A 144,179-nucleotide genomic window follows, 5' to 3' on the forward strand; every position below is an offset into this window, starting at 1 on the left:
CACAGATAGTGAAGTCTCAGCCTGTCATAGCACCTAGTATCAGTCAGTCACAGCCAGCCAGCTGGTCAGATCGAACTCAAGGCACAAGCCTTACCCATCAGGTTCACCCCAAAATGATGCCACTCTGTATGTGTGCGTACCATCTACCCTCTATGGGAGTGGGGAGAGGGAAGCTCTGACTTCTCCTGCTTCTGAGGGCCGCTGAAGTTGAGAATTTCTCTTCACTAAAATGCTCATAAATCTAGATTAAATAGTTTTCCTCTCTCTGTTGTTATGTATTAAGAATGAAATTAGGCAGATCCAGACCTGCCAAGGCTACAGAGTGAGCCCCTGCCTCAAACAAGCAAACAAAAAAGATGAAATTAGGAGATGTTTTGAGAGTAAAGATATCAGATCTGGGCATGATGGTGCAGATTTAAAATGCCAGCTACTGAGCAGTGTGAGGCAGGAGGATTGTAAATACAGGGAGTGCCTGGGCTACAGTCTAAGTTTAAGGCCAGCCCACATCTAAGAGTCTGTCTCCAACAAAAAGCAAAACTTAGATTAAGAAAACAGTGCAGTGATGAAGCGCTTACCTCTCATGCACAAAGTATGGGATCCAATTCTTAGTGCTACTACATATATACAAACATACATACATACATACATACATACATACAAACATACAAACATACAAACATACATACATACATGCAAATAAACAAACAATACATACATAGAGCATCTGAGGACTGCAGATATAGTTCAGAAATCCCCAACTCAGGCATATCTCTAAGGAAATTTATTCCTGGTATGGTTATGGGACTCCAACAAGATATGGTCACAACCAATGTCCAATGCATCCTGGTTTTGAAATACATCCTTAAGCTTTTTCCAGCTCCAATGGGATACACAATTCAGTGCAACCATACAGTTACCAGACTTTCTCAGGTAAAAGCCCCAGCAACCCCAACAGGCTAACCTCAGCCACCAGATTGACGTCTATCAAAGAGATAGTTAATGTTAAAAATGAGAAAAAGATGTATTCAATATGGAGACATCAGGAAGACGAACAAATAGTGGGGTCCGGTGACTCCAAGTCTTAGGGGTACTGACATGTGCTTTAAGCAAGGAATATGCATAATGCAGAAGACTAGTCCTGCCCACTCTTGGCCCCTCTTGCCCACTCTTGCCCACTCTTGCCCCCTCTTGCCCCCTCTTTAGCTCCGATCTGGTTCATGTTAGCCAGGGCCACACCATCTTACAAAGCCCTCCGATTTTGGTTGAACTGTGACAATTCTGAAATACTAATTTGGTCTCCAAAACTGAAGTAATTTCTTTCTCTAGATTCTTCCCTTCCACCCTGTGAACACCCAGGAATGGCTGGCCAGGTGAAATGCTTGCCTATTACTTGCCATTTTTTAACTCACCGTCCCCTGGTTACCACTAGCAATGGCCAACCATGGGCCAAAACACACTTTTTAGGCTTCTTACCACCTCTCCCCCTTTCTGCCTTGGGTGTACTCCAGCCTGCAAGCAGATGGTGGGCTCCAACTCCTGCACCAGAGGTTTTTCTCTGGATAAAAGCCAGAACTCTTTTCCTATTGCTCTTTGCCTCACCTGCCGTTCAGTCCTGTCCACCTTGTGCTGCAAGGTCCAGTGGTTTGTCCATCTGTTCATGGCCACCAATCCGGTTCCTGTGAGATGATTACTTCTATCACAGCAGGTAGCCTTGCCCTTGTAGAAACTGTCCCTATCTAGAGGGAAGATGGTTTACCTTTGCAGGTTTTGTTCTTCCTAGAATTCAGGGGTGACACAAGAGGAACGGGAAAGGACAACAGCAAATCCATGTGCTTTCATCCAAAGAACTGGCACACGATGTAGGCAGAGATGCCAGGCTTGCATCCTTCTTTTTCTCATTTTTTTTCAATCCTTTTTTTTATTTTTTAGATTTATTTATTTTTGTTTTAGGTGTGTGGGTGTTTTGCCTGCATGTGTGTCTATGTACCACATGTGTATTGTGCCTGCAGAGTCCAGAAGAGAGCATCAGATAAGATCCCCCTTGGAACGGGGGTTATAGAAGGTTGTGAGCCGCCATGGGGTTGCTAGGGATTGAACCCTGGTCCTGAGGGAGAGCAGTCACTGCTGAGCTATCTCTCTAGTCCCAGCTTGCATCCTTCTCTTAGTTACTTTATGTACCTCAGTGAGAAGCTAACACTTTTTAGTTTAAAAGCAGCTTCTACACACACATTACATTGCTGCAGGTGTAACAGTTGGTCACTTGACAGAAGATAATTCAGATGACCATTGTGTTATCTCAGTGGTACAGAACTTGCCGCACATGCCTGAGATCCAGTGTTGGGTGCCAAAATAGTAACTGCCCAGCAGGAGTGAAGAGAGTGTGGCCCTGGTGCCAGCCAGAGGCAGGGCTTGTCTCCCAAGAAGAGAGCTCACACAGCTCTGAGGATGTGTCAGAATGCCCTGGAAGAAGGACTGGAGCTGGAATCCACTTTAAAACGACTGCTTGATTTTACACACCCCTCGCCCTTTATCTAACCTAACGTTCATGTCAGGGCACTAAAAGTGGACTTGAGGGTCACTCTACTCTCTTGTTTATTCCTCTTCCCAATGTGGCTGATAAACCAGCCTGCCTCCGTCACAGACTTGAAAGCCCCTCTTACAGTAAAGACTAGAATCATTCTTGTTTATGATTAATTCTATTTCTCAAGGATTGGACTATGCCCCGCCTGTAACCTTTCAAGACAAGAGACTAGAGTGACCCTTTCAGTTTTCCCAATACATTCAGTTTTCTCTTCATATTCCTTCATTTCCATCCACAGTTTTGCAAACTGCTCAGCCATTTTCTCAAACTTTTTTTTTTCTTAGAATGTAGGAAGAAGGAAAAGAAAAAAGCAGAAAAACTAAAAACTCCTCTGGGAGCAAAGCAGGGGAAAGCCTATCAGCAGTCACGACGGTACATCTTGTGCTAATATGATAGGACAAACTGTTGCTAAGGGTCTCCGACATCAGATGCTGGTACTTCAGTTGAGGAAAATTCACTAATTTACAAAGAAATTGTAGCCCGGCAGTGGTGGTGCATGCCTTTAATCCCAGCACTCGGGAGGCAGAAGCAGGCGGATCGCTGTGAGTTCGAGGCCAGTCTGGTCTACAAAGTGAAGCCAGGACAGTCAAGGCTACAGAGAAACCCTGTCTCAAAAAGCAAAAACAAAACAAAACAAACAAACAAACAAAAACAAAAAAAAGATAAAGAGCCGGGCGTGGTGGCCCACGCCTTTAATCCCAGCACTCGGGAGGCAGAGGCAGGCGGGTCGCTGTGAGTTCAAGGCCAGCCTGGTCTACAAAGTGAGTCCAGGACAGCCAAGGCTAACACAGAGAGACCCTGTCTCAAAAAAAAGGAAAGAAAGAAAGAAAGAAAGAAAAAGAAAAAGAAAAAGATTGTAACCAAGCCACTAAAAGCCTCGGTCTCAAAAATTCCCAGTTTCCACCACAGAAGCAAACAAACTATTTCTACCTATAATGGAAGGAGGGGGGTTGAAAAGAACCAGTGGGCTTCCCAGGGTTTGCAGCCATTGTGGCAAAGAATACCACTGAACAAATGAATGCAGGTGCAAGAGAGATATCCAAGGCAACTTCTTGCTGTGGAGAAGTGAAATGGGCAGTCTGACAACTCAGGGCCCCAAAGCCAAAAACACAAGTCATTTCCCTCTTGTCAGGAAATACCAATTAGGCAGGAAAACCGCAACTAAGTAACTAAGTATTGCGGATCTCAAGGCAGTTGCTGCAGGCAGAGCCGCTGTAGACTTGGCTACAGGTAAAGCCTCTTACTCTTTCCCCAACATTTCAGACTTACAAAATAACTAGTGGAGTCCATGGTCCTTTGCCCCAGGGACTGTAGAAATGATCTCAAGGAGGAGTGGATTAACTTCCCAAGGGCTTACAGGTAAGGATTCCAAAGGAGAAATTAAAATTATGGCCTATGTTTAAAAAAAGGGGGGGGCAGGTTGGAGAGATGGCTTAGAGGTTAAGAACACTGTCTGTTCCTTCATAGGTTCTAGGCTCACAACCATCTATAATGAGATCTGCTGCCCTCTTCTGGTGTGCAGGCACACACGCGGGCAGAATACCTACTGTACAAATAATAAGTAAATAAATCTAGAGGGGGGGTGCAAATTAATGTGGGTGATAGGGTTACACAGCTGCCAGTTTCCCTACATTAAAGGCAAAGCTGCTCCAGTAGAAAGAGCAGGAGGGAGTCTCCTGAAAAGCTTGCCCATTGATCTGAAAAGTGTTTAGTTTATTGAAACCATCTCTTTATAATTTCTCACTAAACCCAATACAAGTAATGTAATGAGAATTTTGGTTTCTTTAAAAACACAGCGATGGCCGGGTAATGGTGGCGCATGCCTTTAATCTCAGCACTTGGGAGGCAGTGGCAGGTGGGTTGCTGTGAATTCTCGACCAGCCTGGTCTACAAAAACAAGTCTAAGAAAGCTAAGACTGTTACACAGAGAAACCCTGTCTTGAAAAACCTAAAAAAAAAAAAAAAGGATGTTATGGGAATATGTTTTTGTTTTAATCCCGGGTATGGGTCATAAGTACACCTACTTCAGATTGTCCCTAGCAGTTAATTATGATTTGCCTTGTGCTCTAGCAGGGGTGTGATTTTACCAGCTGAAGCTAGTTTCTGTAAATGCATGATAAATGCTAGCACCCTGAGAGGGCCTGAGACAGATCTTGCTTCCCCCGCTGCTGCCCCTGTTGCTGGTTGCTGTTCACTGGGGGTTGTTGGTGGCTGCTGGTTTTTTGTTTTGTTTTGTTTTGTTTCAAGACAGAGTTTCTCTGTGTAGCCTTGGCTGTCCTGGACTCACTTTGTAGACCAGGCTGGCCTCGAACTCAGTGATCTGCCAGCCTCTGCCTCCCGAGTGCTGGGATTAAAGGCGTATGCCACCACGCTGGGCTGGCTGCCGGTTGTTGCTGGTTGGAGATACTCTGACAAAGAAGATGGAACTCACCACAAGGAGCTTGATGCTGCTACTCAGCAGGTATCAACAGTCCTTTTTCCTTCTAACCTTCTTCTCTCCTACCTAGTGTTGGGCGGTTGGAAAGGATGGGGTGGTGAAGGGATGGAGGAAGAAGAACCTGGCTATACTTAGGTCTTTTGAACTCTCGACGCCTGCCGCAATGACATATATCTTTCAGCATTGCCACACTTCCTAATCTACCCAAACAGCCACCAACTGCAGACCAAGTCGTTGTGTTTAATCTCATATCTGTCCTCTGCTTAGTGTTTGACTGAAACCAAAAGACAGTAATTGATTAAAAAAAAAAAAAGTATGTTTATTTAGACTTCTGGCCAGAACTGGAGAGGGGAAAATTTCCTCCTTCCCCCTGCCTTGCCTATAGCCCTGTTAAGTTTATAGAAAAGGCAAAACTAAACCTAGAACTGCATGTGCCTTAACTTTGAGATAAATTGTGAGACTGAGATCAACCTTTCCCTGGGAGACAGTCTCCCTCTTGTAACCCCCAAAGTCCTGGCCCCAGAATGCTTCCTGGAGAGACTTTCATGCCCTTTTAGAGCCTTGTTACTTTGTGATGGTGCCATATAATCAAAATTGCCATTCCCTAGTGGGCATGTTTGTGGCTTCTTTGGAGACCCGTGGGTCAGGAACTTGACAGAAAATAGTTCATGTCCCAGATGGTCCCATAACAGACTCTAAGGAAGGGCCCACCATACAGAGTACAGAAATGAGCTTAGTGGGACACAGAAAGTCCAGTGTTGTCTGCAGATCTGTAACATAAGGCAGACATGAGAGAAGGAAGGAAGGACAGAAGTACTAAGCAGCAATGGCCGAGATTTTTCCCACACCGCTGAAACTGTGAGCGTTCTATTAAATAGCGCAGTCCTGGTGTCTATAATAAAGCAATAAAGATTATCGAGGAGCAGCCTGGACATATAATTCTCAAGGATGCTGGCACTGCTGAGGACATGGCCTAGATACAGAGAGGCTGTAGGGAGGAAATGCCCACTCCCCCTCCTCTTGCTCAGTGAGGAACTGCCAGAGTCCACACAATTCACCTGGGAGCCCGCCAGCAGTGAGCTTGAGTAAGAAGAGGGCCCACAGGAACAGCCTCCAGGGAGTGCCATGGGTGTGAGGACAAAGAGAATAGCCACCGCGGGGGGGGGGGGGGGGGGGGGGCGGGCGTTGAGGGGGGAATGGAGGGACAGGGCTTCGCTTTCCCAGTACAGGCAGAGAGGCTCCACTTTTACTCTTTCTCAACCATCCTGAGGCTAGTCCCGTAATGGCAACAGCTGCCCTCTATAGAGGCCCACGGACACACTCACATTTTATCTACTCACTGTTTACATATGATGTTTACTACTTAATATTTAACACAGAATGTTCAGATGCTGCTGAAGATAACAGTCACTATTCCCTAGGCACGTGCGTGGTACAAGGCTTTGTGCTAGGTGCCTTCATGCCCGCTCCTTAAACCTCACAACAGCTAATCAAGGCAGTTATTAACTTCTGTAATTAAAGAGAATGACTACAGGAGAGAGAACCAACCCATAATAGCTCAGTGCCTTATTCGGGCCACAAACTCTCCTATGTTAAACAGCAACTCTTAGCAGAGAAAATCGTATTTCTTTACTAATCACTTGTTTTGTCTCGTGCACACTTCATCCTTGCTTGGTAGCAGCACGAGCTAAGACTGGACACCACAAATATCTGCTCTGGGCTCTGAGATCCAAGCTCTCCCCCTGGGGCCTGCCTTACGTCAAATGAGTAGACGAAACCAAATCCTGTGCGACCTCCTTAATTGCCAGCTCGTGCTTTTAGCTCACCGGTGGTTTTATCTGGAGCCCGTGAAGGAAGAAGTGACCATCATGTTTTCCCTGAGCGTTAGGTCTCCCAGGCATCCAAGTGATCTGTAAGGCACTTCCCACGGGCTGTGACTGCACATGGCATAGCAGTTTAGTTCAAGAGCATTCTAAATGGTGATGCCTCTGTCTTGTCAGGAAAAGGGCTTCCCTCCCCCAATTTTTTTTTTTCCTTGATCCTATTTTTAAAGAATGTGGATCTGGGCCTGTGTGCTCAGCCCCTTGGGAACCCTCCCAGGCCAGCCTCAGGAGTCTATTCCCTAACATGGATGCTCTCCTGGGCTCTCCCCAGTGTGGAGTGGTGTGCCTAGCAACTCCAGTTGCATGGCTTTTTTGGTTATTGTTTGCTTGTTTGTTTGCCTTTGCTTTCCTGTACTTTCTGTTTTGGTTCTGTTTGTTTCTGAGACAGGACTTAACTGTATCTCCAACTAGCCCCGAACTGCTGGTCCTCCCGCCTTCATCTCTCCTCAGTGTTTGGATTACAGGTGAGCATCACCATGCCTAGCTTAGTCAGCTTTCTTAACACGTCTCCTTCTTTCCAGTGCATCTTAACAGAATTTTACTCTGCATAGGAATAAACAAAGAGAAGACCTGCTTTCCTTCCTTCTACCCTTTCTTTTTCCTTCTTCCCCAAAAGGCATAAGGAGATTTACTTAACAAAAATGAAATTATTCCTTTTAGCAAGGGTACAGCTGTCTCTTTCCTAAAAGTAGTTTTACAAAGATATAATTTATATATTATGACATGCCTTTTTTTTTTTTTTTTTTTTGGTTTTTCAAGACAGGATTTCTCTGTGTAGCCTTGGCTGTCCTGGACTCACTTTGTAGACCAGGCTGGCCTTAAACTCACAGAAATCCACCTGCCTCTCGAGTGCTGGGATTAAAGGCGTCCACCGCCACCACGCCCAGCTCATGACATGTCATTTTAAATATTTAGTTTGATAAGTTTGGCAGCTACACAGTACTGTAATTACAACCGAAACCAAGCTATGAGACATTAGACAGGCGTGGTGGTGCATGCCTTTAACCTCGGTGCTCAGGAGGCAGAAGCAGGTAGCTCTCTGTGAGTTTGAGGCCAACTTGATCTACATGGTGACTTCCAGGACAGAAGGACCCTATCTTGAAAAAACAAAAACAAACAAACGAGCATGGAATATCCCATCACCCCCAAAACCTCCTCTCACATTAGCCTATGTTCATTCATTTCCCACACGCCCAGCCCGAGCCTGTCTTCTGTCATCATGGCTTGTCTTTTACAAACCATGACGTAACAAAAGTGAGCACAGATAAAGTCTTCTTACTTCACTCTTTTTTTTTTTTTTTAATTTTCAAGACAGGGTTTCTCTGTGTGGTCTTGGCTGTCCTAGACTCGCTTTGTAGTCCAGGCTGGCCTCGAACTCACAGCAATACGCCTGCCTCTGCCTCCCAAGTGCTGAGATTAATGGCATGCACCACCATGCCCGGCTCCACAGAGGTTAATATTTTAAGAATCCTGTGTCTAGGGTTAAGAACATGGCCAGCGGTGAAAGCTCCTGCCACGCAAGCAGCCAGAGTGAGGATCAGAATCCAGATCCGGCACACTGGGTGACATGGTGGCCCACTGTAATTCTAACACCCAGAAGGCAAAGGTGGGGGATCCCTGGGGGAAACTGGGCAGCTGGTGTTAGTTACATCAGCAAGCTCCGGGTTCAACTGAGAGACCCTGACTCAGTAAATAAGGTGGAGACTGCCAACATCAGCCTCAAGATACCACATGCCTGTACACATGTCCTGCACATGTGAACACACACAAGCACACACACACATATTGAGTCTGAACATATATGTGTCTCCTAAGTATGTCTGTGATTTCTGTCAGTGGCACATTGTAGCTACAGTGTTTAATTCTTACATTTATTTGTTTACATCCGTACCTGAGCATTTCATATCCTTCTGATTGTAAAGTTTCTCTTCAAATTATTCTGGTGGCTTTGCCATTATAAGTGACTGAACCTCTCTCTCTTCCAGTATCCCAGGTTTTGTTGTTTGTTTGCTTGTTTGTTTTTTAAGATTTTATTTATTCATTATTTATACAGTACTCTGCCCCCATGTGTGCCTGCATGCCAGAAGAGGGCACCAGATCTCATTAAAGATGGTTGTGAGCCACCATGTGGTTGCTGGGAATTGAACTCAGGACCTTTAGAAGAATAGCCGGTGTTCTTAACCTCCGAGCCATCTCTCCAGCCCTTTGTTTGTTTGTTTTTTTAATGCTGTAACTGCACTATGCTGTGGGGAGTTTCTTTTATCCTCTTCTCTTTTTGGTGTTCTGTATAGCTCTTCTGGCTGCATGGGTTTAGAAATTGTTCTTCTGTGATTTTACTGAAAATATTCTCTATGCTTTCAGTATGGTATTCTTCTTCTAAGCCCATAGTTCAAGGGTTACAGCTGTTCACCACGTCATGAAGTCCTCTCCTGTTCTGTTCCTAGTTTTTAAAGTTGACTTTTACTGAATGATCCAATTTCTTCACTTGTCTTTCAGCTCGGCACTGTTTTCCACATGAGCTGTTCTTTTGCTGAGGTTTTTCCACTGAGTCTTTTTATTTGGCTTGCTGAGTTTTGTTTGTTTGTTTTCATTTCTGGCATCATTTCAGTTTGGGTTTTCTTTAGCAATTCTCTCTTTTTATTGAATTTTATTTTTATATCTTGGATTGACCTCCTCATTTCACTCAGCGCTTTGTTTTTGTTCCCTTGGAGTTGTAGTATAATCATTCTTTTGAGTTTCTTGTTTCAACGTCCCTCCAGCTCATTCTCTCGGAGGTCGTTACTGCAATATTAGTCTTTTTTTTTTCTGTTACTTTTGTTTTCTGCCCTAGGATTTGTCCATCTTAAGTAATTCGGTGACTCTTTCCTTCTCTTTATTTTGCTCCTCTCTGTGAAGTGCAAGGAAGCAAGATCCCCAAGGAGCTGGTGCTGGGTGACCTATGGGCTGGGAAACAGCTGGCCTAGCTGGTGGCATGGGGGTACAAGGAAAACCATGAAGTGTGTGCTGATTACTCTTAGGCACCTCGACACACACTTAGACATATTCGGGAAGAGGCACCTCAATTGAGATGATGCCCCCAACAGCCAGGCATGGTGACAAACATCTTTTTTTTTTTAAGATTTATTTATTTTACATATCTGAGTACTCTATTTGCATGTACACCTGCATACCAGACGAGAGCACCAGATATTATTATAGATGGTTGTGAGCCACCATGTGGTTGCCAGGAATTGAACTCAGGACCTCTGGAACAGCAGACAGTGCTCTTAACTACTGAGCCATCTCTCCAGCCAGGCACACATCTTTAATCCCAGCACTTGGGAGGCAGAGGCAGATGGATCTCTGAGTCCAAGGCCAACCTGGTCTACATACAGATCAAGTTGTAGGACAGCCAGGGCTACAACAGTAGAATCCCTGTCTCAAGAAAACAAAACAAACAAACAAAAGCCCCCACCAGATTTCCTGTAATCAAGTCTGTAGGGCATTTTCTTTATTTTTCTCTTTATTATTTATATATTTATTTATTTATTGGAATAGGGACTACAGGCGTGTGCCACTGGGCCTGGCTTTATAGGGCTATCTTCTTCATCAGTGATTTATGTGGGCAGATCCAACCAACTGGAGTTGGTACTACCCCTGGACAGGTGATGTTAGTTTGTATAAGAAAGCAGTCTAAGTAAACCATGGAGAGGAAGCCAGTAAGCAGTGTCCCTTCATGGCTTCTGTGTCAGTTCCTGCCTCCAGGTTCCCTGAGTCCCTTCTGTGACTTCCTTTGATGTTGCCCTACAAGGTGTAAGATGAAAATCCTTTCCTTCCCCAAATTGCTTTTAGTCATGATGTTTTATCATGTCAGCTGAAACCTAAACACCAGGCCCGACAGCACAAGGAAGTGTAGTTCTTGAGAGGCTGGATTGCCTGTGGGGTAGGGTTGAGCAGGGCCCAGCTGGTGCCTCAGACAAGGAAGATGAGAGAGAAACCAATCCTACTTAGCTCTACAGGGACTAAAACAAGTCTAGCACCACCTTCCCTAGAGTCTGGCTCCGTCTCCATGACTTCCCCATCCATGCCTTTGCCCAGCCCATCAGATCTAGCCTGAGTCCCTCACCCAGGACCACAGCCTGACCTCCTGTCTGTGCAGCAAACAATCTCTAGGCTTTTGCCAGGACCCTCCCTTCTTACCCCCCAAAATCAAGTCCCTTCTTTGCCATATGTAATATTTCTACCGAGCCAGATCTAGCCCCACAACCAAGGCTCAGACCAGGAAGCATTCGTATATACCACCCCAGCATCCTTAGTCCACCTGACTGTGTCCTACCCAAGCCTTAGTCCCAACCCCTCATGCCATCTCTTCCGCTCTGTCCATATCAGGCTCCAAACTAACAAAAGAAGCCCACATGCCCAGATCTCATTGCAAGAATATAAAAAATATGAAAGATCAAGCCAATATCTTCTCTCCAAAAACCTACCTGTCCTGTGGAAATGTTTGTCAATGAGAATTACCTAAATGAACTCCAGGACAAGAATTCAAAATAATAATAATAATAATAATAATAATAATAATAATAATAATAATAATAATAATAATAATTATAAATTTCATCAAATAAATTGAGGAATTTAAAGAAGACCCAAAGAAATAGGTCGGTGAAATTAAGGAGAAAGATCTTAAGGAGAATAGATGTCTGGGTGATGCCCAAGAAGACACAAACATAAGTTTGATGAAAATGACAATGACAATCCAGGACAGGAGAAAGGCATTCAACCAGGAGACGGAAACACTGACAAAGACCCAAGCTGAAAAGCATATGGAATTGACAAACCTTGTAACACAACTAGAAAACTCAAAGGAAAGCCTTACAAGGACAATGAATCAAGCAGAAGGTTTAGCACCAGCTGTGAGCTGCCATGTGTGAGGGGGCTGGGAATTGAACCTGGGTCCTCTGGAAGAGCAGCTTGTGCTCTGTAACTGCTAAGCCATCTCTCCAGCAGTAAGACAGAACATCAGGACATGAAGTACAGGGTCTAGACCAAATTAGCAATGAATATGAAAAAAATTAACATAGGAAAGGAACATACAGGAAATGTGGGCCACCACAGAAAAAAACGAAACCTTCAAATTAGAAGCATAAATGAAGAATCCAAAGTCAGTGGCATAGACCAAATAGCCAATGCATCCTAGAAGAAAACTTCCCCAGACACAAGAAGCATACGGAGCACAAAATAGATAAGACCAGAAAGCATCTAGCTAAAATACTAATTATACATAATAAAGTATATTGATAGCTGCCTCAATGGAAAAAACACAAGGCACATATAAAGGAAAATCCATCAGAATAATGAGAACATTGAAAGCCAAAAGAGCCTGGAGAAATGCATTTCAAGTCCCAAAAGACTGTAGTAGCCAGTCTATACTAGTATAAAGAGCTCAGACACTGAGACTTGTGGCTACACTAGTGAAACACTGTTTATCTAGAACGTTCACCAAGGCCCTTGTGTTAAAAGTTTGGCTTTCTGCATGGCTACTGGAAAGGCAGAAATCTTTCAGAAGTTATCAAGGGGACACCCTCAAAGAGGATTATGGGACACTGGTCTCTTGGCGTCTCTTTCTCTCCTTTGCTTGCCAGTTTCCATGAAGGGTCACCTTCCTTAGCCATGTGCTCTGACCTTAAGGCTCTGCCCCACCACAGCTCCCCAAAAGCCACAGAGCCAATGGACTGCAGACTGAAACCAATAAAACTGTGCCCCCAAATAAAATGTCCTCTTTAATTTTTAAAAAACGAGTATGGGTGTTTTGCATATACGGTATGCTTTTGTGTTATGTGTGCTTAGTGCCTACTCAGACCAGAAGAGATCATCAGAACCCCTCGGACTGAAGTTAAAGATGTGAGCCACCATGTTGGGTACCAAGCCTGACTTCTCTGAAAGAGTGGCCAGTTCTCTTTACCACAGAGCCATCTCCTTTACCTCTTTTAAAATTGATTGTCTCAGATACTTTGTTACAATAACACAAGGGTGAGTAATGTAGGGGACAGGGAGCCACCATGATGAGCACCACACTGAAGAAAAAGAATTTTGAAGCTTTACTCATGATAGACAATCATTTGATTGGGGTGACCAAAGAGTACTTCTCTGTTGTAAACAGAAATTACAGTGGACCATTCTCACAAGGCCCCTCCTGAACTGATAATAAATAGAAATAAAGCCTTGGACACGTTGTTGGAACTATTATAGGAAGTAATAAGAAACTTTTAGGAAGAGAAAACATATTTTCATGATGGGTAGGATATAAATTCTGAATTTTTAAATTTCAATTTATTTTTTTAATCTACTCACTTTGCATCCCGACCATAGCTCCCTCCCTCATCTCCTCCCAAATTCTGAACTTTTTACTGATGAGAATATGACTATATTTTGTGAGGCATGGTTTCACTATGTATATTTTTTAACCAGGGCCGGCCTTGAACTCACTGCTGCCATGACCTTATCATACCAACCAAGCTGGTAAATACAACGTTATCACCCACCTGTGTTTCTCCATCTTGGTGTGTTGCAGGATCTTTGATCCCACTATGATCCCTGAGATTGTGAACTGTAAAAACCTGTCTTTTGTTTGGCATGGTTGAGTCCTAACACACACATTTAATCCAAGAGCTTTCTGTACACAGGATTTAAGAAAGTTATCTCTAGGTCACGAGGCAGAGCAAGAAACCAACTAACAGGAATTAAACAGTAGGAGGGACTTTGAGATGGGGGGTATTTAAGACCTCATGTAGAAGTAGAATCAGCTTGTTGGCTTTTGGCTCTTAGGCTTTTAGCTCTTTAGCTCTTTGGCTCTCAGCTCTCTAGCTCTTGAGCTCCTCAGCTCCTTGGCCTTTGGCTTTTTGGGCTTTGAGCTAGCAAGCCTTTGGCTTTGGATTTTTCGGCCTTTTCCTCCTGGGGTGTCAGCTGATCTAGTGAGCCTTTTGGGCTTTTTCCGTCAGCATGTGAGCTGAGTAGGAATGTCAGCTGGGTGCTTTTTCTGCCTCTCTGAGCTAGCAAGTTTTTCACCACAGCATCTGGCTCCTGAGTCTTCACTGGTATTTGTACTTTCATTGTAACAACATTGGTGTGCTTGCTTGGTTTCTCCTTGCTGGACTCAGCTTTCCCAAGCTCAGATCACATGAGGACATCTGTCCTGCAAAGTTACCCCTGAACCGTCTCCTTCTGAACTCTCAAATGTACCCTGCCTTCATTTCTTATTTAAATTTTTTTTCAGTTTTCTGAGACAGGGCCTTTTTCCAGAACTCATCATGTATCCCAGACTAGCCTAAATTCACAGTGATCCTCCTGCCTCAGACTCCCAAGTGTTGAGATTACATGCATGAGTCATGACACCCAGCTTTCTATGGCAATTGTCACCTCTGACATTGTACCTTCTTAGGTAATACAAAGATTAACTCCATTACTCAACCCTACGTTTGTTAGCACGGGAGACCATGCTTCATTTTTGTCTATGTGCCAGAATACTTTGCAAATAGAAGAAACATAAAATGTATATTTGCTATATGAAATAATTAATTAAAAAGTGGTTCCATGACTAAGTTGATGCAATTTCATCCCTGAAAGTCTCAACTGGGTGAGGCATCAATTTAAATAGCAAATCATCTTCACATCTATGGAAGGACACATCAGCAAACTCAGGGACCAAAAAAGAGACAAGTGTTCAAATGCATGTAGTCATCTTCATTTTAGAATTGAACATTTCTGTGACATTTTCTACTGTCAGTGAAACTCAATAAGAATTGAATGACGGGGCTAGAGAAATGGCTCAGAGGTTAAGCACACCGACTGCTGTTCCAGAGGTCCTGAGTTCAATTCCCAGCAAGCGTATGGTGGCTCACAACCATCTATAATGTGATCTAATGCCCTCTTCTGGCCTGCAGAGCACTGTATACATAATAATAAATAAATAATCTTTTAAAAAAAATAATTGAACGACAGTCACTGGTGCCATAATAACTTCTTATCATATCAACCTGAGGCTATTTGATAACACACTGATTATAATCTGTTTTTCTGCCCTGTGACCTGCCTCCTGTTTTTTTAAGCCTGCACTTTGAGTCCCATTATCTGGCTCTGTTTCTGCTTTCCATCTCATTTTTTCTCTTATTATTATTTATTATTACTTACATCACTCTCCCACCTTCCCGTCTAGGACACAGGTGACTGCATTGCAAACAGCCTAAGAACTCAAGAGGTGAACGTAGGAACAACTGGGGAACAGTCTAATTTAGAGAAACATGCATCTGGCAATGAGATATTATGGCCTCAAAATGCAGGATTTGAATTCTGTTGGCTGACAGCCATATAGGAATAGGTCGCTAACCTATGAGGATAGCACTTCCTTCATCTGTTCTGTGTTCTAAACAGAATATAACTGACTAGGCAAAAAGGGGGTTTATTTGTCTCTTTTATAGAGTCGGCAAAGCCCATACCAAAGTGTCAATATTCAGTGAGGCCCTCCACGTTGTGCAATATTGGTACCATATTGGCTGGTACCATATTGGCTGGTACCATATTGGCTGGTACCATATTGCATAAGGACAGCAGAAGACCGCGAGGCAGAAGAATATGATAGAACAAGCACAGGGAGCCCTAGACCCTGGGTTCAGGAAAGCACAAACCTACAAAGCTGGCTTACTTTGCCAACTTTGGCTTATTTCACACTTCAACTTGCTGACTCTCCACATGCATGCTTCTGGGTTTTGGGTTTTACTCTACCTTTCCTATAAATGATACCACCACTGTAGAGAAACAGATTATGATTACCATTCTCTAGTTTTGGCCAAAACCATATATAGACCCATTAAATATTTCATACAGTTTCATAATATCTTTTTTTTCTTTTTTTCCAGACAGGGTTTCTCTGTGTAGCCTTGGCTGTCCTAGACCCACTTTGTAGACCAGGCTGGCCTCCAACTCACAGAGATCCACCTGCCTCTGCCTCCCGGGTGCTAGGATTAAAGACGTGTGCCACCGCGCCCTGCTAATATCTTTTTCTTAATGTGAGCCAATGATTAGAACATCAGGACTACAGAAAGAAAAGGAAAACAAAGTCAGTTTAAGATATTTAGGAGCTGGCCATGGTGGCGCACGCCTTTAATCCCAGCACTTGGGAGGCAGAGGCAGCCAGATCTCTGTGAGTTTGGTGCCAGCCTGGTCTGCAAAGTGAGTCCAGGACAGCCAGGACTACACAGAGAAACCCTGTCTCAAAACAAACAAACAAAAAGAGATATTTAGGATATACCAGGTGGTGGTAGCAACACACCTTTTATTCCAGTACTCAAGAGGCAGAGGCAGGCAGATCTCTGTGAGTTCAAGGCCAGCCTGGTCTCAGAGCCAATTCCAGGCCAGCCAGGACACACAGAGACCCTGTCTCAGAAAAAAAAAAAAGTTTAGGATAATGCTAGCTTCCCGTCATGGAATTGGTCTAAGTCTTTCCCAAATATCCTCTCCTCTCCACACACACACACACACACACACACACACACACACACACACACACACACACGCACACACATGCACACACACACACGCACACACGCACACACACACGCACACACGCACACGCGCGCACACACACACACGCACACAGACTATATCCAGTACCCCTATAACCTCATAGGTCTAGAATATTTTCTGATTTCCTCCCCTCTGATTCTGTATTTTTCTAGCTACATTTTCTCCCTGTCCCTGCTAATGTAAAATTTCAACATCTTACGATAAATTGGGCATAATTCTTGACAAAGCTAATTCTTAGTTTTACATAGCAATGGAGCTGAATTGTCTGTGGTAAGAAAACAAGGAACTGTGAGATAGTTTAGGGCCATTTATAACCTAAAAAGAGAGTCGCTATGCAAATAAATATCTACTTAGTCACTCAACCTTGAAGAAAAAGCTCTGCTTAGAAGAGAGGACAGTGGAGTCAGGTTTTCCACCCCCTGGTTAGGGTTCCTCAGAATTAGCATCAGGCTTCTGAGTGGCTTTTACACCCTGTTTCTTACAGAAATGGCTGTTATGCTCTGCTAACCTGCCTTCATAACTATGAGCTCTTTCGCTGGCTTCCTAGCTGCATAATTCTCTTCCCACTGACTCAACTACTCTTGATGCCCTTCTGGCTTCAGGAGAAATGCCAAGCCAACGTGTCACCATTTTGTGTCCTCAAGTATAAAAAGAGCAGAAGAAAATATAAACTTACAGGAATTACTTGATGTTTAGAGGTGTATGAGAAAGCCACCTGAACAGTGCTTAGCCGGAGAACTGTCTTAGATTCCCTTAAAAAAAATTGTGTGTGTGTGTGTGCATGAGTGGGTGTGTGCGCATGCGCCTTAGTGTATGTATGTGCCTCAGGTGCATAGAGGCACTCGTGTAAGTCAGAAGAGAGTGTTAGACTCCCTGAAACTGGAATACGAGTGGTTGTGAGCCTTCATGTGGATGCTGGGATCCTCTGCAAGAACAGTAAGCATGCCACCTTTTGGTTCCATTTTGATTGGCATTGATATGTACTGTTAACGTGGAAAGAAAAATAGCTATTACCTTCATCCATCTTCTTCTTGACCTTTTTCTATCTATGGCTTATAGGGACAACAGATCAAACACAAAAGCTCAGTCCCCACACCTCCATGGAGTCTGATCCTAGCATATCCTACACACACATCCGGAACCTAGCTCTATTGGCCTGGTGTTAGGCAGGAGGTTGGCTCTGAGAGGGACTGACAAACCCGCTCCCATAAATAGGACGTAAAGAACAGTAGCTGGGCCAACTCAAGGCCCTGAGCCATGGTGTAAAGATGATGGTGGTGGTGGACTGGTGGTCAAAATATAAAGATCATAACAATAACAAACATGGGGTTTGGAGCTTCACTTAAGAAGCTAAGGGAAGAACAGGTGAGCACATTATGACCTGGATAATCTCCTTCTGGGAGCTCGAACTCCAGCTGTGGTCCTTGAGCAAGGAGTCCCCTTGAAGGACTCATTTTCTAGGCTTTCTCTTTCTGTCTCACACCAGACCTATGAGCCAATTGCTTTGCTACTGTGTCTCCCTGGGAAAAGGAACACCCTCTTTTCTCCTCTTCTAGGGCCTCTCCCTCGAGGATAGAGGTGTGATGAGGACCCATCGGTAAGGATTCTCTGTCTTGTATTCTTCCTCCACACACCCCCGTGACTGGCACTGTTAGATAGCAAGTCTTCGACTTTAAGATGGGCCTGCTCTAAGAGATCTGCTGCAATGCCCTGAGAGATCATCAGACCAGACAGAAAGTGGACCGTGCCTTCTAGAGCGCAGAGGCCTCCCTCCCCTTGTAGCTACAACTTATGCTTGTGATCCTGTCTAGTGCTTTGCTCCATGCTGGGATTCATGTAGGCTGGACCAGGCTTGGTTTCCCCTTAAAAAGCTGAGTCAGAAACTCCCTTCATTGGGGGCATTTGAAGGTCCTCTCCTTTGGTCTCCTGCTCATAATACTGGATGCGGGTCAGTTTCACACAAGACCTGCAGGTCTGCTCCATGCCATTTTTTAAAGACCCATTTCCTTGTACAGATCTCCAGAAACTCTTCCTTTATCATTTCTGTTAGATTTCAAATCTGGGGCAAACAGCTGAGGTGCCTATTTCACATATCAAAGCAGACACTGGCCAGGAGGTTCTCCCGGGATCCCGCAGTCCCTACATGTTACAGGAACCTCCTGGCTGACATATCCTACCCTAAACTTCTCCAGCCCAGGGGCCAGGCTGCCTTTCCTCCAACTGCCCTTCCCTATATAATCAGCCACTCCACTTGTACCTTTGGCCTCTGGGCAGCTACACCTGGCTGCCCTGCTCTCCCCTCTCCCTCCCTGCCACATGGCCCAGCTCAGGGTTGTGTCCACTCTGGATTCTCCCAGATGTCCCTGCCTTTAGCTATGCTCTCCCTTTTATATGTAATAAACTTTCTACTCTACCATGCCTGGGAGCAGTCAAGTCCTTTCCTTATTATTCGTTTGTTTTTTGGTTTTGTTTTGTTTTCTTTTCTTTTCATTCATCTGGTGCTAAAACCTGGGAGTAGCATATGAAACTTAACACTAACAACCACAAAGACCTCTGACACAAATGGAGGGCACTGGCATGTAGAGAGAATATCTTGTGTATTGTAAGGATGTAACGCTTTTCAATTAAAAAAACAAAACAAAACTGTGGCCTATCGGAAAGGACAGAATAGAAGGTGGAACATCTAGAAGGCAGAAAGGATTCTCCAATAGAGCCAGGCATGGGGAGATTTGTCTGGGAAGATGTGAGGAGGCCATCCACATGGTACCTGAGCAGAGGTAACCAGCCACGTGGCAAAATGTAGATTAGTATAAGTTGGTTATTTTACGTTATGAGCTAGTCAGAGACAAGCCTAGCTATAGTACCTAGGACTTTATGTTGTTGTTGTTGTTGTTGTTGTTGATGATGATGATGATGTTTTGGCCTAGGTATATTTTAAGTCTCATCAGTCATTATTCTAAGAACTTGGGGCCAAGAGAAAAACATACACCTTACTACATTCGTGTTGCTCCAGACCATGCAAGGCATGTTTATAGCTTATGCATCATCACAATTGCTTTTCTAACACAAGGCTCAAGCTTAATTTTTTTCCCAAGATTTATTTTATTTTCTGTGTATGAATATTTAGTCTGCATGAGTGTGTATGTACATCATGTACCTTCCTGGTGCCGGCAGAGGTCAGAAGAAGACATCAAACCCCTTAGAACTGGAGTTCCAGATTGTTGAGAGCTTCCATGTGCGTGCTGGGAACTGAACCCTGGTCCTAGGCCAAAGCAACAAGTTCTGTTCTCTGTTTAGTAACCACTCCAGAACTGGCTGTTAAGGCTTTAAATCAGGATTTTTTTTTTTTAGCAACTTGGTTTCTGAGGGACTTGAATTCTTTGTCAGCACAGTGGGTCACCGCCCTGTCTGTTCTCGACCCGCACACTCTTCACATGAGGCTGTTGTTATTGGAAGTCCTTCTGTGTGCTCTTAGACTCTTTAATAAAAAATAAATTAATAATAAGAAATATTTTAGATGTACTTAGAAGGAAGAATGGAGTTTGGTAGAAAAAAACACAGAGAGGGCAAGCTCTAAGTCTCCACAGCCACTAGGAGAATGGAAACAAGTATGAGGAGGATGACAGTCAGTGCTTTTGTAAACTAGGATCCAAAAAAACTGGCTGGTTCAGCAATGGAGACTGGCACGCAGCTGTATGGGAGTGGGCTGTGTCTTCAAAGAGTAGGAATGTCCAGATTGCCAGAGAAAGTGTCTTCTACTACTGGGAAAAGATACCATGACCAAGGCAACTCTTATAAAGGGAAACATTTCATTGGGGCTGGCTTACCATCTCAGAGCTTTAGTCCATTATCATCATGGTGGGGAACATGTTGGTGTGAAGGTGGACACGGCGCTGGAAAAGGAGCTGAGAATTCTGTACCTTGATCCAAAGGCAGCAGAAGGGCATGGGACCTTGCTAAGGTCGAAGTCTAGCATTTCCAGATAGCCTTTGAGCTCGGTACAAGATGGCAGACCCCCTTTCTCAGCTAGGCTCCTTCTCCGCCTAATCTGGGGAACCCCAGATTCTTTAAGGAGCATCACATAGCCCTCAAAGAGATTACAAGCCCAACCCTTTCCTGATAAGACACCCAGTCAGCAAGCACCTGTGGATTCCTGGAAACACCCACCCTATGCTAATGACATGACTTGTGTCTTGGCTTTCAACCAATGACCTTTGACCATACCTGGAGTTCTTTCCTCACCCCTGGCATAATTAAGCACTGGCTTCCCCTCTTATGAAAGGGCTGTGTAGATGAAGTATCCCTCGTGCCCCCAGCTCCAGTGAATCAAATACAGTCACCCTCAAAACCTCTCCCCCTGACCAAGGTTTATTCGTCCCTGTTTCACATGAATAAATGGGCCAACACCATCTATTTCATCAAAAATCATCTGATACTCGTCATTTACTCTAGGCAAGGAAGGGCTCCTTCCCTGGACCCCCAGGACTTAGCTTCTGCTTAGTCAGCCATATGTTGCTGGCCATGGGAGCTTCTGCCATCCGCCTGGCTGGTGTGCCCACTGCAATGCCCGTCTGCACGAGGAAATGGCTGGCTGTTCCTGAAACAGGGCTCCCGCCTCTGCCTCTCTCAGTTTCAGAGCTCTAAGCAAGCCTCCAACATTGGCTGTTCCTGAAGCATCCACCGACTTGTCAGCCCATACAAAACAGGCCTCCAAGCCTCTGTCTCTCCGACTCAAGCCTCTGTTACCGGCTGCTCACAAAGCAGCCACCAATTTGCCCAAGTCAGGCCTGGGCCCTCGTTGCCACCTGGCTTGGTTTTCAGAGCCCTGAGCTCCTTTCACCCTGTGCTTCAACCTTTTCCCACCTGTGAGTGTGCACTTCCAGTTTTATGCTCGATAGGACCCCGCCCCCACCCCTACCACACCCCACACCCACACACCCCAACACCCCCCCACACTCCCCACTCTGGAGCTTCCCAGGAAAGTACCCAGCAAAGCCAAGCTCCCACTGGGAACAGAATGACAGAAGGAGACTGACTGTCACACTGGGCCTAGTTTGAGCACTGGAGACCCCAAAGCCCACACCACAGTGACACACAGCCTCCAACAAGGCCACATCTCCTAATAGTACTATTCCATATAGGCCAAGCTGTCCAACACAAGAGTCTATGGGGGGCGCTTTTTATTTGGTTGGGTTTTGGTTTTGAGACAGGGTTTCTCTGTGTAGCCCTGGCGGTCCTAGAACTCATTTTGTAGATCAGGCTGGCCTCGAACTCACCACTGCCCAGCTATGAGGCCCATGTCTATTCCAGTTCCACAAATCTGATCCACAAGTTCAAGGCAGAGAGAGTGAGACTGGTCCTAGTCTTGGTATTTGAAACTTCAAAGATCACCCCCCCCCAAAGACATACCACACGCCTCCGCGTCCTTCCCAAAGCATTTCCACCAACTAGGGACAAAGCATCCAAACATTATGAGCCTATAAGCCATTTTCACTCAAACCACCAAAACTGGTATCTGAAAGGGAGAGAGAAAAAGAGCTAGGAAAGACTATGCTTTTGAGTTAGAATTCAGAAAAGCAAGGTTTACAGAGCCACATTAGAGGCTTCTGGGGCGTATACGCACATGATCCCACCCCGTGCGTAGTTAATTATTCTTCCACCTCCTTCACACTGTGGTTCTCAACCTGTGGGTCACACCTGCCCCCAAACCATTGGAAAACACAGATATTTGCATTATGATTCATTAAAGTAGCCAAACTACAGTTATGAAGTAGAAATAAAAATTAATTTATGGTTGGGGGGTCATCACAACATGAGGAAGCATATTAAAAAGTCACAGCATCAGGAAGGTTGAGAACTGCTGCCCTAGCATATCTTCAGGTAAATCAGATTTCCTGAGGGGCAATCTTCTAGAAAGTGATTGGCAGGCCCGCCTGGGTTAGCTCTTAAATGAGGAGACAATAACTGGTAATGTTCTAATGTCTGGGGCAAACCGGAATGTCATGTTATATCCAGGGCTAGAGGTAGAACTTAGATTCCATTCTGATTCCATTCTGTGGCCAGGAGAAAGTAGCTTTCCTTTTGGGTGTCTCAATAAAACCCAGATACCTCCACTTTTCCCGTACAGAATTTTAAACTTTAAAGAGGAGCAAAACTGGTGCCTCTCTTTCTCCTGGAGTCAGGGCAGCAGAAAGTGGAGTCTAAGTTTAATATGAGAAAGAAAGGTCCATTTCTCAATGGCCTCCAAACCTTATAATGCCCATCTAGATACCCAACGGTGTAGAGCGCTCTCTCTCTCTCTCTCTCTCTCTCTCTCTCTCTCTCTCTCTCTCTCTCTCTCTCTTCTTTTATGAGCTCCAGCTCCATCAGAACTGGGATCAGAAGAAAAATCAAAACCAGAATCAGGTGACGTGTGTGTGTGTGTGTGTGTGTGTGTGTGTGTGTGTGTGCGCGCGCGCACGCGCGCGCTCTCGCGCGTGTTGTGTGTTTCCAGTTACAGTTGGATTAATTATTAATTAATTTCGGGTTTTTTGAGACAGAGTTTCTCTGTGTTACCCTGGCTGTCCTGGAACTCAGAAATCCTACTGCCTCTGCCTCCTGAGGGCTGGGACAAAGTGTATGTGTCACCTTGCCCAGATTTATTTCATCCAAATTATGGTAAGTCATATAAATTCCACTCCCTTAAGTCAAGACCATGAAATTCCTTACTCCTTTACAATTGACCTCTGTGCATGGGGCTTTTGTGCCCAGCTACATGATCTTTCCTATTTCTCAAGACTAAATGTTCCAGATTATTCACTCTTGCTCCAAATGTACTTCTGTCCCCTGCAATATCTGTCCTCACCTAACTCAGTTCATTTATTAAAAATAAATAAATAAATAACAGAGGGAGCCAGGCATGGTGGCGCATGTCATTAGTCCCAGCACTCAGGAGGCAGAGGCAGGCGGATCTCTGTGAGTTCAAGGCCAGCCTGGTCTACAAAGAGAGTTCCAGGGCTATTACACAGAGAAATCAAATCACTAAATTTAAAAAAAGGGAGGGGGATGCAAACTTGTGGATCCCAGCCCTTGTCAGTCAGGAAACTTTGTCCCTGATTACTAAGATATCTACAGAACTGGGGAAGGCATGCTGCCTTCATTCCTAGTGAACTTCAACCAAAGCGCCACAGAAGGAGTGCACCAAGGAGGGAGGGAGGGCTCTCCTCTGGATGTGAGTAAGGACCATTCTCACTTGGGGACACAGCACTGCTCTTAGAGCTTGGCTTTACACTCTCTTAACCTGGAAACACAATGCAGGATAGGATCTGAGTGAACATGTGACTGTGGGTGCCCCCTTTAGGGACCAGAGCCATCACCATGCCCAGCGCTTCTTGTTCCGCTATGGGAATGGTTTGGTCAAGGACCCCAATGATTTCTCCTTACCGTGCAGAAAGAATTGGCAAACTAAAAATTCCCAAAGAGGCCAGGCATGATGGCGCACGCCTTTAACCCCACGCACTGGGAGACAGACGCATGAGGAACTCTATGGTCTACATAATGAGTCCAAGTCAGCCAAAGCTACATAGTGAGGTTCTGTCTCAAGAAAAGATGTGGAATGTGGAATCTGTTTCCAGGACTTACTGTTTTTTCTCTTTGGACGTAGGTTTCAAAACAGTGTAATAGGTTTCAGAGAAGGGAGCCAAGAGATGGTAGTGTCTGTGTGTATCGAGAGTCTATTGGAGTCGGCTGTCATTTCTTTGAGTCACCATGAAAAGTAGATCAATGGTTCTTGCAGCACTTCTGAAAGAGATCCTGGGGGGATGTTTCCTCCTCAGTAGGCCAATGGGAAGCACAACCCTCCAGTGTTACTTTTCTCATTTTCCCCGGGAGACTCCGGTTTCTTGGGAAAGGATCTTTTATTCACCTGATTCAGTTGTTGTCTCAGAGGATTACTGCTTCTGGCTGCCAACCTAGGTCTAGTCCTAGAAGCTTCTAGCCTCCATACAATCTCACCTACACCTAGAGTGTTTCCAGCCTCTGAAACCTACTGCTTAATAAGCTCTTGTTCTTACTGAGTTCTGGGCTGGCTGGTTCGACTCAGATGTTCTGCCTCAAACTCCTCTCCCAGCTGACTTATTCAATCTGGCTTTTCTCTCTGCCCCTGAATTGCTCTGCTTGGCCTCACACTAACTCCAGGAGTCTGCTCTAATCTTCTGGCTCCTTCTCATTCTCTGACTCAGTCTGTCTTCACCTGTGTCTACTTTGTTCTCTCATTCAACTTCTCTCTGTAAAACTCTCCCAGTAAAACTGCCTCCCCTCTCTCTCTCTCTCTCTCTCTCTGCATTGCCCCTTAAGTAGCTTCTCTTACCTCTCTCTTCTCATGAGTTGGGCGTATCCTATTCTGGCAAATCTTCTCTGATTTGTCACTTTTTCTCCCACTTAATTAGGCATCCCTTTCAAACATGGGTGCTTCCTTCTACAAACTATCTTTGCCTTCATTGTTTGGGATTAAAGGTGTGTACGACCACACCTTGACCTAAACTTTTCTTTACCTGAAACTTTCTCTATACCAGGCTGGCCTTGACCTCAGATCTGTTTGCCTCTCTATCCTGGATTAAAGGCGTGTTTGTATTGCAGCCAATCACACAGACCTAGGAGGTCTTTGGATATGATCTCTTGCCAGAGCAGCCATGTTCTGAATTCAAAGTCATATACAATTTCTCTCAACCTTAACCTTCCCCTCTGAGAGACAGAGTGCTTTCTGACCCATGCACATACACAATGAAGGGACCCGACCCTAGGGACCCCAAAGACTCCAAACCCCCGAAAGACCCCAGTTGCTTGACTAGACCAACTCCATGACAGGCTTCAGGTTTTCACTTTGCCTAACTAGGTCAAGTTTCTAATAATTCCTGGAAAAAAAAACCACAAGTTATAGACAGCTCACGGACAGTTCATGGGCAGCTAATCGGCTCATAGAACAAAATGACTAGATGCCATGTTTTTATTACTTCATGGCCTTGGTAAAGAACACAGCTGGCCCCATCCAATCAAATTCAAGGCCAAAACCTCAGTGACTCAAAAAGCCTTCAGCAACCAAGCAAACAGCCAATCCTGAATCCCCTCCGTTCTGACCAATCAATTAAAGCCTGTCACAAATCCCTCCAACTGTCTATAAATTGAGCCTGCATGCCCTCTAGAGGCGAGAGGCGAGCCTAGCATGCTAAAGTAAAAACCTCTTTGTTTTTGCATACTGCCTTGAGGTCTTCTTCAGCAGATCACCTGAACCCTAACAACACAGATTCCAGAATGTAAGCAGGCTGCTTAATGGTGAGCCAGTATGATTTTTTTTTCCCTACTTGAGCCCATTCTTTAGGTGGAATTCAATGGGAACACTGTCCCTGAACTCTCAACCTACACCTTTTAGTGGATAGATGAAAAAGGGTCTTGACTGTTAAGAAGATGAGAGGCATAGATAGACCTAGGCATACAGAAACGTTGGGTCAAGACATACAACATGGAAAATCAGGAACACAGTTTCTTAAAGGTCCACTGGAGTACACTCACTTCTAGCCACAGGGTTATACCAACTGGACTTGGGTAGTGAGAGAGTCTTAATTGTTGGCTAGTTCTAGATCTATGGCAGAATAGAGATACAGAGATTGAAAAGGGGGTCCTAAAATTTTTTTTAAGAAAAGAAAGAAAAGAGGGTCCTTTCTAAGGAGAGGATCTTTTTTTTTTTAAGATTTATTTAATTTATTTATTTATTTATTTATTTATTTATTTATTTATACATACAGTGTTTGGCCTGCATGTGAGCAGGAGGCACCAGATCTCATTACAGATGGTTGTGAGCCACCATGTAGTTGTTGGGAATTAAACTCAGGACCTTTGGAAGAGCAGCTAATGTTCTTTTGTTGTTGTTGTTGTTTTGTTTTGTTTTGTTTTACGAGACAGGGTTTCTCTATGTAGCCTTGGCTGTCCTGGACCCGCTTTGTAGACCAGGCTGGCCTCGAACTCACAGCGATCCACCTGCCTCTGCCTCCCAAGTGCTGGGATTATAGGCGTGTGCCACCACGCCCGGCTCTGCAGCTAATGTTCTTAACCTCTGAGCCATCTCTCCAGTCCAAGAAGAGGATCTTAAATATTGTGATGAAAGTGGACTACCAAGCACTGTCCATGGCACCATCAGGATAGGCAACTTTCGTGGGTTTTTTTTTTATGGTTAGGAAGCTCCAGAATCACCAATGGGACCAGAAGTGGCATGCTAAACCAAACAAGAAAGCCTATCTCGGCCCAGCCCTGAGGCAACCCTTCTTCTCTGCAAAGGCAACTGTGCTGGCAACAATAAGGTTGAAGCCAAACAGCCAAAGTCTGCTATCAGGAAGTGTGCTTGTTAGGGATCAGGAAGAGCTGCCCACTGACCGCTCCAACGCCAGACTCAGAGTAATAGAAATTTATTGAATGCTGAACAAAAACTGACCATCCAAGGGCTCAACCTGAGCTTGGGAGCCAGAATGTTTCCCTGAGCTGCTTTCGAAGTGAACTTTTAAAAGAAAAAAACCACAACCAAGCAGGAAAAATCATTTCTGTTACAGGTTCATTATGTTCATCCAAGCAAGAAGAATGAACTTTCGTCTTACATTCATTGTATCTAGGTAGCTAGGCAACACACTTTAAGCTGATTGGCTGCGTTTTTAGTGTAGGGGAGCCTGGGAGATTTCCAGCCTTCCGGGAGACAGGAACATAGCAGGGCATTGCAGTTTAACATGACACAAGCAGAACGTGTATCCATTGTTTTATCTTGGCAGCAGGTATTGAATTATTAGTTTGTAAGTAAAGGCTAGTTTTTTTTGGGGGGTTGGGGTTTTTTTTTTCCATTTTGTTATGTTTTGTTTTTTTTCGGGAAGGTAGAGCCTGAGAACTTAAACATTATTTCACCCCATGACAAAATGGAGACTTGAAGGCAAAATGGCTTCTGTTATGCTAAAGACGAATATAGATGTTAACAGAGGAGCTACAGTTATGTTGACTAACGAACGTAGGGCTCAGCTCAGGGTCTATGATTATGCAAAAGTTTAAGCAGATTACATCATGCTCATCAAAGACAAGAAAGACAAAGCAAGAAAATCACAGCTTTTGTGCCAGTGATGGTTGCTTGAACTTCATTGAAGAAAATGAGGGTGGCTGCCGGATTTGATCAGAAAGGTCATGCTATTAGTGATACTCCTGGAGTCTGTTTTAAGACTGTTTTAGTAGTCAGTGTGTCTCTTTTGGTCCTGTGAAAAGGCCAGAAAGAAAGTCTGAGGGCATAAATTTTGATTATGAAAACAGAGGGAAATGGAAGGTGTGCATGGAGGTGTGGACCCTGCAGCAATGGACGTGAGGATGTTTCTTTAATGTAGCATAAAAATAATAGAGAGTAGCCAATGGACAGGACATTCTCCACAGTTGTGTGGAGAGTGAGGACTGACTCTGACATGAACTCTGGTGCCCCATATTTGACAACTTCCCCTTGGTGGGGAGGCCTGATGGCACTCAGAGAAGGGATAAGCAGGCTACCAAGATGAGACTTCATAGGCTGTGACCATATGGTGGGAGAGGAGGTCCCTTCTGTCACAGACCTAGGGGAGGGGAATAGGGTGAAAGAGGGAGGGAGGGAGGAATGGGAGGAGACAGGCAAAGGAATACCAATTGAGATGTAATCTGAATAAATTAATTTTTAAAAAGAAAAAAATAATAGAAAAGGGAGTGATGGGTTGACTTTAGAGTTTTATGTCTTTATTCTTTTATAATTTCATATGTGGATATAATGCTCATCCCATTACCCTCTCTGATTCCCCCTCTCACTCTCATTGACATTTTTCTTCCTAGCAAGTCCCCATTACTGCTTCTTGTGGTTTGGATTTGGTGGGGCGCCAAATTCAGTAAGGGTTGCTTGCCTCGGGGTGGGTGGCAGGTTGCTTCCTGGAGCATGGGCACTTATAAGGGATGCACCATTGAGGGATATGACAGCCACTCCCCCAGCAGCAAGAACTTCCACTGCTCCTCAGAGAGGAGTGGAGCCTCCTGATTTACTACCCCATCACATACTCCCACTCCGTACTAGAATGTTGAAGGGTCCCATCTCGTGGCAGGCCTTCTGCAGCTAACCACAGCAGCTGGGAGTTCAGGTCATGTCCAAAAACAATGGTTCACCGCTGTGCTGGCTTTTTTTCTTTTGGTCAAGTAGACATCCTAAGCTATAGTCGTCTGAGGGAGGAGAGAACTTCAATTGAAAACATATCCAGCCTCAGATTATTTAGGCTATACACAGATAAGCCTGTAGGGCATTTTTTTAAATTGGTGATTAATGGGGGAGGGCCCAGCCCATTGGGGGTGGGGATGCTCTTGGCCTGATGGTCCTGAAATCTATAAACACAAGATGGGCAAGCCATGAGGAGAAAGCCAGTAAACAGCACTCCTCCATGGCCTCAGCTCCTGCCTCCAGGCTCCTGCCCTGCTTGAGTTTCTGCCCGGATTTCCTTCAATGATGAACAGTGATGAGGAAGCCTAAATCAAAAAGACCCTTTCCTCCTCATATTGTTTTGGGTCATGTGTTTCATCACAGCAATAGTAACCCTAAGACACCAGCACTCTGTCCCACCCTCTTGCTCTTAAGTCTTCTGCCCCTGAGCCTTGGAGTAGGTGATATGCCCGTCTTGTTTTCTGTTGTTGATGTTGTTTGTTTTGTGTTGTTTTGTTTTGTTTTTCCAAGACAGTTTTTCTGTGTAGCCCTGGCTATCTTGGAACTTACTATGTAGACCAGCTTGGCCTTGAACCTGGAGATCTGGCCTCCTCTGCCTCCCAAGTGCTGGGATTAAGGTGGGCCACTACCACCTGGAAAGTGGCGGTCTTGTTTGAGGGCATTATAATTGTACCTCCTACTGACTCACAGTAGGAGAAAAAGCTCAGGGGCAAACTTAGAGGGCTTGTGGGTATATTCCTGTGCCAGTACTCTGTGTGTGTGTGTGTGTGTGTGTGTGTGTGTGTGTGTGTGTGTGTGTGTGTGTGTGTTTTGAGACAGGGTTCCTCTGTGTAAGACTCTTGGCTGTCCTGAAACTCTCTTTGTAGACCAGGCTGGCCTTGAACTCACAGAGATCCACCTGCCTCTGCCTTCCTGAGTGCTGGGATTAAAGGCTTGCGCCACCACACCCAGCCTGTGCCAGTACTCTTGACTCCAAATTTTACATCACTCTCACAGCACAGTGGATGGTTCCAATATCCTCAACTAGGAAATCATAAAGTCTTTTCTTCCCCTCCCTCCGAGTTAAGGACCAAAAGTTAGATCAAAGAATTATAGGGACTGTAACTATCCTGGAAGTGGGAAATCTCCCTACATCTTTCTGCTATCATTTGGTCATCCTGCCAGGCTTCACATGCCCGTTTGCCAAATGTCTTTGCTGTGCCTCTTCCCAGGAAGGGGCAGCTGCTGATAAAACCCATCTGCTCGACATGTGTGGTTTCCGCTGGGGCTCGCCACCAACGCTCTTCTGTCCACGGATCCAGCAAACCCACGCTTTTCAAGCTGCTGATGCCCAGTGGAAACCTGAGAGGGACACTCTGCCTCCTCTGCTCGTTCTAACCGGGCCCTCACCCACGGCTGCCCAGGGACTTCTGCGGCCCCTGTTTCTGAAACCAATGTTACTGCGCCTTCAGATAATGTAAAAGAATTCTACTGGAAGAGTGCTATATCTGGAGTGAGAGCGCCCTCTGTTGAGAGATCTGGACCAAGTTTTATAAGGCCTAGGATTAAAGGCATGCACCACCGTGCCTGCCTCAAGTCCTGCTTTTAAGAAACAAGTATTCCAGAACATCATACTGACATACGGAGAGCCTGTCTCAAACAATAAAACCAACACAAAACAGGGTGCGAAAATCCCCTATGAAAAATCCTTTCTTTGGGGGATTTGTTGTTTTGTTTCCTTTTTTTTTTTCCAGACAGGGTTTCTCTGTGTAGATTGGGGGATTTTTTTAAAAGAGGATTTCTTCCATGTGGCCTTGGCTGTCTTGGAACTCATTCTGTAGCCCAGGCTGGCTTCAAACTCAGAGATCCATCTGCCTCTGCCTCCTGAGTGTGGGATAAAAGACATGTGCCGCCACCACCTAGCAAAAGATGATTTCTTATCCCAACAGGAGAATATCATTACACACACACACACACACACACACACACACACACAAGAAATGCAGGAGATTTACTATAATCACTTTATTGTAACCATATTATAATTATTCTCAATGTCTATGATTAAGAAACTCAGGCCAGGCTAGAGAAATGGCTCAGCAGCTAAGAGCACTGTCTGCTCTTCCAGAGTTCCTGAGTTCAATTCCAAGCACCACACGGTGGCTCACAACCATCTATACTGGGATCTGATGCCCTCTTCTGGCATGCAAGTATACATGCAGACAAAGCACTCAGACATAAAATAAATAAATAAAATCTTTTTTAAAAAAGATTTATTAGCCGGGTGTGGTGGCGCAAGCCTTTAATCCCAGCACTTGGGAGGCAGAGGCAGGCGGATTGCTGTGAGTTCAAGGCCAGCCTGGTCTACAGAGCGAGTCCACGACAGCCAAGGCTACACAGAGAAACCCTGTCTCAAAAGACCAAAAAAAAAAAAAAAGATTTATTTATTAATGTATATACAGTGTTTTACCTACATGTACACATGCAGGCCAGAAAAGGGCACCAGATCTCTTTTTTCCCTTTGGTTTTTCAAGACAGGGTTTTTCTGTGTAGCCTTGGCTGTGCTAGACTCACTTTATAGACCAGGCTGGCCTCGAACTCATAACAATCTGCCTGCCTCTTCCTCTCGAATGCTGGGATTAAAGGCATGTGCCACCATGCCCAGCAATACTAGATCTCTTTATAGATGGTTGTGAGCCACCATGTGGTTGTTGGGAATTGAACTCAGAACATTTGGATGAACAGCCAATGTTCTTAACCTCTGAGCCATCTCTCCAGCCTGATAAATAACATCTTAAAAAGAAACTCAGGCCTGGTGGCACACAAATGTTATCCCAGCACTCAGGGTGCTAGAAGCACCTGTAAATTAGAGGCTAGCCTGCTCTACAAAGCAAGTCTAGGACAGCCAAGGCTATACCCCTGCCCAAAAAAAAAAAAAACTGTTTTGAAGAAAGAAAAAAAAACAAAACAATTGAGAGAGAAAGAGACAGAGAGAGAGAGAGAAAAAAAAGAGGTGGTGGGGGGCGGGGAATCTATAAAATAAGCCGGGCAGTAGTAGTACACGCCTTTAATTCCAGCATTCCGGAGGCAGAGGCCAGCCTGGACTACAGAACTAGTTCAAGGACAGCCAGGAGTACACAAAGAAACCCTGTCTCAAAAAAAAATTTTTTTAAAGAAAAAGAAAAGGAAAAAAGAAAGGAAGAAAGAAAGAAAGAAAGAAAGAAAGAAAGAAAGAAATATACAACACAACAAAACAAAAACTAGAAGCGATCTCAGCACTTGGGAGGCAGAGGCAGGTACATTTCTGAGAGTTCAAGGCTAGGTAGGACTACACACAGAAACCCAGTTTCCTTTTGTTTTTGTTTTTGTTTTTGTTTTTGTTTTGTTTTGTTGAGACAGGGTTTCTCTGTGTAACAGAGCCCCCGCTGTCCTGGACTTTCTTTGTAGACCTAGAATAAACAGAGATCCCCCTTCCTCTGCCTCTCGAGTGCTGGGATTAAAGGCATGTGCCACCACCGCTGGCTTACAAACCCCGTCTCAAGAAGCCAACAACAACAACAATAAATGGTTCTAACCTTTAAGCCCTACTTGCCCAAGGAAAGATAGCTTCCTATGCCCCGGCCGGTGGGGTCTTCAAACGGAACCTGGGAGGGGGTGCGGGAGTGAACAAAGGAAGACAGGTGACACGAAGAAATGAGAGCAAGTCTGGATTCTGATCAAGCCCCGTTTATTGAAAATTTTCACAGGGTTTTTATAGAAAGTCTCAGAGGGACAAGGGCAGGGTTTTTATGGAAACCTAATGGCAGCTATTCTGCTCTCTAGGCCGGTAGTAAAAACTTCAAGATAAGGGAGTAAGTTCTGAGAGAGTGCAGTTGCAAAGGTGATAAGCAAGCGGGTTCCTAAGACCTAAGGAGAATGTTCTGCTATATATCTCAGTAGTGAAAACTTCAAGGATAGGGAAGTTAGTTCTGAGAAACTCGGCTGCAGAGATAAGGTAAACAAGCAGCTTCCCGGGACCGGGACCGGCTAGTGTGACCTCGGGCTCACCCTCAGCTTGCTACGCACCTATAACACCAGAGAACAACATTGTGGGTTTAGGCAGACTGGTGCTTTTCCACTTTTGTTCACGCTCCTTTCTCTTCCTTCCCTTCTAGGGTTTGTGAGTCCTGATCTGCATTCCACCAGCGTTCACTGTCAGCAGGAGTCCAGCTTTGGTCTCCAGCTTCCCTTCAGCCAGAGGCATCTGGAGGAGTCCAGAGCAGAAAGAGAAAGGAGTGAGCTGAACAGCACCGGCTGCTGGGTGTGGCCAGGGTTATCTTCGGTAAAGGAAAGACTACCAGGGCACAGAGATTAGCAAGAACACAGTGAGATTAGCAAGGGCTGTTAGGAGAGTGAACAGCTGCGGGGAGGGAAGCGTGAGAAGACTGGTGGGGGACGTGAAATGTTTAACACGTACTCTTGAGTGGAGGCTGAGTGAGCCTGGAGGCTAACATGGACCTTAGTGCACTGAAAGATGCCACAGGTATGTTAGCTGGAGAGCTATAGGTCCCTTTTTCCAGAAGTCAGGGAAATGACTCCCTTTGGCAGGCAGAAATGGCTCCCTGAGGAATGCTGGCTTTTTATCTGATTGCCAAAAAACCCTCCTATATTCAATTTTGTGCTTATTTTTGGCTTGGACTGCCTTTTGGAGTTTGGGGAATTGACAATTGCTTTCAAGCTTCACTCAGACTCCGTTTCTAAATTCTTTTATCTAAGAGACTAAGCCTGTGAAAGAGTGCTGTGCTGTCCGGTGACAAAAACCATGCTCGGTGAGTGTCATCAGCCATGAGGCAAATGCAAATGGAAAGGACAGTGGGATACCATTTCACACGTGCTAAGATGGAGATAACAGCTTCAGATGGTAATGTGTCGGGAAGGATGTGGAAACTGGAACCCACTCATGCTGCTAAGAGGAATGTGAAATGGGGTAGCGAATTTGGGAAAGCATGTGTCGACTTGATCCTGTCAAACAGGTTAGCTCCAGGAGGGATGAAAGAATGCCTCTTCCCCCAAAAAACAGACAAACAAATAAAAAACAATAGGGGGGGTGGGGGAGTGGGGGGTGGGGGCAGGGAGGATGGAGGGGTTGCCTCAGCTGGCAGGTTTAGTTCAAAGTGACTCAGTTCAAACTTCAGTCAGGGACTTCCTTCTGTAGGGCCATTGGCTAACTGGTGCCTATTAGCATACCAAGGCTGGCCTCCATGCTCTCTCAACATCACAAATATCTGTTACAGAGTCCATGCTGACTCTTCTCACCCCAACCCCTGCCCTAGACTTCTCATGGGTCTCCCTTCCCCTGGCTTCTCATTTCTGTATATACAACCCTGCCTTTTCTGCCCCACGCTCCTTTGGTCTTCTCTCTCTTGGTCCTCTTGATCTCCTTCGCCCATACTCTGTTCTCTTCCTTTCTTGCTCTGTCCATCTGTCTTAGAGTTACTATTGCTGTGATTTAAAAATAACAAAAATTAAAAAAAAAAAAAAAGACCAAACCAACTTGGGGGAAAAAAGAATTTATTCTGCTTCCACACACATCATAGTTCATCATCAAAAGAAGTCAGGACAGGAACTGAGGCAGGGCAGGAATCCAGGGCAGGAGCTGATGGTGTGCTTGCTGTGGTTAGCTTATAAGTAAGGCGTAATAAATACTTATTATTAGGCTAATTATTATTAAGACAGTATATTCTAACCTGCTAGTAATGGATGAAAACACAGACACCTGATGTATTTTAAATTAAGTTTTTCCCCGGGGCAAGGCAGGTATCATCTAATAACTCCCAGTCTCCATCCCATTCCATCTGCTTATAATAATTTATATTCGGGCTACCTCCCACCCATAATCCAAAAATACTTGCTGATGTTCTGCGTCTCTTTCCATATGGAATTTCAGAGTTCCTTTTCCGGGGCCGCGTGCCTCCTTTCCTAGCCTCCTGCTTCCTCTGTCCCTCCAATCCTTCCCAAGATTTTCTCTCCCGAAGCCACAGGAGCCTGCACGCTGCTGACCTCCCCTTCGGCCTTGCCCAGGTATATTTATTCAGCCAATCAGGGAGGCAAGGTTCAGGGCAGTAGCAATTAGCATCAGAATACATCAGACCAGTCTCCTACTGGTGCTATTTACTGGCTTGCTCCCCGGGGCCTGCTCAGCCTACTAGTTTCATACAGAACCCAGGACCACAAGCCCAGAGTTGATCCTACCCACAATGGGCTGATCCCTCCCCCACTAATCACTAATTAAGAAAATGCTCTTTTGGCTTGCCTACAGCCAATCTTTTTCTTTGGTCAAGGTTTCTCTGTGTAGCCTTGGTTGTCCTGTACTCACTTCGTAGACCACACGGGCCTCGAACTCACAGAGATCTGCCTGCCTCTGCCTCCCGAGTGCTGGGATTACAGGCATGCGCCACCATGCCCACCTCCTACAGCCAATTCTAAGGGGGGGATTTCTCAGTTCCCTTCTTCTGATGACACTAGCTAGTGTCAACTTGACATCAAAGCAGCCATCAGCATCCCCTCCCACCTTGCTCCTCATTGGCTCTGGCAGCCTGCTGGCCATGTTCAGCCTACTAGTTTCTCTCCCTGCTCTGGACTCTTCAAGGTGCCTCTGGCTGTAGTCGCCCTTGTATCTCCAATAAAACCTTCTAGACATACCTTTAGAGCAGTCCTGTCTTCATTTTATACATCTTCTTTTCTTCAGATGTCAAAGCCTGGACATATATCCCCTGATGCTCTGACATTTTTATTTTTCTCCAGAAGCAGTCCACACACACACACACACACACACACACACACACACACACCACCTCCCCAACTTCTTCTGTATGGCTCCTTATCTAACCTCTACATCTAACTCAAAAGACCTGGCTTTTTTTCCCCCTCTCTCTTTTCCATATTTCTTCTTCTGGCGTTATGCCGAGATTGCCCAGATCGTGAGACCCTGAAAAAAGACCACCAGGACTCGATGCCGATGCAATATACACAGGGTCCTGTATTACGGGCTCAGAGCTTCGGATCACAATCCTTCCTGAAGGAGCAGGATAGGAGAATGATACCGGAGCTTCAAGGGTAATGGGTTTATAAGGAAAAACTGTAATTAGGGGTTGGAGCCACAGGGAAGTAAGGGGAAAAAAGCATAAAAGGGGGTGGCGTGAGTCTCAGGAATGTGGAGCTTCAAGCAGGTTGGGTGGAGGCCGGATCTCAAGAGAAAGTTGTGAGTCTCAGGAATGTCCACCTTCAGGCAGGTTGGGTCCAGGAGGCTGAATCTCCAGGAAAGTTGTTTTATCTCAGAGGATCATTGAGTGTTAATTGTATCTAATTGTTCTGGTGGAGTTTCTGGAGAGTGCTGGCAGGCCCAGTTTATGACAGTGTGCAATCGTTCCTGAACCGCAGGAAGGAATGGGGTCACCTGGAACACAACTTTTCACGGACCACAGCACTAATTGTAGAATATACATTACCTATAGGATATGGCATTAGATTTGCCCCTACACTGGAAGCTGCTGAGACTTATGACTTGCCTGCCCTGTTGCTTTTATTGTTGTCATTGTTTCCTTTTTTGTTTTGTTTTTGTTTTTGTTTTTTTGAGACAGGGTTTCTCTGTGTAGCCTTGACTGTCCTAGACTCGCATGGTAGACCAGGCTGGCCTCGAACTCACAGGGATCTGCCTGCCTCTGCCTCCCAAGTTCTGGGATTAAAGACATGCACCACCACCGCCTGGCTGTTGTCATTGCTTTTTTTTTTTTTTTTAAATTAAACTCGAATAAAAAAATATCCCCAAGCTTTCTTCTGGGCCTGTTTTATTATTTATTTGTTTATTTTATTGATTTCAGACAGGGTTCCAACTAAGGAGACTCAAAGAGATCCACCTGTCTCTGCCTCCCAAGTGCTGGGTGTTAGCTCCTGCTGCAGGGCGTGGCTGGCATGGCCTGCCCTCTACCTAGGGGCGGGGCTTCCGCTTGCCCAGAGAGTCATTATATAAACCACATATTTTGGCTTCAGGGCCCCTTTTTTCCCACACCTCCCTACCTTCTCTCCCTCCCTCCCCCATACCACCCCCCACCCCTGTGCATGCTCGCCCTTCCCTTGCCCCTCCCAGACCATTTCCAATAAACCTGCATTTGTATTATAGCTTCATCGCCAATTAGCTCATTCTGTTTATATAATCAATTGCTGGGATTAAAGACGTTCACCTCCAAGCCTGATCTCTCCCGTTTCTCCCAGAAATACTTTTGTTTGTTTGTTTGTGGCATTTTGTTGTTGTTGCTGTCGTTTGATTTGTTTTGTTTTTTTTTAAGACAGGGTTTCTCTGTGTAGTCCTGGCTGTCCAGAGAACTTGCTCCGTAGACTAGGCTGGCCTTGTACCTGGAGCTCTACCTACCTCTGCCTCTCAAGTGCTGGGATTAAAGGTGTGCACCACTATGTCTGGCTCTGACTCATTTTAAAAATATTCTTTTATTAAAGAGGCTAAGAACCAGGCTGGAGAGATGGCTCAGCAGTTAAGAATGCTGAAGCTGACTGCTCTTCCAGAAGGTCCTGAGCTCAATTCCCAGCAACCACAGGGTGGCTCACACCTATCTATAATGTGATCTGATGCCCTCTTCTGGCCTGCACGGGTACAAGTGGCCAGAGCACTGTATACATAATAAATAAATAAATCTTTTTTAAAAATAATTTTTAAAAAGTTAGAGAGAGAGACTAAGAACCTCAAAAAAAAAAAGGATTCCAATTTCCCTGATGACATTGAAATAGCAGGTTCAAGACTAGAGGAAATAGGGCCCTCATTATAGTGACCCTACATCAGTTATCATAAATACATTCCTAGCTATAGGTTCAGGAGAGATGAAAGTGGGTTTGTGCACAATCTTGTATATGAATATCATCATTGTCATAACTAAAAATGATATAAAAAACTTTCAAAAAGATGTAAAAAAAAAAAAGCTTGCAATGTCCTTTCTATTTTGTTTGTTTTGTTTTGAATTTTAGGTGTATGAGTGTTTTTGCCTGCATGTGCACTAGGTGTGTGCCTGGCACCTTCAAAAGCCAAAAGAAGGCATCAGCATCAGAATCCCATGGGACAGGAATTACAGAGGTTTGTGAGCTGCACTGTCATTCCACTTCTGACAGTGGCCTGGATTCCTTGACCGGTGGGCAGGCCCAGGCACTATTTGTTTCCGGACAGTGTTGGCTCTGTTTCCTAACAATTAGACTTTATTATACAATCCAACAATCCTATACAAGAAGGAAAAAGGGTTAAAGGGAAGCAAGAGTAAACTTTCCAGTATCTGTTCCATGGACGGGTCCCCAGGTGTCTCTGGCCTGCACGCTGGTCTGGCTTGTAAACTGGTCTCTCCCCAAGTCCACGTGCAATCCTACTCCAAAAGATGCAGCCTTCTCCTCTTTCCTCCGCCTGAGTCTCTCTCAGGCGTGCAATGGCCGGTCTGGCTCAGGAACCCTGCCCCCATCAATGTTCTATTAGAGACACAATAGCCCGGCTGGAGTCCCCCCCCCCCCCCCCCCCCGCCCCTTCCCTACCCCCATCCACTTCCTGAATTTCAGACCCAGGATAGCTCCATTCAGTCTATCCGTGGTGTTTCCAAGGGGCAAAGCTCGCCGAGACTGCTTTCACCTGGGACAAGGCTTACAATCCTTCCTACCGGACAGGAACAAGGGGGACCTTGAGACCAAAGTTCCTGTTTCTCTCTCAGGAGCAGCTTAGAACACTCACGGTGAGGCAGTCCCACCGGGGGGAGGTGGAAATGAGTTTTCCACTGGGTGTTACAGTTAGCATTTTAAAAATGAGATTGTGGGGGCTGGAGAGATAGCTCAGAGGTTAAGAGCACTGGCTGCTCTTCCAGAGGTCCTGAGTTCAATCCCCAGCTCCCACATGGTGGCTCACAACCATCTGTTATGTGATCTGATGCTCTCTTCTGACATGTAGGTATAGAGCATTCAAATACATTAAATAAATAAATAAATAAATAAATAAATAAATAAATAAATGAGATTGTGGAAACTTGGGAGCTCCATACGCCTGTGATGACACCAAAAGTTAAGCTTCCATGCTAAGCATGGCAAAGGGTGCAGGCAGACACCAGAAACCAGCCAGAAGGCAGGTCGGGTGAAAGCCCCCGTGGTAGTCAGCACTGAGCTAGTGGCTGCCAAGTCAGCTTCAGCATCACTGCCTGACAGGCAGTCAAGCCCTGGGCATCCAGCAGCAAGTCTTCCACAGAATAAACGAGTCTCAAGCCGGGCATGGCGGCGCACACCTTTAACCCTAGCACTTGGGAGGCAGAGGCAGGTGGATCGCTGTGAGTTCGAGGCCAGTCTGGTCTACAAAGTGAATCCAGGACAGTCAAGGCTACACAGAGAAACTCTGTCTCAAAAAAGAATAAATGAGTCTCAGCTGGTCATGGTGAAGGAGTAGAATAAGAGAGCAAGCCAACCTTTATTCGCAGATCAGGGATTTTATAAACCCTGGGCAGCGGGGAGGAGTTTGAGGGTAAATGTGGCTGATTCGCTGGGGCTAGGGAATGCCAGGATATTTACTCTACAAGAAACAAAATAGTCCTAAGGAAAAGCAGCAGTTAATTATCCCGTGGGTGAGAGAGACTCTCTAGGTACAGTTAAAAGGTCATTGGTTGAAACCAAGACACCAAGACATCTTATTAGCGTTGGGTGGGTGTTTCCAGGTGCTTGCTGAACAGATTTCTTATCAGGAAAGAGTCCAGCCTGTAATCTTCTCGGGGGCTATGTGACCCTTAGGGGATCTAGGGTCCCCCAGATCAGGCAAAGAGCGCGGACCCAACTGAAAAAAAAAAAGAGTCTGTCATTTTTATACTGAGCTCAGAGGCTACCCAGAAACCACAGACTTAGACCTTAAAAAGTAGGGTTCCACATTGCACATGGGTGCTGGGAACTGAACCAGGGTCCTCTGGTAGAGCAACAAATATCCTTAACTGCTGAGCCATCTTTCTATCCCCTTGATGTTTTGTTTAGTTGAACACGTCTTGACATTTCTTTTTCTTTTTTCTTTTTCTTCTCTTTTTTGTTTTTCGAGACAAGGATTCTCTATGTAGCCTTGGCTGTCCTAGACTCACTTTGTATAAACCAGGCTGGCCTCGAACTCACAGCGATCCTCCTGCCTCTGCCTCCGGAGTGTCATTAAAGGCATGTGCCACCATGCTAGGCTCCTTTTCTTTTTCTTAACGTGTCTGGGTGTTTTGCCTGTATTACCTGTACGTTACTTGCATGCCTGGTCCCCAAAGTGGCCAGAAGAGGACATCAGAAGCCGTGGAACTGGAGTTACAGACTGTGGAGAGCTTCATGTAGGTGCTGGCAACTGAACCAGGTCCTCCTGGAAGAGCAGTCGGAGCTCTTTAGCCTCTGAGCCACCTCTCCAGACCTGCTTTTGTTTTGGAGACAGGAGTTCATGTATCCCAACCTGCCTTGCTTCAAACTCCCTAGAAGCTGTAAATGACCTTGAACTTCTGATCCTCCTGCCTTCCAGGCATGTGCCATCACATTGGGTTTACGTGTGCTAGGGATTGATCCCAGGACTTTATGCATGAGAGTTAAGTATTCTATCAGTTGAGCTGTATCACAGCCCACCCAATGACAGTTTCAATAAGCAAAATGTGTGATATCCATGCACTGCAATTGAATTCAACCAAAAAGGAATAAAGTACCAGAACTTGTTGCAAAGTGAAAATATTATACACAATTACAGAAACCCACTATAAAGATCGCACATGATTATATTTATATTAAATGCAGAGAATAAACTGGGTTGGACACACCTTTAATGCCAGGACTCAGAAGGCAGAAGCAAGCTGTTCAGTATAAATCCAAGGATAGCCTGGACTACACAGTAAGATTCTATTTCAAAAATCCCAGATGGCAAACCTTTACAGACACAAAGCCTGTAAGTTTTTGGCTGAAACTGGAAAAATTGGGAGTCATAACTAAAAGCAAAAGACTACCTTTTCGGGAGTGGTGAAAACGTTCTCAAAACTATCAGTTGACCCACTGTGAATATACTAAAAGCCACCGAAGGGATAGCTCACATGGGTGAATTATACACTACATGTCACAGGACAACCATACAAGCCAGGAATTGATCTGCGCACCCTGTTATGATCTTTCGAACAGCTGAGAGATGGCAAAGCCTCAGAAGCATCTAGGCTCACTGGGTTTCAAGCTTCTTCGATTTCCTAGTTAATGGTTTCTCCATGTAGCCTTGGCTGTCCTGGACTCACTTTGTAGACCAGGCTGGCCTCGAACTCACAGCGATCAGCCTGCCTCTGCTTTGTGAGTGCTGGGCACAAAGGTATGTGCCACCATGCCCGCTTAGGGGTTAGTTTTAAAATTATACATTATGGCTAAGAAGAACCATGTGTGGTGTATAACCAACGTCTCGTAAGTTCTATTGTGCATGTATACAGCAAGGCACACATACAAATGCACAGGAGGCCTTTCTGAAGATTCTGGACCAATGGGTCCCAGTGCCTATGGTCCCTGCCCTCCAGACTCTCTAGCTCCAGGACGGGAGGAGCAGCAGCAAAGCTCGCAACAACCAGTGAACCAAAGTCCCGCCCCAATGAACCAGGGCAGAGAAAGGTATGAGAGAGCCCCCAGTGATTGAGTCTTTAGATAATTATGGGTCCCAGACCCGGCCAGCTCTGCACTTAAGAAGCTGCACCTCCCTCGGACAAGCCGAGAGAACAATGCACCCAGCCCTGCCCCCAGCGACCGAGCCGCGCCCAGGCGGTGGCCAGCCTGCCGGGAAATGTAGTTTTTTTAAAAGCAAGGCTCGCGCCACCGCCCGCCGCCCCGGAGCCGCACGCAACTACAAATCCCGTCACGCCCGGTGACGCCCGCTCCACAGCTTTTGCCGGAAGGGATCGTGGCTGACATGGCGGAGGGCCTGCAGGGCGGCGGTGAGGGTGTCCCGCAGCATCCAGCCCCTAGTGTGAGCCATAGCAGCTTTCCAGAGTACGAGCTACCCGAGCTGCACACGCGCGTGTTCCATGTGGGCGCCTTTGGGGACCTGTGGCGCGGCCGGCTGGGGGCCAGGGATCTGTCGCTGAGCGAACCGCAGGCAGCCCCTCCGCCGGCGCACGGAGGAGCGTCCAACAACGCCTTGGAGGATGCTGCGGTTGCGGGGGATCTGGGCTGCAGTCTGGAGGCAGCAGCAGAGCTGAGGGCCGTGTGCGGGTGAGTGCGCGACTTCGGGGCTCAGCGTGGGTCTGGCAGGGTGCAATCTCGCCCTCGCGCTCCCCCGGGACCCTTCCAGGCTAGGGCCAGTGACTTAACCTTCACACCCCTCCCCTCCCCCAAACCGCTTCCGGAAGACTAGAAGAGCCCTAGAGTCCCAAAGCACTTTTCTTTGGTTGGATCCTGTAACCGGACAGTACAGCTGCATAAAAGACTTTTCCGCTCTCTGATCTTTTAAGGCGCTTGTTGAAGTAACAGCGGTCCGTGTATCTGTCGTTGACATTTAGACAATGGAAGTGCGTAAGGATGGAGGAGATTTAATCAGAGCCGTGTTAAAGCCACGATTAACCGTGGCCTCTAGTGCTCTTCGTGTATATGTTATTACTTAATTTTCCTCAAAAGTACCTTATGCAGGGGTAGAAATATAAAACTAACTTGTAACGGTCCTTTTGACAGTATTGGCTGTCCTCAAATGAACACAAAGCCTTTTCAGTAGAACGTATTGGCACTAAACCCATTGTCTTACATTCTAGCCTCCTTTGAGCCGCCTGCTGGATTTCCTAAGACTTCTTAATTACTCAGTGATGTATTTAGGACAAGGTCTGACCCGCTGTTGAGAAATGCATGGCAGATCATAAAATGTTGCTTTTCCTTTCTCCCTCTCCCGACCCCTCCCTCTTTCTAAGCCTTGATAAACTGAGATGCCTGGAAGATGGTGAGGACCCGGAAGTCATCCCAGAGAACACTGACCTAGTGACTTTATGGTATGAGTTTTGGTTTTATGCTATTTTGTTGGTTCTGGTGCTGGCCTCCCACTAAACTACACTACACTGTTAGCTCTTCTCCCATTTATCTGAACATTTTTTTATTATTTTACTTTGGAAAGTATAGTATTGTTCTCCACAGGCTGAGTCAGGAAGCTTGGTGCTTAGGGGTTAGCCTCTGATAAAGAGCGAGTTCAGCGATGATTGATCTGTTGCTGTTGTTGTTGTTTGGTTTGGTTTTTAAACATTGGGAACATTTAGACTTTCTTGCTTTAGTTCCCTGAGTGTAGGGTACAGTTGTGTGCTTTTTCTTCTGGCTATTCCGTTCTGTACATTGCAGATACCATGATAATTTACCCATCAGTGTTTAGCTCCAAAAGCACCTTTCTGCGTAATTGGGGTGATATTCTTACATTTAAGAAAAAAAAAATTAAGGATACAAGATCTCTAATATCCAATACGTATTCAAATTTGATCTGCTTAGATTTGGGGTGTGAGCTGAATACTCAGATAGTGTTTATCAAAATACTCCTGGTAAGGAGCCAGTTGTGCCTAGGAATGGCAACACACACCTTTAATCCCAGGGAGGCAGGGACAGGTGTGTCTCCGAGCTTGAAGCCGCCCTGGTCTTCTGCATACTGAGTTCCATGTCTACCAGGGCTACATGATATCTAAAAAAAAAAAAGAAAAGAAAAGAAACATGCACCTATTGCTTTGTTTCTTAATTTTTAATCTTTGAGGGAGTCATTCTACTTGTAAAATACTATAAAAATGAATTCCTAACTCTGGGGTGGTGGCTCATAGTTGCAGTCAGGGAGGCTGAGGCAACCAAATCACCATGAATTCAAGGTCAGACTTAAGTTCCAGGCCAGCTTGAACTAAGTGTGAGACCCTGTCTCAAATATAATAAAATAATAATGGTGATAATAGCAATAATCTTCTTAAACATAATAACAATAAATTAATAAAAATGAAGAAAAACTAAATACTAACAAAATGCTAACATAGTTGAAGCCCATTAATTAATTAATTAGTTTATTTATTTTAGTTTTTTGAGGTAAGATTTCTCTGTGTAACCCTGGCTGTCCTGGACTTAACTTTGTAGACCAGGCTGGCCTCAAACTCACAGTGATCTGCCTGCCTCTTCTGGCCTCTGCCTCCTGAGAGCTGGGATCAAAGGTGTGGGTCACCACACCCAGCTGAAGCCCAAAGTTTTATTATTTCAAAATTCAGACATAAAAATGCAGTCAACTTGTAAAAGTTAATAAGTGCCTACCTTCATTTGGCAGATTGCATAACACTGATTACAGATCCACTTTAGCCTGCTTAACTCATTTTGAGCACCGTTATTCTATGGTAATATTAGAAATTGATGACTTCTGCTTTGTGGCCCTCTAGTTTTACACAGCCTCGGCCATAGTGGGTCATTGCTGCTTCTTTCTATTGTTTGCATGTGTGTGTGTGTGTGTGTGTGTGTGTGTGTGAGAGTGTGTGAGTGTGTGTATATGTGTAAAACTACTGTATTTAAAACTTCACAAATTAATCCTGATGATCTTGTAAAATGTTGGATTTTTTGCAAAAGCCTTAAATCTAAACCTATGCTTGTCTTTCCCTAAAACTCCTTTCCTCTGTCAATATAACATAAAAATAAAAACAAAAATCTAGCCAGGGTGGTAGCTCACATTTGTAATCCCAGCCTTTGGGAGACAGGAGTGACCACTGCCATAGGACAAGGCCAACCTGGTTTACGTATGTGAGTTCCAGGCTGTCTGTTTAAAAAAAGAAATCTACAATCCCTTAATTACAAGTTTTGCCACCCTGTTTTCCTTTCCTAATGAGGAAAGTTTTTGTCGTACTTGAGCATTGAAGAGGGAAAAAAGATGTTAGAAATTGATTCTTGCTAGATCCCATCCTCCTTATAACTAAAGAACTTATCTTTAGTACTTAAGGTATTTTGTTAAAGACTGCTTTTTAAAAAATATTTCTTATTTAATTTTTAATTTATGTGCATTGATGTGAGGGTATCAGATCTTGGAGTTACAGACAGTTGTGAACTGCCATGTGGGTGCTGGGAATTGAACCCTGGTCCTTTGGAAGAACAGGCAGTGCTCTTAACCACTGAGCCATCTCTCCAGCCCAAAGACTGCTTTTTTTTTTTTCTTTTAGTTTTCATGAGTGTCTCTGTAGCTCTGTAGATCTGCTCTGCAGATCAGGCTGCCCTCGAAGATCCGCCTGCCTCCACTTCTGGAGTGCTTAGTGTTGGAATTAAAGGTGTGTGCCACCCCCAGCACCTGGCTAGATTTATTTCCTGTAGTATTTTGTGTGTGTGTGAGGGTGCCAGATCCCCTGGAACTGGAGGTACAGACAGTTGTGAGCTGCCACATGGATGCTGGGAATTGAACATTGGTCCTCTGGAAGAGCAGCCAGTGTTCACAACCGCTGAGCACCAGCCCCCAGTACTTAACTACTTTAACAGAAGGCTGTACCCTCTGCAGTACGAGAGGAAATGGTTAATACCATGAGTGCCTTCATTACCTTTAGCTCAACAATTTCAGCTAGTGTGCTGTTCACTGTGGTGGAAATCTGAGTGCCAGGAAAAGCTGCTCAGGGAAGCAGGTGATGAGAAAAGCCACTGGCCACCAGGTGCTATGGCCTGCAGTGCACTGCGGGAACTGGGTATTGACACGGGAGAAGCTGTGTCACCTTAGGATTCTGCTGATTTAGCAAGTCAGACCAGGAAGCAAAGCCTTCCCTCATGTGCTGCATATAATACAAGGTCTTTCCACTGTCCTGTATTTACACAGTTAATGAGTGCCCATTACCCTCCCCCCCAAAATGTGAAGGTTAGTTTGTACCCAGCTTACCTTTCTTCCAAGCTGTGTGGCTTTGCTTTCTTGGTTCATTAGTATGTCTTGGAAGTCATTGATTCATCCTTCATCATTTATTCCACTGTGTGGATTTCCCATAGTGTGTCAACTACTCTCCTATTGTATGTACTTAAGCTATTACAAATATTTTGCAAGCTGAATATGGTGGCTCACATCTATAACCCTGTGCTTGAGGGTAAGACAGAGACCATGAGTAGTAGGCCACCCTGGTCTAGTGAGACCACATCCAAAAATAAATAAATAAATAAATAAAGCAGGGTGGAGGTGGTGACACGCCTTTAATGCACTTGGGAGGCAGAGGCAGGGGGATCCCTGTGAGTTCAAGACCAGTTTGGTCTACATAGTGAGTTCTAGGACAGCCAGAGCTACACAGAGAAACCCTGTCTCAGAAAATAAAATAAAATTTAAAAAGTTGATTGGTCCTGAGGAATAACACCAGAAATTGTCCTTTGGCTTTCTCTCTCTCTCTCTCTCTCTCTCTCTCTCTCTCTCTCTCTCTCTCACTTGTCAACAAAGGAAGTGTATTTTCTCTGAGTACATAATCCCAAAATAGGATACCAAGCCCAGCAAGTGAGCCCATGTGTTTTACAAATGTACATCAGTGCTGAGGAGGATGCAGAGAACCATTCTGAGTCCGCACATTGGTGATGATGTAAGGCTGAAGGAAGAAGAACATCTCGCCGTTAGTATTTATCCCGGACTGTAGGGTAGCAGCTCAGAAACTGATTCTCGTGATAACTGGACCTGCACAGATAATAGGTGCCAGTCCTCAGCCACCCTTCTCACTGGGAACAGATGCATTTTGTTTGGGGACTAGAAGTATCCAAATAGAAGGCTTCAGAGCTGGCTCAATTGGGAAAGTGCCTGCACGGAGACTGAGTTGGACCCCTAGCACACATGTTAAAAGGGGCAGTGCGGGTAAAGCAGAGCCATGGGGACTTGAGGGCAGTACAATAGAAAGGTGGCTCAGTGGTTAAGAACACTGGCTGCTCTTCCAGAGGACCTGGGTTCGATTCCCAGCACCCACATGTTGTTTCACAGCCATCTGTCACTTCATTCTCGGAGAGCTAATGCTCTCTTTTGGCTTTTGTGAGCACCATGTACTCATGTGATATACAGATATGGAGGCAAAACACTCATATACATAAAATAAAATAATAACAAGGCAAAACGTGGTGTGGTATTGTATGTCTTTAATTCTAGCATTGAGGAGGTAGGGGCAGGTAGATCTCCAAGTTCAAGACCAACATGGTCTACAAGTTCTGGCCTAGCAGAGCTATGTATAGTAAGACCCTATCACAATGAATCAATTAGTTGATTAATCAATTATAATAAAATGAAAGATGGAGCTTGATAAAGAATGACACCCAATGTCAACTACATGCTCATGTAGCCAGGCATGGTGGTGGCAACACGCCTTTAATCCCAGCACTTGGGAGGTAGAGGCAGGTGGCTCTCTGTGAGGTCAAAGCCAGCCTGGTCTAACAAAGTGAGTCCAGGAGAGCTCGATCTAACACACAGAGAAACCCTGTCTCGAAAAACAAACAGAAAATATCCATGTGAACTAATGATCTTAAATACAGAACAAGGGCACTGAAAATACAGGTGTTTGTACATGCACGGCTTAACAGACACATAGGAGTCTGCCTGTCTCGCTGAAAGGCTTAGAAGCAGTAACTAGCAGTCATAACACTGTGCCACATTCCTTCCCTGCCACAGAGAGTAAGAGATGAGAGGCTGTTGCACGGTTGGAGCTCTGTATGACTAAAACTAGAGCAGTGTGAGCACAAATGATAGTAGATGTTAACCCTGGCATAAAATGAGTGTGAGTGGAGTCTGTAAGCAGAAATGAGCTAAGGAGTAGAGACAGGTTATTCCACAATAAAATTCCAAGCCGGGCATAGTGGCACAAGCCTTTAATCCCAGCACTCGGGAGGCAGAGGCAGGCGGATCGCTGTGAGTTCGAGGCCAGCCTGGTGTACAAAGTGAGTCTAGGACAGCCAAGGATACACAGAGAAACCCTGTCTCGAAAAAAAACCAAAAATAAATAAATAAATAAAATTCCAGTGGGGGCGGGGGGTTACCAGTAACCATATACCACAGCGAATGGTGTTGGGAGGGTATCAAATAAGTGCTAAAATTCCCCTGTGAAGAAGCAGTATTTGCATTGTCTCAAAGTACCTCCCTCCAAACCTTTATCCATTTCAGAGAAAATAAAGTATTGTTCCAATGGAGGCACTTGGCAGACAGAACTGACCTGATGCAAACATGACCTTAACACCAGGTTCTGGGGTGGGCTGCTCCAACAAGGATGCCATCAGTTTTATAAACTGGCTCAACAAGATGCTGCTTACTCCAAGTCACAAGGACACTGAAATCACCCAAGTTAACGGGCGGTCTGTAAGGGCTCGTGTGCGCTCTTCTACAGTGTCAGGACCGTGAAGGATGAGACTGAGAAACTAACAGGCCTAGAGACAAAGGGAAAATAGTCAGTGCCTTGTAGCATCCTAGGTAGGAATCTGGAACAGGGTAAAAGAAAGCTCTTGGGTTGGAGAGATGGCTCAGCAGTTAAGAGCGCGAACTGCTTTTCTGGAGGTCCTGAGTTCAATTCCCAGCAACCACATGGTGGCTCAACCATCTATAATGAGATCTGGTGCTCTCTTCTGGTATACATGTAGGCAAAACACTGTGCATATATGATAAATAAATAAATTTTTTTAAAAAAGAAGGAAAGCTCTAAATCCAAGGTTGTGTGTGATCTGGAAAACATCTGCAGCTAATAACCATTGTGCTGGTGTTAACTCCTCCTCATGATTTTGTGACCCCAGAAGACACTAGGAGGAGGAAGCTTGGGGGAGCTGGAAGGAGTATAGTCCTAGTGCTGTTTTTATCATTTAAGTCTCAAATAAGTTCAAAGGTTGAGGCTGGTTAGTTTAACTTGGGAGATTGCTTGTCCAGAATATACAAAATTTTGAGGTTGATTTTTTAGCCCTGCTCAAACAACAAGAAATGTTAAATATTAATATGTTAAAGCCAAGAGATGACTCAGTGGCTAAAAGCACTTGCTGCTCTTACACAGGACCTGGGTTCAGTTCCAAAAACCTACATAGGCGCTCACAAGTCTGTAACTCAGGTTCCAAGGGATCTAATGTCCTCTTATGCTTTCTGTAGGCACCAGATACACATGTGGTGCATACACATACATGCAGGCACTCACACACAAAAAATAAAAATTAGGGGGCTGGTAAGATGGCTCAGAGGTTAAGAGTACTGACTGCTCTTCCAGAGGTCATGAATTCAGTTCCCAGCAACCACAAGGTGGCTCACAACCATCTATGATGTGATCTGATGCCCTCTTCTGGCGTGAAGGTGTACATGCAGGCAGAGCACTGTATATGTAATAATAATAAATATTCTGGAAAGCATGCTGACATCTTATTTTCATCTGTCTGTGTCAGTGTTAGGAAGGGACTCTTGGACTACCGGGAAGAAAACATCACGATAGACCGGGCCTGTAGACAAGAAACGTTTGCTTATGAGATGGTAAGTCTCCCCTTCCACTGCTCTCTGCTATGAAACAGTGTGTTAGGGGCCGAGCTAGTTGGAGAGACTACCCAAGGACTGAAGGGACCACCCACTGGACTCCTTTAGCTCTCTGGCTGGCTTTTGGTTTTGGTTTAGTTGTACTGTCAGGATTAGACCAACTTTATGCCTGTTTACTAGCCTGTTCCTGGAACTTTTTTGTTTCACTTCTGATTTTACTTTAACCGTATTCTTTTGGGAGTGGGGAAGATTTCCTGAACTTCATGTAGACCAGGCTAACCTTAAATTCTCAGAGATTCACTTGCCTCTATCTCCTAAGTGCAGGGATTAACGCCATGCACTACCACACGCCCTTTCCCCCGTCCCCACCTTGTTTTTTGTGTTTTTGTTTGTTTGTTTGTTTGTTTGTTTTCCCGAGACAGGGTTTCTCTGTGTAACCCTGACTGTCCTGGACTTGCTTTATAGACCAAGCTGGCCTCGAACTCACAGCAACCCACCTACTTCTGCCTCTCGAGTGCTGGGATTAACGGCATGCGCCACCACACCCAGCCCACACACCCAGCTTCTTAAACCATATTCGTGATTGCTTCATGCCTAATCTCTAAGACAAAGTGAAAGGGAAAGTTGAGGACTTAGGAGCCAGTAGACATGCTCTTCCTCAGAAGCAGGCATGCCAACACTCTGGGCAGCTGTTGACTTTGCCCTCTTCTACCCTGTGGTAGAAGTCCATAGCAAAATACCCTTTGCCTGGCTTCCTTCTGAATGCCTGTAATCTCAACATTCCGAAGATGGACAGGAAGGGTCCCTGCGAGTTCCATTCTAGCCTCTTCTGCATAGCAAGGCCCCGGGAGGGTAGGCTATGGCAATGGAATACATTCAACGTACATTCAGCCAACATTAGCTGGGTTGAAAATACCCTGATGAAACCCAGGATCATATACATTAAATACATAGCAATGAATTTAAAAAAATATGTTAAAAATTAATAATATGAAAACCTTTTCCCCTATTTCAAGGGTTCGGTAAAGTAACACTGGGACCAGCACGATGGCATTATGGACAAAAATGCCTGCTGCGGAGCCCAACGATATCTTAGCTCCCCAGAACCCATATGGTAGAGAAAAAGGATTGATTCCCAAAAGTTGCCCTCTGACTTCTCCACTCTCTCGCTGTGGCATGTTCTGGCATATGCGTGCACAAGTAAGATGTAATAAAAATTTGGGATAGAGAGATGGCTCAGCAGTTAAAAGCACTGACTGCCCTTCCAGAGGATCCAGGTTTGATTGCTTGCACCCATGTGATGCCGAACAGTGGGTAATAATGCCAGTGGGGGGCAGGAAGGGAACAACTGTTGCCCTCTTCTGGCCTCTGTGGGCACTGCATGTACATATACAAAGACAGGCACGCAGGCAAAACACCCATACACATAACAATAAAAGGAAATGTAATACAAGCCGGGCATGGTGGCGCACGCCTTTAATCCCAGCACTTGGGAGGCAGAGGCAGGCGGATCGCTGTGAGACTAGCCTGGTCTACTAAGTTAGTCCAGGACAACCAAGGCTGCACAGAGAAACCCTGTCTTGAAAAACGAGAGAGAGAGAGAGAGAGAGAGAGAGAGAGAGAGAGAGAGAGAGAGAGAGAGAGAGAGAAACCGAAACCAGTGTGCTGATGAGCATCCAATGGCCGTCAGTGCACCGAAGGTGCCATCACTCAGCATCATGGTTTTCCCAGTGCTGCCCATCGTCTCCTGACCCCGTATCCCATCCTGAGACAGAAGGTGCCGAACAGGGCCCTGGCCACCATGCCCATAGCACAACTCATGACTAAGCCCATCTTCACGAAGTTGAAGCAGCTGGGCTGCGACTGCCCATAGGGACCCACGGCCACCGGCATAGGGACCCATGGCCACCAGCATGGCAGTCGCTCAGCTCTATGTCTCAACACACACACACACACACACACACACACACACACACACACACACACACACACACAAATGTTTAAAGACAAATGTGGTAGTGCTCACTTTTAAACCCAGCATTCAGGAGTAAGTTCTAGCCTAGCCAGGGCTATCCAGTAAGACCCTGTCTCAAACAGAACAAAACAAAAACCACTGCCCATTAAGTACATTCACAGTGATTTTTTTTTTTTTTTTTTTTTTTTTTTTTTTTTTTGTTATCCCAAACAAATTCTGTATCCAATAAGGAATATAAGCTTCTGGTCTGTGTTCTGTCTGTATGAAACTGCTATTCTCTATACCTCATATGAGTGGAATTTTTCTTTTTATATGGCTTGTTTAACATAGAGTTGAAGGGCTCATCCATGTTTTGGCTTGTGTTCAGACTTCCTTCCTGTCCCCAGTGAACTCTGCTGTTACAAGGATATACAACATTTTACTTTTTAAGTTGTTTCCACCTTTTGGTTATTATGAATTATTGTTACTGTGAATATTGGAGTATAAGTCAGTTTTGTCTCTATTTTCAGTTCTTTTTGTGATATATCTGGGGTAGAATTTCAGACACTATGATGACTATTTAAAACTTTATGGGCATGTGATAATTCTGCATTAAGTCTATTGTCTTCCGTTAGAAGCGGCATTCTCTATCCCCAATAGTAATTTGTGAAACTTCAGGTTCTGCAGATCTTTTTCAATGCATGTATTATGTTCATTTATCTCATCTTGTATTTTCCTAGTGGTTAGTGATGCTAAGCATCTTTTAATTTAACTATTCGTCATTTGTATATTTTCTTTGAAAAACATCTATTTTTTACCAGTTAGAATGCACTGTCTTTTTGTCAGGTACCTTGAGTGCTAGAGCTTTACTGTACTTATAATGTGAAAAGATTTTCTCTCATTCTGCAGATTGTCTGTTTTACTCTTTTGATGTTGCCGAGTTTTAAAATTTGATAATGTCAAGAATATCAAATTTTTTGTTTACTCACTTTTGTAATATTTAGGAAATATTACTAAGCAGTGCGATGAAGATTGTCCTCTTTGTTTTCTCTGTAGAGTTAGAGTTTTAGTCTGTTGGTTAGGTCTTTGATTCATTTGGATTATTTTTATTTTATTATTTAATTTTTAAAAATTTTTATGTTTCTGTATTTGCCTGCATGGAGGTTTGTAGAGCACCTGAGTGCTTGGTGCCCATGGAGGCCAGAGCGGGTGCTAGTCCCCTGAAACTGGAGTTAAAGGGGTGTGGATACTGGGAACCAAACCCTGGTCCTCTACAAAAGCAGCAAATGTCTGAACTGCTAAGCCATTTTCCCAACCCCAGTTTGAGTTCATTTTAATATGTGCTATAAAGTGAGGGTTACCCTTCATTCTTACGTTCATAGCAACCAGGTGGATTAAGGCATCCCTTTCCCCAAAAGCATGGTTTCCAGATTACATAGACATTGTGTACACATGTGCTGGTTTCTGTTTTACTAAGACCTCAGGGTCTCACTGTGCATCTCTGGCTAGCCTGGAACTTGCTATGTAGAGCAGATTGGTCTTGAACTGGAGATCTGCCCACCTTTGTCTCCTCTGTGCTGGGATTCAAGGCCTGTACCATGCCACTGGCACTCAAAATAATATAACATTGTAAGTGTTAAAATACAACATTGTAAGTGTTACTTGGAAGCTGTTCAAGATTACCTGATACAAAGATGATAAGACACTTTAGAAGTAGCAGCTTCAGAAAAGACAACAAGATGAGTTTTATGTGGCTAAATCAGTGGTATAAACACCATCCATCCATTCCCCCGCCTCCCATGTTTCTTTTTTGGGAAGCAGGAGACACTAACTGGTCTCTCAGCATTGAGTGCCACATGATCCCTGTTGTGAGCAGTCAGGAAAGGAACAGAGAGACAGATTTGCTCTAGACTTTGTTTGCCACCGTGACCAAGGCCATGGGTTAGACCCCCCAGTGCTCAGGGATGAGGATGTCTCACTCCAATTACCATCTTGATTTGGTCACATATGATGAAGCAACTAAAATACCTTCAGCCAAAGACTGTAGCCCAGAGTTGGCTTTCTTTTTAGGACCTTCCAGAATCTCTCCCTTTCTGCCTAGCTGGTGTTTGCACTCAGCAGCAAGGTTGTCTGCCTTCAGGGATAATGCCTTTGCCCACTGAGCCATCCCAACAGCCTTCTGCTTTCTTTCATTTCTTTTCTTTTAAAACTATTTATTTATTTATTTAATGTATTTGAATACTCTGTTTTCATGCACACCAGAAGAGGGAATCATTACAAATGGTTGTGAGCCACTGTGTGGTTGCTGGGAATTGAACTCAGGACCTTTGGAAGAGCAAGCTGTGTTCTTAACCTCTGAGCTGTCTCTCCAGCACCCCCTTTTTTAAGTTCTTAACACAGTTGTTTCACGTGTAGTTGTTTCAGGTATAAACTGCCTTTCTTTAAAAACCATAGCTCTTCCTCCTCTCTTAAGTGTATTTAGTATGTTTGCTTTTTCACTATCTCACTGTGTTTTTAACATCCCTTGTTATTTTTTCTATGACTCGTTGTTTGTTTCACAAATGGGTTTTTGTTGTTGTTGTTGTGTTGCATTGTTTTAATTTCGATTGTGTATGCGCTGAGTGTGGCTCTCTGACCGTGAGTGCAGTACCCATGGAGGCCAGAAGGGGACATTGGATTCCCTGGAGCTAGATTGGTAGGCAGTTGTAAGCTCCCATTCATGGGTGCGGCAACCCCAAACTCAGGTCCTCCACAGGAGCAGTACACACTCTGAGCCTCTGAGCCGCCTCTCCAGCCCCTTATTTCATTTCTGAGAAGGATCTCCCTGCATAGCCCAGGCTGGCTTCAAACTTTAAAGTCTTTCTTCCCCAGTCTTTATTGTCCCCACATTGTCGGGGTAACAGACATGTGCCACCATGCATGTGTGATTTTAGTTCCTAAGTCTAGTTGCTGGTCTGTCCTGTAGGCCTGAGAAGGCCACCTCTAGGTGGAGAGGCTGCTTACATATGTGACAGTGTTCAGTCCTCCCACTGCCTAGTCAGTCCTGAATTCATTATTGTAAGTAAAATATCCAAGTCCAGAATTATTTAGGTTTTTTTTTTAACTCCATCAGCTTTTGCATATAATTTAGGATCCTTTTGTTCACTGTATGTTTTGTATGACTCACTGCTCTTTGGCACCTTTTTGTTTGCTTGGTTTTTTGTTTGTTTTTTGAGACAGGGTTTCTCTGTGTAGCCTTGGCTGTCCTAGACTCACTTTGTAGACCAGGCTGGCCTCGAACTGACAGCAACCCACCTGCCTCAGCCTCCCGAGTGCTGGCATTAAAGGCGTGCGCCACCACGCCCAGCTGTATGGCACTTTTGTCAACATATAAATACCCTTCTTTGCCTCATAATCTTAACTTAGAGCCTGCTTTGTCTGACAGTAAAACCACATCCTACAAAAGAATTTTTTGTTTTTTACAATTTGCATGGAATATCTTCTATCCTCTTACTTTCAGCCTGTTTGTGTCTTTATATCAGAAATGCTCTTCAGTAGACAGCATAGCTCTTTGGATAGGGGAGTGCCCTCCATCTGCAGCTGCGCTGGTTCCTGGTAAGAAAGGGCTTCCGTCCAGCACTCAGCACTTTGGGTGGCTTTGTTCCTTTGTTCTTCCAGTATTTCCTTTAGATGCCGATTTGATCCCCGCCTCCTTCCTTTCCGGCAGACATTGAAGGGATCTTTTTAGTGGTTATCTTATGTGTGAGGCCTCACGTTCTTGCCTTTTCAGTCCATCTGAAGAGGGGCTGCTGCTGCTGGTCCTTGTCAGCTTCGGCATACCTGTGTCTTCATATTTCCTTCATTCCCGGTGGATGGTTTTGCTAGATATAGGAGTCTAGGTAACTCTTGACTTTCGTGGTTTGGAGTGTGTCATCTGACTTGTGTCTTGTCTTGTTTTCTGATGAGAATCTGCTGTTCAGTCACTTGAGGAAGGTATTTCCTTAGGTAACTGGTTTCTATGAGTTCACTGACTTTTTTTTTTCCCCACTGACCATATTTATAACAGCTGGCTTAGCATCTAATTTTATTTGCTTTTATTCAGTAGACTTTTACTTAGATGTGAGGAGAGAGGGCGGGGCGAGGCAGAGAGGCCGCCCTCCTGACCATTGCTCACTTGCATCAGGGTTGAGCAGCCCTCACTGACAGCTCGGCTGCTCTCTGCCTCTAGACTGAGTTACAGTGGCTGATTTCAAGGTCTTGTTGTCTTTTCAGGAATCTCATGCACTAGGAAAAAAACCTGAAAATGCAGCAGACATGATTAAAGAAGGGGAGCTGATCCTGTCTGTGAACATCTTATACCCTGTTATATTTAATAAGGTCAGTAGTGAAACCTGGTTCTCATGGCTGAGTAACTTTGAGGATTGGGGTGAAACCTAGGGCCCCAAGTATACTAGGCAGGCACTCTATCACGAGACACCACCAGTTCCCAAAAGGAGCTTTTGACAAAGCGTTTAATTATTTGAAGTCCAAACTCAGGTTTGAAAATAAATGTTGCTGGGCGTGGTGGCTCACGCCTTTAATCCCAGCACTCGGGAGGCGGAGGCAGGCGGATCGCTGTGAGTTCGAGGCCAGCCTGGACTACAAAGTGAGTCCAGGACAGCCAAGACTACACAGAGAAACCCTGTCTCGAAAAACCAAAAGAAAAAAAAGAAAAAAGAAAATAAATGTTAACACATACAGCCTGACTGTATCTTAGTTTTTAGAACCGACAGGATGCATCTGTGAGTTCTTAGTTTTAGTAAGAAATGTTCTAACAAATGTAAAAAGTTAAATTTACATCTTTTAAGCAATGGTTTTACTTGTAACACTGGAACGTGTAATGATTTTGCAATAGAAGCAGCTGAACATGCGTCTACACCTCCATAGTGATTCAGATTCTGTGAAGTAGTGAGGGGTTTTTGGTTTATTTGGTTGGCTTTTGATAAATAGTATATTTTTAGAGGAGTGGAATGAATTTTGTTCATCAGTTGAGAATCTAGGGAAGTTCCTCCTTGCTGCAAATGCCTAAGATGAACAAGTTAAGGATACCTACCCAGTGCTAATTTCTCTTCTGTTGCTGAAGAAACGACCAGGACTGACCGACCGAGGCAATTCAGAGAAGGAAGGGCTTGTTTGGCCTTACAGTTCCAGAGAGTGATAGTCTCTGATAGTGAAGTAGAGGCAGCAGGTAGCCGAGGGCTCACAGCGCAAACCACAAACAGGAAGCACCTGCAGGTCTCTAATCTGTCAAAACCCAAGCTCAGGGCCAGGAGAGACAGCTCAGCAGTTAACAGCAAGTCCCAGTCTTGGAGAGGACCAGAGTTTAGTTCCCAGCACACATATCAGGTGGCTCACAACCACCTGCTTTTCCAGCATGCTCCTCCTCAGACAACTGCACTCACGTGCACACACTCACACATGGAAACACAGGCACTCACAGTATTAAAAGTAAAAATAAATTTAAAAACACATCATGGGCAGGGTGTAGTGGCACATGCCTTTAATCCCAGCACTCGGGAGGCAGAGGCAGGCAGATCACTGTGAGTTCGAGGGCAGTCTGGTCTACAAAGCTAGTCCTGGACAGCCAAGACTACACAGAGAAACCCTGTCTCGAAAAACCAAATAAATAAATAAATGAATAAATAAATAAATAAATCTTTTGGGTTTATAACTTGGGATAGGCTGTAGGTTGCTACCTTCAATGATGTAGGTAGCACTTGAAGTCCAAGTGAACCTCCAAGAAAATTCAAAAGACATTGCTGCTGGATGAGGAGGCAGAGGCAGACAGATCTCTGTGAGTTCAAGGCCGGCCTGATCTACAGAGAGAGTTACAGGACAGCCAGGGCTAAAACATAGAAACCCAGTCTCAAAAAAAAAAAAAAAAAAAAGAGGGGGCTGGAGAGATGACTCAGTGGTTAAGAGCACTGTCTGCTCTTCCAGAGGTCCTGAGTTCAATTCTTAGCAACCATATGTTGGCTCACAGCATTTATACTGGGATCTGATGCCCTCTTCTGGGATGCAGGTGTACATGCAGATAGAGCACTCATATACAAAATGTGGTTAACTAGTTTTTGTTTATTTGTTTTCAAGACACGGTTTCTCTGTGTGGCCCTGGCTGTCCTGGAACTCACTGTAGACCAGGCTGGCCTTGAACTTAAAAGAGATCCACCTGCCTGTGCTTCCTGAGGGCTGGGATTAAAGGCGTATGCCACCCCCAACCGTAGGCTGTTAACTGGTTTTTAAACTGAACACTATTTTACTGTTTGACTTCAGCACAAAGAACACAAACCATACCAGACGATGCTAGTATTGGGCAGTCAGAAGCTCACGGAACTGAGAGATTCAATTTGCTGTGTCAGTGACCTCCAGATTGGTGGAGAATTCAGCAACACTCCAGACCAAGCCCCTGAGCACATCAGCAAGGTAAGATGACCTTTCCCTTTCCCTTTTTTGAAGAAAAATAAAATAAAAGAAAGAAGAAAGTAATAGCACAGGAAATAGTAATTGCTCCAGCAGGGTCATGAATGTTGAATGTGTGTTCTCCTTGTCCAGGTCTCTTCTGCGATCCCTAGAGCTCTTCAGAGGTGGTATTCTTTGCTCACTTCCTCACGTTTCACCATTTACAGCTGTCCTATGATACTCTCCTCCCGAGCTAACCCTGACCGTCTAGCTAGCTGACTGACCAGCTGCTTTCCTTTCCTTTTCCTTTGCCTGACTTCGCTGTAGCTTCCTTATTATTTGTTTTTGGGTTCTAGGAATGAAGCCAAACACTCCCCCACTGAGTTATAGCCCCAGCCTTATTGTTGAGTTGACTTTGTTCTTCATTCTTTCCCGTTTAAAATGCTGTAAGATTTTTTCAGTCCACCCTAACTACATCCAGGAAAAGTTTGGAGTTGGCCAAGAGCCTTCGTCATTTGTCCCCCTTCACTGCTTGTAGGACTAATGAGTACAGGCCAGGACAAGACAGGGAGATGGTGCAGAGTTCATCTTTTTTGGTGTTTCCTGGCAATGGCACGCTTTGTGAGACAGAAGTGCCTCAGTACCTCTTGGAGAGGAGCTAAGTATCAGGCCAGCTGCTAAACCATTTTCAGAAGTGAGTCTTTACGTGAGCAAACAGACCGACCTGACCCTGTTGACTCTCAAGACAGAGAAGACTGCTCTGCTTCCGTTACTTGGTGCAGCCTTGGTAGAGGACTCTGGATTTACATGCCCACTATGGAGAAGGTATCTATGCAGACATCTGAAATGAGTAGGCTGAAGGTAGAACTTGGAAAAGAATCAAAAGTCAACCTCCTGCCAGGCGTGGTGGCCCACGCCTTTAATCCCAGCACTCAAGAGGCAGAGACAGGCGATTGCTGTGAGTTCGAGGCCAGCCTGGTCTACAGAGTGAGGCCAGGACAGCCAAGGCTACACAGAGAAACCCTGTCTCAAAAAATAAAACAAACAAAAAACCCCTCAATCTCCTTTCTCCCTCAGCTGTGTACATTTTTAGTTCTTTGATTTTTGAGTCCTGTGTAAGCCACCATGTGGTTGCTGGGACTTGAACTCAGGACCTTTGGAAAAACAGACAGTGCTTTTAACCTCTGAACCATCTCCCCAGCCCCTTTGAGCCCCATGTAAGCTTTCTTAACGCCACCAAAAAAAAAAAAAAAGGTATGGCAGAGGCAGGTGGATTGCTGTGAGTTTGATACTGGCCTGGTCTACAAAGCAAGTCTAGGACAGCCAAGGCTGTCTGGGGAGCGGGGGAGGGAAAGAAGGTATAAAAATAAGTAAATTAATTTAATGTGGGCTGGACATGGTAGTGCACACTTTTAATCCCAGCACTCAGGAGGCAGAGGCAGGCAGATTTCTGTGAATTCAAGGCCAGCCTGGTCTACATAACGAGTTTCAGGACAACCAGGGCTATCTAGAGATCTTTTCCTTAAAAACAGAAAAGTTAGTTTGTGGTAACTTATCAGCATTGGTCAGAGCAGTTTGTGTCAGATCTGGCAGCCATTCCTAGTCAACAGGCTTACCCAGTTTTATAGTGTTTGTACTTTGCTGCTAAAGCCTTCAGTTTTCTAAGCAGGGATTAATAGTTTATTGTCTTATTTAAATTTTTAAAAATTTATTTGTATAGTATTTTACCTACATGTGTGTCTGGGTACCACATTATGCAGTGCCCAAGGAGGCCAGAAGAGGGCATCAGATCCCCGGGAATTAGAGTCAACAGATGCTTGTGTGCGTCCCTGAGTTCCTCTGCAAGGGCAGCAAGTACACGTAGCCACTCAGCCATCTCTCTAGCTCCCTATTGTCTTAATTTAATGATAGTCACACATCTGTCTGCCTACTGAAATAAGAGTGATCACTGCGCACATCCATGCCAATGTGCCCAGTATATGCTGGCCTTGGAAAGAAATTGTCACATTATTTTTGGTTTTCCAGACAGGGTTTCTCTGTGTAGCCCTGTGTAGCAGCTCTGAGTGCTGCTGTGGATGGCTTTATTTTGTGAATCGCACTGAATAGTTTGATTAAAATTCACCAGCAGACTTTTAGCACAGGGCTGTGTGGGATGTCATCTGTTCAGGAATGTATCTTTGCTTGATTTTCAGCAGTGTTTTAGAAATTTATTTTTATGATGTTAAAAGCATTTAGAAGGGTAAATGCCTATAAATGAGGTATTAAGTGAACCTAAAATCTTGTTATTGTTACTGGGCTTTGATTTTGGTTGGTTTTTTGAGACAGGATCTCTCTACATAGCCATGGCTATCCTGAACTCACTATGTAGACCAGGCTGGCCTAGAATTCAGAGATCTGCCTGCTTATGACCAGTGAGTGCTGGGATTACAGGTGTGCACCCCCATCCAGCTTGAGCCTAACATCCTTATGATTTATGAGCCTTAGAAAGACTATTTCATTGACATTTGTATTTTACAGTAGTTACTGGGTTTTTTCCCATCTGTAAGGTTTCTTTTGGAAAAATTTCAAATGTATAATCAATACAGAGAATGGTTTAATGAACCTCATGTATTCATTACCAATGTGCAATAGTTCTCAGCTTTTTCACAAAATTATTTCCTGTATTAAGACCATTATACCGAGCCGGGCGTGGTGGTGCACGCCTTTAATCCCAGCACTCGGGAGGCAGAGGCAGGCGGATTGCTGTGAGTTCGAGGCCAGCCTGTTCTACAAAGCGAGTCCAGGACAACCAAGGCTACAGAGAGAAACCCTGTCTCAAAAAACCAAAAAAAAAAAAAAAAAAAAAGACCATTATACCGAAAAGAAAAGTGAAAATAAGTCCTTGAGTTGTGATGTTTTTGTTGCTTCCACAGCATGTATCCCCTTGCCATCATGGACAGCTCCTGTGGGGGCTGGGCAGCTCAGTCACTGTCAGTGCTGTGGGGGCTGGGCTGCTCAGTCACTGTCAGTGCTGTGGGGGCTGGGCTGCCCAGTCACTGTCAGTCAGTGTGCTGTGGGGGCTGGGCTGCTCAGTCACTGTCAGTCAGTGTGCTGTGGGGGCTGGGCTACTCAGTCACTGTCAGTGCTGTGGGGGCTGGGCTGCTCAGTCACTGTCAGTCAGTGTGCTGTGGGGGCTGGGCTACTCAGTCACTGTCAGTGCTGTGGGGGCTGGGCTGCCCAGTCACTGTCAGTCAGTGTGCTGTGGGGGCTGGGCTACTCAGTCACTGTCAGTGCTGTGGGGGCTGGGCTGCTCAGTCACTGTCAGTCAGTGTGCTGTGGGGGCTGGGCTACTCAGTCACTGTCAGTGCTGTGGGGGCTGGGCTGCCCAGTCACTGTCAGTCAGTGTGCTGTGGGGGCTGGGCTGCTCAGTCACTGTGAGTGTGCTTTTAAGCAGAAAAGGGTTGCCAGTGTTTGGGTTTTTATTTAAATTGTTTTAGAATGGAACTTTTTTGTTTGTTTTTCAAGACAAGGTTTCCTTGTGTAGCCTTGCCTGTCTTGGACTCACTCTGTAGACCAGGCTGGCCTCGAACTCAGCGATCCGCCTGCCTCTGCCTCCCGAGTGCTGGGATTAAAGGCGTGTTGCCACCAGGACCAGCTGGAACTGTTATTTTTAAAACAAACATGTAAACAGTGCTAGTAGTTTCCAGTCAAGTATCAAATACATCCGTTTCTTCTGGCACCGCCCAGGCTGGCTTGCAACCTGTGGTTCTGCTTCGACTCCTCAAGGGCAAGTGCTGGGATTGCATGTGGGAGCCACTAAAAGTGCCCATCTGCTGCTTGTTCGCACAGCAGGAAGTTATTAGCAGGTGACATGGGGTGGAAACCATTTTTGGTCTTGTAGAGTTTTCTTTGTAAAGAAGCTTCTGGAGTTTGACACAAGTGTTAAATGATGAACAAAACTGCCTGTCTACCAAGAATGGGCTCTCCCCATCTACCTGAGGGCCCAGGGGTCAGCTCATTCCCTCAGGCGTGGCAGCAGTCTCCCTAGATGGCCCTTGAACCTTTTTTTTAGACCTTAACTTACAGTTGAGAGTGCTGAAGGACCATACACACTAAAGGACAGGTCTGTGTCCTGACAGGACATTAAGTACACTGGCTCCTAACTCTACAGCAGGCCCTGAGGGCTGGGTGACGTGTGTAGTGAGGACTGTGGCCATCTCCTACAGTCTGGTAGTGTGACTCAGAGCTTCAGGGCTGAGACTACGTGTGCCTGCTACTATGTTACACAGGGCAAGGTTCCTGGAGAACAGCAAACCTGGTGGTGTACGCCTTCAATCCCAGCACTCGGAAGGAAAATCAGGTGGGTTTCTGAGCTAGATGCCAGCCTGGTTTACATAGTTCAGGATAGCAAGGTCTATACCGAGAAACCCTGTCTTAAAATATAAACAAATAAATACACTATAAGATTTACTGAAAATAGCAAAGGTTTTTGTTTGTTTGTTTGTTTTTTGGTTTTTCGAGACAGAGTTTCTCTGTGTAGTATTGGCTGTCCTGGACTCCCTTTGTAGACCAGGCTAGCCTGGAACTCACAGCAATCCACCTGCCTCTGCCTCTGCTTCCCAAGTGCTGGATTAAAGGCTGAAAATAGCAAAGTTTTTATAAAAATGCTGAAAACACAAGAAATGCCAAAAAAAAAAAAAAAACATAACCAGAGAGCTTTGTTATTACTAGGGAAAACTAGTTTCTAAGTCTGATACAAAAAGAGCTGTCATTGCAGGCTGCAGGGAGAAAACAAACAACGAAGCGGATTAGATCAGTTTGGGTTCCTTTGAGTCTCAGAACACACGTTTAAATCAAGCCTAATAATTAAAATAGCAATAGGATAAAATTTAAAAGACACCCCCTTCTCCCCGCTCCTGTGTGTAACCAAGTAAGCAAGGTTTTGAGGAGGAACAGTTTGTAGCAGCAGAGGGTGCCAAGAGGAGTTGCCTGGGATTCGTGCGATTTTATGGTGTATACGTTTTGGGTATCTGAGTTGTTACAAATGGGCTTTCACTCAATACCATCTGCTTTCTTGTAGGACCTATACAAATCAGCTTTCTTTTATTTTGAAGGAACATTTTACAATGACAGAAGATACCCAGAATGCAGAGACTTGAGCAGGTACTAATCCTCAAAATTTGTTTGTGGTGTTTTCTGTTGGTTTTTGAGGAAGGACCTCACTGTATTCCTCAGTGATCCTATCCTGCCTCTGCCTCCCAAGGGCTGAAATTAAAAACATGCACCACTACACCCAACTATACAAATGTTTGTTCCTATCATCTACCCCAAGGGACAGTTTCTGTGTCGCTCTAGCTCAGATTAAAGACACGTGCACAGTTTCTTTCTCTTAAGTGACGTTTCCGCAAATCTCACTACGGCATGTTTAAGCCCCACCCCCACCCCCACCATGGATCATTTATAAAGTTTATATTGAATGTGAATCTAAAAAGATTAGGTCTACCAAGGCACTGGTTATTAATGTGATGACCATCTTTCAGTATTTTTCTTTTGTTTTTATTGTGTATGTGGAGGAAGCCATTTTTTCTTTTCTTTTTTGGTTTCTCAAGACAGGGTTTCTCTGTGTAGCCTTGGTTGTCCTAGACTCCCTTTGTAGACCAGACTGGCCTCGAACTCACAGACATCCACCTGCCTTGGCCTCCCTAGTGCTAGGATTCAAGACGTGGGCCTCCACACCGGCTTTTTATCCTTTTTTAATTGTAGTTCTCACACTTGTTCTCAGTTCTTAATAGAAATTGAGTGTCCCAGAGAGCTGTGGCTTCTGCTGAGTTGTAGCTATCAGTACTTACCAGATTTAGATCCCCTCCTCCTGGCTTTTCAAGACAGGGTTTCTTTGTGGAAGACTGGCTGTCCTGGAACTTCCCTCACCAGGTAAGCTTGTCCCCTAACAGGGATCTACTGTCTCTGCCTCCCAAATGCTGGGGTGAAGGGTGTGCACCACTGCCACCACCCCCCAGCACCATTATTTAGAATATGAAATTAAGAATTACATTCTAATTTCAGTACATGTTGACATTTTTTTAAAAAACAAAAAACAAACAAACCAAAACCATCTGTTCACCTATTGTCAAAAATAAAATGAAGGCCAGCATGGTGGCGCACACCTTTAATCCCAGCACTTGGGAGGCAGAGGCAGGCGAATTGCTGTGAGTTCAAGGCCAGCCTGATCTACAAAGCAAGTCCAGGACAGTCAAGGCTACACAGTCGAGACAACCCGGTCTCGAAAAATAAATGAGAATGAAATTTGACATTGTTATACATTTGTGTTCATTATAAAGTGGTGCACATCACACAGCCTCCCCCACCCTCCCAAATAACTGGTCCTTGATGAGAGGATAAGAAAAAGGCAGATAGACCTTGGCCTAGCGACAAGACTTTAGGAGCCAGGCATGGTGGTTCCCTCCTTCAATCCCAGCAACTAGGAAGCAGAGTCAAGTGAATCTGAATTCAAAGCCAATCTGTTCTACAGAGTGAGTTCCAGACAGCCAGTGCTATATAGCGAGAGCCTGTGTTTATACACACACACACACACACACACACACACACACACACACACACACACACACACGAATGAAAAAGACTATTACTTGGATGAAAAGTTTGCCTTCCCTTTTGGGGGACCATTTTTTACTCTGGGATTTTGGGTATATGTGTGTGTGTGTGCCACAGCATGTGAGAAGAAAGAAACTGGTGGGAGTTAGTCTTCTCTTTCCAGTGTGACCTCAGGTCACGTTTGTGACCAGTGTTGTTACCTACTGTTCCAAATTCCTACTCCTACTCAAATTCCTATTCCTACTCAAAGACATTAACCACTGGGATCTTCCAGAGGCCAGCCATCCATTTAACCAGTGGGCCAGACTGTGTAATTGCAGGTGTAAACTTTTTTTTTTCCTGGTTTAATTTTATATTTCTTTTTCCTTGCTGTTCCCCACAACAGAACTATTATAGAGTGGTCGGAGTCCCATGACCGAGGCTATGGAAACTTTAAGACCGCCAGGATGGAAGATTTCACATTTAATGATTTGAATATTAAACTTGGCTTTCCTTACTTATACTGTCACCAGGGAGACTGTGAACATGTTGTTGTCATTACAGACATAAGGTATGTGGCATCACTCAATATTTACCTTTAAAATGTCCTGTTTTGTATGTGGCATTAATTCCAGCACTAAGGAGGGAGAGGTTTATGGACATCAGAGTTCAAACCAGCCTGGTCTACAGAGCAAGTTTCAGGACAGCCAAGGCTGTCACACAGAAAAACCCTGTCTCAGGTGGGAAAAAGCAAACAAACAAAAGTCTTTTAAATTTTTTTCTTTTTCTTTAGGTGGGGGAAGGGAGGAAACATACTACTAACCCTAACCCTAACCCTGAGTGTGGAGGTTAGAGGACAACTTCCAGGCGTTCCATCCTTGCAGAAAGCAACTTTTCCCACTAAGACATCTCATTAACTACTCTTCTGTCTGCTTTGCATGCAGAGGCAAGTGGACACACTCCAGTAGTGCAGACCTATGCTCCCAGCACTTGGGAAACAGGCAGGCCCATTTCTCTTGAGTTCTAGGCCAGCCTTGTCTACATATCAATTTATAGGACATATAAAGAGACTCTTTTCGTGTGTGTGTTCTACATGAAAGTATTTGTTAAAAGTCTATATGATCTTAAAGTATCTCATTTTATTCATAGTAATCCTATAGCGTGAAGTTAGACAACTTAATTAAAAAAAAACTGAATAGTTAGAATCAAAGGGCTGAGTATCAGATGGTTTGCTGGCTTAAGAATACTTGCCATGGGCGGGGCGTGGTGGCGCACGCCTTTAATCCCAGCACTCCTGAGGCAGAGGCAGGTGGATCTCTGTGAGTTCAAGACCAGCATGGAGTCCAAACGTAGTCTAGGACAGCCAGGGTTACAGAGAAACCCTGCCTCAAAAAACAAAACAGCACCTGTCTTCTTGTCTCTTCCTCAAGTGCCGAGATAGAAGTGTATGCTACCAGGCTGGAGAGATGGCTCAGAGGCTGAGAGCACAAACTGTTCTTCCAGAAGTCCTGAGTTCAATTCTCAGCAACCACATGGTGGCTCACAACCACCTATAATGAGATCTGGTGCTCTCTTCTGGTGTACACGCAGGAAAAACACTGTATATGTATTAAACAAAACTGAGAATGTCATAGCATGTTAGCTTAAAGGAAATGGAGAAATCAATTCCTTGCTCTTTAGTGTTCAGTGATTGCCCTTTAATAAGTTAGGCAAGAACTCTTTAAATTACATCCCCAGTGTGGGCTACTTTATAACATACACAACCTGCTTAAGCCAGATCTAAGGAACCAGTTTACTTCTTTTGTAAATCAAGATGAAAGGTCAACCAAGTTCCTAATGTTGGAGAACTGGTATTGTGTGTGTTTTATATTACATATATTCATTTGCATTTCAAAATCTCCATTTATTTTCCTCATGAAAGGCTTGTGCATCACGATGACTGCTTGGATAGAACACTTTATCCCCTTCTTACCAAAAAGCATTGGCTATGGACCAGGAAATGTTTTGTCTGTAAGATGTACACAGCTAGGTGAGTAGCAATTTTTACTTTAAAATGTTTTCACAGTAACTCATGCTTCCAGCTTTGGGCTTCAGAGCTTTATCTACTACAGTCAGTGTCCAGTGTTCCAATCAATGCGGTTGGCTAAACGAGACAGGCTTTCTTTGTGTAGACCAGGCTGGCCTCAAACTCAAGAGATTGCCTGCCTCTGCCTTCCCAGTGCTGGCATTAAAGGTGTGCGCCACCACACCCAGCTTCAGTTTTTAAACACAGATATATCAGCACATAAAGCCAAACTAAGGTTTTAATTTTGACATGGACCTGTAATTAATTGTTCAAGAGAAGGCAGCAGGAAAATTTTGAATAAAAGGTCGGCAAATAGCACAACTACAACACTGGATGGCTCTCTGTTCAGTCTTCAGGACTAGCAGCATTACACTGTGGGGAATGGGTTTAAAATAAAGACTAGAACTCTTGCGCAGCTGTCCCCAAACCAGGGGTGTAAATGGACTTCACCTTGAATTTCCTGGTATTTCTGCCTTATTTGACTACAGGGATTATAAGTATTATTTAGTATCTTCAATAAGGTAACCTGTTACCGCCAATCATTTGGTACATTTGGACATGGTCACTGCATAGAGAATTCTATTCTATTAAATATATGTAAGTCTGTCTCTTTTTTGGTTTGGTTTGGTTTGGTTTTTTGAGACAAACCAAGCAGTCCTGGGCTTGCTTTGTAGACCAGGCTGGCTTCTAACTCACAGCGATCCACCTGCCTCTGCCTCCCAAGTGCTGGGATGAAAGGCGTGCGCCACCATGCCTAAACCTCATTTTAAAGTAGGTATCTGGGACACATGCTTATAATCCCAGGCTGGAAGCTGAGGCAAGGAGATGGTGATTTTAAGGCCAGCCGGGATTACTTAACTAAAGCAAGTCTGTTGGGGTCTGCAGCATGTAGATGATTACTTTTCCAGAGTGAGTAAAAGGACAGATGTGTGTGGTGCTTCCTCATTTCCTGAGTTTAGGAGATCTTAGCTCACAGTTCTGCTGCACTCCATATTGACTGTCCCTGCCTTGAGGCAGCAGTGAGACCGTGCTTTATATATTACTGTTAGGGGACAGCAGTTCTCAATGATGCAGTGCCTCATATTGTGGTAACCCCCAACAATAAAGTTGTTTATGTTGCTCCTTCATAAGTGTAGTTTTTGCTATTATGAATTGTTATGTAAATGAGTTTGATGGTCTTGGGCAAATCCCTCTGAAAGGGTTGCTCAACACACGTGCCATGCACACACACACACACACATACACACGACCCAGAATGTTGAAGCATAAAAAACTGGCTGTAATTCTTTTTTCTTTTAACTACAGATGGGTGACGAACAATGACATCTTTGCACCAGAGGACCCATGTTTTTTTTGTGATGTTTGCTTCAGAATGCTCCACTATGATACCGAAGGCAACAAATTAGGGGAATTCCTTGCTTATCCTTATGTTGACCCAGGAACCTTTAATTAGTACCACCAAAAATATATATTTTTTCCTACTAAAGTGTAATTGTTAATATTATTTAATATTTATTACAAGGGATTTTGGTTTTATTGTGGATTTTTCCTTATGTTATTTATGAGGTGTAGAAATGCTTTTTTTGTATTTTGAATATATAAACCTTGATGGAAACACAACTTCTGATTCTTTTCTCCGAGTCCTGTACACTCTGTACACAATGGCTTTTGCTAACGATAGAATGCAGTTAATGTGGTAGTCTTTTTTTTTTTTTTTTTGGTTTTTCGAGACAGGGTTTCTGTGAGTAGCCTTGGCTGTCCTGAACTCACTTTGTAGACCAAGCTGGCCTCAAACTCAAGAGATCACCTGCCTCTGCCTCCCGAGTGCTGGGATTAAAGGCCTGAGCCACCACCACCCAGCTTAAAGGACTCTTTGAAGGCCGTGAGAGCTACACCTTCTGTGAGGCTTCCAAGGTAAAGACCCTTCAAATATCTGTAGTAAGGAGAAATTAAAAATATTATTTGACAAGCAACACAAAACTCTGAGTAGTTATTTAATTTTGGGCTCTTGTACTACTAGACAACACAGTCTAGAAAGATTTTAAGTTATGCTCAGATAGAGTGAAGCCACATTTCTTCATAGAATCACATTCACTGAGTTTAAAATGGCATTTAAAGTCATGACTAAAGAAACCAATAGCAGATTTTACATTAATCATCATAATATTTTTGACCATATAAAAATTAGTAAGAAGAAATTTTTCTTTTTTTCTGGCTCAGCTCCTCCAATTGTAACAGTCATAGTTACATTTCTCATTCTAAGCTATAGAAAATAGAAAACTTCAAACAAATCATTAAAATATTTTGTGGAAAGTTTTGGGATGGGTAGAAAACTATCATGTGTAATAGTAATACTTTTAACTTACTTTCTCTTTCCTAGGTTTAATTTAAATTCAGCCAAATCCTACATTTCTCTGGAAGGCTAAGAACAGAAAATTTCCATATAAATAAACACATCTGTTTAAATGAAGATGAAGCATGTTTCGTGGACTCAAATTACAGCGACTGACACGGAAGTGACAAGTGCCTGCTTGTGGTATGTCTACATGTCCTTTCATTTAGTGCTATAGGAAACACAGGGTACCACTTACAGTGTGCCTACTTACTTAACACTAAGTACAGGGAGAATTCTGCTGCATAATCGTATATTTATGATGAATGAGTGATGTTATCCAATCCATAGATTAATTTGGCAGTTCCTGTGTCCCTAACACATGTATAATGCCAGTTACCCCAGTGTAATAAACAGCGATGACAGATGACAGATAACCATTACTCTATGGAATCCTTATTTATTTATTGGGAGTGCTGTTCTACTTCTCAATCACCAAAAGTTCACATACCTTCATTTCTTTGATGGTGAAAATGAGATTACTAGTTCACATCAAAAGAATCTGAGCTGTATATTTACAAGCTATAAAGCCTGGGACTTCAGTTTTTCCTTATTCGAATATCAGGATCTTACATGCACAACATGACATTAAGTCTCGTGTGTCACTTTAAGGACAGAGGTATGAAGGGCACAGCTCTCTCTCAGTGAAGACCCTTGTGGGAATCCGCAAGGCCACTGTATGCAAAATAGCTGCTTCTCAAGCATCTTACTTTTGCTTCACAATTTTTTGAAGTATAATTATACCTTGTAGTTTTACAGCAGGGGACAGTCATCTGTTGGAGAATTACACAACAGAAAATGAAGCACATTTTTAATGACCCTCATTTCTTAAGGATCTCAGAGTATAATTTTGCTCTTTGCAATAGACAGTTTATTCTCTGACCAATGGAATAAAACTTGTTCTACATACAGGAGTAGATGGCAGAATTTGTCTTCACCTGGCATATTTAATAAGGTAAGTGGGTATGAACAGGAACATTTTTAGTATGGTAAAATGTATCACACTACTGAATTCCTAGCTAGAAGAGCAAATGTGGTCTGACGTGCTCTGGTCAGATTGGTTCTACACACAGGTAGATATCTGAAATTGATCCAAGCAGCATATTACTAACTAGTTGAGTTTTTAGAGGGATAACTTGTCTGTTAATTCAGCTGTGCTTAAGAAGAGCACACACAGCAGAGCCAGGCAGCCTGCCCACGTAGGTCCATGCCCGGGAGAAGCGCTTCTGGAGCTGCATGAGCTGTAGCTTCTTGATGAAACTAACACCTGTGGTTAGGGAAGAGCAGTGACAGCTCTTTCCTGAGCTGCTTAGCTGCTGTATCCCCAAACAGGAGCTCAGTGACAGCTAAAGAGGACACTACTTCCTTAGCAGGAAATCCAGAATTTTTCTCAAATAGCAATAATAACTTACTAATAGAGTTTGGTAGAAAAAAAGTTTAATTAAAATAAGTTTACACATTGACACTTATGGCTTAACTAGAGTAAATTTTTGTCCAAGCTAAAAATGTACTAAGGACAAAACAGAAGACTGGTGTGTATGTAATGTACAGCGTTCACTCAAAACAGTAGTTCAATTGTAAGAACTCTCAAAAGCAAAAGTCCAATTATTGAAGGAATTAAAAAATGTTTACATGTGAAGGTAATTATCTGAGAAGTCAAGGACATATTTAATCACATCACATACAAACACTGGTAGTTTCCCATTAAATTTCAAAACATAAGGATGAACTCTTCTACCTAATGAAAACCAACAACTGACCTGATTACTCAGATACCTCTGCAATGGCATGCCTTCATTTAACAGATAATCCACGCTTGTGTGTGTGTATGGACTATAGCGACTGATGTTTCTACCTTATTTTTGTAATGCTGTGGTATGTATGATACAGAAACTAAGTACAAATCTCATTCTAATATGGCCTTGTTTTCAACTAGGATAGTTTCCTTTATGGATTGATGCCAATTTAAAAAAGAAAACACACAGCTTAACAAGTGTGACCTTCTTAATGAATAAAAAATTAAAGACAAACTAGCTTTAGGGCGTGATTAGCAGCTGTAAAGGACTATAGATGGACTTCCTGTTCTCTTTTAGTTCTGATGCCACTGGAATCCCAGCCCTAAAACTAAATTACTTTCAAAAGTTAACAAATTTGTACCCTTCTAGAACAATCTGTTGGACAGCTAATTGTCATACAGACTACACATTATTACAAAGAGGCAAGTTAATGCAGCACAGTGGACTGAGGTTAAAGTTAGCTTCTGATAAAAGGGAGTGAGTGCTTAGAAGTAACATTCATTTCATCAGCCTTAAAAATGCTCAACTTCTAAAAAACCCACAAACAGTGAAAAGACAGTCTGTTAAGTCCAAGATTTGTAAAAACTATACACAAAACCCACAGTATCTGGGGGGAAAGTAAAGATTTATACAAGTAGCAGTTTAAAAATGTAACTGCCCTACTTCCAATTCCACATTAACATACACACACACTGGCTATGTCTATAAAGCAGGCTAGCCTTTCTACGGAGGATTCCCTCACTTCTTAAACTGGATGGTGGGGCTGTTAATACTGCACACGGAATATCAGCAATAATTTTGACTTACACAAATATAAAGGGATTTTCTTCCCCCAAACTACTTAAACATCAAAACCTATGCCTATAAAACTCAAACCTTTCAACAGTCTAAAGTATTTCAAATGTAGCCACTCAAAACAGACTTCTCACATGCCCTTGACCTCCCCAGTCAGCCAGCCTAGACATCTACTGCAGACTCCTTCAGAGACAGGTCAGCCTCCCTCTCCTCTCCTGGTGGCCTAAAATAAAGGGAGAAAAGAGAGTAGTTACAACTAAGTTTGGGGGCTTTCTCTTGAGCAAGAAGAGCATTAATTATGTCTAATTAAAAAATAAAAAATAAAAATCGCAAAACACTTCTGACATGGTTGTTATTAAGGCACTGTCAAGAGTGATCTGCAAATCTGGTGAATCTGCGATTTTAACATAAAATAAGAACTAGACAAATACAGTTCCAAAGTTAGATTTTAACAGTATAAAATAGTGACTGTACTTGTGCTTTTTAATATCCTTGCAATTCTAGAAAGTGTGAAGGTCATCATTAACTGCTCAAAGAAAAATGGTTTTGACTTCCCACCTAGATCCATCTTCCTGAATAAATATAAAGTATAATATATAGTCTGTAATCCCAAGCAGACTATGGCTGGGGGACTGCTGCAGGTTTCAGTGCCAACCTGGGCAAAATATGGAGACCTTTTCTCAATGAACTTTCTCTAGGGGGCTGGGGACGAGGCAGGGTGTCACTCTGTAGCCTTCTATCTTCCAGTGCTAGCGAGTGAACCCGGAGTCGTAGCCAAGAACACTACCACTAAACACCTTTAGTTCTTCCTCCTGCCTACTTGATTGACAACTTGTTTTTGTTGGTCAGTTAGCTGGTTGTTTTTTTTCGAGACAGGGTTTCTGGGTGTAGCCTTGACTGACCTAGACTCACTTTGTAGACCACACTGGCCTTGAATTCACAGAGGTCTCCCTGGCTCCTGAAACCACGCCTGGCTTACAACTTGTTTTTTTAAAAACAGGGCCGATAGTAACATGAACCTTCAAGTCTAGCATTCTAGAGGCAGACATCTCTGTGGGTTCAAGACAGCCAGGAAACACAGTGAGAGCTTCTCTAAAAAGGAGTGTGGAAGGAAAGCAGATAAACAAAACCACATCTATCAAAATACCACTCACTGGGCGGAGGGTTCAGTGATAGTGTTTCCCTACCATGGCTGAGTGTTAGGGAGAAATACAAAACACATACTGTGAAACTAAAAGCTTTGGGGCAGTATTATTCTGCCAGAATCATGAATGAGAAAAAAATGCCAAGCACAATAGTATATTCTGGTGCCAGCAACTGGAAAAGCCAAGGCAAGAGGGACTCAGAGCCCAAGAGTTTGGAGCCAGACCGAATAAGAACTTTCCTACTGTGTTTGTGAGTGTTCTTCCTGAGTGTGCATTACACACACAGTTGTGAGCTGGAAATCAAACCCAAGGCCTCTGAAGAGCAACCAACCAGTGCTCTAACACCTGCAAAGCCGTCTCTCAAGCCTGACTCTCTGATTTGACATCGACAGGCCTGTTAGGCCAGGCCCTTACTTGTTCTTACTGCTGGCCTCGTGACTGTCTTTGCTTTCTTCGTTACTGTCGCCATTGTGTTGTGGGTGATTACTCTCTTGAGCATCAGATCCTCCATTTAGGGTCTTCGAACCTTTAGAGTAAAAAAAAATCTGTTAGCTCATACAAAATAATACACTAAGTTGTCTTAAAAATTCATGGTCAAAGTATGGCCCTCAAGTTCCTAACACTTCAGCCTTTTTGAAAAGTTTTAAGATTGCGTTGATGTCATTTCAAAAAGGGGAATGCAAAGATGTACTCTTAATTTGTACCATTCAAAGCCTAGCTAGAGCAGCACAAGAAGCAAGTTTGGGATTTGTTTTGTTTCGTTTTTATTGACAGGAATTACACTCTCATTACATTTAGGAAGATTGTAAGTGTTAGAGCTCTTTAGTGCTCATGTAGTTTGGGTCTTTGTTTTGTTATGCTTGTTTGTTTAAGGAGAACAAAATTTTTATTTAATAGTAGCTTATAACATCAAGTGCTCAAAATATCCAGCTGACATTACTTTTTACTGTAAAACTGTTGGATCTCTAGGAAACATTCTGATAGGCAGCTTTTTAAAGCTTTCTACTGGTCACTGTTTTCATTCTTTCTTTTTGGGGGGGGGTACAGGGTTTTCTCTGTGTACCACTGGCTGTACTGAAACTCTCTTTGTAGACCAGGCTGATCTGAAACTGACAGGGGCAGTTGCCTCTCAAGTGCTGGGATTAGAGGTGTGTGCCACCACCCCAGCTCCAACTGTTTTCTTTTTGGTTTTTTGTTTCTTTGTTTTTCGAGACAGGATTTCTCTGTGTAGCCTCAGTTATCCTGGACTTGCTTTGTAGACCAGGTTAGCCTCGAATTCAGAGATTGCCCTGCCTCCTGAGGGCTGGGATGATACAGGCATGGGAAACCACGCCCGGCCTCCATCAAGAGAATATAGCTTACACCCACACATAACCAGTTAATGTTTAACAGAGTGCACAACATGTGCAGGGTAACTACGCAACACTGAAAACAATGCCAACATACACATTGACTATGATCAGAAGGGAACAAGCAGCATCTTTGGCTCCACCCAGGATGCGGCAATACTGCTTAGATGCTTAGTGTATTTTCTAGCCAAAGCAAATGGGAAAGGGAGGAATGGGCTGGCTCTCCAGGAAACACTGACAGCTTTAAAAAAACTTTCCCCCAAAATTAAGCTGTCATTAATAGTGATTTTGTTAGACGTCTCCTTGGTACACTAGTCCTTCAAAATGTCCATCAGAACATGTTTACCATGTTGTGCACAAGCGCCTGTGCTAATGTCATCTCCATCATTAGTGTAACAGTCACCCTGATTAAGAAGCATTTCAGCTATTTTAAGGTCAATGAATATACAGCACAGCCTCACTACTAAGTTCCTTCAAAGCCATTACAAAAGCAGTCCTGGCAAACAACCGAGCTTCAAGTTAGTACCACCTACCTGTTTGTTCCTTTTCTAGCTTTTTGTTGGGCCCTTTCTTCCCCTGCTCTTTGGTTTTATTTGCTTCCTCGTGCTGCCTTTGTTCAGCAAGAGATTTGTTCAGCACTTGGGTAATGACTGAATCTCCTTCACCAACCAAAAACATATTCTTAAACTTGTTATATAACATTGTAGACTTTTCCATGATAACTTGACTAACTTTGAAACGCCGTATCTGAAAAAAACAATAGCATAATTATTTTCCCTAACTGATTTACTTGTACATTAAAAATGAAGAAACTAAGAAAAGATTTTTAGATTTTCAGGTCTTGAAAGCACTTACTTTCTTGAGAGTTGTGATCATCTCTGTGTGTTTCTGAGCTTGTTGCATTGTTACCTGAAGGGAAGCAAGCTCGTCCAGCGCCTCAATGCATCTGCTCACATCCTTCATGACAAAACAGCATTTCATAACTGTTAATTACCAAAGCGTCTATATAAGCTACTTCTGAAGATTTTAAAAGCTCTTAAGGTGGTACAAAATGGCCAGGTATTGTTCCTTTTATCTCAAACTTACACACTTAAAAGTCTTATATGTGAGAAAATAAAGCTATTAAAGCAGTGCATTTTAAATGAGGTTAAACACTTACTAGATTATCAATTTTGAGTGAATTTTTAATTTCAGCATGTATCCTTTGAAGTCGAGAATCCATTGATGTTTCTATAAATTGAAATATGTGAAAAACAGTAAATAGTTTTTCCCCACACCATATCTCTGCAGTCTAAACATATAAAAGAAATGGTGGTTTCAATGTTCCCATTGTAATCTTTCAGAAACCCGTATAGACAAGATGTGTAAGAAGTTACCTGCTAATTTTAATGTACGGTTTGAAGAAATATGCAGCATAAAAGCACAGAATTACAACCACACTGCATTTGTTCTGTATCGGGTGATGAACTACATGTCTGCTTTTAAAAGTCTTCCTCCACCCTACCCATTTAACTGGAAAGTATTTACCAAATGAGGAAACCTCCAGCTCTTAGCAGGGTTGCACAACTGACACCAAATAAGCATTCAGTTATAAAGACATTAGCGAGTTCACTTTAACTGCTTAAAATGCAACTTAGTATAGATTCCCCTAGACTTGAAAAGGTATGTTTGTCAGGGTCTCACTTTGTATTCCTGGTTAGCTTGGAACTTGTAGTTTTCCTTGCTGTGCCTCCTTGCTGTGCCATCACACCCAGCTTACATTAACTTTCCATGTGTAATTTTATATATCTTAGAAAGTAAAATAACTAACCTCGCTTCTTCTCCACTTTCTTAACTTCTGGCTTCTTTCCTTCATCTTTAGTCTGCCTATCAAATGTTAACACAAATATTTCAAAACACTGAAACTTTGTGACTGAGGTTAGCAGATGCCAATATTCCCCTATGTAAAGGTTTTTAAAAATGCTCCTTGAAAATAATAAAAACAGGACACTGACTAGTTTCTAGAACTATGCACCTCTACAGTATTAACATAAATACAGGCAAAACTCAAACATGCGAAAATTGGTCTTTCAGTGATATCACAGCATGACTTTGAAGCAGTCACATTGAAATGTAACGCTAAAAACTGTAATCCAATTTCAAAATCACTGGACAAACAGGCCACAATGGGAAGAAACCACCTATAAATAAATGCATAAGGAATTTTATATCAACTCCTTTTCCTACAATTATCTTTTAAAGAATATTAAATTATACCAATTAAGTTGTTCCCCACATCTCCAAACGTCAGATAATTCAAGGGACTCTGACATTAGCTTCAAAAGTAAAGAGACTTGCTTTAAGATATTATGCATTTTTTTTTTAATTAGAAAGGAGGCCATTGTTAACAAGATAAGTGATATCCACTAATGTTTACCACACCATTCATAAATGAAAAAGTACCATTTTACTAAGATGAACAAAAATAACCTCTTGAATTAGAAATTTTACGTTCTAGTAGTACCTTGGCTTGGCATTCAGGCCCTATTATGAACCAATTAATATAGACAAGAACAAAAAAATACCTAAAAATCAGGTTTTTTTAAAAAAAAACTTTATTTTAAAATTTTGGTTACAATTTCATTTTTTTACTTAACAAGTCTACTGTTTAATCTCTCAGGATTAAAAAGAAAAAACCAAGACTCTAAAGAATTTAACAACAAAAGAATCTCAAGGGAAGGGCACAGCTGCCCATTTTTTTCAAGAACGTAATAGCTATTCCATTTTAACACCTAGCTTCGAAACAAAATGAGTTTTCATATTTTCTAAATGAAATAATGTACAACCACCATCTTCATCTAAGTTTTTTATAACTTTCAAACACAAAGCTTCATTTTAAGCTTGGTTTTAAAAAAAGAAAAAAGAAAAACAGGAATGATGGCCAACCTTAATATGTAGTGTGTACCTTACAAGATATTTTGTTAACAATCATTAACACAGTTAATAATGCCATTAATAGTGAAGTCCTCAATTTAGAATCTGGAACATTTCTTCCATCAGGGGGGGAGGGGAAAATTCAGTCCAATGAGTCTGTCTCAAGATCTTCATCGCTTGTATGCTCCACTTGTATTCTCTTTTCAGTTACTGGATTAATGCTTTGAGCCCAAAATGAGATATATTTTTTATTACTGTAGATTACATGTTGTTTGGCTGGGAATACAATACAATAAACTTTATTTTGCATAATGCATTTCACACAAGTTGCATCTGAAATGCTTTACAGAGCAAAACTGTCCAAGTACAATGTTTTGTAATAACAGGAGAAGGAAAGAAAACACAAATATTAGAATTTGAGAAAGTTACATTGGAGGACATTCAAAAGAAACTGAAATACAAAAAGATATTTTGAGATTCTGAAGAAGGATTGGGCTAGATTTACTAAGCAACAACTAATTTATGCCTTAATTCAGGGAGCACAAAGTTAAAAGCAACAACAGTCACAGTACTTAGTGGAGAGAAAGGACAGAATAACTGCATTTACAGACTTTGCCATATTTTGGCATTTTAATCATTTTTAAACTCTCTCAAGCAGCTCAACTGCTCTGTATCCTCCAAATAGCTACAGAAACAGAGACAATGTATCTATAAAGCTATTTAGCTTGTAGATAAGTTTATAAGAAATGAACTCTTTTGTTTTTATTAGTGGGCACTGTATAAGTGACCAATAGCATGTTTTCAAAATTATCTCCTCACTACCAACAAAAAGCCCATAAAATTTACTAAGAGTATGACAAATGTGTAATAAAGACATGAAGTCTAATTACTGCAATGACTCTTCCTTGTCATGATAAAAATATACAATAAAGGAGGAACAAAGTCCTCATAAACATATTGTTTCCACGTGTCAAAATGTAATTCAATTTTGATTGCTATTGTACATATCAAATGCAAGCCCTGTCAGCTTCCAGGTTTCCAATTGTGCTTCTGTTATTGTTACTGTTTTCTATACAGGCCTGCTGGTGGTGTGACAAAACGAATATTGACTGAATTCCTTTTCCACCAGTATATTTTAGTAATTCTATGTTTAACACGTTACACAAATAAATAGAAGATGAGTATTCTGTAAAACAAACCTAACTGCAAATTGCAAACAGTTCAAGAAGGACTACCTTGGTTAGTTTCATCCTTTGAGGAAAGAACAGAGCCTGAATATTGCACATATGGAAGACTTTCCTAATATGGAAGTTACTTCAAAGGCTCCATGAAGTCTGGAGAATGAGAGTCTACGTAAAAACTTTTAGACTACTCTTTAAAAACAAAGCAAGACTTAGAAGTAAATAGAATACTTACTGCTCAGTTTCCATCTGTTCCTCTTGCTTGCGTTTCCGATCTGCGGCTTCTTTCTCATGTTGGCCTTTCAGCATGTTCCTCCTGTGAGCAGTCTGGAAGTTTCTTCCACCCTTTCTCTTCTGACAATTCAGAAGGATTTAGTCAACTCTCAAGTCAGCAATTCATGACTAATTACAATCATGGTAGGAAAAAAGTAACATCAAAAATTCCCTACTTAGGCACACATCTCTAGTCTGCCCTGTCGAGTCTACAAGCCTTCTAGAACTGATGACCCTTATGAGTACGCCACACTATTTGTCTCTACAGTCACTGTAACTTGAGCACTTTAGCCAATTAAAATGTTTAGCTCTGAGTGTGCCACGGAGCACACACCTTCAGTGCAGCACTTGGACGGAGAAGCAGAAGGATCCCTGAGTTCAAGGCCAGCCTGCTCTAGAGAACATATTACCACCAGTCAGGGTCAATGGCTGTACCCTGTCTCAAAGCACCGCTCCCCTAAAAAACTGTGTTTCTGAAATATTGAGACAAATCAGAAACAAAAGCCCTATATACACTTCAAGGTTACTTAACAAAAAAAATTTTTTTTCACACACAAAAAATACAGCTGAGGGCTGGAAAGATGGCTCAGAGGTTAAGTACGCTGACTGCTCCAGAGGTCCTGAGTTCAATTCCCAGTAACCACATGGTAGCTCAACCACTGTGTGATGTGATGCCCTCTCCTGGCCTGCAGGTGTACATGCAGACAGAGCACTATATACATAATAATGTCTCTTAAAGAAAATACAGCTGATAAGATTTAATGGCATCCAAATAAAATTATACTTCACTAACAAAGTGACAATAGGAAAAGATTAAAATTTCATGTATACATGCACCTCTTGTGTCTTTTGCTGATCATGGTCATCTGGATTATCTACACCTCTGTTCACATAGCTGACCAGTGAAAGTATGTCTAACTTCTAGAAAGTAACCACAAGAAGGCAAGATGAACAGGAAATTTGCAGTGCCGCGCGTGGTGGCACAGGCCTTTAATCCCAGCACTCAAGAGTTGTGGAGGCCAGCCTGGTCTACAAAGTAGTCTAGGACAGCCACAGCTACACAGAGAAACCCTGTTTAAAACCCCGCTCCCAAAAGTAATTTTTATATTATTGGAATTCTATTAAGAAAGATAAAGAAAACATGTAAACATTAACAAAATATTAAGTGTTCATCATCATGTAAGATTAAGAAGCCAAGTCTGGTGATGCATGCCTGAAATCCTAGTGCTCGGGGAGGCAGAGGCAGGATACTGAGTTTGAGGCCAGCTGGATCTACAAAGCAAGTCCAGGACAGCCAGGGCTACACAGAGAAAGCCTGACTCGGAAAAACAACAAAACAACAAAAAGATTAAGAATTACCTAAACCTATCTAAGAAACAAACTTATTTGGGGAAATGGTCCAAGAATGAGGACCTGACTTCAGATCCTGAACACCCATGTGCATGACTAAACATATCTGTAGAATCTGTGTTTGAGATGGCAGGGATGGGAACCATTAACACGGGTACTTTAAGAAGCTGACTAGCCTGGCAGACTAGCTTCAGAACCACTGAGTGCTTTTCTCAAGGACACCAAAGTAGCTAGCTGAAAAGATGGAGGTACCTCTTACAGAGGACCCAGGTTCAACTCCCAACACCCACATGGATGGAGGGCCACCACCACCACATCTCCAGCTCCAAGGGCTCTATTTGAATACACATGCAGGCAAATCATTCACGCATAAAAGGTACATCAGGGGAGTGAGCTGGAGAGAACTTTCAACAGAATTTCCTGTTAAGCATGCAAGATCAGAGTCTGTATCCCCAAAACTCAGCATTTCCAGGTAATTGTGGTGTCCCGCCTATAATTACAGTAATAGTAGGCAGATACAATTGATCCTCAGAACAAATTTGGTACCAAGATTAGCCACATGAGGAGCTCTGAGTTTGCTTAAGACACTTCTTAAAATCGACTCAAGAGCTACCTTAGGCCTTTACATACATGTGGATATGAACACCACACACAGAAACACATAGAAAAAAGATAGGAGAGCAAAAAAGGATGCGTGCTATCATTAGTGGGCTCATTTGCAAATACACAAATATACCACACACACAAATGAGGGGAAGTTGCAAATGTCAATTTTTTTTACCTTTTCACCTTCCTGATCATCTTCATCTTCAGAATCAGAGGTTGATGTAACCCCTGGTTTAGCTAAATTTTTCCGTTTAGATTCAACTTCTTTCTTCCCCTCTTTCTTCTCTGGTTCTTTTCTTGGCTTTTCTTCTTCCTTTTGGCCTTCTTCCTCCTTTTTAAGCTGCTTTTTAGGTTGCTTTTCATCTGACCCCTTTTTTTTACTTTTATCTTCATCAATAACCCTATATTAAAGTACAACAATGGAAAGTGAACTTTTATGCAATTATTTAAATTTTTCTTTTTTGAAAGATTTATTTGTATGTATTCGTGTGTGTGTGTGTGTGTGTGTGTGTGTGTGTGTGTGTGTGTGTCTAACCTGCTGGATGTGGGTGCTAAGAACCAAACTCAGGTCTACTGGTGGAGCAGTCAGCACTCTTAACTGCTAACCCTTCATTTATACTCTGAAAAAAATCATGGCAAACATTTACGTAAAAAAAACCGTAACAGTTTGCTATCCTATCATACAATGGAATTCTATGGCAAATATTACAAGAAACAAAGTCATAATGGCACTAGGTCAATAAAATGTTATTTCCCAAATGTTTTGCAAGTTGCCTTTAATGTAATCAAGTTGTTTAAAGAAATTATTCCTGTATGTGCACATCCCATTTTTAATTCAAGGAATACAAAAGTACTGTTTTGGTGCTAAACATTGAATCTTGGGTATTTTCTGCTTCTGTTTAGCGTATGTTCCAACACTGAGGGAGAACACAGCCACCATTTAATAGAATTATATTTTACAGATTTATAAAAATATTTTGTTTTAGGAGCAGACTCAGTTATTTGTAGGGATTTAAAAGCACATAGTGATATGTGATAATTACTCTTACTAAGCAAATAGTCATACAATCCATGAAAGTCCCGTGGACTTTTTTGTGAAATACTGACTAAACAAATTGCTATTTTTTAACTGGCAAGAAAAAATTTCAACACGAATGTCTCAACCAGGCCATTTAATACAAGGATTTAAGAACCTTTAGAATCTATTTTCTTAGCAGTTTAAGTATATTAACTGCTACTATTGCTATGTTTTTGTTGTTTTTTTATAATTTTCTTTTGTTTTGTTTTGTTTTTAAGATTTACTACATATACAGTGCTCTGCCTGCATGTGTGCTGCACACCAGAAGAGGGCACCAGATCCCATTATAGATGGTTGTGAGCCACCATGTGGTTGTTGCTGGGAACCGAACTCAGGACCTCTGGAAGAGCAGGCGGCATTCTTAACCACTGAGCCATCTCTCCAGCCCATTATTGTTGCTTTTTAATGAGGTTTTACTATGTTACCCACATGAGCTCCAAATGACAAAGGGACACATGAATACATACACCCAGAAAAACCTGTTAGACATGTGTCTCACACTGCCTTTTTATTGTTGGTTTTAGCCCTTGGAGAGTACTGTAACAGCTGGTTTGGAAATAAAGCTCTTTGAAAGTTCTACTTTGAGTGAAAAGCCCCAACTCTACAGTAATGTTCCAATAACCCTTAAAATAGTCAGTTCAGTGGGAAGAGTGCCAGTTGCTCTTTCAGAAAACCAGAGTTTGCTTCCCAGGGCCAACCCCATGGCTCACCACCAAGTGCTCCAGTGGCTGTGACACCAACAGTGCTGTGTGTTGTGTCCATGTACACGTACACACCGCACAGTTGTCTTTCTAATAGTAAGCCCATGCTTCACTGAGTCTGTCCTACAAGACCTGTGAAGCACAATCATCACGACATGCCTTTCCTTTTTCTAATTAAACCACTTCCCATCTTTCTCCAAAACAGTCGAATTAGCAGACTTTCTAAGTGGGAAAAGATGACATGAAAAAAATAAGCTACTTTGTTTGGTAACCAAATATTTATCATTCCAAAATACTTTATTTTTAAACTATTTAAAGAACCTACGGCTGGAGAAATGGCTCAGAGGTTGAGAGCACTGATTGCTCTTGCTGAGGTCCTGAGTTCATTTCCAACAACCACATGGTGGCTCACAACCATCTATAATGTGATATAATGCCCTCTTTTGGGGGCATGCAGGCAGAGTACATTATACATAATAAAGTAAATCTTTAAAGGAAAATAAAAAAGATTTGGGGCTGGAGAGATGGCTCAGTGCTTTAGCACTGTCTACTCTTCCAAAGGACCTGGGTTCAATTCCCAGCACCCACATGGCATCTCACAATTGTCTGTAACTCCAGTCCAAGGAATCTGACGGGTACATACCAATGCACGGAAAATAAAATTAAGTAAAGATTTAAGAAAAAAAATCTTTATACAGAATAGGTCTGTGGACACTAGTTAAGATTTAATCTGCCCAGATTTCTTCAGCAATCTACGTTTCCTAATTCACCTTTTAGCCTACATTACCAAAGTTTATGTTACCATACAACAAAATAGCTTCAAATTACCAGATTCCCAACCTCAAGAAGTCTTTCCATTTAACAAATTTTCCTACAGTCTCCCTCATAATTTTCAGAAATAGCAGAATAGTGATAGAAGCACAACTAAATAAAACTAGACAAAGCAAAAAACCTAATTTACAAAGGTCTCAATAATTTTGTATTCAAAATAAACTCACATGTCACTTTCTGAAGGACAGGGCTGTTTTACCACCTTAGGTCTGCCTCTTGGTTTTGGAATCTTGACTTCAGTAGCTGATTTTCATATAGGAAAAAAAAAAATACAATTTCCCTCTTAAATGCAATGTTTATGTAGAATACAAATATTACATTATGTAAAAGTATTGTTTAAAGGCTTCTAACAATTATGTGTACATCCTAAGAACTAGTGACCAAGAATCAAGAAAGCGAAAAATTAATCATTATTACTAAATCTCCACCTTTTTTTTTTTTTTTTTGGTTTTTCGAGACAGGGTTTCTCTGTATAGCCTTGACTGTCCTGTACTAACTTTGTAGACCAGCCTGGCCTCGAACTCACAGCGATCTGCCTGCCTCTGCCACCTGCGTGTTGGGATTAGAGGTGTGTGCCACCATGGCCGGTTTAAATCTCCACTCTTTTTTGTTGTTGTTGTTTTGGTTTTTTTTGAGACAGTCTGTCTGTGTAAGCCTTGGCTGTCCTGGGCTTTGTAGACCAGGCTGGTCTTGAACTCAGTGATCAGCATGCCTCTGCCTCCCAAGAGTGTTGGGATTAAAGGCATGTGCCACCATGCCTGGCACAAATCCCCACTTCTTATCATAGTATTTTATGTATACTTTCTTTGTATCAGAATTCAAAGATCTTTATCATCACTAGTTTGATCTACTATAATACTATAAAACATGTAAATAGATTTTAATTTCTCTCTTTCCCAATCTGACATTTTTCCCTTAACAGCTTTCTGTAAGGATCCTATTACAATGTAGGAAAAAGGAAATGTTCTACTTTGATTTCCAGTGTTCTATGTCAAGAAGACCAACAAGATTATTTCCAAATTGCCAAGTCAATACTAATCAATATCCTATCAAAATGCAGTAATTTTAAAGAGAAAAAAAAAATAAATAAAACAAGCCCACTCTTTAAACATGGTAGTTTAATTTGGGGACTAAAGAAGCCAAGTCATAATTACTTCAAACTTAGTTGTGACCAGCAGAAACCATTTCTCCTTTGAAACTGTTTTAGTGTACAGCCCCATGTTTGTGTAAGTACAAAGTGAGAGTCACACAATGAGTCTGCCTCATGACTAATTTCTCAAGCCTCATGTTTAAAGTGATACATGACTGTCTTTAAACAACTGCTGTTTATTCTTGCCGAACACTTGAGCTGACACTGTCCTAATGCACTGGAAGGCACACACGTACTGAAGTACGTATAATGGTCCTACCTGCAGGCCGGCCTCTCTTAGGACTTGCTTTCAGACTAGAAGCTGCTGCTGCAGTCACCATTCCCGTCTCTTCTGTTTCCACTTGTTTTTCAGCCTGAATCACAAAAGTTTAATTAACCTATTTAGCAGTACTGTGCCAATCTATAGTAAGTATGATTTTTATTACTTTTGAACAATCAACTTATGAGTATCACCTTTTTTTCAGTCACCTTTTTAAGAAATTTCCCTACCTAACACAATCATTTTTTTAAAAGGCTAACATTTTTGATAGAAGATGAGAACCAAAGTATAATGCAATTCTACTGTAACAACTCACATTGCTACTTCTAATTAATTAACTTTGGTAATGCACATTTGCCTTATCTTTCAACTGAGATTGACATCTGATGTTGTCTTACTACTTTTTTTTTCTTATAGAAAGCTTTCCAAACTACAAATCTAAAATGTGGGCCTAAGCCAGGTGTGGTTGCACACACCTTTAATCCCAGCACTGGGGAGGTAGAGGCAGATGGAGTTTGAGGCCAGCTTGATTTACAGTGAGAGTTACAGAATAGCCAGGACTGTTGCACAGAGAAACCCTGTCTTGAAAAACAACAAAAACAAAAGTGGGCCTACAAGGGAATCAGCTATTACTGACTTAAAGCTTTTTAGGAAATACAAGGGTAAGAACCACAAATTAGGACATGAAAGCATAAGGAAATTACATCTCACTGGTTATATTTGCAAAGGGAGGAACAAAACTGAAGAGAAAGCCAACTAAAGCATGTAAGGACATTAAAGAGCCATTTAGGCTTCAGTGTTAATGCGCCTTGCAGAGTAAAGTAAGAGTATATGCAAAAATATGCAGAACCCATTTCAATTAACAAGAAAAATTTAGTATGTTTACAGCATTGCATTTATTTACTTCTATTTGAGGGGAGGAATAGAAATACTGCCATCTCTCCATGCATACAGCCCAGACTAGCCTCAAAACTATCTTCCTGCCCAAAGGATTCCTACCCTTTACTAGGATATAGGTATTTGCCACCAGGCCCAGCTCAGTCACCTTAATCAGTGATGCCTGGGATGAGGAGGCTATCCATCTCTGAGGACGTATGCATAATGCACACTCAGAGGCTGATCTAAGAGTGCCCTTGGTTATTCTCAGAAACAGAAAACACCACTCCCGTAAGTGCTTGGGTTAACAATGTGTAAGATCATGTTGCTCCATTCCACATCTGAACCTGTGACCCGACGTTAAAGAGCCAGATCTGTATTTCCATGAGGCTCCACAGGGGCCAAAGGTTAAACTCTCTCTGCTGATGACTTCATTGGTCAAAGGTTCTTTAGTTAGCTTTAAACAGATCAGCTCTTGAGGGCATAAAGAACTTATTCACTTACCTTTTCTTTTTGCATTTGGAAATAAGTTGAAAGCAAGTAAGAATTACAGGTACAGCGGATCATTAGAGAAGATACCAAAGCTGGGCGTGGTGGCACACGCCTTTGATCCCAGCACTCTGGGGGCAGAAGCAGGTGGATCGCTGTGAATTGGAGGCCAGCCTGGTCTACAAAGCGAGTCTAGGACAGCCAAGGCTACACAGAGAAACCCTGTCTCGAAAACCCAAAAGTAAAAATTAAAAAAAAAAAAAAAAAAAAAAATCAAAAAAGAGAGAGAAGATACCAACAGTGACACATTCATCAATAATTAATGCAGTAAAAAGACCAACTCTAATACTAAATAAAGATTGGCCCTATCATAGACATATGTTTATGTCTATTAGTACAAAATCAAGCAAGAAAAAGCAGTTACTCATGAAAATATATTTAATTTATCCAGACAAAGAACTAATTCAGTTATCTGAAACACATCATGAATATCTCCACTGTTCACATTCTAACTAGAGTCATTACTTATCTGAGTGAAACCTAACACTAGATTGACCCTTTCTCATTCTTACCCTACTTTTCAATTGTACTATCTTTCTTCTTTCTTAAAGCCATTCTGAATGCATCACAGAACCACTATTCCTGTCTTTTCAAGGCCACTGCATCCTTGCCTTGCTGGACCTGTTTGACAAAACCTGAAAGACTATTAAGCTGATGAGTATTATGAGGCAAGGGGGGGGCGGGACCTGGAGAGATGGCTCAGGGGTTAAGAACACTAACTGTTCTTCCAAAGGTCCTGAGTTCAAATCCCAGAAACCACATGGTGGCTCTCAAGTGCCTTCTTCTGGCGTGGTGGGAGTACAAACATGAAGTCATTTTCTGTGTTTGAGGTTGGATTCTCAAATGCACTGTCAATCCGCCGCCTTCTGCTGTAGCCCTAAACAGCTAACAGACCTTCCACCCATTTTAGCACTCAGCCAGGCTCTGAACGGGGAGAAGGGTAACACAGCCAGAAAGCGGCCCTTCTTGAGTCACCAGTCAACACATTTCCTCTTCCTTCTTAAATCAATCTTCTGCAGCGTTTTACTGACATAAAAGTAATTATAACAAATTTATCTAGTTTTGCAAAAATAAGATTTTTACTGTTATTTCACACATGAACTGTATTTATATATGCAAATCCAACGCATTGTTGCATTCCCCCATTTCTTGAGATTTCAAAAATATACTTGAACCAGGTGTGGTGGCGCACGCCTTTAATCCCAGCACTCGGGAGGCAGAGGCAGGTGGATCACTGTGAATTCGAGGCCAGCTTGGTTTACAAAGCAAGTCCAGGACAGAGTGACCCTGTCTCGAAAAACAAAAAAACAAAACACACACACACAAAAAAAATTCAAATATTCTCAAAATTACCATTAAACATTTATTCTCCAATCTACTTCATGTCATTTCTGTCCCTAGCACTTATGCAAATGGAACTAAAATCTCCTAATACACTAGCAAACATCTTGCTGGACTCAGTACTGCGACAATACTGCTAACTTGTTCAAATTTCCTCTCTTCCTTAGCTGGACAACTTCCGCTTTCTCATGGTTCTTCCGGTTACCATGTCATAGAATGCCTTCATGTCCATTACATCCCATCTCAATTCTGGCTTCTGCATCTCTCCCAACACACCATGTCCTCCTGCCCTCCGCTAACATCCTACCTTACGGCAGTGGGCGTCTCTTTCCCTCCCTTCCACCATAATCACAGGTATGTATCTTCACTGTAATCACAAGAGTGCTCAACTTTCACCCGAGCCCAAACCAGCAGGCTCAACGTCTGTATCTAGTACACAGTCACCAAGGAACACCCTGGAGGCCTCCGCCATCCTCCTCCACGCTCTTAAGCATCTACGTTCAACCGCTATCAGTTCCTAGAGTGCCTAAATGCCACCACACACCAACAAAAATAAATAAATCTTGTGTCCTTGGATTTTTGTTTGTTTGTTTGTTTTTCAAAAAAGCCTTGGCTGTCCTGAACTTACTTTGTAGACCAGACTGGCCTCAAACTCAGAGATCCACCTGCCTCTGCCTCCCAGAGTGCTGGGATTACAGGTGTGCACCACTGTGCCTGGCATGTCCTTGGAATTTAATGCTAACTCCTTAGACCTTGCATGACCTACTCAGTTACTAGGCGACAGTCAGAACCCCTCACGTTAACTGTTACAGTCAACTAAGCAAATAAGCTTTTTGGCTTTCCTATACATATCAAAGTTGCATGTACTTTATGTTATAGTTAAAATATGCTACAGTCTATTAGTTACATGAAAGTCCTGTCTTAAAGAGAACACACACATGCTTCAATCTAGGGACAGCTAATAAGGATGGGCATGCAGTTCAGCGATGGGCCTCCTGCTTGGCATGTGCAAGCATGCACTGGTGGAGGCCCAGCACCACAGGGCTTGCGGTATTTATTCAGTGGTAAGAAGAGCTCGTGTTTATAGCATTTCCAACATGCTGTAAAGCTCCAGGTTTGATCGACACACACACTAACATCAAAATGCTAGCAAACCATCTATGCCTTCAATAAGCCATGTTTTGCCAGTGTTTTACCTTGGTGTTGATACCTACAACTTACCAGCAAAGCAGTTACTAAACGTAGGGTACCCATGGCAATTTCTTAACATGAGAGAAAAATGGAATCCATTCCATCAACTCGTTTATTCTATGCACCAAAATTCTTTGTATTATGCAGTGATTTTTTTTTTTAATTTGCCAACAGACTTTTAAAATTAGAATCAAACTTCTCAAAATCTACGGCTGTAGTTGGGTGAGGGCGGCACACACCTTTAATCTCTGTACTCCGGAGGCAGAGGCAGGCAGATCTGTTGAGTTCAAGGCCAGCCTGGTCTACAAAGTGACTTCTAGGATAGCCAAAGGCATACAAAAACCCTGTCTTGAAAAAAAAAATCACTTTCAATGCTCATTCGTAAGTGTAGATGAATGAAAAAAATCATTTATTTCTACATTTCCAGTACATCACAGCACCTGGAAAGCCAGGTGAACTGTCAATGAGTATCTTTTTTCCAGAGCAGGAGTTCACAGTAGGATTAAAACACTGCACGAATCTTGTTGGGAACAGTTGCCACGCAGGCTTTTTTGTTTGTTCATAATGAAGAGGCAGGGCGCGTTTAGTTAGGATTTTCAGACGAGTCAACATATTAGCGTGACTAGTACTTCCAGACCCTAAGAGTCAACCTAGATGGTGACTTCTTCTCAAGAGAAGCTGTTCACACTGAAAAGCCCGCTGAGGGTGGTCTCCTCCTCCAGTGGCCTCAGACGCGGATAGCAGCACTGGAGCGTCTCCATAGCACTGGCTCCTTCTACTTGCAGCTTTGTATTACGGAAACAGCTTCTTGCTACACACCTCATGAAATATCTGTTGATCTGTACTTTTCTCACCTCCCTCAAGCTTCTGAGAAGAGAGAGCCTTGCCTTGGGCATTGGTTTACAGTAGCATTTTGACTGGCTTAATCTTTTCTCCTGATGATTAACACCTTCTTTGTAGCATGGTGTACTTTCTCTTCTACCAGAATTCACTTGAGCAGCACTTTGTTTTTCTTCAAAGAAAAGGTTTCTCTTTGTACCTATGGCTATCTTGGAATTGCTTTGTAGACCAGGCTGGCCTCAAAATTCAGAGACCCTCCTGCCTCTGTCTCCCAGAGTGCGCCCTGCGCATGGCTGAGCAGCAATTTTTGTACAAGAACTTGTCCTTTGTATTTGCATTCACAGCTTCACTTAGTGGTCACACCAGCTTTTAGCATGCCCTCCTTACTAAGTCTAATCACGTATCACTCTAGTTTACAAAGGCCTGGCTGGGGAGTCCACATGGAGACCCAGTATTCTAAGACTGGGAATGGCCCTTAGGGGAGTAGCCAGAACATTTATCTTTTTTGTTTTTCTCCCAGACAGTGTTTCTCTGCATAGCCTTGGCTGTCCTAGACTTGCTTTGTAGACCAGGCTGGCCTCGAACTCAGAGATCAACTAGTGCTGTGATTACAGGCATGCGCCACCATCACCCAGCTTCAGACCATTTATCAATTAAGAATGCTTTTTTTTTTTTTTTAAGGATTGTTCAAGACAGGATTTATCTGTGTAGCCTTGGCTGTCCTGGACTTGCTTTGTAGAACAGGCTAGCCTCGAACTCACATCGATCTGCCTGCCTTTGCCTTCCAAATGCTGGGATTAAAGGTGTGCGCCACCACATCCAGCCTAAAGGATGCTTTCTCATGTAAACAGTTTGTGGTGCCTCAAAGATCATTGTTACTGATGTAACAAAAATCTATAAATATGAGAATTTCTGGCCAAGAGGTAGTGGCACACATCTGTAATCCCAGCACTCGGAGCAGAGACAGGCCTATACTGTCACTGCCACACTCATTTCACACAACACTGAATTAGTACATTGACAACAATCATGTGCTAATATTGAAGAATCTGGATTTACTATAAATATTTCACATGTATCAGATCATCAACAGTCTTCCTCGATTTAAGTAAAATTTCTTTTAAAACTCCTATGGTGTATTTAAGACATTACCTTTCTCTTTCTTCCTCGCCTAGCAGCTTTTGGAGTGGTTATATCAACTGCTTTTGTCACATCCTAAAATACAAAACAAAAAAAAGGACAGATGAAATTAAATATATTATACAAGAGAAAAATTTTCTTAAACTAAAAGTCTCAAAACATGATTCACTTAAAGTGCTTGGACAAGTTTCTCTGACCTAGTGACAGAAACTGGAATCTTCAAAAACCATAAAACTTACAGAACGCCTGCTGTTTTCAGAAGTCTGAGTAAGAATGGCCATAGGCTGGGACATGTGACCGCTATGGTCACCAGGAAGTGGCAACACAGCCAGGCCCGTGGCCAGTGCCTGTGATCCTAGCTCTCAGCGGGGCAGAGGCAGGGGTGTCGCTGTTTGAGAACAGGCTAGTTAGTCTACAAAGCAAGTCCAGAACAGCCAAAACTACACAGACAGACAGACAGACAAAAGGTACTACTTGAGAAGGTCTAGGAGTTGTGGCCTGGTTGGAGGAAGTGTCACTGAGAGTGGGCTTTGGGATTTCAAAGACTCAAGCCAGGTCCAGTGTCCTTATCCCTGGTGCCTGCAGATGTGGATGTAGAACTCTCAGGTCCGTTCCCAGCACCACGCTCCCCATCATGACGGTAATGGACTAAATCTTTGAAACTACAAGCAAGGTCCAATTCAATGTTTTTATCAATTAAGAGTTGTAGCTAGAAAGAGGGCGACTTTTTTTCCTCCATGGCTTTTACCATAGGCTGCCAGTAAAAGGCACGGCCCAGTTTAGAGGTGGGTCTTCCCACCTCAAAAGATCTGGATTAAAGATCTCTGTCTTCCTGCCTCAAAGACAGAGACAAAGTGTGTCTTTGCACTTAAAATGATTAAGCAAGAGTCCCTCACAGCTGTGTTGAGCCTCTAACCTTGGGTTTTTAACCACTTGCTTCCCAATTCCTGAAATAATGACTCTGATACTTTATTATTTATCAATAAATGGCTCATAACTTAAAAAAAAAAAGAGTTGTAGCTAGGGATGGGGTTGCATGCATTTAATCCCAGCATTTGAGAGGCAGAGACAGGGAGATCTCTGTGAGTTCAAAGCCAGCCTGTTCTACAAAGTGAGTTCCAGAATAGGCAGAGCTGTTACACCCAGAAAGCCTTAGTTACAGTGTCTGCACAGCAATAGTACAGGGACCAAGACTACCTATAGTGGCTGAATATCGACTCAGATAAGGACACAGGCAGAAATAAACCAGCTTATTTTTTTCTTTTGTTTTGTTTGAAAACGTGTTAGTGTAATAATACTTTTTAAGCACGACATCTCACAACTCAAACCATTTTGCATATAAAAACAGTATCAAATAAAAATATCCATCCAAGGGCTGGAGAGACAGAGGACTCATGCTTGGTTCTCAACACCCAAATGCTAACAACAATTTTTAGCCCCAGTTGCAGGGTATCTATCCAGGCCTCCACAGGCAGCAGGAATGCACTCAGTGTATAAGTACACATATAGGAAATTTAAAACTTTTTTAAATCCATGTATCTTAAAAATGCATCAATTACTTTATAAAACTCTACTTAATATTTGAGAAATTGACATGTTTTCATTCACTTCTAAAATAGTTCAAAAATTACTTCTATTTTACCAGTCAACTCACTTTCTAATTTTTTGCCATAACTATAAAACCCCCAGGCTGCTAGCAGTGCAAGACCCCCCAGGCCTATCGCTCCCTTGCAGTATACTCAGTAAAACACTATCCAGATAAATTTTCTTCATTCCTTCTTAGAACAGAAAAGATAGAAAACGTACTTCATTGCTGGCTTTTTCTTCATGATCAGTATCTTCCTTTGAAGCACTAGTATCTTTTTCCTCAACTTCAACATCAGACGATGTATTTGACTGTTTAGTTGGTGCCTATGAAGAATAAATTAAAATTAAAATATGGTTTATCCAACTTCAAAATTTTCTACTCATGAAAAGTCAAAACCAATATATATATGATATGTATGTATGTATGTATATATGTATGTATGTATGTTATGGGAGTAGCCCAATTTCTGTTTCAAAGGACATTGAACACATAAAATTTGGGACTGGAGAGATGGCTCAGCGGTTAAGAGCACTGACCACTCTTCCAAAGGACCCAGGTTCAATTCCCAGCACCCACATGGCAGATCACAACTGTCTAACTCCAAGATCTGATACCCTCACACATATACACAGGCAAAAACACCAATACACATACAGTAAAAGTAAATAAATTATTTTTTGTAAACACATAAATTTAAAGTTTTAAAGCAGAGCTACTATACTATAATCCCAGCCTCTCAGGTGGGAGGATGGCTACAAGTCTGAGGCAACCTTAAGCTAGATATAAGTCAAGCTGGGATATAGAGAAATGCCTTGCCTTAAAGAATTTTAAAACTGTAAATTAAATTAGCCCGTTTTAGAAGACACAGTGCCCACCAGGGGTGAGACAGGGGAATTCCAAGTCAGCCTGGTCTTTGTATCAACAAAGGAAGAAGGGAAGGGGGGGGGTCCACAGGTCACAACCTTAAATGCTAAAAGGCTGAACTAATCAAAAAATTCAAAAGTAGCCAGGTGTGGTGGCAGTAAAGAAGCAGAGGCAGGTGGATTGCTGTGAGTTCCAGGCTGCCCTGGTCTACAAAGTGAGTCCAGGACAGCCAAGGCTACACAGAGAAACCTTGTCTCAAAAAACCAAAAAATAAAAAAATCCAACATACCTGGGCAGGGCAAATGGGATGGGCATGGCTAAGGTTCCTGGGCTGGTGGGAAAGGAAGCGCTCAGGGACCGGAAGAGAAGGGGAGAGACCGAAGGAAGAGAAGGAAGCCTGGCCATGGTTAGGTGGAGTAAGCACATGGCCGGCATGGGGGAGGATTCGCCCAGATGACTAACATTGGCAAGTATTTGGGATTGTGGATATGAGACAGCGCCATAGAAATTATTAGAAGCAGATGGCATGGGATCTAGGCATGGAATTATAGAAGGCAGGTTAAGGATTAACATCTGCCCTGCCCCAGGTAAACCAAGGGTATTTTAAATATAAGAGGTATCTGTGTTTTTACTGACAGCTACCAGGTTAGGGAATACCACCGTAATAATTATAGGGCTAGTAATAAGTATTTATCAGACCCTACCTTCTAACTTTACCACAACAAGTAGTATCAGGGACCAAGAGATGGTAAAGGCACTTGCTGAGCACACCCAACACCAACCGTGATAAAAGTGGATAGAGAACCAACGCCACAGCCGGGCGTGGTGGCACACGCCTTTAATCCCAGCACTTGGGAGGCAGAGGCAGGCGGATCTATGTAGGTTGAGGCCAGCCTGGTCTACAAAGCCAAGTCTAGGACGGCCAGGGCTGTTACACAGAGAAATCCTATCTCAAAAAAGGAGAGAGAGAGACAAAGCTGTACTCACTACACATGTACTATGGCACATGCATAGATATGCACATACCCATAACTGTGTTAGTACCAAGACAGGAAAAAAAATGAAGAAAAACATAATTTCTGTTGTCTAAGAAAAATGGAACAAGCCAGGCATGGTAGCACATGCCTTTAATCCCTGTATTTAGGATACAGAGGTGGGTGAATCTGTTTGAAGCCAGCCTACTCTACAGAGGGAGTTCCAGGACAGGCAGGGCTACACAGAGAAACCCTGCCTGGAAAAACAAAAGAAAAATGAAACTAAGCAGGCCACTCTATGAAAACATAATACCGCATATAAATTAAACGTTCTGGCCAGGAAGCTAATGGACAGAATTTCTACTGGGGCTGTAAGTACTGTTGTTAGGTATTTATTTCATGAGGTGCTTCTTAATAGCATTCAAAAAAAATCTATTTCAAAAGAACTAAACTAAAAGGCATATGCTTTAAGGTACAAACAAGTAGGCCACTGAGGTGACTCAGGGTTAACCACTGTGATGCTCAAGTGATCCCAGCCTCCAAACCTCATCTCCATCCCCAACCGTGGAAAGGAGAATGGAAAACTAACTTGATAAAGATGTACTTGGCCTATGTCCCCACCCATATCAAACACAATAATAAAATAAAATTCTAGAGGCCTGAATCTAACAAGACAGTAGTTATGGCCTTAAGTCCGGTAATAGTTTAGATAAACTTTACTCTTAATCAAGGTAAGTGAAACAAACAAGTATTTTTGGCTATTAAGTTCTCTTTAGACATTCAATTAGTCACAATTTAGACACAAATGTCAAAGCTCAACATAAAAAGGCCACAACAATCTGGAATGTGTAAGGCTTTTCCTCTATGTATTTTCCAATGATAACATTTATTCTCGTAACACTGAATAAATAATAAATTTCATAAAACGACTTACCTGTTGACTTGAAAATTTCACTTTTGGATTGTTATCTATCTCCCATAATCCTTCATTAAAACCTTTTCGTTTATTTGGTTTGCCATACTTTTCCTTATTTTCTGAGTAAGGAAATATATCCTTTGGTCCTAAAAAAGCACTAGAACAGAAAGGTTAGATGTAAATGCAAAGAAACGTCAATTGAATATATTATTAGGCTACTAGATGATATTATTTAATAAACAGTTTATACAAACTGGTTTTTCTGTTTTTGTTTTGGGTTATTTTTGGTTTTGGGTATTTTAAGACATGGTTTATCTGTGTATCCTTGGCTGTCCTGGACTCACTTTGTAGACCAACCTGACCTTGAACTCAGAGATCCACCTGTCTGGGATTACATGGGCCACCATGCCTTGCTTTGTTTTATTTTTGAGACAAGCTCTCTCTGGGTAAAGCCTAGCTGTCCTAGAACTCACTCTATAGACCAGGCTGGCCATAAATTCAGAGATCTGCTTGCCTCTATCTGCCAAATGCTGGGGTTAAAATTGTAGTCTGCCAAACCCAGCTCATACAAACTACAAAATAGCTCTAAATTCTACTGGTGATCTAATTAGTAAGAACAACTTCACCAGGGTGGAAAAGACTTGACAAAAGTACTCTTTTTTGGTTTATTTTCTTTTATTTTAATATTTTGTTAATTTATTCATATTACATCTCAATTGTTATCCCATCCTTTGTATCCTCCCATTCCTCCCTCCCTCCCGCTTTCCCCTTACTCCCTTCCCCTTTGACTGTGACTGAGGGGGGCCTCCTCCCCCTGTATATGCTATTTGTTTGTTTTCAAGACGGGGTTTCTCTATGTAGCCTAGCTGCACTGGGTCTTGCGCTATAGGCCAGGCTGGCCTCAAACTCAAGAGATCTACCTGCCTTTGCATCCCAAGTGTAGGGATTTAAAGGTGTGCACCACCACTGCCTGGCTGATAAACAGTGTTCCTACTAGAAATGTGCTCCAGGTAGTTTACTTACGAAACAAAATTCCTGCCGGGCGTGGTGGTGCACTTGGAAGGCAGAGGCAGATCACTGTGAGTTTGAGGCCAGCCTGGTCTACAAAGCAAGTTTAGGATAGCCAAGGCTACACACAGAAACCCTGTCTTGGGGGGAAAAAAAAAGCAAAACAAAAAAATTTCCCTGCTGTGGAGGTGCAGAATAGGCATATTTAATTCCAAATAGTTCTTATTTTATAGTATTGGTGATTGATAGGCAAGCTCTCTACCAAGTTACGCTCCCAGACTAGAAATACTTTTATAAATTTACAATGTCACTTACATAGAAGCAGTTAAAATCCAAGTTTTTAATTCTACTTGGTTAATTTTGAACTTAAATTTTGCGGAGGTTTCTAAAATTTCTCTCCATCCTGATTCCCAGCTCATATCTTAATGTAAAAAAAAAAGCTAAGTTACTATGTCCTCCTACCACAGAGACCTTTATAAACCTAGATAATTTATAATTAGCCAAAGGATTTTAAGATTTTTGTTTTATTAATTCTATGTATATGGGGTGGTGTAGGTGTGTACATGAGTACAGTACCCATAGAGGCCAGAAAAGGGTGCCAGGCCCCCTGGAGGTGGCGCTGCATGCAGTTGTGAGACACACAACACGGGTAGTGGGAACTACCTTCTTCATCTACAAAAGCAGGTATGCGCTGTTTTTATTTATTTATTTATATGAGTGTCCTATTTGCATGTATGACAGAAGAGGGCACCAAACCCCATTATAGATGGCTGTGAGCCACCATGTGGTTGCTGGGAATTGAATTCACCACCTCTGGAAGTGCAGCCAGTGTTCTTAACCACTGAGCCATCTCTCCAGCCCCCAGTTATGTGCTCTTAACCAATGATGCCTGTCTCCAAAATGCCCTGCCCCACAAAAAAAAACCCAGTTTTTCTCTTCAAGTTTTTTGAGACATAGTATCTCTAGCCTTAGCTGTCCTGGACTAGCTTTGTAAAGCCTTTAACTCATGGTGATCCACCTGCCTCTGCCTCCCAAGTGCTGGGATTGAGAGTGTCTGCTACCACGCCCAGGAAAACTCACTTTTGGAGACAGGGCCGGGCACTTCCTATGTCTATCAACCTGCCCTAGAAATCACAGATGTGCCTGTCTCTGCCTCCCAAGTGCTAAATTATAGGTGTGTCCCATAAGGCTTGGTCCAAGTTTTTGGGTTTTGTTTTAGGATCTATTTTTCTGTGTGCTTATGTTTAGACTGCATGGTTATAGCTGTACAAGTGAGCCAGATCCTCTGGAACTGGATACAAACACTTGTGAGTATGTGGTTGCTGAGAATTAAACCCAGGTCCTCTACAAGAGCAGCCAGTGTGCTCTTAACTGTTGAGCCATGTCCCCACAACCCCAACATTAATTCACACATGAATTCAACATCACTAGCCAATCACAGAAATATAAATAAAAACTGTAACAAGCATCACTGCAACCCTTAGCACAGCTATAATAAAAACAATAATGTATGGCTGCAATATATAGCTCAGTTGGTATAGTGCTTGTCTAGAATGCAGAAGTCCCAGGTTCAAACCCAGCACCACACACCCCATGGATGGTTATTCTCAGCTATGTAGTTTGAGACCTGACTGACATACATAAAACCTGTCTTTAAAAAAAAGACTTGAATGAAAGAAAGAAATGAAGGAATGAAGGAAAGAAGGAAGAAAAACTGAAATGAAGAATTTAGAATCTTTATATAAAAACATTCTGCAGGCAGTCTGGCCGTTTCTCCATTGATTGATCAGTTGTCATTTGACCCAAGAATTCTGTTTCTGTTTCTAGGTGAAAACATGTCCATACAAAGCATATACAATGGCTGACTATGTAGCTCAGTAAGTGAGCTTGCCTAGGTATACAAAGCCCTAGGGTATATCCCAGCATCAAAAACAAAAACAAACAAACAAAAAAAACTCCAAAACCAAAACCCAAACAAACAAAAAAACCCTCCACCATTATGTTTAAGTGTTCACATCAACATTATTCATGATGGCCATCAGGGGAAACCACAGATATCTCTCAAATGATGAATACATGTTAAATTGATACAATGAAATATTAGTTGGCATAAATAAGAAAGGAAGATTTATTACATGCTATAGTATTAATCTTAAAACATTGTATTAAGGGGTCAGGAGAGATGGCCTAGAGAGATGGCTCAGTGGTTAAGAGCACTGCCTGCTCTTCCAGAGGTCATGAGTTCAATTCCCAGCAACCACATGGTGGCTCACAACCATCTATATTGGAATCCAATGCTCTCTTCTGGCGTATAGGTATATATTCGCAGATGGAGCACTCATACGTAAAATATAATTTAAAAAAGAAAACATTGTGTTAATAAAAGTACCTAGGTTTCCTTTGAAATGATAATCTAAAATCCACTGTGCTAATGTCTCTAGTACTTTCTAGAAATGCAAATGTAAAGACTTTTAAGTGGGTAAAACAAATGAAATGAATTATCTCAATAAGGTATGGTGGCACACACCTGTAACGCTGCACTCACGAGTTGGGAGACAAGAGGATCAGAAACTCAAGGTCATCATTGCCTATATGTCATGATCAAAAGCAGGCTGGGTGCCGGGCAGTGGTGGCGCACAGCTTTAATCCCAGCACTCAGGAGGCAGAGGCAGGTGAGTTCAAAGCCAGCCTGGTCTACAAACTGAGCCTAGGAAAGCCCAAGGCTACACAGAGAAACCCTGTCTGGGGGGATTGGGGGGTGGGAGACAGGCTCGGATACATGAAAACTGACTCAAAATTTTTTCCCAAAGAATACCATATCCTACTGGCCCCCCCCCAAATCCATAATTTTATCAATTATACTATTCTTTGTCGTGTGTGTGTGTGTGTGTGTGTGTGTGTGTGTGTGTGTGTGTGTCTGTGTATGTGGGTGGGTGTGTAAGTAAATAAAAGTCAAAGCCAGGCAGTGGTGGTGCATGCCTTTGATCCCAGCATTTGGGAGACAGAGGCAGGCAGATCTTTGTTCCAGGCCAGCCTGGTCTACAGAATGGCCACAATGGCCAAGGCTACACAGAAAAACCCTGTCTTGAAAAACAAAAGAAAAGGCGCTGAGAGATGGCTCAGTTGTTAAGAGTGCTGCCTACTCTTCCAAAGGTTCTGAGTTCAATTCCCAGCAACCACATGGTGGCTCACATCCACCTACAATGAGATCTGGTGCTCTCTTCTGGCATGCAAGTGTACATGCAGGCAAAATATTGTATACTTAATAAATAAAACTTTTAAAATTGGGGTTAGAAACAAACTCCATTATTTCTTATGGGCTTTTTGTTTGTTTGTTTTGGGGGGGCTTTTTGTTTCATTAGTGTTTTACTTGGTTTTTGTTTTGTTCTAGTTGAGAGAGAAAACAAAGTTGAGTGGGTAGGGAGGCCAGAGGATATGGGAGTTGGGGGAGGGAAAATACATGAAAAAAATTCTAACTTTATAAGATTTTTTTAAAAAGGCATGATGGCGCATGCCTGTAATTCCAGAACTCAGGAAGCAGAGGCAGGCAGGCGGATCTCTGTGAGTTCGAGGCCAGCCTGGTCTACACAAAGTTCCAGGACATCCAAGGCTATTACACAGAGAAACCCTGACTCGGAAAACCATGAATGAATGAGTGAATGAATGAATGACAACTGAGCTAAGTGGTTAGAGTGGTAAACAGGTTAGTTAGTACATGCAGGGTCTTATAACCAGCATTTGTACCTAACTGGTCATTAATATTATTGGTAATATTAGTAGGGAATCTGAAGAGTTTTGGACCAGGAGACATGATGATTGAGATATAAAGATTATATATTCAGAGTACAGCTATGTAAAGACACTAATTGTAGGCATGATCGCGGCAGGCGCTGCAGCTCTAACAGGATGCCCAGGACACTGTGGCATGCAGAGGCTATCCACTATGGAAGCAGGGAACACTAGAGAGTCCAGTGGATCTCAACCTGTGGGTCACGGATTAGATATCACATTTTACATTGCAAAACTCACAACAGTGGCAAAACTACAGTTATAAAGTGATAATGAAATAAATAGCAAAAAGAGCTAGGAGTCACCACCACACAAAGAACTCGGGGTCTCAGCATCAGGAAGGTTGAGAACTACTGACCTAGACTTTTCGATATAGAAACACATCAGAACCACTTACTAAAAATTAGTTTTGACAACAATAGGTCTGAGATACCATGCATGGTCAGTATACACAGGTGATCAAGGTCTGGTATTAAGAACTAATATATAAATGACATAAAAGGATTGAGGAGAATCAGGTGCTTATATATTAGGGAAAGAATATAGTAACCAAAAAAATTCTACTCTAAATGAACACAAAAAAATGTTAATCTAAGGCCAAGAATGGTCATGCATATTAATCCCATGGCTCCTAAGCCAGGTGAGTCTATGAGTTTAAATCCAGCCCCGTTACATACTAAGTTCTAGAGCTATAAATAAATTCAAACTATAATTTAAACTGTTATGAATTAGTACTTTTCCAAGTTACTTTTTCTATACTCTTAATCCTGAGTATTACAATAGACTTTCACCTTTGAAAAACTCAAATTAAAAAATTCAGGTAAGTAATTACCCTCCTAAAATTGGAAGCAGAAAAGCTATCATTATACCTAGTTCATCATATTTGTCTTTAAAAAAAAAAAGTTAGGTTAGGTCCTCTACATGTATATTACAGCTGTGTAGTTTGGTGTTCTTGGTGTTCCTGCAGGACTCCTAACAGTGGGAGCAGAGGCTGTCTTGGACTAGTGCCTGTTTGTGGGACCTCTTTCCTCCTTCTGGGTTACCTCATCCAGCCTTGACGGGATTGTATGTAGTTGGTCTTATTGTAGCTTGTGCCATGTTTGGTTGATATCCCTGGGAGGCCTGCTCTTTCCTGAGGGGAAGCAGGGGGCAATGGAAGGTAGTGGGGAAGAGACTGGGAGAGGGCGGGAGGAGCAAACTGCAGTCAGGATATAATATACAAGAGAAGAAGAGATGGTAGTGGCGCGCACCTTAAGTCCCAGCACTTGAGAGGCAGAGGCAAGCGGATCTGAGTTCAAAACCAGCCTAAACCTATACAGAGAAACCCTGTGTCAAAAAACAAATCAAACCAAATAAACAAACATAAGTCATCAAAACAATAGCAAAGGTAAACGTCTACTGTGGATCAAAATACTATTAATCAATTTTGAAATAAAAAATTATTGCTGGGTATGGTGGTGTATACCTTTAATCCCAACACTTGGTAGGCAGAGGCAAGCAGATCTATGTGAGTTCGGTGCCAGGCAGGAGTACATGAGAAACTCTGTCTTGAAAACCTATTAAAAAAAAAAAACCTAAAAAATTATCATTAACTTAATTTTAAAAGCCTTTTTAATTCACATTAACTCATTTTTGTCATTAACTGCCTTTACTCATATACTACTGGGGAATGAACCTAGAGCCTCATGCACTTTACCAATGAACTGTAATCCTAGCCCAGCATTAACAAGGTTTGTTTAAAAAAAAAAAAAAAAAGATTTATTTATTTATTATGTATACTGTTTTGCCTGCATGAACACATACAGGCCAGAAGAGGGCATCAGATCACATTAGAGATGGTTGGACCCACCATGTGGTTGCTGGTAACTGAACTCAGGACCTTTGGAAGAGCAGCCAGTGCTCTTAACCTCTGAGCCATCTCTCCAGCCCTCGAGGTGCTTCTTAAGAATAAAATAACTTAATTTAGCTGGGCGGTGGTGGCGCACACCTTTTTATCTCAGCACTCGGGAGGCAGAGGAAGGAGAATTGCTGTGAGTTCGAGGCCAGTCTGGTCTACAAAGTCCAGGATAGTTAAGGCTACACAGAGAAACCCTGCCTCGAAAAACAAAACAAAAAACCAAATAACCATTTTATGTGTATTGCTATTTTGCCTATATATGTGTGTGTCTGATGAGGTTATCGGATCCCCTGGAACAGGAGTTACAGACAATTATGAGCTGCCATCTGGGTGCTGGAAATTAAGCCCAGGTCCTCTAAAAAATACCCACTTGTAACTGCTGAGCCATCTCTCAAGTTCCAACAGTAACTATATTGATTTCAAATTGACCAAAGACATTGCATATTTAATCTAACAGCTGCACTTCAAGTATATATAAATCAGGCTAGGGTATTATAGAGCAAAGCCCTGGGTAGGATCCTCAGCACTGAAAAAAATAAACCTAAAATATTCACAATACAAGTTGTATTTTAGCTGGGTGATAGTGGCACACACCTTTAATCCCAACACTCAGGAGGCAGAGGCAGGCCGACCTCTGAGTTGGAGGCCAGCCTGATCCAGGACAGGTAGGACTACACAGCTCTGGCTGTCTTGGAACTCGCTCTGTAGACTAGGCTGACCTCAAACTCAAGAGATCCACCTGCCTCTGTCTCCCAAGTGCTGGGATTAAAGGTGTGCGCCACCACCGCCCAGCCTAAATAAAAAGTTTTATTTTCAAATGCTGAAAAAAAACCTCAGTCTTTCTTCTACATTTAAAATACTGCAGGGTTGGGGTTGTGGCTCAGAGAGAGAGAGAGAGCTCATAGTTAGTGCAGATAAGGTCAAAGGTTGGACCCCCAGTACTACGAAGAAAAGATTTTAATTTAACAAAGTATGGGACATATAAAACTATAGTATATAGCGACATAAAATGTTTTGAAAAATCAGAGTAACACTTTAAGCTGAAAAATCCTAAAAATGTCTGCTCACGAGATTACTCAAAACTTTACACACATGGGAATCACACGGGAAGCTTGCTAAGAATCCCTGGGCCACACATTACAGGTGACTCCCGCGGCCAGGGCAGGCCCAGGCTGGGAGCAATCTTTTCAACGGTACTTCCTATTATACTGACATTACATTAAGTGATACTGCCCCATGCAAATCTCTACTCTAATGCACAGTGCAGTGTCTCCTAAAAACCCCTCTCCTTAGTGAAGTTACTAAAATGTCTTTTGTTACCCTGGAATAAGAAATTCAGTTTGTGAGCCGGGCGTGGTGGTGCACGCCTGTAATCCCAGCACTCGGGAGGCAGAGGCAGGCAGATCGATGTGAGTTCGAGGCCAGCCTGGTCTACAAAGTGAGTCCAGGACAGCCAAGGCTAACACAGAGAGACCTTGTCTCGAAAAAGCAAAATAAATAAATAAATAAAATTTAAAAAAAGAAATTCAGTTTGTGTTCTTTGTTATTTAAAGATGTATTTATTATGTATACAGTGTTCTTTCTGCATGTACAGAGGGCACCAGATCTCATTACAGATGGTTATGAGCCACCACGTGCTTGCTGGGAATTGAAGAGCAGACAGTGCTCTTAACCTCTGATCCATCTTTTCAGCCGTTTGTTTTTGACACAGGGTTTTTCTTTGCAGCCCTGCTTGTCCTGTAACTATGTAGACCAGGCTGGCCTCGAACTCAGAGATCTGCCTGCCTCTAGGAGCATTTCCTAAATGTTGGATTTTCATATACAAAAGATACATGAACCCAACTCAATCTAACTATTGTGAAGAACAATCCAATTCTAGATCCAAAACTGTGTTTTAAAAATTTAATTATGGGTCAGGCAGTGTTGATGCACACCTTTAATCCCAGCATTCCAGAGTCAGAGACAGGCAGACCTTTGAGTTTGGGTCAGCCTGATCTATAGAAAGTTACAGGATAACTAAGGCAGTTACACACAGAAATCTTGTCTAGACAAACAAAGGGGCTGGAGAGATGGCTCAGAGGTTAGGAGAGCCACCTGTTCTTCCTAAGGTCCTGAGTTCAATTCCCAGCAACCATATGGTGGCTCACAACCATCTATATGATCTGATGCCCTCTTCTGGCCTGCAGGTGTACATGGAGGCAGAGCACTGATATGTAATAAATAAATAAATCTAAAAAAAAGAAAAACAAAAACAAACAAAAAAGCAGAGTGCCCAATCAGGGATGGTGGCACATCTCTGTCCCAGCACTTAGGAGGCAGAGGCAGATGGAGCATTGCAAGTTCAATGTCAAACGGGTCTACAGAATGAGTTCTAGGCCAGGGCTACATATAAACAAACAAGCAAAAAAAGTTCCCAGCACAGAACTAAAAATAAATTCTTAAATGTTTAAAGGAAACTTATAGATAACTTTTTAAAAGTTTTCCATTTCAGCCTAGGTATGTTTCTATTCACTGTCATTTTCCCCTTGAATCATGAAATCTTTACTTGCTTTTCGTTTTATACCTAGCCTCTACAAAACTGTTCATTTCAGCTTAAAGCTAACAGGACTTACGTCTCATGGGTTCCAAAAAAGAATATGGGTAGTTTGTTTGTGGGTGGTTTTACAGCTCCATCAGGAACTTCATCTACCTAAAAGAAAGATCAGAAAAGTCATTTTTTTTTTAAATCTTACACACCTCAGCGCACTTGAATGAACTCAGAATAAGACACTCCGACTGAATCTAATACAAAAATCAAACCATTTTACAATCCGTAAGGGCAAAAAAGTTCTAAAGAAGTTTCTTTTTCCACTTATTTATTTTACTTGCATTGGTGTTTTGCCTGCATGTACATCTTGTAAGAGGGTGTAGGGTCCTCTGGAGCTGGAGTTGCAGACAGTTGTGAGATGCCACGTCGGGGTTGGCACCTACAGACGAACAGCCAGTGCTCCTAAGTGCTGAGCCATCTTCTCCAGCCCGGAGGAAAACAATTTTCCCCCAGAATTCATTTGGTGGCAAAATCTGTACTGACACTAGGGCCCTCTTTTATTCATCTAACATTTCTATCCCTATTTCTCTGGAGAAATACTAAGGTTACCACATGCTTGTTTGGTATTCAAAATCATCCCAGCAGCCAATCTTGAAAAACATGTAAACATGATTAGCTTCCTAAAATCCCCAGTCACTTCATTTTAAAACATATCTGACACTGAGCCTTTCATTTAGGGAGTCTGAATGTGTTGTGCAATTCTGCAGGAGGGCGGTACAAACAGTAACAGTAACGAGCGGCTGGAGAAATGGCTCAGTGTTAGGAGACTTGCAACTCTTCCAAAGGATCGGAGTTCAGCTCTCAAGCCCGTTACAGCCCCTTATTAACTGCAGCTCTTAGGGCCATCACCTTCTTCTGGCCCCTCAGACATTCACATACATGTGGCATACAGACGCACAGCATTCAAACATACACATACATGTGGCACACAGACGCACAGCATTCAAACATACACATACATGTGGCATACAGACGCACAGCATTCAAACATACACATACATGTGGCACACAGACGCACAGCATTCAAACATACACATACATGTGGCACACAGACGCACAGCATTCAAACATACACATACATGTGGCATACAGACGCACAGCATTCAAACATACACAGAAATTTTTTTCTTGGTTTTTCAAGACAGGGTTTCTCTTGTAGTCCTGGCTGTCCTGGACTCACTTTGTAGACCCAGCTGGCCCCAAACTCAGAGATCTTCCTGCCTCTGCCTCTGCCTCTGCAGGGATTAAAGGTATGTGCCACACCAGGCCAAAAATAAATGTCAAACAACAACAACAATAATAATAATAATTTAAAAGACAGGAACAAAAGTTTAAGGCATTATTTCCCAATGTTTGAAGAACATCAAGGGGAAGAAAGTACTAGATGTTGCTTATTAACAGTTCTATTTCAATTTTCAGAAAATAAATAATTGGAATAAGAGTTATCACCCTTACAGCTGAGACCTTAAATACTTTAAACTCTCTACAGCAAAGATTAAGAATGTCTAAGACTGAAGAAATAAAATAAATAAACAAACATGTACTTCTTAAAACAAAGAATGTAAAGAACCAAATGCAGCCATTTCTATGAAAAGGAAAATGAGAAGGGAAAAGATAAAAGCAACCAATCCAAATAACTCACTACAAGTAGTACCTGTATTCTACCTTACAGATGGCTTAGTGGTTAAGAGGACTACTTGCTGATCTTCCAGGGAACCAGGGTCAACTTTTTTTTAAAGATTTATTTATTTATTACATATACAGTGTTATGCCTGCACACCAGGACACCAGACCTCATTATAGATGGTTAGGAGTCACCATGTGGTTGCTGGGAATTGGACTCAGGACCTCTGGAAGAGCAGTCAGTGCTCTGAACCGCTGAGCCATCTCTCCAGCCCCAGGGTCAATTTTTGATATTCACATAGCAGCTCCTAGCTGCCTGTAACTTCAGTTTCAGGGACCTAACAATTTTTTCCACAGGCACATGTCATGCAAGAAGTGTGTAGACATGCACACAGGCAAAACACCCATACACCTCAAATTTTTTAAATTGTTACTTTTTTTAAATCCAAAGGCTATTTTCACCTGACCCTCCAGGGGGTACTTTTACATTAAGAGCACTAACCCTTGGTCACCCATAACATATGTAAGGTGTGAGAAGATGAGATTAGATGAGGATAATTAAGATGTTATTTTTAATTAAATATAACACTTGCACTCATGTGCACACGCCCTGCATATGCACATGACTGTAGTTGCTGACCCTCAGCTGGCCTTACAGACAGACCACTGTGGTCCTAAGCTGCCTGAAATGGGTGCTGGGAACTGAAATTAGGTCCACTGGAAGAACAGAAAGTGCTCTTAACCACTGTGCCAGCCCTCAAAAAATAGAAAATTTCTAAAGCATTTATACTTGGCTTTAACTACCCTGTGGCATCAAACTCTAAATATGGATATCAAATAACCCTCATTTTGCAACACCTCAAAATAAGTAAGGATGCTTCTGGGGCACCTTACACCTTCCCAAGTCCAGCAGGCCTTATATAAAGTTGAAATACAGTGTTTTAGAAAGGCATGATTGTGTAACTAAGCAAGGACAAAGACATTCATTCAGCTTAGCTGGACTCGATGGCGAGAGGTCGAGGGAGGTAGATCTCCGTGAGTTCAAGACCAGCCCGGTCTACACACTGAGTCCAAGACAGCCAAGTCTACACTGAGTAACCTGCCTCGAAACAAACAAACAAACAAAAAGACATTCAGCTTTAGGTCACTTCCCAAAAGATGTCTGCAACATGTACATAGGAGTCAAAGCTATAGTTACAGGTTTCCCACATAGGACACAGGTGAGAATACCGAACATACAAACCTTGTGATTAAACATTGCTCAAGTAAGGCTCCATCAAATAAGTATACCTGAGGATGGGGGAGAGCTGAGGAAGGAGCAGAATCAAAGAGTTCATACAAAGTTGCAGGGGGTGTGTGTGTGTGTGTGTGTGTGTGTGTGTGTGTGTGTGTGTGTGTCTCCAAGGCACTAACAGTATTCTGACCTGTTGACTCTTTAACAAAGGGATTTCCCCCATTCCTCTTCCCTACTGAAGAATCTAGAACTATGTAATTTATTATTGTTAAGTAATGCCGTTCAAAGATTAAGTTAGGTATGTGTATGAAAAAATAGATAGCCAGGCAGAGGTTGTGCACGCCTTTAGTCCCAGCACTCCAGAGGCAGAAGCAGGCAGATCTAGGAGTTCGAGGCCAGCCTAGTTTCAGAGTAAGTTCCAGCATAGCCAGAGCTCCACAGAGAATTCTGTCTCAAAAATCAAAGTAAAAAATAAATTGTATGAAAAGAATTACAATTTTACAACATCACAGTCTTATTTTTTAAAGGATTTTGAGTTTATCTAGTCAACATTCTTGACGTCTTATAAAGAATGTTCTAAACCTAGACACCATTATAAACAAAAAACCTAATTTTTTCTGAAAATGGAGCTAGGGTGTTTAACGTCACAACTTGAGTCCTTAGGACTTCTCCAGTTAGGTTAACCCAAGGTCTGGTCTCCTCCCTGTTTTGCCTATGGACAACAAAAAAACAAGAAGCAACTTCGTCAAGGTCATAAGGCAAGGAATGTACATAAAAAGGTCCAAGCACATCACTAACTGCAAATCTTGTGTTAAGATGTGTAAGTCTAGTTTCATCACTTCTGACATGCAAGAGTTTTCTCCTTTGAGTGTTTTGTTGACGCCTTGTATTTTATCCAAAATTCTAAAATTTAAGTAAATGTCAGGGTTTCGCTCCTTTTTAAAAATAAAAATCATACTTGATGATATTGCCCACCTCGGAACATTAACTGCATGTCATTCCCAAATATTTCCCATGAAGAACACCTGTCAGAGACCCAAGGCAGGCCACAGGGAAACCGCGGGGATGCAGGAAAACCTACAATTTTACAATTGCATGGGAGTGTACTTAAAAAAAAAAAAAAAACTAAAATGAAGGGTTCCAAGTAACGGTAAAGAGAAGCGAGGGAGACGAAGGGCAGAAGGCAAACGAAGAAGAAGCGATGGGAAGCCGGCCCCTGGAAAGGGCTGTCGCCCCGCTTACACGCGGCTACAAATCACTTACTCGAGCTGGCCAATGAGGATAACCTTTCATCTTGGCGAAGATGAGGTCTCCAGGTTTGAAATCGCGAGTCATGTCTGAGGGGGCGACGCTGGGAGTCCCAAGACCAGAAGGGGGAGCAGCGCAGCCGCGATCCGGAGATGCGAGCGTGGTGGACGCGAGCTGGGGACTGGCGGGCCCGCGGGCTGGAGGAGGATGCCTCGGGGTGTCCCGACGCGCCTGCGAGGGACAGCAGGGAGGGCGGTTAAAGCGCAAACCCCAGGGAGGGGCCGCGGGGAGGAGGGCAGGGGGGAGGGGAGGCGGCGGAGGGGGAGGGGGAGGCCCCTGCGCGCCTCCTCCAGCGCGCGGCCTCGGGCCCCGAGCAGCGCCCAGGCCTGCGGCCGCCACCACCTGAGGAGGCAGGGATGCTGCCCGCCCTCCCCCGCCACTCCCGCGGCCGCCGGCCTCCCTCCCACCCCATCGCTCCCACGGCTCATCCCACGGGCCGCAGCCCACGAGGGAGGGGCGCGGCGGGGAAGGAGGGAGGCTGCGAGCGCGGCCGCCCCGCTTCCCACCCGCGCCGAGCGGGGGCGGGGCGGCCCTCACCTGCCGGGCAGCGGCGCTGGGGCTGCGGGGCGAGCTGGCCGCCTCTGCCCACGTCCACGCCGGCCACCTGCGCCACCAGCTGCCGCAGTAGGCGTCTCAACGGCTCGGAGCTGCAACCGCCACCGCCACCGCCGCCGCTGCCGCCGTCGTCGCTGCGCCGCTCCCGCGCGGCTCCCGCTCGTCGCCCGCTAGCGCTGGGCCATACCAAGCCCTCGCCCAGGCGGGGGTGGCGCGCCGAGCGCAGATGGCGGTGCGCTGGGAAGCTGAGCGCCTGAAGACCCTCGGGCCCGCAGGTGCCCCTGCTGAGCGCTAATTGCAGCCAGATGCTGCGGCAGGGGAGTCAGGAAAAGGGCCTGATGCGAGGCGCGCCAGGGCTGACCCCATCCTCCCCCCCCCACGGCTGACACAGTGGTCGCGCCCGGCCCGCCCCTGCTGGTTGCTCTGCGTGTGTGTATTTGTATGTGTACTGTATGTAAAAGGCGGGGAGGGAGGAAACGATTGTTGAGGACCCGGTTTGGGGGCGGGTATCCGGGCCTGTAGCCCACGGCTACATGTTTAAAAGAAACTGGCAGCCCAAGGTGCTTGTTCTCTCATCCTTCTCCAAGGTGGTGGAACTGTACTGCTCCTGCGCAGTTTACATCATCCCAAAAAAAAAAAAAAAAAAAAAAAAAAGGAGCTGTGCAAAAACCCCGAGATCAAATTGGAGTATGAAGCAGTGGCCGGGTGTGCACCTCGTAGGCCTCTTACACCTCGCATAGTGGGCTTTGCAGTCTCCTTTTCCTTGGGACTGTAACAGAGAAAACCCGATATCATTTCTTTGACTTTTCAACCACGGAGAGCCGTTAAAAATGCAATCCCAGTGAATGCAAGACGTCAAGGGTACAAAACAATGACACCGAAAAGAGTAGTTAGCTTGTAAGCTAGGGTGTGGATTTGGGCCCAAACTAAATTTTAGCTGCCCTTAAATTTTTATTTCCCTAGAGTGGTATGGTAGTAGGTGGTACCGAAAAACAGTGTTACTATTCTCTGAATATTTAAGAGTATTTAAAATAAAAGGGGTTTTAAAGGTCTTATTTTTGATCCTTTAGCCAGTGCATTTTTTAAATATTTGGTAATATATCCTAATGTGGATTGACACTACACCATTTTTACTGTACCAGAACTGTCTAATTTTTTTCATCCATTAACACCAGGGAAGACATTTAACTATTTTTTAAATGAATCTTTTGTTTCATCTTTCATTGAATCTCCCCCAAATGCTGTTTATAATAAAGCAGTTTGATGTTGATTGTACAGCCATGAACAAGATCAGGTACTTCCTGTATTTAAGTGGCTAAAAATATTAAGGACATTAAGAATACTAAAATATGTAAGGATCGATATCTATCTAATACTGCTTTAAATAAAGAATCACACCTATGAATAAATCAGGAAGAGATTTGTTTAAGCAAAAATTGAAGGGTTTTTTTTAAAGCAATATTGCATGTCTTTAAAAGGTAATAAGACACCCCAATATTAGCTGGCCTGCAGTTTTCCACCTGGAGCTAAAACAAATAAAGGGAATTATTGGTGATAGGCCTTCAAGCTTCTTATTCTGAATTTGATGTTGTTTGCTAGGGGAGCGAGCCAAAGTCGCACGGCAAGAAGGGGGTAAAACTGATTCTTTAAAACTGGATTCTCGAAGTGTTAATGCAGATGTGGGCAGAAAGAGACCCCTTTTCACCTGGCTGCTGATTAAGAAGGGGGAGAAAGAGGGAAGAATGGGCACAGCTAAGTAATTACAGAAACGGTTGTCAGGTGTGGGCGCGAAGCCATGCACCTGAACAGGCACAGAAAGAGGTCTGAAAGGGAAGTTTCTAAACCTGAGTAATAAACAGCGAAGCATCGCCCAGCTATCATCTTCCGTGGACAACTTTCCCTCCATTGCCCGCAGCTTCATGAGGCCTTGACACTCTGCTGGTGCCCGGACTCCGCAGCTAGGGCTTCGTGGGGGGGGGGGGGGGAGTTGTTAGCACCTTAGCGCCTCCCCCACCTACTAATCTACATTTTAGCAAGACTTCCTTCCCCGCCCCCCCCCCCCCCCGCCAGGTTAGGTTTTAGGGGATTTTTTGTGGGAGGACACTGCCTGTGGAGGTCAGTTCTAGTAGGTTCTCTCCGCCCACCATGTGGGGTCCCAAGATTAAACCCAGGTCATCAGATTTGGCGGCAATCGGCGCCCTTACCTGCTGAACCACCTCACCGTCCCTTCCCTCTCCTAGGTGATTCTTATGAATATTCAGATTGGAAAGAAAATTTGCAATCAACTGGAAGTCCTGCTTGGTAGCCTTGCCTGTAATCCCTGCAGCAGTCAAACTCAGGCCGGAGGATGGGAAATTGGAGGCCAACCTGTAGGCAAAGCATTTTTGAAAGCGAGAGACACAGACAGATGAGGAGAGGAGATCACAGGAAGATGTATCTTACTATTAAAAGGTGCCTCTGTGTTAGGCTGAATGGCCACGCCAACAAGTAGAGGAGGTGGTTACTGTGAGTGGGGATAGTCGGAAAATACAAAAGTAAAAAAATAAACAAATGTTAGTGCACTTGATGTATTAATGTTGAACTAATATGATACTCCCACTAGCTATACGTTTTGGCGGTTTCAGTTAGTAAAAGTCCGAAACAACAGGTGACACCTTTGAAACAACAAATCAAGGCAAAACAGGTGGTAGTTTAAGCCTCCAGAGAACAAAGGGCCACGATCCCCGGGTACAACAGTTCTGAATCTAAATGGGAGGGAAGAAAAGAGAAAGGGGGGGAGGCGGGGGTGGGGGATGGAAATGGCTGGGCGTGTCTAAGCCGCTGGCAGAGCCTTGCTCCTCCCCCACAGGAGAAAGAACAAACTTTCCAAAAGTGTAAGCAGCCAGCCAGAAAAGGCAGGCAAACCTAAATGTGTCGGGGCGAAACCCAAGCTGCATTCTTCTCGTCCTACAGGTGAGAGAGCAGGCTCAGTCGCTAAGCATCTTGCCCGAGGACACCTGGGGTCAAGGGGCCCACGCCAACTTGCGGCTCTTCTCTGCACTGCTCGCTGTTGTGATTTCGCAAGCCCTCTAGGTAGCACAGGAAGGCTTGGGCGCTGCAGACGAATGAGAATGGCCCATAATTAGAAAAAGATGCTGGGAGCAGACGCAGCCCAGTTCTCTTATTCCAGCTTTAAATTCTCTGGGCCCACTCCACTCCCCAGCTGCTCCCCTCTACCAGCTCTTCTGTTTAACTCTTTATGGGCCTAAATGACTCAACCCAAAAATCACACCTACATGTCATCTCCTCGTGGCTTAATTTTTTTTCTTTCTTTTCTTTTTTTTTTTTTTAAGGATTTACTCATTCATTATGTATTCAGTGCTCTGCCTGTATGACAGAAGAGGGCATTGGACCACATTGTAGATGGTTTGTGAGCCACCATGTAGTTGCTGGGAATTGAACTCAGGACCTCTGGAAGAGCAGTCAGTGCTCTTAATCGCTGAGCCACCTCTCCAGCCCATGGCTTACTTATTTATTTATAATCTTCCTAGTCTTTAAACTACTTAGAACAAACACTGTCTTCTTCATCAGTGCAGGTAGTCAACAAAATCCGCTCATCCCCCCCACCTTTCTCCCCCACACCCCACCCCAAGAGGGAGTTACTGAATGAGTAGAAGAATAGACGGATGATAAGCTCTGCCAAAGCTCTGGTTCTTCAGGGAAAGAAAACAGGTCAGAAAGCACATGAGGCTGTGGCCAGGGCTCCTCAGGAAGTTGAAGCTGGCGAGGCGGTTCTCAACCTGCGGCTTGCGCCTTTCACAGGGGTCACCTAGCAGAGACCCTGCAGATCAGATATTTACACTACGATTCATAACAGCAGCGAAATTAAAGTTATGAAGTAGCGAAGAAAATACTTTTATGGTTGGGGGAGGGGAGGCCATCACAAGATGAAGCTATGTATTAAAGGGTGCAGCATTAGGAAGATTGAGAACCACCGGGCAAAGGACCACAAGCCGGAGGCCAGCCTTTACCTAAGAGACAAGAGGCCTAGCATTCAATCCTTAGGGCTAGAAACAGACAAACCAAAGGAAGATGTTCATATTTGATTTTTTTTATATACTTAAAGGTTGACCTTTAAAAGCAGTATTTTTTTTTTCTCTACACATTATTTATTAGGACTAGAGAGATGGCTCAGTGGTTAAAAGTGCTTGCTGTTCTCCCAGAGGGCCTGAGTCCAGGCACCTGCACTCATGTGCACATACCCACGCACAGACACATACCTATATACATATATACATACTATCTTGAATATACTGTGGATCTTAAAATATGTTTAATAGGGCGCTGGAGAGATGGCTCAGAGGTTAAGAGCTCTTCCAGAGGTCCTGAGTTCAATTCCCAGCAACCACATGGTGGTTCACAACCATCTATAATAAGATCTGGTGTCACCCTGTCTCAAAAAACAAAACAAAACAAAACAAAAGATCTGCATACAGATCATTGCATACATGCAGGCAAAACAGTGTATACATAATAAATAAATCTTTAAAAAATATGTCTAATAGAAATCTTTCTCAATGAAACTTGATGCTTGTTACAAAAAAAAAAAAATTCCTCATATTCTCACAGGATTCTTCCTTTCCAACAGTCTTGACAACATACTTTACACTAATAGTAATTACTGACCTATTTACTTATTTGAATCCTAAAGATTCAAGGAGAAAGACCACCAGCCCAAATCATCATGGTCAAATTATAGCTCATAGATAGGGAGTGTTCAAATTGGGCAACTTGGTAGACAAATAGTTAGGGTTACAAAAGAAGAGCGTAACAAGGTGGCCATAATAACAGGTGGTTATAAACTGGGCATGGTGGCGCATGCCTTTAATCTCAGCATTCGGGAGGCAGAGGCAGGCGGATCCCTGTGAGTTCGAGGCCAGCCTGGTCTACAAAGCGAGTCCGGGACAACCAAGGCTACACAGAGAAACTCTGTCTCAGAAAAAACAAACAAACAGGTGGTTGTAACTTTGAAACAAAGGTAGGGTTGCAAGATGGTTGTAACAACTTTTTAGAGCAACCGGGTGGGATCTGGCTAAGGTGGTGCACGCCTTTACTCCCAGCACTCAGGAGGCAGAGGCAGGCAGATCTTTGAGTTTGTGGCCAGTCTGGTCTACAGACTGAGTTTCAAGACAGCCAGAGCCACATAGAGAAACCCTGTCTTGAAAAACAAACAAAAAAGCAAAACAAAAAGGCATGGTTGCCATTTCCTGGAACAGATAGTATAGAACCATTTGTAATTAAGGTTACAGGTGGAGCATAGCCTAATCCTTGAGAAAAAGGTTTAATCACACGCAGGAATAAACCTAGTTGTCCTTACTATAAAATGGCTTTTAGGGGTGGGTGGTGGTGGCATACGCCTGTAATCCCAGCACTCAGAAGGCAGAGGCAAGTGGATCTCTGTAAGTTCAAAGCCAGCCTGGTCTACAAAAGGAAGCCCACAACAGCCAGGGCTGCACAGAGAAACCATGTCTCTGAAAAACCAAAAAAGTAGAATATTTTCTCACTCTGGTGTATAGTCTGCTAGCCAGATGATGATGTCTCTTATTATTTTTATGTTGTTAAGTCTTCTAGGTCAATGTGTTTTCTGATAATGCAAATTAAAAGGTATAAAGTGAGTCTGAAAAATGTTGAGTTGGGCTGGAAAAATGGCTCAGTGGTTAAGGGCACTGCCTGCTCTTCCAGAGGTCCGGAGTTCAATTCCCAGCAACCACATGTTGGCTCACAACCATCTATAATGTTATCAGATTCCCTCTTCTGCAGATAAAGCACTCATATGCAATAAATAAATCTTAAAAAAAAAAAAGAAAAAGAAAAATGTTGAGTCAAAGTTGCATAACTACTTTAAACATAGGCTTCCTTTTAAAAAGCTGTTAATATGCTAATTTGCTGTTGAACTTTTCAGGGCAGATTTTAGTCACCCATCCAAAGATTTTATGTATTTGTTTTGGAGGCAAAGTCTAACTGATCCCAAGATAGCCCTTACTTTACTATGCAGCTAGGGATAACCTGGAACTTCTCTTCTTCCTGCCTTCACCTCCTAAGTGCTAGGATGGCAGGTGTGCACCACTATGCTTAGTCTAGTCCGAAGTCCTTTAATGCTAGGACTCTCTGTTGTTTTCCTGGGAAACTTTCATGAAGGACCAATGATGGTAGAGCATACTATGCATCATTTGGTGCTTTGCTTTCTTAGTTCACTGATGCACAGGGCATAGGCCTCTGCGCTTTTATGGAAGAACACTAGGAGTTTTACTTAATTTTTAAATGCTTAATATTTTTGCCAGGCATGGTGGCACATGCCAGTAATCCCAGCAGTTAGGAGACAGAGGCAGATGGATCTCTATGTGTTCAAGGCCAGCCTGGTCTATATAGTAAGTTCCAGGATAGCCAGCTATGCAGAGAGACCCTGTCTCAAAATTAAGAAAAAGAAGAGAACGAGGAGGAGGAAGAAAGAAAGATTTGATTTTTCATTTTTATTGTTTGTTTTATGATAAGCTCTCATGTAAACCAGGCTAGCCTTAAGCTCAGTATGGAGACAAAGATGACCTTGAATTCCTGAATCTTCTGCCTCTGCCTTCTAAGTGCTAGGATCACAGGCATATTATCACAACACCCAGCAAAGATATTTTTTAAAGATTTTATTTATGCATTTATTTATTATTTGTAAACTTTCATTGTATGTCTGTGTGTGTGTGTGTGTGTGTGTGTGTGTGTGTATGTGCATGTGCATGTGTGCTCTAGAATCAGTAGAAGTGAAAGGCCAACTTGCAGGAGTGGGGTCTCTCCTTCCAGAAAATAGGGCTAGGGATCAAATACTCAAGTCATTAGGCTCAGTGACCAGTGCCTTTACCAGCTGAACCATATCAATGCCGTTAAGATATATATATATGTGTGTGTGTGTGTGTGTGTGTGTGTGTGTGTGTGTGTGTGTGTGTATGTTATGTGTGAATGCTTTTATGTTCTCAGCAAAATATTCTATGCACATAGAGCATCCTTCCTGTCTACATTCCCCACCACTGTGCTACCTTACCTATGATTGCTGATCCTGGTCTCATATATTACCCCAAAAGGATGACTTATATTATGATTCTCCCTTGGTGGTGAATATCTATAATGACTTGTAAACACCTTTATGATATCACACAGAAAAGGTTCACTTTCCTAAAAACTCTGCGTGTCCCTGATCATCTGTTAGTTCTACATCGCTAGACTATCGTGGATCTTTCCTTTACTGTCTCCAGGGTTGTTTGTTTGTTTGTTTGTTTCCCCCAGAACATCACACAGTTGAAATCATGGTATGCAGCCCTTAGGATAGGTTTATTGAGATGATGCTGTAGTTCATGGGCCCAGTACTCATAGGCCCTGGGTTTCGTTCCAGGTACTGCAAAATTAAAGGAGGGCCAAGACGTTGCCTTCTTTCACTCACTAACTGACGTTGGTTTTCTCTGTCTTCACAGATCGATAGCTCATTTCTTTTCAGCTCTGAACAGCATTCCCCTGTGTGGATACAACATAGCTCATTTATCTGCTCACGTAATGAAGGATATCCTGCCTGCTGCCACCTTTTAGTAATTATGAATGAAGTTCCTATAAATACCTGTGTGCAGTTTTCTGTGTAAAAATACACTTTGACTCCTTTGTGTAAATGCTGAAGAGTGTGATTCCCGGGTCATATAGTAAGTATATGTTTAGTTTTTAGGGAATTGCTCAACTTTTTTCTGAAGTAACCTCATCATTGTGTATTCTTATCAACAATGAATAAAAGCCCCTGTTGGTACATAACCTCAACTGAACTTTCTGTTGTCAGGATTTGGGACTTTTGTTTTGTTTTGTTTTGTTTTGTTTTTTTGAGACAGGATTTTTCTGGGTAGCCCTGGCTGTCCTAAAATCTGATCTGTAGACCAGGCTGGCCTTGAACTCAGAGATCTGTCTGCTTCTGCCTCCACAGTGCTGGGACTAAGACACGAGCCACCATTCACTTCCACCCTCACTCCACCCCTGTGAGTTGTCTATCCTTTTGACCTGAAGAGAAGAAGGTTTCTGCACGCATTTGTGCACACGTAGCCTATTGGCTTCCTATAAAGTTCTAGGAGGAAGACGGGAACCTCACAGTAAGACTGAATTTCCTGAAGTCAGAGTAACTTTTTTCTGATGTGGTTTTGTGCTCTGTTTGCTTTAAAATATGGTCCCTCTCTTACATCACAGGCTGGCCTATAGTTCATGCTCCTTCTTTTTATTTATTTATTTATTTTTAATTTTTAAAAATTTATTTACTAATTATGCACACAGTGCTATGCCTGCATGCACCACTGCCGATGGTTGTGAGTCACCATGTGGTTGCTGGGAATTGAACTCAGGACCTTCAGAAGAGCAGCCGGGCCTCTTAACCTCTGAGCCATCTCTCCAGCCCCTATTTATTTATTTATTTATTTATTTATTTATTTATTTATGGCTTTTCGAGACAAGGTTACTCTGTGTAGCTCTGGCTGTCCTGGACTCACTTTGTAGACCAGGCTGGCCTCGAACTCACAGCTATCCGCCTGCCTCTGCCTTCCGAGTGCTGAGATTAAAGGCATGCGCCACCACGCCCGGCTGTTCACGTTCCTTCTGCCTCAGTCTGTTCAGTGCTGGGACTGTGGACAGAGGCCATCATACCTGGCCCTAGATATTTGCTATTCGCATTTGTGGAACTGGAGTGTTGCTAGGTTGGTCGAGTTCCTGCAAAGAAGACAATTGAGGCCCTGGGTCCCATTTCCGGCTTCATGTCTGAAATCCCAACACTTGGGAAGTGGGGGCGGGAGGATCAGAAGTTCGACGTCATCCTTGGTGACACAGCAAGTGTGAGTAAAGCCACCCTAGGCTATGTGAAAATAAAACGTTTGTGAAATTCAGGCTTGCGATAGTACTTGGACTTTTATTTGTGACTTTTCAGTTCTCTTCATCAGCACTTAGGGGCTAACAGAACGGCCGACTGTGGCCCAGTTCTGTCTCTTCCATCTCTCAAATTGTTTAAAATAAGTAGGAAAGGCTCCCGCATGAGCAGGATAGACACAGTACTGACAAGAAATAGAGGCTACTCAAGTGTTTCCTCATCCTTTATAAATAATTCTTCTCGGTGATCTCATTTCATGTGTTGCGGGTATTTTGCACATGGGTGCCTGGTGCCTGCAGAGGTCACAAGATAAAACTGGATCCCCTGGAACTGAAGCTACAGACAGTTGTGGGCTGCCAGGTGGGTGCTGGGAACTGAACCAGGGCCGTCTCCAGCCCCTCGACATGGGTGCTGGGAACTGAACCAGGGCCGTCTCCAGCCCCTCGACGTGGGTGCTGGGAACTGAACCCGGGCTGTCTCCAGCCCCTCGACGTGGGTGCTGGGAACTGAACCCGGGCCGTCTCCAGCCCTTCAGTATTCTCTTTACTCATCTCTTCGCTTTCCCACTCTCTTAGCAAAGCATGATTTCAACACATATCTGGGAAGTTTCCAAGATTACTATTTCCAAATATGTCAGTTCAAATCCAAGATAAAAATGTGATTCTGTCAATTGGAATATATTCTGGAATAATAATATATTTCAAACTTATTATAACATTTTCTACCTAACTTTTAGATTGCTTTTATCCTGCGACATGTTGAAATATTTCTAACATGCGGTAAAAAAAAAATTGAATATATGTTAAATGTTAGGATGAAACACCACACACACACACACACACACACATTCCCCTTTTAATTAAATTTATAGAAACTATAAAATTTACTTTTTAGGATTTTTGTTTTAAAGTTTATGTAAGTGTAAGTGTCTGTATATCTGCCAGATGTGTACAGGTGCCTGTAGAGGCCAGAAGACATCAGAGTCCTTTGAGCTGTAGTTATAAACACTTGTGAATTAAACTTGTGTCCTCTGGAAAAGAGCAAGTAGTCTTAATTGCTTAGCCATCTCTCCAGCTTTCCACCGTCTTTATCTGATGATTTGTAGGAATGAAAGAGTGTAATTGAATGTTTTGATACAGTTATTAAATATTATTCCTTGGTTACAATGCATCTGCTTAACAAAGGCAGTTTCAACGATGAATACTTTATCAAAAGCTGTTACATATGTTATTTGTCTTAGTCACTGTTCTATTGTTGTGAAGGAACACATGACAATGGCAACTCTTATGAAAGAAAGCAGTGAACTCAGGGATTTCTTACAGTTTCAAAGGTTAGTGCATTATCATCAGGGCTGGGAACATAGTAGCTCGCATGGTACTGGAGCAGGAGCTGATAGCCAAGTCCTGAACCACAGGCAAGGGGGGAGGGGGGCGAGATGGATTGGGTGGGGGAGGGGGAAGAGAGCATGAGGCCGACACTGGCTTTTGAAGCCTGGAAACCCAACACATCTGATTATAAACTGCAAAACACTCAAATTAGGTAAGGAATTATAGGCCACCTAAATGAGCTTCACTTGATAGTTTTATTTAAAATTTTTCTTTTTATGCTGGGTAGTGATCACACACACCTTTGATCCCAGCACTCAGGAGGCAGAAGTAGGCCGATCTCTTTGAGTTTGAGGTCAGCTTGGTCTACAGAATGAGTTCCAGGACATTCGGTTACACAAGGCTGTTACACAGAGAAACGCTGTCTCTAACCTCCACCCTCAATTTTTCTTTTTAATTTAATTTTTTAGTTTTTAAAATTATAATACAACTACATCATTTCCACCTTCCCTTTTCTCCCTCCAATGTACCACCTTCCATTTATTTATTTATTTATTTATTAAATAAAGCCTGCTTTCTTTCTTTTTAAAAAATATTTATTTATTTATTATGTATACAGTGTTCTGGCTGCATGTACACCTGCAGGCCAGAAGAAAGCATCAGATCACATTACAGACAGTTGTGAGCCACCATATGGTTGCTGGGAATTGAACTCAGCACCTCTGCAGGAGCAGTCAGTGCTCTTAACCACTGAGCCGTCTCTCCAGCCCCTTGCTCTCTTTTTTAAAACACCCAGCTGGCGACACCTTGTTGGTGTTGTTCTTATATCAGTCAGGGGCAGAGCAGATGGCAGTCCTTTGTTCATCCTAGCTTGATGCTTGGTGTGGTGGCCAAAGCTGTCTTATGCATAGGACTCATAAAAATCAAATCAAAAAACAAAACCAAAAACAAAGCCCCCATCTGAAGCCGGGAGTGGTAACACATGCCTACGATTCCAGCACTCAGAGAGGCAGAGGCAGAGGCAGAGGCAGAGGCAGAGGCAGAGGGAGGCAGATCGCTGTGAGTTCAAGGCCAGCCTGGTCTACAAAGCAAGTCCAGGACAGCCAAGGCTAGCACAGAGAAACTCTTTTGAAAAAAAAAAACAAACAAACCCCCCAAAAAAGAAAAAAACAAAGAAAGAAAAAACCAACCCCCCCCCAAAAAAAAATTAGGAAAGAAAGAAGGGAGTGAGGCAGGTGGTGGCGCAGGTCTTCAATTCCAGCACTCAGAGGCAGAGACAGGCGGATCTCCATGAGTTCGAGGACAGCCTGGTCTACAAAGGGAGTCCAGGCCAGCCAAGGCTACACTGAGAGACCCTGTCTCAAAAACAAAACAAAACAACAACAAAAAAGAAAAGAACAGAAAGAAGGGAGTGGAGGGGCGAGGGAAGAAAATGTCAGGAAAAGAACTGAACTACCCCCACCACCACCCCCACTGCCCCAGCCAGGTAATTAGCATACATAGAAAAATTTAAAATTAGCCAGACCTGGTGGCCTTTAATCCCAGCACTCGGGAGGCAGAGGCAGGAGGATTGCTGTGAGCTCAAGGCCAGCCTACACAGAGAAACTCTGTCTCGAAAAAAAAAAAAGAAAGAAAGAAAGAAAGAAAGAAAATTTAAAATTTCATTTCAACTACTTTGTGTTTTCCACTCTGTATATGAACTCAAAATTTCAAAAACTTGTAATTTTCATGTTATTCTGGGTTAATAAATCTTGAAAATAAGCTGGGCATGGTGGCGCACGCCTTTAATCCCACACCTCGGAGGCAGAGGCAGGTGGATTGCTATGAGTTCAAGGCCAGCCTGGTCTACAAAGTGAGTCCAGGACAGCCAAGGCTACACAGAGATATCATCAATGTGGAAAACCTAATAATAAGACCGACATATTTACATTAAAAACAAAAACAAAAAAGCAAAATGCTGGGTGGCGGTGGCACCTTTAATCCCAGCACTTGGAAGTCTGATGCAGGTGGATCTCAGTGAGTTCAAGGCCAGCCTGGTCTACAGAGTGAGTCCAGGACAGCCAAAGCTACACAATGAAAACCCTGTCTCGTGTCTCGAAAAACCAAAAGGAAAAAAAAAAAGAAAGAAAGAAAGAAAAGAAAAGAAAAGAAAGAAAGAAAAAAGAAACCAGTAAACACCATTTCATAGATCTGGAGTGATAGCCTATTGTGAGCTGACTGACATGGGTGCTGGGAACCGAATCTGGGCTCATTCCTAACTCCCAACCCACCTACAGGGAGCTTATTTGATCACACACACACTACATGAATGGGGAAAGAAAAAATGAAAGACTAAAGAAAACTATTCCTCCAGTTTGTGGGGAACCAAGTTGTTGCTTTCTAGCTGAGACGGTGTCTTAATCAGCAACGAAATTCTGGAGTAAAGTAGCTGTCTCCACTTTCAGGAAACAGCTCCTGTCAGCTGCAGGAACACGTCAGCTGTATCTTCATCCTCCGCTTCAACTGAGTGGGCGTGTCCATTTCATTGATTGGCTGTCCATCAAACGGGAATCCTAGCCGCTGGGTTCACTAACCTCGTCGTTCACAATAAGCTTTCATTGCTTTACTAAGTGGTTCAAGCTTCTTGGATCTTAAATTGCATTACAGAATCGTCCTGCCCCACTACCTTCAAAATAATATGATCCTTGTTCTCGCTCTCCGCTTCTCCCTTGGGGTTCTTGTGCAGCTCGACACAGCATCAGTTGCGTCTTCACAAAAGAGGTTGGAAGTCCTCGCTGAAGGAGCCGGGCAACACCGGGAGGCAGAAGCGGGAGACGGCAGAAGGAGCACCAGACAGAGGGCACTGCGATCCCTCCCTCCAACCTGCGTACACACTCACCTTTTACAGTTTTCATTTTTTAGATATTTTAAAATCTTATTATGAAAATCTTGCAAATAAAGAAACACCGCATACTGACATTTTGAAATTTTAAAAGGAATTATTTAATTAAATGAAATATTCAACAATTATGATGCCTGGTTGATAGTATCAGATTCATGGGGGTTGTTGTTTTGTTTTGGGTCTTTTTTTGTTTTGTTTTGTTTTGATTTTTTTGGTTTGTTTTTTGGTTTTTTGAGACAGGGTTTCCCTGTGTAGCCTTGGCTGTCCTATACTCGCTTTGTACACCAGACTGGCCTTGAAATCATAGCGATCCGCTTTCCAATTAAAAGCGAGAGCTACCACATCCGGCCCTGTTGTTTTGTTTTTGAGACAGTCTCCCTCCCTCTCCCTCTCCCTCTCCCTCTCTCCCTCCCTCCCTCCCTCCCTCCCTCCCTCCCTCCCTCTCTCTCTCTCTCTCTCTCTCTCTCTCTCTCTCTGTGTGTGTGTGTGTGTGTGTGTGTGTGTGTGTGTGTGTGTGTGTATTGCTGAGGAACGAACCTAAGGCCCCATACAAGCTAAGCCGGCACCACTAAGGACTCTAACACTAAGCTCTCTCTCTCCCGCTCCCACTCCACCCCATGGCCTTGATTCTGTCAGTAGTTGAGAGAGGGGTATTTTAGTCTGTACCTAGAATTCTAGGTTTACCCTATGTGAATTACATAGGTTTCGCTTTGTGAGTGTGTAGCTTTGTTGGTTGGTGTGTCTGGGTCTGAATGCTCCCTTCCACCCCCTGCTGTTATTTTCCCCTTGAGACCTGCCTACACACCCACTAGTGTGGCTACTTGGAACTAAATCTAGTAGACCAGGCTGGCCTCCGACTCACGAACTCACAGAGATTCGCCTGCCCCTGCCTCCCAAGTGCTGGGATTAAAGGCGTGCACCACCACTGCCTGGATATTTTTTTAACTTATTTAATACATATATTGCTTGATTCTCACCCCCATTATGCCTTAGTTCTCTTATTTTAAACTAACATGTTTTTATGTTTGAGGTATTTCTTAGAAACATGCTGTGAGTGCTGGGATTACAGGCTCGCACCACCACCACGCCCGGTTCTGTTTTTTAACCCACAATGCTCCTCTCTGTCCTTTAGCCAGGGCATTTAAATGGGTTATATCTAACATCATCATTGACATCTTAGGGCTTTATTTTGCAATTCTGGCTTTTCTTCCCTGTTCTTTTCCTTTGATCCCATTATTTGCTTTGTCCTACCTTCCTGCGGGTTATTTCCCCATTAGAATTCCATTTTTGTCTGTCCTTGTGCTGCCGAGTCTCTGTTTAGATGGTGAGCCTGATACTGCTGCTGTGCCAAGGAGGAGAGCAGAAAGCGTTTCTTCCTCTAGACAGTTGCTCTGAGACTTCTTACTTCACACACACAGCTCCTGACGGCCCACACGGTTGACGTTCACTGGTCCAAACGAAGCATAGACTGCTTACTTCATTTTAAGTCTCCTTACCATCCGCACTGTGGCACTCAGCCTTCAGTGACTCTGACAACATGACTGGGGCAATCGACTTTTAAGGAGAAAAGGTATATTTGGGCTGTTGAGTTCAGAGATTGCAGTCCACGGCCACTTGGTCGTCTTGCTTTGGGCCTGTGGAAATACAGCACGGCTCTTGTCTCCTTCTTTATTAACCTTGTCATCCTGTCATAGAACCCATGTTCACTACTGTCCTTAGTACTCATTGAAGAATTAGCAAAGTGAGAGGCAGGCAGTGAGTTCGAAGCCAGCCTAGTCTACAAAGCGAGTCCAGGACAGCCAAGGCTACACAGAGAAACCCTGTCTCCAAAAACCAAAAAAATTTTAAAAATTGCCACTGGATAACTGGAAAGCTGATGCACAGCCTTGCCTGACACCCAGTCTACTCACAAACATGAGATGAGAGCTCTTTGGGGAGTCACATTTGAGTTTCAGGAAGGAAGAAATGGCATAGGATGCAGAGACAGGGTTACTAAGCCATCTCATACACACCAGAAGCCCTCCCTGGAGCCTCACTCTGCTTTTTCTAATGGTCCATTGAGCAGAATCTTGTCCAGCCCTTCTAGGTGTGGCACAAAGGTGATGGAGGCCTGAATACAGAAACTCTGGAGTGAAATTATCTCTGTTAGGGGATGGCTTGGATGCCTTTGGTTAAATACAGGTTTTTCTATATGGCTCAGGGCCGAATGTGGTGGCACACGCCTTTAATCCCAACACTTGGGAGGCAAAGGCAGATGGATCTCTATGAGTTCGAGGCCAGCCTGGTCTACAAAGCAAGTGCAGGATAGCCAAGGCCACACAGAGAGATCTGTCTGGAAAAAAAATCCATATGGCTCATAAGTCGTATGGAAAATTTACTTTTAGTATTTTTGGTTTTGTTTTTGAGAAAACACATACTGATTTCTACAGTGTCTGGACTACTTTATATCCTTACAAGCAGAATATATGAATTTCTTTTTGTTTTTGTTTTTATTTGTTTTTTTTGTTTTGTTTTGTTTTGTTTTTTTTGAGACAGGGTTTCTCTGTGTAGGCCTGGCTGTCCTAGAACTCACTCTGTAGACCAGGCTGTCCTTGAACTCAGAGTTCAGCCTGCCTATGTCTTCTGGGTATATTTCTGCCTGTTTCAATTTTTTTTTTCTTGGTTTTTCGAGACAAGGTTTCTCTGTGTAGCCTTGGCTGTCCTGAACTCACTTTGTAGACCAGGCTGGCCTCGAACTCACAGCGATCCACCGGTCTCTGCCTCCCGAGTGCTGGGACTAAAGGCGTGCGCCACCACGTCCGACAATTAATGTACTTCATAAAACTTATATTTTCGGCCTGGAGAGATGTCAGCGGCTAAGAGCACTGCCTGCTCTTCCAGAGGTCCTGAGTTCAATTCCCAGCAACCACATGGTGGCTCACAACCATCTATAATGAGATCTGGTGCCCTCTTCCGGTGCGCAGGTGTACATACAAGCAGAACACTGTATATGTAATAAATAAATCTTAAAAAAAAAAAAAAGTTGTATTTTCGTATACAAAACGTATGCAGGGGCACCCAGGTCTGAGAACAGCGGGAGGAGGGGGCGGCCTACGGAAGATGCTGCTCTTTGGCATAAATTGCAACCGATTAGTGGTCGTTTCTCAGACTCAAGTTAGAAGAGTTCAGATGAGTGAGGCCCACATTGCTGCTTTGAACACCTCAGAAGGGGAGAATCGATTTTTCAGGAGTGAAAAAGAAGAACTTGCTAGGAATAAAAGAAAATAATAAAAAGTCCAGCACGAGGGCTCCTTCTCCTACCAAAAGCAAGGACCGCTGTGGCGAGAAGTCCAAGGATCTCTCTAAAGATAAAGAGGCCACTCAAGAGTCAAGTGAGAGGGATTGTGGCGCGGTGCTTCAAGTGGGAGCAGCCGCACCAGACCTCTCGGTCCAGCTCAACCTCCAGCTCCGGCTCCAGCCCCAGGACAGGCTCAAGCCGTGGCTCCAGCTGATCCTCAGCTTCCAGCTGCTCAGGTAGGTCCAGCACGGCTCGGAGCTCCTCCGGCTCCCCAAGGCCATCTCGGCTTAGGCATGAGAACAGGCGGCGTCCCAGTTCCAAATCCAAGCCACCTAAAAGGGAGGAAAAGGAGAGGCAAAGGCGCAGCCCTTCACCTAAACCCACCACGTTGGGAGACTCACCAGGAATGGGACCAAGGATCAGGATCATGGAAATATTTTTTCTTTTTTCTTTTATTTTATGTTTTTTATTTTGTTTTATGTGCATTGGTGCTTTGCCTGCATGTATGTCTGTGTGAGAGTGTCAGATCATGGAGTTACAGATAGGTGTGAGCCGTCATATGGGCGCTGCGATTTGAACCTGGGTCCTCTGGAAGAGCAGTCAGTGTTCTTAACAGCTAAGCTATCTCTCCAGCCCCGGAAATAAGATGATTGGCATGCCTGTAGAGAGGATGCACCCTCATCTGCCCAAAGACTAGGCATATGTGGACTTTGAGGATCCAGGTGACATGGAGAGGGCGCTGAAACACGTGGTGTGGACAGAGGACAAGTCGATGGCCAAGGGATCACTGCTAACTGCTGCGTTGGCACCCTGGCCTCAGCCACCCCCTCGGTGATTCAGCCCACGCAGGAGAATGCGTCCACCGCCTCCCACGTGGGGCAGGTCACCCCCACGGATGAGGAGAAGGTCCAGATCTGCGAGACGCAGGTCCCCTGTGTACTGGAGGGCTCGATCTCCTGGATGCCGCCGCAGCCCCAGAAGCCGCTCCGGCTTCAGCTCCTCTCGGTAAGCAGGGACTGTTACTTATGTTCCCCGGCTCAGTTTTGTCCTTTCTCTCGCCAAATGAGGATCTGTAGGGAAGGGTCCCTTTACCAGGGTAGGCTTTGAAGACATCAAATTGAGATATTTCCTCTGCAAGAGGGTTCCGGCTGCAGGGGGACTGTTGATTCGGGACTGTGACCGTAGAGGTACCCCGTAGTTTTCTGGCTAAAAAGTTCACCCCTTCCAGTTCTTGAGGATCTGGTAGCAGAGCCAACTGGGACAAGCAAGCCTTCAAATGGCAGCACACCGTTTTCCACCTAGAGCCAGTCAGACAACCTGCTCACACACCCTTGCTGCGGAAAGGACCAAGCTGCTGTTCTCTTAGGCCTGACGATGCCCCCTGCTGAGTGCTCTTCAACTTCTAGGGTTAAACATCTTTGAAGGGTTCTTTTTCTGTCCCCGTGGTGTCTCTGTTGCTCTCTCAAAATGGTGAGCCATTTCTAGAACTTACCCCTACCCTGTCATCACCTGCCGTTCACGGTGATGTTGCAGGTCAGTCTCTGCAGTGTGTACATTGCCCTTTTGCTTTTATTGTACAGTCAGCATTATAAAGTTTGTTTTGAGTTTTATAACTTTGTAGCATTTTTAGATAAGGTGGTGTTTGTGCTTGTGTAGAGAGAAAGGACGGCGTTGGATAAATTTGGGATTAGAATGCAAAACAAAAACAAACAAACAAACAAACCACAGGTGAACAGCCAAGTCAAAGTTGGCCCCCTCTTTCGGTTACAATTTCATCAGCTTTCTGTTTGATGGTTCCTTTTAGTGTTTAAGGTTCTCTTTAAACCGAGCATGGTGGCCCACGCCTTTAACCCCAGCACTCAGGAGACAGAGGCTGGCCTCCTCTGTGAGTTCGTGCCCCCCCCCCCCCCCCCCCGCCCCGGTCTACAAAGTGAGTCTAGGACAGCCAAGGCTATACAGAGAACCCCACTAGGTGTCTGCTCTGATAGGCCTGACCATGCCGTTGTTTGGAGGAATGTGTAAGACTTTGGGACTTTCAGTGTGGCTTATGAGTCCATCCTAGTTGGTGGCACGGAAGCAGTGCTGAGGCCAATGTAGCCCAGCTCAGGGCTTTCAAGAGGAAGAACAAGCCAGGCGTGGTGGCGCATGCCTTTAATCCCAGCACTCGGGAGGCAGAGGCAGGCGGATCGCTGTGAGTTCAAGACCAGCCTGGACTACAAAGTGAGTCCAGAATAGCCAAGGCTACACAGAGAAACTTTGTCTCGAAAAAACCAAAAAAAAAAAAAAAAAAAGAGGAAGAACATTAGTGTGTGTCCCAGGGACCAGTCTCGGGATATTTCCGCAAAGACTATGCTGCTTTTTGCCCTTGTCCTAAACGTCTTCGTGAGGCTAAATTGAAGTTTTGAGTTACCAGCACTGGCAGAGGAGAGAGTTCAGGACAGCCTGGTATTGACTGTGTTGCTTGGCTATTAGTAGCTACTTATGCAGAACTACAGTGCAAGGGAACAGATGAGGCCAGGAGAAATACAAAACCTACAGTGTGAGAAGAGAGGAACACCAGGAAGTGTAGTGCTGGAGCCAAGGAGCCCAAGGAGACAAAAGGGTTAAAGAAAAGCTGATGCTAAACGGAGCAAAGGGAGTGCCCTCAGGCAAAGACCCAGCTGCCTTCCAAATTGTGAGAAGGGTTTTAAGGCCTCTGTTTATTTCACTAGCCCATTTAAAGTCTGGTTGAGTCTTCTTGTTTGTTTTTTTTTTTTAATTTTAAAAGTACATTTATTTACTTATTTATTTATGTGTGTGCACATGTGTCACACACACACACACACACACACACAGAGAGAGAGAGAGAGAGAGAGACTTACTCTTTCTTTCCATTACCTGAATGTGGGTCCTGGGTTAAACTGAGGTTGTCAGGCTTGGCAGCAAGCACCTTTACCCAATGAGCCATCTCCTGCACTTGATGTTTAATTTTTTGAGTCTTGGTGTAATCTAGATAGATACTAATTTTTTAAAATTTTATTTTAAGACTTGATTATTATTATTATGTTTACGATGTTCTGCCTGCAGGCCAGAAGAGGGTACGAGATCTCATTATAGGTGCTGGGAAGTGAATTCAGGACCTTTGGAAGAGCAGCCAGTGCTCTTAACCTCTGAGTCATCTCTCCAGCCCCCTAGATACTAATCCTTTGTCAGATGTAGAGCTCACGAAGGTTTTATACCGTTCTGAGGGCTGACTATTCACCCAGTTAACTGCTTCTTTTGCTGTCCCCAAGCATTTTCCTTTCATGAGTCCCATTTGCTAATTGCGGGCCTTATTTCCCAAGTGACTGGTGGGAGGCCTGCTGGAAACTTCCGTGACTGTGCCTCTGCCTGCGGATCTGGAACTTTTTCCTCTAGTGGCTTCATACTTTTATGTTGACATTTAGGCCTTTGGTCCATTTGGAGTTGATTTTGAACGAGTTTCATTCTACCCGCAGATACCCAGTTTTCACAACACCATTTGTTAAAGATGCTGTCTTTTCTCTCATTTTTTGCATCTTTATAAAAAAACAAAAACAAAAACCCGGTGTCTGAAAACTCTAAGCATGGACGGGGAAGGGGCTCAGGAAGGCCGCTCATAAACGAGGGCTACTGAGGTAGTTTCCATTCTCTTCAGGGATGCAGCCCCTGAACCGCTAACCATGCTTCTGTGCGCGTCCCTACACCCATGCACCTACAGGCAACACTACATGGACCCAGTAGGTTTGGTTGGTTGTTTTTTGTTTTTTGTTTTTTCAAGACAGAGTTTCTCCGTGTAACATTGGCTGTCCTGGACTCATTTTGTAGACCAGGCTAGCCTCCAACTCACAGCGATCCGCCTGCGTCTGCGTCCTGAGTGCTGGGATTAAAGGCGTGCGCCACCACTGCCCGGCTAGGTTTGATTTTTTTTTTTTTTAACACAGCACATTGTGGAACTGGAGAGACGGCTGGCGGTTAAGAGCCCAGGTTGCTCTTCCAGAGGATGAGGTTCAAGAGCCAGTGACCCCACACGGCAGCTCACAACCACCTGAAACTCCAGTTCCAGGGGATCTGACACCCTCTTCCGCCCACTGCGGATACTGGGCAGACATGTGCTGCATGGATGTGTGAGTAGGAAAACGCTCATACACAAAGAGATAAGCACATGAACTTAGGAGGGGGGGATGCTAGCGGGGGAGATAGTGGGAGACTTGGAGCAAAGGGAACTGAGGTTGTGTCTGATTAAAAATATATGCGTGTATGAAATTCTCAAACAAAAATAATTGAGAAATCCTGGGCAGCTGGGGCTGACTCAGTGGTCATGAGCACTTTTTGCTCTCCCAGAGAACCTGGAATCAGTTCCTAGCTCCTGAACGGCAACCTAGGGCCATCTTGTAACTCTGGTTCCAGGATACTGATGCCTTCTTCTGACCTTCGGGCACCAACCATGCACGCAGTACACAGACCTACACACTTAAGATGAAAGAAAAAGAAACGATTAAAAAAAAAACAAAACTCCAGGCAGCTTTGGCTGCATGAGTTGGTATCTGGGCCTTTTGCTGTACCCTGGTCTGTGTTTCTGCCAGTGCCGTGCTGTTTCTGTTAGCATGGCTCTTCTGTAGTGAAAGTTGAAATCTGATATGGTGATCCTTGCAGCACTACTCTTTATTTATTTATTTATTTTCAGGATTCCTTTGGCTAAATTGTGTCTTTCTAATTCCTTTGAATTTTTTTTTCTATTTCTGTAAAATAGAAAGGGCAAAAATGATAAGGGCATTTTGATAGAGCTTTCATTACATCTGTTGCTTTTGGTAGTACAGCCATGTTAAAAAAATATTCATGCTTTCATAAACATGGGTGGTCTTGGGACCGGGCGTGGTGTCGCACACCTTTAATCCCAGCACTTGGGAAGCAGAGGCAGTCTGGTCTACAAGGCAAGTCTAGGACAGCCAAGGCTACACAGAGAAACCCTGTCTCGAAAACCCAAAACAAAACACACACAAAAACATGGGCGGTCTTCATCATCTAGTGTCTTTTTCAGTTTCTTCAGTGTTTTAAAGTTTTCATTGTATGGCCTTTTCATTTCCTTAGTTACGTTTAGTCTAAGTTTGGGTTGTTTTTTTAAATTGTGAATGCGGTTGTGATTGTTATTGGTTTGTTGTTTTGTTTTTTCAAGACAGGGTTTCTCTGTTGTGACAGTCCTGGCTATCTTGGACTCACTTTGTAGACCAGGCTGGCATGTTTGTTATTGTTAAACACGAAAACAATTTACTGGGTTTTGGGGGGACAGGGCAGCATTAAGACAGGGTTTCCCTGCATAGCGCTGGCTGTCCTGGAACTTGCTCTGCAGAACAGGCTGGTATGGAACTCAAAGATCTGTCTGCCTCTGCCTCTCTGGTGGGACTAAAGACAATAACATTACCCACACACATGGTGTGTGTGTGTGTGAATTTTTGTATCCTGCTATTTTCTCAAAAATGTGTGTTGTTTGCTGCTGCTTCCTCAGAGATTGAAACATTCCATCCTTTAGGGAACTTTTGTTAGCAGGAAGGTAAACACCTCAAAATAGCTTCAGGATGTCCCTTAAACAGACCAGATTCAGTAGGCCCCTCCCTGGCAGAGTAAGCAATAAATTCTGCCTAAATTCACTCTTAGAGAAGCTGCAAAAAAGACTCTGAGGCCAGACCAGCTGCCTGGACAAAGGAGAAACAGGCCACCCTGCCTGGGAGAGGTTAAAGACCAGTGTCCTTGGAAGGACACCGTCTAATGAGCTGACCTGCCTCAGGCTGCAGGTTTCTCGGCTTTTGTGATGACTCTGAGTCATTCTGGTCCTGTTAAGTAACCCCTCACCCAAATTCCTGTAAGTAACCCTGATGGGACTCATTGTCTTACGAAGTAGGACGCTGGTGCTATCTGTACTTTAATCTGCCTTGGGCTCCTTATCTGGGATCTGTATATCAGCTCCTCAGGGAAAGCTTTGTCACACAATAGTTCCCCCAGAACTGGAGTTACAGACCATTGGGTGGGTGTGGGTGTTAGGAGCTGAACTCAGGTCCTCTCTGAAAACAGCAAGGTCTCTTGATCTCCCCAGCCCCAAGTTATGGAAAGGATCTAAGAATGCAAGAAGCCTTATGAAGACTAGATACTTATGAAGAATAGATAGGATATAGCTATAGATATCAGAGTTAATTGAAAACCTTTGCAAAACAACCAATAAGATAGAAAATAGTGCCGGGCGTGGTGCACTCCTTTAATCCCAGCACGTGGGAGGCAGAGGCAAAGTGAATCCAGGTCAGCCAAGGCTACAAAGAGAAACCCTGTCTCGAAAACCAAAAAATAAAAAAAAAATTAAAAAAACAAAAATAAAAAAAGAGAGAGAAAAGAAAGAAAGAATAGCTTGGAAAATAAAAAGTAAAAGCAATGCAGCCTGAGTCATCAGGTCGCTGGGGCCAAGCACACAGATCTGGTTTCACAAGTCTGGGATGAGGTTGTTTAACTCAGGCAGGCATCCATCTTGCTCTAACTAGCATAGGTAGGATCTGCTGACTGCTTGTTTGTGGTTTCTGGTCAGTAAGGTTTTACAGTATTTAAGGATGACTAAGTCTCTTTAGTTGGGAAAAATAATTATAAGCACCAACATTCTAGATTTTTTTCTGGAGTATTAGTGGGTTTTTGTTGTTGTTGTTTGTTTGTTTGTTTCAGAGCTGAGGGCCTTGCACTTGCTGGGCAAGTGCCCTACCACTGAGCTAAATCCCCAACCCCAAGTATTAGTGTTTAAAGTAACTGGCAGGGGTCTTTTCTGTGAAAGTCAGAGACTGTTTACCTTCGAGATCTCCTCTTTAATGTGAAACAAACAAACAAACAAACAAACAAAAACCCTCCAGGACACTATCAGAATAGAAAGCAATACAAGTTTATATTTTTTAAATTTATTTTTAGATGTGCTGACTTTACTTGCATGAGTGTTTTGCCTGCAAACATATGTACACCACCCCTGTGTCTTGTGCTGTCCCCTGAAACTGGAACATTGTTATAGATGGTTGTACGCCACCATGTAGGTGCTGGGAACCAAACTTGGGTTCTCTGCCAGAACAACAAATGCTCTTAAGTACTGAGCCATTTCTCTAGCCCTAGAATTTTCTTGAAATTAAAAATAAATTGGTATGTAAGGCTATACTCAGTAGTTATCCTGGGAGTGCATATGAACAGGGAGCTGACTCTGAGACTTTTATGATTGTACTAGGTGAATTACAATAGTCCTTGACTGACAAAGACATGGCAACTTAACCAAGAAATAAAATCCCTTTAAAGAAAGCCTTGACCCAGTTGTTTGGGCATGAACAAAAGTATATTCCTATAGCATGACATTCAGGGATTACTTAGGATAAAAATGAATATACATACATATCTGTTTTCTTGTTTGGATAAGGTATCATTGTGCCGCCCAGGATAACTTCAGGGTATGCTTCCTCTAACTCCTAGACTCAAGCAAACTGGCCTTAGCTTCTAGAAGTAGCTAGGTCTACAAGAATATCGCTGGCTAACACAGAGAAACCCTGTCTCTCGAAAAACAAAAACAAAAACAAAAACAAAAAATATATATATATACCATTGGGCCTGCCCACGTCTCCTAAAATTCTGGGTTTTTTTTTTTGGGGGGGGGGGTACAGGGTCTCACTATGTAGTTCTAGTGACTTGTTAAGTAGACCAGGTTGGCTTCAAACTCACAAGAGATCCACTAACCTCTTTCTCTCCCAAATGCTGGGACTAAAGGTGTGCACTACCACTGCAGGCACACATCCGTTCTTGAATAGAGATAATTTCATATGAAGTATGATTAACTAAGTAGGAGGCAGATAAATGCTAGTAGAGGTAAATGGGGATGCAGCAGTAGCAGGTATGGAAGAACAATTGCTTCCTCTAGGGTCAGGACTAAGTATAACTGAGGGAACTAAGGAAGAGGAAAGGAGATACCACACCCCTACAACTGAGACTGAGGCTCCTTGAAAGACAACATGTCTGTGACATATATAGGTACACACCCGGCCAGGGGTATGACATGCACAGCCGCACACCAGGCCAGTGGTATAACATGCACAGCCGCCTACCAGGCCAGGGGTATGACACACAGCCACAGACCAGGCCAGGGGTATGACACACACAGCCAGACACCAGGCCAAGGGTATAAAACACACAGTCAGAGACCAGGCCAGGGGTATGACACACACAGCCAGACACCAGGCCAGTGGTATGACACACAGCCACACACCAGGCCCATGTGAAGAAACTCACTGGAGGTGACTGTGGAAGTGGGCCACCAATGCTGAGAGAAGCAGCAGGCAGAATTAATCTGTAGAAATGGTCACCAGATATAGATGGTGTGGATCTGGCAGAAAGTAGCCTGAGAGAGAGAGAGAGAGAGAGAGAGAGAGAGAGAGAGAGAGAGAGAGAGAGAGGAGCTTAACTTGAAGGCATGCCTGAGGCTCATGAGTCAGTTTCCTGTGCTGCAGAATAAAAATAGGGCCAAATAGGATAGGGCCAGGAGCAATGGGACCCACCTTTGATCCCAGCACTCAGGAGCAGAGGGAGGCAGAGTTCTGTGAGTTAGAGGCTGCCCTGGTCTACATTTGCAGGACAGCCTGGGCTTCATAGTGAAAGCCTGTTGGGGAGGGAGAGGAGGTGTGTGGGATAAACCGGGGCTGGAGAGATGGCTCAGCAGTTAAACAGCATGCATTACTCTTCCATAAAAGCCCAAGTTCGATTCCCGGCACCACATCAGGCCATTCAGAACTATCTGTAACTCCAGCTCTTGGGGTTGTGACCCCTTTGGTCTCCATGGGTACACACACACACACACACACACACACACACACACACACACACACATACATAATTAAAAATAAAATAAATCAATGGCTGAGAAACACTTAAAGAAATGCTCAACATCCTTAGTCATCAGAGAAATGCAAATCAAAATGACTCTGAGATTCCATCTTACACCCATCAGAATGGCTAAGATCAAAAACTCAAATGACAGCACATGCTGGTGAGGATGTGAAGAAAGAGGAACACTCCTTCATTGCTGGTGGGAGTACAAACTTGTACAACTACTTTGGAAATCAATCTGGTGCTTTCTCAGAAAACTGTGAACAGGGCTACCTCAAGACCCAGCTATTCCACTCCTTGGAATATACCCAGAAGATGCTCCACCACACAACAAGGACATATGCTCAACCATGTTCATAGCAGCATTATTTGCAATAGCCAGAACCTGGAAACAACCTAGTTGTCCCTCAACTGAAGAATGGATAAAGAAACTGTGGTACATTTACACTATGGAATACCACTCAGCTATTAAAAACAAGGAACTCCCGAAAATTTCAGGCAAATGGATGGAGCTACAAATGATCATACTGAGTGAGTTAACCCAGACCCAGAAAGACTCACATGGTATATACTCACTTATAATTGGACACTAGATTCCCGAAATTTGTGGATAAATGGATTGAGCTAGAAATGATCATAATGAGTGAGTTAACCCAGAAGCAGAAAGACTGAAATGGTATATACTCACTTATATCTGCATATTAGCCCAAGGGGTATGTCCCACGAAAGCCTTCACTTACCAGGAAACTGAGACAGAGGGGAGGACATTCTATTGGGACTCTAGATGAGAGAAGCATGGGAGAATGGCAAAGTAGAAGGATCCAGAGGGTCCTAGAAACCTACAAGTAGAACATTATGATAGGCAGATTTGGGCCCAGGGGTCCCGCTCAAACTAAGGCACCAGCCAAGGACAATACAGGCAGTAAACCTTAAACCCCTACCCAGATCTAGCCAATGGACAGAACATTCTCCACAGTAGAGTGGAGAGTGGGATATGACTTTCTCACATACTCTGGTGCCTCACCTTTGACCATGTCCCTTGGAGGGGGAGATCTGGTGGCAGTCAGAAGAAGGACAGCAGGTTACCAAGAAGAGACTTGATACCCTATGAGCATATACAGGGGGAGGTAATCCCCCTCAGGAACAGTCATAGGGGAGGGGAATAAGGGGAAAAGAGGAGGGAGGGAAGAATGGGAGGATACAAGGGATGGGATAACCATTGAGATGTAACAAGAATAAATTAATAAAGGAAAAAAATTAATAAAAAAAAATTGGACACTAGCCCAAAAGGGATGCCCCATGAAAGTCTTCACTTACCAGGAGATTGGGATAGAGGCAGGATTTCCTATTGGACTCTAGGTGAGAGAAGTATGGGAGAATGGGGAAATAGAAGGATCCAGAGGGTCCTAGAAACCTACAAGAAGAACATCATGACAGGCAGATCTGGACCCAGGGGGAATCTGCTCAAACTGCTGCACCAACCAAGGACAATACATGCAGTAAACACTGAACCCCTACTCAAATCTAGCCAATGGACAGGACATTCTCCATAGTTGTGTGGAGAGTGGGGACTGACTCTGACATGAACTCTGGTGCCCCATATTTGACCACTTCCCCTTGGTGGGGAGGGCTGGTGGCACTCAGAGAAAGGATAAGCAGGCTACCAGGATGAGATTTGATAGGCTGTGACCATATGGTGGGGGAGGAGGTCCCCTTCTGTCACAGACTTAGGGGAGTGGAATAGGGTGAAAGAGGGAGGGAGGGAGGGAGGGAGGAATGGGAGGAGACAAGCAAGGGGATAAAAATTGAGTTGTAATCTGAATATATCAATTAAATAAAAATAAAATAAAATAAATCTTAGGCCGGGCATGGTGGCTACACCTTTAATCCCAGCACTCAGGAGGCAGAGGCCAGTCTGATCTACAAAGCTAGTCTAGGACAGCCATAGCTACACAGAGAAACCCTGTCTCGAAAAACCAAAAAAACAAAACAAAACAAAACAAAACAAAAAACCCCAACCAAACCAAAACAAACAACAACAACAAAAAAACCTTTAAAAAAAAGGTGGCATGCAGTAAAGGAAGACACTGACGTCAGCCTTAGCCTCTGCCTTGGATGTGCACACGTCCCTGCATATGCATGTGCACAAACATGTACACATACCTACACTACACACACACTAAAGAAAAAAGGGCTGGAGCCCACGCTAACTGTTGTTGTGTCATGCAGTGTCACTCCAGTGCCCTCTGCTGATGAACAGTAACATTTCATCCAGGAGGAGAAAAAAAAAAAAGGAAGGATCTTAAGGTCCAGTGCTAGACTCACAAATCAGGGCAAAAACAGTAGATTTACAACAATAATATTAAATTAATTACTGACACAGAAATAAAATAAAGCATAGCCATAATTGTATTTTTCTCCTAAGTTTGACAGAGCTCCCACCACAGTTTTAAGTTAATTACAAATTGGAGACTGTTAGGAAGACCTAATCAGGGCTGGAGAGGCACAGTGAGCAGTTAAGAGCACTGGCTGCTCTTACAAAGGACCTGGGTTCAATTCCCAGCAATTACATGGCAAATCACAACTGCTTATAACTCCTGTTCCAGGGGATCCAGCATCCTCATATGGACATATATGTAGGCAAAACATCGATGTCCATAAAATAAAAATACATTGCTAAGAAGAAAGAAAGAAAGAAAAAAAGAAAAGCCTAATTAAGGCTGACTGAACTTGTGGCTATCCCAGTAATTTCAAATACATTTTTGATTTGTGAAAAATAATCTTAATCATCTGATTGTTTTTATTTTAATTTACCTGATTATTATTATTTTGGCACTTAAGTTTGGGATAGATAATTGAGAAGAGCTGTCTGTAGGCTATTTCATTCAAAGGCTAGAGAGACTTATTATTATTATTATTATTATTATTATTATTATTATATTTTTATTTTTTGGTTTTTCGAGACAGGGTTTCTCTGTGTAGCCTTGGATGTCCTGGACTCGCTTTGTAGACCAGGCTGACCTCGAATTCATATCGATCCGCCTGCCTCTGCCTCCTGAGTACTGGGATTAAAGGCATGCACCACCACTGCCTGGCCTGGCTAGAGAGACTTATAAAAGAGTCTGGTTATGTCCCAGATAGAATATGGGCTTAGTATGTGTGATCCTTGGCTTAACCTCCAGTTCCCAAGCAAACAAATAATTATAAATAGTAAATATCAAATATAACAATTCATGGGACGGCTGTATATCAACTCTTTTCTTTTTTTAAAGATTTTTATTTTATTTATTATGTATACAGTATTCTGCCCACATGTGTGCCTGCATGCCAGAAGAGAACAGCAGATCTCATTTTAGATGGTTGTGAGCCACCTTACGGTTGCTGGGAATTGAACTCAGGACCTCTGGAAGAGCAGTCAGTGCTCTTAACCTGTAAAATAGTAAAAGCCATCATCTGAGCTGTTGACATGCTCTACAATGCCTTTAAAGGTTTATAGGCACTGCAATGGCTCAGCCAGTAAAGCCTCTTGCCTCCAAGCCTGACACCCTGAGTTCCGTCCCCAGAACACGTTCTCACGGAAGTAGAGAACCAACACCCAGGAGTATTCCTCTGTTCTCCACATGTGGGGTACAGCATATGCATGTGCACATATGCATGCACAGAAACATACACTTTTTAAATAATTTAGTATCTTGGGAATTCTATAATCTTACAAATGAGAAAGACTCGGGCTGACTTAAATTGTAAGTTCCTTACGCTCAGCCAACTTATATATAATTTTCTATTTATTTGTTTTCTTTTGTTCTTTAATTTTATATGTGTGGGTGTTTTGCCCACATGTATGTCTGTGCATCCTATTAGTGCAGTGCCCATGGAGGCCAGAAGAGGACATCAGATCCCCTGAGACAGGAATGGCAAGTGGTTGTAAGCCACCATGTGGGCACTGGTCTTCTCAGACAGTAATCAGTGCTCCCAATTGCTAAACCATTTCTACAGACCCTAATTTGCTGTTTGAAAAACTAATTTTGCATTAATTAATTAATTAATTTTGGTTTTTTTTGAGACAGGGTTTCTCTGTGTAGAAGGTTTTTTTGTTTTGTTTTGTTTTGGTTTGGTTTGGTTTTTTGAGACAGGGTTTCTGTGTGTAGCCTTGGCTGTCCTGGATTCGCTTTGTAGACCAGGCTGGCCTTGAACTCACAGCGATCCGCCTGCCTCTGCCTCCTGAGTGCTGGGATTAAAGGGGTGAACCACCACGCCCAGCCATTTTTTACTTTTTTTTTAAAAATCTTAAAAAAAAATCTTTGTGTGTGTTCATGTGTATGAGGATGAGTACATGCTACACATGTGTGGAGGTCCTCACCTTCCATCTTGTTTGAGACAGTCTCTTGTCCACTGCTGCCCACACTAAGCTCTCTGGACCACAAACTTGCAGAGATTCTCCTGTCTCTGGCTTCTACTGGTATTATATATGCTCACTTTAACATGGGCTCTGGGGATCTGAACTTTGGTCGTAACACTCGTCCAGGAAACCCTTTTACTCACGGTCTGGTCTTAGTAATTGTTCAATTGTTGGGAAGGGATACCATGACCAAGGCAATTCTATGAAGGAAAGCATTTAACGGGGGTCTCACAGCTTCAGAGGCTTAGTCCATTATCATCACGGTGGGGAGCATGGCAGTGTGCACGCAGGTGCTGGAGAAGCAACTGACTGCTGCATCCTGATCTGTAGGCAGAGAGAGAGAGAGAGAGAGAGAGAGAGAGAGAGAGGGAGAGAGAAGCGAGAAGGGACTGGACACTTCCTCCTCCTCCAACAAGGCCGCACATACTAATCTTTGTCATCCTTTCAAAGAGTTCCATTTCCTGGCGACTAAGCGTTCAAATACATGAGCCTGTGGGGACGATTCTTATTTGTAACTGTTATAGCTCTGAGGGGGAAAGTTCTCACAGTGGAAGTGTTACAGCTCAGGAGCCAAGGAATACCGCAAAGCCACACCACACAACAAACCTCACACACAAAATTTACCAAGAAAGACAAAAGACGGTGGCTGCTTCTGCTCAGAGGAGAAGCAGCAGAATTGAGAGTGAATCAGGCTTTATATTGGATTTCTTAGGTCTGAAGTTTTCTAGGGTGCAAATTGGTGGGATTTCAAGCCCTGAGCTTGGGGTAAGCCTAGGGATTGGTGGGCTTTTGAGTTTAGAGACTGGGTTTTGGTGTGTTTCAAACCCCAAAGTGATCTTTTACCTTATATTATACAAACCAACACACCTACTGAACCATCTCCCATAGCCTTTCTTTTTCTTTTTCGTTCCCCATAGCTTTTCTTCTAGTTAACAAAGCTATTATCTGGGCTGGAGAGATGGCTCAGAGGTTAAGAGCACTGACTGCTCTTCTAAAGGTCATGAGTTCAATTCCCAGCAACCACATGTTGGCTCACAACCATCTATAACGAGATTTGTATACATAATAAATAAGTAAATCTTTAAAAAAAAACACAAAGCTATTATCTAAACTGATTTCAGTAGTGTCCTTAATGATGAGTAAGTTAAGGAAAAGTACTCTCACATGGTGATTTTTAAGATCAGTCCTGTTAGCAAGGGGCTTGTGGGGATGGTTAATTGTTGGATACAGTATAGAGTAATTCTCAAGGCGAGAAGACAAGTGTTTTAGTTGTTGTTTTTGTTTGCGGGACCCTTCAGTTAAGGGGGAAGTCTGGCATTTCCGGATAGTCTCTGGATAGTCTCTGAGCCTGGTATACGATGATGGCCTCTAAGAGCACTGGCTCCTCTTCCAAAGGTCCTGAGTTCAATTCCCAGCAACCACGCAGTGGCTCACAACCATTTATAATGAGAGCTGGTGCCCTCCTTCTGTTGTGCAAGTGGATATGCAGGCAGGACACTGTATACATAATAAATAAATCTTAGAAGAAGAAAAAAGATGATGGACTTCATTTCTCGGCTAGGTTCCCTCTCCACCTGATCTGGGGAACCCCAGATCCTCTAAGGAGTGTCACATAGCCCTCAGGGAGATTACAAATCGAACCCTTTTCTGGTAAGAAACTATTCAGCAAGCACCTGGGGATTCCTGCAAATACCCACCCTGTGCTCTGAGACCTTAGCGTTCAGCAAATAACCTTTAACCATACCTGCAGTTTTCCCCTCACCTGTAGGATAATTAAGTTCTGTGTCCCGCCCCCTCCCCTCGCTTTTTTAAAAATTTATTTATTATATATACAGTATTACGCCTGCATGTACATCTGCATGCACACCTGCATGCCAGAAGAGGGCACCAGATCTTATTGTGAGTGGTTGTGAGCCACCATGTGGTTTGTTTTGTTTTTTCAAAACAGAGTTTCTCTGTGTAGCCTTGGCTGTCCTGGAGTCACTTTGTAGACCAGGCTGTCCTTGAACTCACATGATCTGTCTGCCTCTGCCTCTCCAGTGCTGGGATTAAACGCTTGCAAAAGCTACAGTGTCTTCTAATGGCAATGTTGATATCTCCACAGATGTCTACAGAAGACTAGAAGAGGGTATTACATCATAGGCCTGGCTTCCTTTTGTAAATTGGTACATAGTTTCACTATCAGTTCTAATGATAAAGCTGTTAGTTTCTCTAACAGGAGCCATGACATTTAAACCCACCTTAGTTACTTTTCTATTGTTGTTATAAGACACCATGACTGCTAGGCTTGGTGGTGCATGCTTTTAATCCCAGCACTTGGGAGGCAGAGGCAGGAGGATCACTGTGAGTTTGAGGCCAGCCTGGTCCACAAAGCTAGTCCAGGACAGCCAAGACTACACAGAGAAACTCTGTCTCAAAACAAAACAAAACAAACAAACAAAAAAACAAAAAAAACCAAACCAAACCAAACCAAACCAAACCAACAAAAAAGGCACAAGGACCAAAGCAACTTGTTTTTTTGTTTGGTTTTTTGTTTTTGCTTTTTGCTTTTTTGAGACAAGGTTTCTCTGTGTGGCCTTGGCTGTCCTAGACTTGCTTTGTAGACCAGGCTGGCCTTGAAGTCACATCAATCCACCTGCCTCTGCATTCCAAGTGCTGGAATTAAAGGCATGCACTACCACGCCCAGCTCCAAGGCAATTTATAGAAGAAAGTGTTTAAGTTGGGCTTCTGTTTTCAGAGGGCTAGAGTCCGGGATGGTAGCAAAGGAATAGGGGCAGGAACAGCTGAGAGCTCACATCGTGGTCCACAAGTAGGAGGCAGAGAAGGTAAGACACACTGGGAATGGTAGCAGTCTTTTGAAACCTCAAAGCCACCCCTAGTGACACACTCTCTCCCAAAAGGCCATGCCTCCTAATCCCTCCCAAACAGTTCCACCAACTGGGGACCGAGTATTCAAACATATGAACCTCTAGGGGCCACTCTCGTTCAAACCACCACAAAACCATACATCAAAATGTGAAACAAACATGGCCAAAAGTGGTCCATTGTAGACTTATGCGTGGCTCCCAGCTTTCCCTCACTGCTGAGCACAACTACCTTATTAGCTGTACAGCTTCTTACTTCCTTTGGGAAATCGTGCCTCTGAGCACCAGAGAACGTCTCTCTGTGGGAGACAGTCTTCTTCCTGGAAGAATCGTACTATATATTTGAACCTTAACCTGCAAGTCTGTGGCACAGGAAACCCATGCTGAGTCGGGCCATATGTGCATATTTTTCAGATCTTCATACCAGAATATGAAGCGTCCAGTGGGGAAGCTATAATGACTAGATCACACACACACACACACACACACGCACGCACGCACGCACGCACGCACGCACGCACGCACGTACGCACGCACACAAAGAGTTTTTCAAGGCAGGGCTTCTCTGAATAGTCCTGGCTGTCCTGGAACTTGCTCTGTAGACCAGGCTGGCCTCAAACTCAGAGATCCTTCTGTCTCTGCCTCCCAAGTGATGAGAGTAAAGGTGTGCGCCACCACTGCCTGGCTGCTGAGGATGTAGCTCAGCAGGTAGTGTGCTTCCCTAGCTCTCAAGAAGTCCTGAGTTCTGTTCCAGTACCAAATGAACGGTGTGGTTTTGCATACCTATAGTCCTAGCACTAAACAGGTGGGGGTGGAGGGAACCCAAAGTTTAAGGCCATCCTTGGACTACTTAGGCAGTGAGACCCTATCTCAAAAGAGAGATAGATGAGTAGGAGAGAGAAAGAGAGAGAGAAAGAGAGAGAGAGAGAGAGAGAGAGAGAGAGAGAGAGAGAGAGAGAGAGAGAATTCATATTTAAAGAAGGGCTAGATCTGTAGCACACTAGTAGAGAGCTTATATAGTGCTTACAAGGTCCTGGGTTCAATCTCCTGCACTGAAACAAATAAAACAAACAAACAAAGAAAGTTATTACTGCTCATAATGTGCAAGAGGTCATTACTACGCACACATCAATCTTTTATCACTGCCCTCACTCTCACTCTTCATCTTCCTCCCCCCTTCCCCCCCTCCCCTTGTCTCTGTGTCTGTCTGTCTGTCTCTGTGTGTGGGTGTGCTCGGGTGCCAGGAGTCAACCTCAGCATCATTCCTCAGGAGTGCTTCTGTGCTTTGGTGCGAGGTCTCTGATCTGTGGCTTGCCAACTAGATTAGAGTAGTCAGGGACCCTCCCGACTCAGCTTCCCCAGGCGTGGGATTACAAGCATCACACCCAGATGTTAGCGATGAGTTCAGGTCCTTCTGTTTATATAGCAATCACTTTATTGATTGAGCTGTCTTTTTTTAAAAAAAGATTTATTTATTATTATGTATACAGTTCTGTCTGCATGTACACCTCCAGGACAGAAGAAGGCATCAGATGGCATTCTAGATGGTTGTGAGCCACCAGGTGGTTGCTGGGAATTGAACCAAGATCTCTGGACTAGCAGTCAGTGCTCTTAACTGCTGAGCCATCTCTCCAGCCTGATTGAGCTGTCTTCTAAACCTCTTCTTAAATTCCACTTTTTCTTTTTTTTCTTTCTTTTTATTTATTTATTTATTTTTGGTTTTTTTTTTTAAATTTTTTTTTATTTATTATGTATACAGTGCTCTGCCTGCATGTACGCCTGCATGCCAGAAGAGGGCATCAGATGACATTATAGATGGTTGTGAGCCACCATGTGGTTGCTGGGAATTGAACTCAGGACCTCTGGAAGAGCAGCCGGTGCTCTTAACCTCTGAGCCATCTCTCCAGCCCTATTTTTGGTTTTTTGAGACAGGGTCTCGGACTCACTTTGTAGACCAGGCTGGCCTCGAACTCACAGCAATCTGCCTGCCTCTGCCTCCTGAGTGCTGGGATTAAAGGCATGCGCTACCAAGCCTGGCAACATGTGCTTTTTATAGGACTGCAAAGAATAATAATAAGTAAGTTAAATAATTAACAATATATTAATATATTTACTTAATGGACAGTGCCTTACCAAAATAGAATTGGCCTGAGGAGCACAGTATTATCCTTTCTTTCTTTCTCTTTTTCTTTCCTTCTTTCTTTGTTTTGTTTTGTTTTTTTGTTTTGTTTTGTTTTGTTTTTCGAGACAGGGTTTCTCTGTGTAGCCTTGGCCATCCTGGACTCACTTTGTAGACCAGGCTGGCCTCGAACTCACAGCGATCCGCCTGCCTCTGCCTCCCGAGTGCTGGGATTAAAGGCGTGCGCCACCACCGCCCGGCCCTTCTTTCTTTTTTGAGACAGTGTCTCTCTATATAGCCCTGGCTATCTGAAACTCACTATGTAAACTAGTCTGGCCTCACACTTACAGGGAACCACTTACCTCTGTCACCCAAGTGCTGAAATGGAAGGCATGTGTTACCATGCCTGGCTATAATTATTCTTTATAAGGATAGAAATTAAGTTCTCAGGCATGGTAAGGTTTCTAATTCTTCCAAGTAATAGTAATGACTCATACTTCCAGTTATAGAAAATTGACATTTTTAGATGCATTAAACTTCATTAATATTCAAATACATGTAGATTAAAAGAAAATTATAAAATTATATTTCACTTTTTGTATATCAAATTGTATGTATGTATGTATTTATTTATTTTTGTTGTAACACAGCCTTGTCTTTCCTGAACTTGCTTTGTAGACCAGGCTGGCCTCAAACTCAGAGAGATCCACCTGCCTCTGCCTCCCGAGTACTGGGATTGCAGGTATGCACTACCAAGCCTGGCCTCAGATTGTAATTTTTAATACCATAAAACATCTAGCATCAGCTACATTAGCAAGAAGTAGATACTCTTGTATGATTCCATGCAGGTGCATTTTCCCTGGCACTGTGGTATGTATAAGTAATTACAATATGCCATCAAATACTTTTCAGAATCTCATCACAGAAATAGTTGATCAAACAAATTTAAGTGTCTTACTTTTGTTGCAGTAACAAAGTCTGTTATCTTGAGTGTTTCAAAATAGAAAATCAGAGCCACCAATTTCTAAGGTTTTAGAGTTTGAGCTGAAAAATATTAGGGAAAGCCCTAAAAGCCAGAGAAATGACAGCTCTCTCTCTCTCTCTCTCTGAGATATGCTTTTGATACATTTGTAGCCTAGGCTGGCCTTCAACTTGCTATTCTGGGGGCAACCTCTGGAGTGTTGGACAACAGGCCCATGATACCATGCCTTGCCCTTTCATTTCTTTTCCTTGGTTTGAAAGTTCATTTCTTTATTTTAATTAATTAATTAATTAATTAATTAATTTTTTATTTTTTGGTTTTTCCAAGACAG

The 144,179-nt window shown here is 43.4% G+C and overlaps 2 protein-coding genes and 1 pseudogene across 8 annotated transcripts; 2 read left to right on the forward strand and 1 right to left on the reverse strand.

Moving 5' to 3' along the window:
- Window positions 1-41,561: 41,561 nt before the first annotated feature.
- Window positions 41,562-87,271, forward strand: SNAPC3 (small nuclear RNA activating complex polypeptide 3). 2 transcript variants are annotated; one of them, XM_084777831.1, is made up of 12 exons: window positions 41,562-41,909; window positions 42,596-42,673; window positions 49,020-49,104; window positions 55,310-55,414; window positions 57,350-57,499; window positions 62,535-62,617; window positions 64,452-64,616; window positions 65,967-66,074; window positions 67,416-68,024; window positions 68,491-68,646; window positions 69,415-69,457; window positions 86,863-87,271. In XM_084777831.1, the coding sequence occupies exons 1-9, from the start codon at window positions 41,608-41,610 to the stop codon at window positions 67,561-67,563; spliced, it is 1,224 nt and encodes a 407-aa protein (XP_084633957.1). In that variant the 5' UTR covers window positions 41,562-41,607; the 3' UTR covers window positions 67,564-68,024; window positions 68,491-68,646; window positions 69,415-69,457; window positions 86,863-87,271. The 2 variants fall into 2 exon arrangements, with proteins under 2 accessions (XP_084633957.1, XP_084633956.1); XM_084777830.1 differs by having other exon boundaries at window positions 68,491-69,457.
- PSIP1 (PC4 and SRSF1 interacting protein 1) lies at window positions 67,944-107,814 on the reverse strand (the record flags this gene model as incomplete). Of its 5 annotated transcripts, none has more annotated exons than XM_084777792.1 (15): window positions 107,610-107,786; window positions 103,515-103,591; window positions 94,227-94,365; window positions 91,673-91,777; window positions 89,879-89,941; window positions 83,930-84,023; window positions 82,688-82,763; window positions 80,086-80,311; window positions 77,917-78,035; window positions 75,398-75,453; window positions 74,747-74,817; window positions 74,443-74,544; window positions 74,121-74,334; window positions 72,653-72,764; window positions 67,944-68,043 (listed from the first exon to the last, which is right to left on the reverse strand). In XM_084777792.1, the coding sequence occupies exons 1-15, from the start codon at window positions 107,679-107,681 to the stop codon at window positions 67,944-67,946; spliced, it is 1,626 nt and encodes a 541-aa protein (XP_084633918.1). In that variant the 5' UTR covers window positions 107,682-107,786. The 5 variants fall into 5 exon arrangements, with proteins under 5 accessions (XP_084633918.1, XP_084633914.1, XP_084633915.1 ...); XM_084777788.1 differs by lacking the exon at window positions 67,944-68,043 and adding an exon at window positions 69,923-71,316 and having other exon boundaries at window positions 107,610-107,814; XM_084777789.1 differs by lacking the exons at window positions 67,944-68,043; window positions 72,653-72,764; window positions 74,121-74,334; ... (1 more) ...; window positions 74,747-74,817; window positions 75,398-75,453 and adding an exon at window positions 76,159-76,721 and having other exon boundaries at window positions 107,610-107,814.
- Window positions 107,815-124,422: 16,608 nt separating this feature from the next.
- Window positions 124,423-125,609, forward strand: LOC311597119 (annotated as a pseudogene). The gene is made up of 3 exons: window positions 124,423-124,495; window positions 124,551-125,022; window positions 125,234-125,609. The product of its transcript is annotated as an uncharacterized misc_RNA (transcript).
- The last annotated feature ends 18,570 nt before the right edge of the window (window positions 125,610-144,179 follow it).

The sequence above is a fragment of the Acomys minous genome, assembly GCF_964271855.1.
Source record: "Acomys minous genome assembly, chromosome: 1".
Taxonomy (NCBI): domain Eukaryota; kingdom Metazoa; phylum Chordata; class Mammalia; order Rodentia; family Muridae; genus Acomys; species Acomys minous.

What these genes read in the sequence shown, in the direction of transcription:
- SNAPC3 (XM_084777830.1), top strand. Translation starts at nt 41,608, where the DNA reads ATGGCGGAGGGCCTGCAGGGCGGCGGTGAGGGTGTCCCGCAGCATCCA. An exon ending in ACTGACCTAGTGACTTTATG is followed by an intron (nt 42,674 to 49,019) that starts GTATGAGTTTTG and finishes TGTCTGTGTCAG; the next exon opens with TGTTAGGAAGGGACTCTTGG. An exon ending in GAATGCAGAGACTTGAGCAG is followed by an intron (nt 62,618 to 64,451) that starts GTACTAATCCTC and finishes TCCCCACAACAG; the next exon opens with AACTATTATAGAGTGGTCGG.